Below are 112,109 nucleotides of genomic sequence, written 5' to 3'. Positions count from 1 at the left end.
TATCATGCTGAATGATATGGGCACATACATTGCTTCCAACACTATTGCAAGGATTGTTGCAGCACATGGTTCAGGTTTCAGTTTTATTTTCTCTGCATCAACTTCCTCCCCGGAATCCTGCTATCAAAGACAGGGGAGGGCCTTTTGACATCAAGCACTGCTGTTCCACATAGCTGAGAACCCTGATGTCATAAAACCTGCCTGGATCCGCGTGGGAGTTATGGAACTCCCCATTAAGCGCTTGCAAAGTGGGAGCTCTTTGTGTGTGGCTCCGTTATCACTGCCATCACTGCAGACCGGTAGGATTTGGCCCCTGAGAACATGGGTTTGCTCATCAGCCTAGGGATGCCAGCCTCCAAGCTGGGCTTGGGGATCCCCCAGCTCATCTCCAGATTACAGAGATCAATTCCCCTGAAGAACATGGCTGCTTTGGAGGGTGGACTCTGTAGCATTGTATCCCACTGAAGTCCCTATTCTCCCCAGACTGCACCCCCAAATCCCTAGGATTTTCTCAATCTGGAACTAGTAACCCTCCCCCCTTCCCACTGGTGTCCAGGGAGGACTTGGCAACCTTGCTCATGGCATTTGACCAGAGATGGCCTTGATCTCTCTGATTATTTCGGCGTTTGAACAGGGCTGGATTAACAATTAGGCCAAGTAGGCACTGGCCTATGGGCCTGCATGACTTTAGGGGCCCTGGGCTGGCTTTCCCCCCCGTTTCCCCCTGCTTGCAGCCCTCAGAGCCTCCATGCACAGCAAGCAACTGAGCCACTCTTTGCCTGATTTGCCTGGTGAGGCTGCTGCTGGCATTGTCGCCAAGTTTACCTCTCTCTGCCTCTCCTCAACAGCTTTGTCAAAAGGTCTTTTGAGAAGGTTCCTGCAGGCTGCAGCACGGGCCATGGGTGGCGGAGTGGGTGCTTTGACTCTGAGATAATTTGCAAAGGGGTCCCCGGGATTTTGACTGCCTAGGGGCCTCCACAGGGTTTAATCCGGTTCTGAATTTGATCCATGTCCAAGTTTATAACAACTGAAAGATGGTTGCTTTATTAGCATTTCAGTAGAAGAAAACTGCAAATTTATACCCAACCCTTCTCTCGGAATCAGAGACTCAGAGCATCTTACAATCTGCTATATTTTCTCCCCCCACAACAGACACCCTGTGAGGTGGGTGGGGCTGAGAGGGCTCTCACAGCAGCTGCCCTTTCAAGGACAACTCCTGTGAGAGCTATGGCTGACCCAAGGCCATTCCAGCAGCTGTTAAGTGGAGGAGTGGGGAATCAGTAAGAATCACATCCTTGCCAAAGTCCTGGAACAAAGGCCAATACCCTTATCCCCATATCGCCAAGCAGGGTAACCCCACGATCCGGGCGGGGAATCTCCCGCCCGGGAGGTTCTCAACCTGCTGGCCCACATTGGCCCAGCGGGGAAAACCACATTGGCCCAGTGGGGGAAACCTCCCTCCTCATCGCTGGTGCGGTGATGTCACCCGAAAGTGATGTCATCAAAATGGCGGCGCCCCGTGTGGGGCCACTCTAAGCGTTTCCAGGAAAATTCTATGGTTTTCCCAGATGCTCTAGCCATTTGGGAAGGTAAAACTCTATGGTGCAATAGGTGCCATAGAGTTTTAACCTCCCAAATGGCTAGAGCGTCTGCGAAAACCATAGCGTTTTCCCGGAAATGCCTAGAGCAGCCCCGCACTGGCGCAGCCATTTTGATGATGTCACTTCTGGGTGACGTCATTTCGGCACGCGGCACACACACAACTGTCCCCCGCTGGGGGATGAAGAGGACTTGGCAACCCTATCGCGAAGGGAAGGTGAGACTAAAAGGCTGAGGGGATCATGTGAATTGGGGATTGGCCACATCAATCAGTAGCTACTTTACACCAACCACTACAGAAGCCAATAATTTCCAGGACTGAGATCTGCCACTGTAGCTGTGCAAAGGCAGAATCGGTATAGAATGATTTGTACCAGACCCAGCTGGTCTCTGTACCAGACCCATTACAGTGGGACTGTAATCCAATATCTCCTGGACAGGGCGTGCAACTTGATTCCCGGACATCTCCCAAGATTCCAGAATAAAAACTCCCAAGCCAAATCCTGCTTATTGGCGTCCTGAGCCAAATCCTGTTTACAGGCGTTCTGTGCCAGGAGGACAAATTTTCACTCTGTGCCACTGAACGATTAATGGGCCGCGAAGGGGCTGCCTCCTCTCTGCGGTGACAAACGGCGCCTTTGCAGCATAACCTGCTTGACAGCAAAGGGAGTCTGGAGACTCAGACCACTACTTAGTAGCCATTTCCTCTGGATGCACAGAAAACAGGCCCTCTGAAACCAGAGCTCTAAGAAACGGATACTGACAAATGCAGATTGCTGGGGAAGTCACAATAGCCTGGCAACCCCACAGCAACAGAAGATGCATAAACATATTTCTATAGTAGAAATTAGGGTTGCCAGCCTCCAGCTGGGGCCTGGGGATCTCCCACATTTACAGCTGATCCTCAGCTGGCAGAGATTAGCTCCCCTGGAGAAAATGGCTGCTTTGAAGGGTGGACTCTGTGGCATTATACCTACTTGACTGGTCCATGTCGGAGTCACAGAAGAGCTGGTACATGCATAATTTCCTGCAGATTCATTACCAGAGTATCTCTGTTCCACAGCAAATAGCCAGTCATGTTTTCCTTCTCGATGGAGCAGAAGGCATCACCTTTCTGCCTCCATGGAGCACCCATTCAGAAATAGCTGAAGGACGCTTGGTATGGAAGGACGCTTGGTATGGAAACTTTCAACAGTTTTCTGACTGAATGCAGCATTCCATTGCATAAGATTGACAGCCTGCATGTAGGGGCTGGATTACAACTGATCTCCAGTCTACAGAGATCACTTCCCCTGGATAAAATGGCGCCTTCTAAAGGCAGACTCTGACATCACATCCCTGTTGAGTTCCTTCCCCAAACTCCTCCTCTCTCTGGAAATTCTCCAACCCAGAGTTGGCAGCCTTAGGCAGCTCAAGGCTTTTTTTGTAGCAGGAACTCCTTTGCATATTAGACCACACACCCCTAATGTAGCCAATCCTCTAAGAGCTTACAATAGGCCCTGAACTAAGAGCCTTGTAAGCTCTTGGAGGATTGGCTACGTAAGAGGGATATGGCCTAATATGCAAAGGAGTTCCTGCTACAAAAAAAGCCCTGGCAGCCATTTTGTGCTGGGGCCCACTACCTGTTTTCAAAATTCCCAAACAGCCTAGAGATTCATCGGAGTTGGTGAGTTTTGCTCTTAAAACAGGCGTCAGAATCTTTTGCAGCATGTGGAAGATTCTTTGCAGAAGTCAGTGCTGACAATGTGAAAGGGGTTGCTTTGAGAAATGTGGCCTCTAACAGTTGGATGGGTATCCTTCTCCCCGTATGTTTATACTTCTCATGTTCTTTAGGCCTCAAAGACAGACTTGTCCCAGAAGAGCAGGCACATCTGGAGAAGGAGTGAGACCTGCTGGAAGGTTGGCAGCCCAAGAAAGCCATGGGCCTGACCTGGCAAGAAACTGTACATCTTCAGGTGCTGCTGTGCCTGGTCATTTCAGCGTCTTGCTCTCAGGGCAGTTCAAGGGCTGAGGGCTTCTCCCACACCAGGCTTGTTTCAAAAAGAATCTCTGACCCTGTTCACTCTCTGCAGGAGATAGCAAATCAAAGGGAAAAAGAAGACCCAGGCCGCGAAGTTCACCGTGAGTATTTGAAAGAGTAATCGTGTCATCAGTCATCCAACAACAAAAGTTGCGGTAATACTTTGATGGAGACCATCTCAAACAGCACAAAGCAACGTGCTGCTTGAGTTCTCCAGATGCCTTCTTTTTGAGTTCTCCAGATGTCTTCTTCCATCAGGCGGGATGTTTAAAAAACAAAACAAAGGGATGGGGGCAGGGGAAAGAAAGAGATGCTCTCCTGTGTACAACACCAGGCTGGTTTTAATATATAAAATAGTGCTGGGCAGAGCTAAGTATTAGGTGGCATCTTAGGTCTACTAGAAGAAGAGTGAATAACAGCTCCCCAATCGATCGATTGACTATCTCTCTCAGCTATGGGTCCACAACCATGGTGCCCATTAGCACTTCCCTTCATGGGTGCTGAACTTTTCAGAAAGTAGGTGGGGCCACTACATGACAGGTTTGTTATTGGCAGCCTTCACTTACAAGAATGGACTTTTTGAGGGCTTCAACAATAGCTGCACCCACTAGGTGATCAGGAAGACTGGTTAGTACCCAGGATTTCCTTAATCATTATGTGGTTCCATTTCCCTTTTCCCTTCTCTCCTGTGGCAGGAATTCTGGGGCGGTGCTTACCAAAGGCAGGCAACTGCTTGGGGACTTTTAGGAGAAGAGATCACTGGAATAGCATCCCTTGACATCATGACATCATGTCCTGGCCCTGCTGTATAACCAGTAGTGATGTCACTGCACTGCCAGCTGCTCTAGCATCCACTCAAAACTCTATAGTAAAACATAATGATGTCAAGAAATGCCCCATATTTTCCCCTGGAGTGAGGGCAGGCAAGGGGTGGGTGTGGTAGTATACCTGCTTCGATCTGGTCGATCTGAAGAGCCAGTTTGGTGTAGTGGTTAAGTGTGTGGACTCTTATCTGGGAGAACTGGGTTTGATTCCCCACTCCTCCACTTGCAGCTGCTGGAATGGCCTTGGGTCAGCCATAGCTCTGGCAGAGGTTGTCCTTGAAAGGGCAGCTGCTGTGAGACCCCTCTCCAGTCCCACCCACCTCACAGGGTGTCTGTTGTGGGGGAGGAAGGTAAAGGAGATTGTGAGCCACTCTGAGACTCTTTAGAGTGGAGGGCGGGATATAAATCCAATATCATCTTCTTCATCATCTTCTTCAACCCTATGCTCACCGCCTCCTCTCAAAATTCCAAAGGTGCCCATAGTCTCTGTAAGAATGGAGAACACAGCTCAAATACCAAACCTAAGGGACCCATGGGTTCTGCATTAAACTTCTCCCTCATACTGTTTCCCCAACTTCAAGGAGTCCCAGGTAGCTCCATTTTGCTCCACTGAGGAAAACATACAGACATAGATTGCCAGCTCCAGGTCAGGGAGACACCTGAAGCTTTTTGGGGAATGTGTGTCTGAAGGGAGCACAATGCTCCCTCTAAGCTGTGGAGTCTTGTGAGCAAAAATTCTACTTCGTGAGCTACTGGCATTAAAGTTGTGAGCTATGGCATAAATTAGTTTGCTCTGGGGCTATTTTTCCTGAGCTAAGAAGATAGTGGATTTATACCCCGCCCTCCGTTCTGAATCTCAGAGCGGTCACAATCTCCTTTACCTTCTCTGTCACCTGGAGATCAGTTGTAATAGTGGGATATCTCCAGCCACCACCTGGAGACTGGCAACCCCATAATCTGTTTGCTATAACCAGGCAAGGAGCATGTCCATCAGGCTGCTTCAGGTTAGAAAAAGGCACAGGTGGGGAAGGCTTAAACCTCTCCTCTCCTCACATTATAAACCCAGCTGGAAACAGAGTCCTACCAGTGCCTCATCTGGTTTGGTCCAAATGGATCTTCCCTAGAAACTGGTTAAGTCAGGAACATATCCAGCCGCTGCTCCATAGTGTTCCTTCTGCTTCCTATTATTTTCATTAATGGAGTCTCATTTTAATTGCTGAGGTGTCCTTCCTGTCACTACCGCAGGTGTCCGCCGGTCCTGGCTGGCAGACTACATGGATGATCTTTGGACTCACATCCGCCTCTCCTTCCCCAGGGGGGCGATCTATGCCTTTCCCATCGCCATAGGGGTCATCCTGCTTCTTTGCTGTGCCACGTAAGTGAATGCAGGAACCGCCTGGGCAGTACAGTGGGTATGGCTGGCAATTAACGGCAGTAGCTTGGTGAGGGTTTCAGTCGGGGTCCCAGTAGTTGGCCTCATTTTTATGATGTTAATGATGACATAGCCCTTTTCTTAATGATGTTCCGCCCCAAGTCCCTGAGCGATGAGAATTCCTAGGGGTAGCCCTTTAGAGAGAACATTGGTGACTCTGCTTAATTTACAAATCTCCAGGCAAAGCGGAGATTTGTAAACGGAGGAGCAGATCTGCTCGCTGAAAGAGAGAGCGAGAGATCCTTCGCCCACAAAGGCACTTCAAGCAGCAACTTCAAGCAGCTCCTCTCTCTGGCTTTCCAGCTTCAGAACTGCATTTTCATTTCACACAGACCCCCATCTGTTTCGTCTTTCTGGCTAAACAGGAAGGGCATACGGTTACCAGGTCTGTCTTGAGAAATTCCTGGAGATTTAGGAGCAATGCTTCAGGAAGGCAGAATTTAGGGATGTGATGTCATTCTGTGATTGCCTTTCCTTGTAGACAGATTCAGTTGGGTAGCTGTGTTGGTATGAAGCAACAGAACAAAGTGTGAGTCCACTCAGGGCCATTAGGCAAATTAGGCATTTGCCTAGGGCGCTGGGAGGGTGGGGGTTACCAAATTTGGGCTTTAAATAGCCTAGGAAGCTGAGTTGCTCCACCGCCCATTCCTGGGCATTGAAATGGCGTGGGGAAGGGAGGGGGGAGGTGGCTGGGGAGCCAAGGAAGGACCCCCACAAGCTGCGGGCTGCAGCTCTCAAGTGGGGCAGGGTGAGACTCCGCAGAGGAGGGACGCTGCTGCAGAGGGGGGCCACAGGCGGTAAGTCTGCCTGGGGCACCATGCTCATACCCTTAGTCCACTGGCACCTTTAAGACAAACAAAGTTTAATTCTAGGTATAAGCTTCATGGACATTCGCACTTCTTCAGAGACATACATAAATATCTGAAGAAGAGTGCCTGCACACAAAAGCTTATACCCAGAATTAAGCCTTGTTGGTCTTAAAGGTGCCAGTGGATTCATACTGTGTTCTACCATTTGTGTTATGGTTTATTATAGCTTCAGAAAGCAGAATTTGTGGTATACCATAGAGTCCACTCTCTAAAGCTACCCTTTCCTCCAGGGAATCTGGTTTCTGTAGTCTGGAGACTGGCTAGAATTCTGAGAGAACTCCAGGTCCCACCTTGAAGATGGAAACCATCTAACATCTCCAGATGGGCACTTCAGCAAAACCTGTTTCCTGATACTCAGGGCCTGTTGAAGAGATATTGACACATAATTCTTCCCTTTCCCATGTACAATAGATTGACCCACACCATGGGGTGGGCTTGGGGATGTCTCCATCTGGCAGGGCTACGAAGGATGTGTGTTACTTCTTTCTGCTCATACAATTTGGGCTGCTTGAGTTCGATCCTGGTGGAAGCTGGGTTCAGGTAGCCAGCTCCAGGTTGACTCAGCCTTCCATCCTTCCGAGGTCGGTAAAATGAGTACCCAGCTTGCTGGGGGGAAAGTGTAAAGGACTGGGGAAGGCAATGGCAAACCACCCTGTAAAAAGTCTGCCGTGAAGACGTCGTGATGCAACATCACCCCAGAGTCGGAAACGACTGGTGCTTGCACAGGGGACTACCTTTACATTTTTTTTTACACCCCAGTAATGCAGACACCCAAAGTGCAGCTAGTGTGGGGGTGGGCATTGGGGAGAATGAATAGAAGCCTTTTGAGATAACTGGTAAAAAGTCTGGCATTCTCCACATGGGCATAGTGATGGAAACTGCTGCATCTGTTGAATTTTTGCTTGTTGGCCATAGACAAAAAGCCACCAAGGGCATTTTTTGAAAAGCAGATTTGAAAAGTAACTCACAGGTTGGCATGAATTTTGGTATGTGCGCAGCCACATGTCCATACTGTCACGCTGTTTATTAGCCAACTTCCTCCCAAGCACCAAATGCTGGGCACCAGCAGAACTTGCTCCCAAAACCATTGTTCTTGAAACCACAGTGTGAGCCACATCACTGCAGTCTAAGAGAAAGAAAGCCTTTCCTTTGTCCCACGGAAATGTCTAATCCCCATTTGTTTAAAATTCACTAACATTTCAAAAACAGTCCAGAAAACATCAACCGAAATTGTGACCTCCCCTACCACAAGGCGAAGCTAACTTCTCACTTCTCCCGCACTGATAACGTCACTGAGTGATATGGGGGGACACCCAATGTGGCGCCCCCAGAAGGCCAGTGCCCTAGGCAATTGCTTAGTTTGCCTACCTCCGAAAAAAACAAGTTGCTCCAGTGCCCTCTTTGACCCTGGAGATGTTTTGTCTTGCTGCCATCTTGGGGGCTTTGTGGGCCGTATTTCAAAACCAGCCGGTTCTTATCAGCTCGTGCGTTCTTCTTCTTTGTCTGCGGCTGGCTACCAAAAAGACCCCTCAAAGAGATAGGTGGCTGCTTGTGCAACAGGACATAGTCTAACTGGGGAAGGACAAGCTGGGGCACTTTAGGACATCTGGCTTGGTACGTGACAAACAAAGGAGAGACAAGGCCTGCATTGGGGGCAGTGTTCCCTCTAAGCCAGGGGTGTCAAACATGCAGTTTAAGGGCTGAATCAGGCCCCCCGAGGGCGCCAATCAGGGCCCCAAGCAACTGGCTGTCACCTGCTTCCTTCTTCCTCTCTCTTGCTTCCTTCTGCATAACAACTTGCTTTGCAAGGCTTGCTCAATTGCACAGGAGCTACAGAGCAAAACCTCTGTTTTCTCAATTGGCGGAGTCTCCTTCCTTGGGGAGGAAGGAGGGAGGAATAGCTTGCTTTGCCAGGCTCTCTCAATCACACAGTAGAGCTCCTGAGCCATGCCTCTCTTTCTTCTATTGGCTGAGGCTCCCCCCCATCCCCTGGGGAAGGAAGGAAAGAGCCAGAGCTTCCTTTGCCCATTTCCCTGGATCCCATGAGAGAAATACAAAGAAAGCATCTTTAAGACCAATGAGTGCTAACGTTTTAGGCATGTTTAAAGTTTTTTAAAAATATATATATTTGTGTTTGTCCGTGTTCTTTATAAAATTTATATCTCTGCTACCTAATCTTAAATAGGTGCACACATAGCTCGGTCCAACCCGACATGGGCCAGTCCAACAAAATTTCATATAAGATCCGGTCCTCATAACAAATGAGTTTGACACCCCTGCTCTAAGCTGAGTTAGCATGAGCTAGCTCATAGATTTTTAGCCTCCAGCTCACATGTTTTTGTCTTAGCTCAGGAAGGATGACCCCAAAGCACAACAATTTATGCAGTAGCTCACAACTTTAATGTCAGGAGCTCACAAAGTAGAATTTTTGCTCATAAGACTCTGTAGCTTAGAGGGAACATTGGACTTGGGGGCAGTCAAAGAAAGTAGGAGTAGAATGGCCGGTCTCCTACAAGCCTTCTTGGTCTGGCCTGAGTAAGAGCTTGGTGTAAGGGCCAATTTAAACATGGCTCGGTGCTGGGAAAGGACAAGATTGACTCTTCCATGATATGTTTTTTTTTCTACAATTTGTTTCCCAGGATCCTTGTGGACTGAGGAAACCTGAAGAGTCACAAATAACTATCACAGTCTTTCTGCTCTCTGAAAAGAACCGTCTGGAGGGAACCCTCAGCTCAGTTGAGTGTGCCAGGAAAAGCCCTGAATGGTCATATCACCTTTCTAGTGGTTTTTATTTTTTTTATTTTTTGGGGGGGGGGGATATGATATTGTCATTCCCCTTGAATAAATTGTGCTGTTTTTACACAGAGCAGTTCCATAGATAACATATGTCAGCTTGGTCCCAGAGGAACAGTAGAGAACAGATGTCAACAAAAAGTCGCCTCCCGTAACGTATATGGCTTTACAGTGCAAAGCTCCTTGCTATGATGCTTTAGCCCTTTCCCCTATAATAGCTGAGCCCTGATAACACCCCCAAATAGCTGGGATTAAGAGGCTGCATGGACTAGCTGCTGCATAACAACTGCTGGGACCTCTGCTGTTTCTTATTTATTTTGCTATAGGGTTGCCAGGTCTGTGTTGGAAAACATCTGAAAATTCGGGGGGGTGGATCTGGGAGAGGGTGGGGTTTGGGGAGGGGCCTCAGCATGGTACAATGCCACGGAGTCTACCTTTCAAAGCAGCCATTTTCTCCAGGGGAGCTGATCTCTGCCAGCTGGAGATCAGTTATGAAAGTGGGAGATCTCCAGGCCCCGCCTGGAGGCTGGCATCCCTATTTTTCTATTTTCTCCCTTCTCTTCTCTCCAGTGGAGATCCAAAGTGGCTGACAGCATTGATCTCCCTTCCTTCATTTTACCTTCACAGCTTAGCTTGAGAGGGAGCAACTAGCCCAAGATCTCCCGGTTATCTTCCACAGTAGAGTGGAAGCTCAAACCTGGTTCTCTGCAAACCTAGTCTGGCACTCAGGCACTACACCAGAATCCCAGACAAAGGTGTCAGAGTCTTGTGACATTGCTGGGGGATGCTGCAGTCACGTACTGAAAAACATGCACTTTGTACCTATTCTGAATGCCTCCATGCTACAAAATCACTTTTCCAAATAAAAGATGTGTTAGGGAATTTAGGAGTACAGGAACCTTTCCTAGGACTCCCATCCCACCTGGATAAAAAGGAGGGTAGTGTTTGAAACTGGCAGGAACCCCATAATTTGAGACAACCTCTCAGACTTCAGAAAGAAGATGTACTTACCTTTTCCTCCCAGGTCCTGGAGAGTCCAGCACAAACAAGGCCACTTCACCCCCAAAGGGAGTTCCTGCCAGTTACACCCCCCGCCCCCGATCAAGCCAGGAGGGATGGGGGTCCTAGGAAAGGTTCCTGTACTCCTACATTCCCTAACAATACACACAGAAATAGTGATAGAAAAAGGATTATACATTCAATTAAGGATGCATTGCTTTATTTATTTAATGTAGATTTAGATCCCACCTTTCCATTATAAAAATAACCTAAGTGGATTATGCACACACAAGGAGAAAGAAAGAGAGAGAGAGAGAGAGAGAGAGAGAAAGAGAGAGAGAGAGAGAGAGAGAGAGAGAGAGAAAGAGAGAGAGAGAAAGAGAGAGAGAAAGAAAGAAAGAAAGAAAGAAAGAAAGAAAGAAAGAAAGAAAGAAAGAAAGAAAGAAAGAAAGAAAGAAAGAAAGAAAGAAAGAGAAAGAAAGAAAGAAAGAAAGAGAAAGAAAGAAACTTCAGGCCAACAGCAGCAAAAACAAAATAGCAATAAAAATATGAGAGGTGTGTGTGTGTGGGAGGGGGATATTTGTGAAGTTCCTGCATTGTGCGGGGGTTGGACTAGATGACCCTAGAGGTCCCTTTCAACTCTATAATTCTATGATTTTTTAAAAATAATAATAATCAAAACTGCAGAAAGGCTCATATGGATATAGCTGGTCTTTTGATATTGCAGAGAAAAATGGTAAAATATTATTTTCAGAATGGGTGTAAGGAGCATGTCATTTGTACTTGAATATTTGTACCTGAGTCCAAAATATAAATTAATTCATTACAAAAATGTAACACTGCAGTGAATTGTTCAAATCTACATGAGATGATCCTGCATTGCTCTATGGATGGATGGGAAGCAATTGAAAGTCATATTCTCAGTGTGTGGACACACAGTTTGTTGCCAGGTAGGATTATCGATTCCCTGCATCAAAATCCTGCCTCAGGAACGGATATGGTGAATCACATCAGCTCTCATCCTGGTCCTAGAAGTATCTGGAAGCAGGACCCTGTTCATGTTGTAATGCTTGATGACTGTACAAATGGGTCTGTTGCAGATCCTACACCACAGATAGCATTTTCACATTGAACCAACCTGAGATTTCTCAGTGGAATCAGTCTGAGAGAACCTTAGGAACAATCCTAAATGAGACTACTCAGAAGTATGCCCTGTGTTAGTCAATGGGCCCAGTTCCCAGGAAAGTATACTTAGGATTGCAGCCCTTCTTCTGCTCTTATATCCTGCTCTGTCCTGCCCAGGGCCTTTGCTGCTGAAACTTCTGCCTTTTCAGGTCTCCTGTCCAGGGCACAAACATTATTTCTCTGCAGACAAGAGATACTTGTAGCTAGAATTACCAGCCTCCAGGTAGGACCTGGAATTCTAACTTATTTCCAGGTTACAGAGATCAGTTCCGCAAGAGGAAATGGCAACTTCAGAGGGAGGACTCTATGATGTCATGTCCACACTGAGCTCCCTCCTTTCCCCAAAGTCCACTCTCCCATACACTACCTCCACAACTCCAGGAATTTCCCAACTTGGAGCTGGCAACCCTACAGTCTCAGAGTGGTCACCAGACCCAGCACTTGCTGAATTGCAACTTTTGCAATTCCCATGATATGAAGTCATGGGAAACCAGAACCATGTGACAGGAAGAGGTGGAAGCCGGAGCGATGACCTCACTGCTTTCAAGCCGAGGACTCACAACAGATGGAGAGGATGCAGACAGGAAGCAGAAGCTGCTCTCAGTGCACATGGAAAGAGAGCCAGGAGGTCCAGCACCTTTGCTTTCTGCCCAAGTTCCTCAGTAGCAGATCCTTTGAAAAAGCAGCCAATAATGTTGGCTCTGTAAGGGTTGGCAACCCTGCTTCAGGACCCACCTAAGGGTCCCGGCTCGTGGGCTGAAAAACACTGCCACAAAACAATCTCCTGAATCACTGAAGCAAAAGAAATCCACACAATTTCAGCAACGGCATTGACAGCAGTGTTCCCTCTAAGCTGAGTTACTGTGAGTTAAGTCACAGTTTTTTAGTCTCTGGCTCATACATTTTTGTCTTAGCTCACAAAAAATGGCCTCAGAGCAAACTAATTTAGGCACTAGCTCACATCTTTAATGCTAGTAGCTCACAAAATAGAATTTCTACTCACAAGTCTCCACAGTTTAGAGGGAACACTGATTGACAGATCTGGGTTTGCAGCCCATCCCTTGCTTGGGCTCCTTTCTTCAAATGACTCCACCCTTCCTCCCTTATTGCCCCATATTCCTGGAACTGCCTTCCTAAATGTCCCTGTGCTGCTTCTTTTCCTTCCCTCCAAATTCGGTTTGGTTCAGTTCAGTGTAGGGGTCCGACTGTTGGAACAGAGCTGAGGGGACCAAGGTTCGGAACTGCCGGCAGGTTGCATTTGCACCAGTCACTCTCAGTCTCAAGAAGGTTGTTGTTGGGAGACTCTCAGCACCTCACAATTAAGGATACATCTGCCCATCGGTCTTCAATTTTGGCATATTTATTTCCTTCACTATGTTCTCCCCTGGAATTAAACCCAAACAAATGGTAACCATATACACTGAGCTTCTTATTCCTGTTGGGTTCTTGAATCTGTTCAACATCTTGATTATGCTGTATGTTAATGTGCTGCTCACCCTCTACCTACACCTATGGACTGGTAACTTCTATTTCAATGTACATAAGAAAGTGTGTGTGCACATTAAAGCTTATACCCGAAGCACAAAAAAGCTTAAGACCTCATTGGTTTTAAAGGTGCTGCTGGGCTCAAACTTTGTTATAAAGAAGGGAAGAACTTCGTTCTTTTTTTTATTATTTCAAGTATAGTCAATCTGAACAGTTACAACAATAATGATGCATCATATCAATGTAATAAGCACCATTCAACAAAACTGTTACCATAAACCTAAATCATTTACTTGCTTAGGAATGTCTCCAACATCGATTAGATATTCTAAGATAGGTAACCACACTGAAGTGAAATTGGTTTGAGCGTTGCAGTTTTCTAAATATTTGATGTTATCAGTAACTTTAGTTAACATGTACATATCCCACAATTTCCCATGCCACTGTGCTAGTGTTAGTGGTCTAAGAGCAAGTGTTCTCCAGAGCAGGTGTTATGTATTGCTCCTGGAATGTTCCTGGGTGTGCAACCAGAGACTTTGCTGAGCTTGAAGCTCCAGAACAATAGCCACCTGGACTCTGGGAAGTGGCCAATCAGGAGTCAATGAGCCAGTACTTGTACCTATAGTTAAGAGCTGTTGAGTTGGGGGTGGGATCATTTGCATGCATTTAAGGCCCTGGGGTTCAGTCTGAGTTTAGCCTTTGCAGTGCTGTAATCACTAATAGAGAGCTGTGATCACTCTTCTACCAGCCTCCTCAAGCATTGAACCCAGTATTTTACAGCAAGGAACTGTCTCACTGCTCAAGCAACTTGGGCTGCATTAACACATCCTCACTGCAAACGTCATCCCAAAGTCGGAAACGACCGGTGCTTGCACAGGGAACCTTTCCTTTTCCCACTGCATTATAGCAATCATCTGCAACGGAAGATAACAACACAGGTGCCCTGTTGGATCGGACCTCGAGGGTCCATGTCGTCCAGCATCCTGTTTCACATCATCGGCGGCAACCAGCTGCCCTGGGGGGAGAGCGAACAGGGCACTGAGGCCAAGGCCTTCGGCTGACGGCGCCTCCTCTAGCGCAGATATTCCGAAGTTCACTCCTCTGGATGTGGAGGTTTGTTCTATTCCCCAGACAGGAAAAATCTTGTGTTGTTTCGCTACAGCAAAAAAAACTGCGCAACACCCGGCAACCCGCAGCCTTTCACATTCACAGCTCAAGAAAAACAATTCTCGCCAGCCTAAAAAAATAGCAACCGGATTTTGCAAGGCCCAGCCGCTTCAACGCCGCTAAGGGTCGCCCCCATGTGTCTGGCATGGCAAGCGCCTGGGCTCCGCGAGCGGAGAGGAGGAGACTGGGGCGAAGCGGGGGAACAGGCAGGCGTTGCTTGGAGAGGTAGGACGGCTGCGCGGCTAGTTGGCGGTGCCCAGCAGCTGCCCTGCTTTTGGCAAGCGCGCCGAGTCTTCTCGGCACGGGAAAGGGCTGCTGCGGGCCGGGGAGGGACGATCGTCCCCGCTAAGCCCCTCCCGGCGGGCGGATCCAGGCGGACAGCCCTCCCTCTCTCCCGTTTTCTTCGGCGCCGGAGGACTTCGCAGCCCTTTTCGCTCAGGGCGCGCGGCAAAAGGGGCTGGGGCGCCCGCGGTGCTTCCACGGCGATCGCGCTCTGCTGCAGCCAGCGGGGCCAGCTGCCGTCACACCGCGCCATACCGCGCCGGGCACCTAACCTCAAACCTGCCCGTGCCGGTCTCCCGCCATGACGCTCAAATCCGGCCGGAACGACAGCGTGAGCAGCATGCGGACGGCGCTCTCCGATCTCTACCTCGAGCACCTGCTACAGAATAAGCCGAAGGCCGAGGTGAGACACGCCAACCGGGGGACCCGAGCGCTTGCCGTGTCGGGAGGAAGAGGGTCCCGGCGAAACGCAGCCGCGGCAGCCCAGCGCGCTATACCGGGAAAAGTGGGGAGGCGTGAGTGCAGCGGCCGGAGACTCCTCCCTCCCGCTCATATTGGGGAGGGGGGGGTTGCTACCTCTAAGATGCACGAATGAAAGGGGAGGGGGGACACACTGTTCCAGCCACTATTGGCCTGCATATGGTATTTTTCTTGCAAATAATTTACAGGCGTTATGCTGTTTTTATTATGTTTATTTATTTATTTATTTTTTAAAAAAAATTATGGCCCAAAGCAGCTTCCAGTATCATTCTTCTCTCCTCTGCTTAATCCTGACAACAGCAACCTTGTGAGGTAGGTTAGTTTGGGAGGGGGTGACTGATCCAAGGTCACCCGGCTAACTGCTTGGACAGAGGGAGGATTTGAATCTTGGGCTCCCAGATCTTAGGCTTCTGTGTCTGGGGAGATAACGGCGACCAGTATTTGATCCACCCACTTTTGAATTTCACGGGTGATGCTAAAAAACGCATCTGAGCTTGCTATTTGGGCACTGCTTGAGGTGCCTAGAAAGTAAAATGTACACCCGGACAGGAGCCAGCATGGGCTTGGTGTAGGAAATGCAGAACTCCGGTATTCAGCTGCACTTCTGAAAACATGGCTGAGGAGCAGAAATCTGGAGAAAAGAGACGTCTTTTCTACCAAGCAGATTTAATGCTGTTTGCAGCTTGTCCAGTGTTTGTGAAGTGTGTTACCCTTCCAGTAGGCATTTAAGGGGGGGGGGGCATTTAAGGTTTGCAAGCAGTACTGCAACTAGGGGCCCTTGGGGCGGTCCCCCCTCCAAAATCTGCCAGACATGCTATCTTCTGGTCCCCTGACTCCCCCTCTCCTGTTGTTTATGCTTCACAAGCCTGTTTTCAAGAAATGGGGTCCTTTACACCACCACAGTTCTGACTAAACTGTCATGTAAGGACTCAGTGGCCTGGGGCAGTTTGTATCTTGTGTTCCAACCGCAGTCTAGGGTTGAGGACTGGAAGCTCCTACAGAGGGTCTCTCTTCTTCTCTTAGCAGAACAGTTGGAAACTCCTGTGTTGAAGCTCCTATGCTGCCTGGGAATCTTTGGATCTTGGCTGCTGATGCTTTCACTAGACCAGAGGCAGATTCCCTAGAGCAGTGGTTCCCAACCTTTTTGGCACCAGGGATCAGTTTTGTGGAAGACAAATTTTCCACGGACTGGGGTGGGGGTGGGAGGGCATGGTTTCGGGATGATACAGTTGTGCACTTTATTTCGGTGTGGTGGTGAAGTGTGTTGTCTCTTATCTGGGAGAACCAGGTTCGATTCCCCACTCCTGTGAGAGCTCTTTCAGCGCCACCCACCTCACAGGGCGTCTGTTGTGGGGGAGGAAGATAAAGGAGATAGTGAGCCACTCTGAGATTCAGAGTGGAGGGCAGGATATAAATCCAGTGTCGTCTTCTTCCTCTTCTTTCCCCTCTTCCTACTACTACATTGTAATATATAATGAAATAGTTATACAACTCACGGCCCAGTTGCTAACAGGCCACAGACTGATACTGCTCCACGGCCCTAAAGTGCAGGAACAAAACCCTGCAGAACACCACCTTCTAGTGCTTATTCAGGACAGAATTGTACAGCCGGCTGTAGAGGCAGGCAGGTAAACAAGTGTGAAGGGGCACAGCAGGTCAAGGCAGGACAGGAGGGGGTGCTCTGCTCCTCACACCTCCTGTGATCAACATGGGCTTGGAGCAAACTGTCTGTCAGGCTTTGGAGTATTCCTTGTTGAATGTTTGTCCTTTGTAGCATTCTTCGATAAAAATCAGATGTAGTTGCCATTGCGCAAAAGCCCTGCCAGGCAAAGGAGTGTACTGGTAATGCATGGTATACCGGGTCTCACTTGTGTAATGTAGTTGGTGTTTTAATAATTAGCATTCGGTCTGCATGAATAAGCCCTCACCACACCCCACCCCTTCGCCTCTAAGAGAGACTAAACACGGTAAGAACTGGTCCTGATTCCTCTTTCTCCTTTGTTGTCCTGGCTGTCTTGTTCCGTATTGATCCTTTGAACAGGAGCATGAAAGGTACAGGAGCACGGGAGGGGGGGGGTCTTGAGGAAGGCCCAAATTGCTGCCGCTTTTTGGGGCGAAAGAATTAAATGTTTCGCTATAGAGGAAGCTGGTGGCTGTGTTTTTGCTGCAAAGTTGCATCTGGTCAGAACTGGAAGTGGCTGTCACGCTTGTGCTGATTCAGCTGCAGAACTCTCCTGCTCGGAAAGCTGCATAAAATCTTGGTACAGTGAAGCCCCTTCTGATCCTGCTGCACCTGAATCTGGTAATGGGTTTTTAAACCTCACCCCAGCAGCATAAAGTAGTACATACTGTAGGCATCTCATAGTCTCAACTTCAGCCACAAAATCAGTTTGGGGCCTGGGCAAGCCACAGCTCTTTCAGCCGCTGTCCCCCATCTCTCAGTTTGCAATGTGAGCTTAATGACGGCAGAACTACCCAGTCTGTGTGCTCCCATGATTCTCAGAATTACAGGTAACATGTAGTTCCTCCTTAATATCGCTCTGCCTTAGAGATTACTGGCTGAGCAATTACACAACAAAGCTGCAGAAACTGATTAAAGTGTAGAGAAAGTGTTAGTCAAGAACTATCATAAACAGTAAAGAAGATTTATATCCCGACCTCCGCTCAGTCTCAGAGCAGCTCACCATCTTCTTTATTTTCCTCTCCCACAACAGACACCCTAATGAATATGCCTTCTGATGCTCTAAGATCCATTTTGGTCTGTTTTTCTTTAGGAATGTAAGTTTAGGCTTTTGATTCAAACACTCTTAGATGACTCAAGAAGGGTTTGTGTTCATCCTGTAGTTTAATTGGCATACTTCATGTACCCTTAGTGGGTAGGCAGCAGTACTGATTGCTTCTCCCCAGTATTTGCCAGCCAGTTCTGCCTCAAGGAGCATACATCTGGACATTTCAGTGAGAGAGTGGTTCTTTGTTTCTCAGGGGTGTCGAACTCATTTGTTATGAGGCTGGATCTGACATAAATGAGACCTTGTTGGGCTGGGGCCATGTTAGGCTGGGTCATATGTGTATCTATTTCAAATTAGGTAGCAGAGATATAAACTTTATAGAGGACATAGACAAACACAATTAAGAGATTTTTTAAAATTCCTAAAATAAAACATGTTTAAAACATTAGCACTCATTGGTCTTAAAGGTGCTTTCTTTGTATTTCTCCCATGGGATCCAGGGAACTGGGTCCTTCCTTCCCTAGGGGGCCAGGTAGGGGAGGAGCCTCAGCCAATAGAAGGAAGGGAGGCTTGGCTCAGCAGTTCTGCTGTGGAATGGAGAGAGCCTGACAAAGCAAGCCATCCCTTCCTCCTCAAGGGAGGAGCCTCAGCCAATAGAGATAATAGAGGTTTTGCTCTGTAGCTCCTGTGTGATTGAACAAGCCTTGCAATGCAAGCTGCGATGCAGAAGGAAGCAAGAGAGGAAGAAAGAAGCAGATGACAGCCAGTTGCTTGGAGGCCTGATAGAAGCCCTCCGGGGGCCTGATTCGGCCCCTCGGCCGCATGTTTGACACCCCTGTATACCATTGTCTTCTGGCATATACACAGTTGTATGTTGGTGTTCTATTCTTCTGTCAAGTAATTTGTCATCTCATGTATTCCCCTCCAATATCAGTCTGGATTACTAGTGGCTTTCTTAAGAATCTGTTACTGAGTACTGCCATTGCTAGAGAGGAGATGGGTGACAGATTCTCACCATTAAAGGTACATCAGTCTCTAATTCTGACATATTTATTACCTGTGTTATCCCGCTCCCCTTTGAGCTCAAACACATGATAACCATAAACCAAGCTTTTTATTCTTTTTATCAGTTAAAAATATATTCACAATTTTGCATGGTAATTTACTACCAACCCTCTTTTATATGTATGGCTGCTTTTCCTAATTCCATTTCATTGTCCGATGGAGTGTGCTTGCATATGAAAGCTCACGCCTTGAATAAAATTTTGTTGGTCTTAAGGGTGCTACTGGGCTCTAACTGACTACTGCCACAAAAGCCTCAGAAATTTCTAGTCCTGGACCTTTCCCTTTAATTAGGTAGATCCACAGTGTATTTCAAGTAATCTTCAGTAAATTAGCACATTTTTTCCCACTAGGGATGAGTTCTCATGGGCCAACAAATATCACTATGCATTAGTTTCAGAGGGCACTGCATTTGGCTTGTGCTGTCTGTGCTTGTTAAAGCATGGTCTGATCCCCATTGCTTTGATGGAGCATACACACTTTTCTGCATCAGCACATTTAGTTATTAGCAGGGCTTTTTTTTGAGCAGGAACATAGTTCTGGCTGGCTTGGCATCAGGGGTGTGGCCTAATATGCAAAAAAGTTCCTGATGGGCGTTTTCTACAAAAAAGCCCTGTGGGAAGCAATGGTGATATCAGGGGATGTGGTCTAATATGCGAATGAATTCCTACTGGGCTTTTTCCTATAAGAAAAGCCCTGGTTATTAGCATGCCTTTTCATGCTTTCAAACTGGCATACTGCATAATCTTTTCTGTGACCCCATCTCCTGTGCCACAATCTGAAACAATTCTTGAGATTATGCTGCTTTACAAAGTTTACTTTCTCTCTGTGACACCGAAGCAAAGTCTGTACAAATCCTTACTCACATCACCTGTTGCAATTGAGTCAGTCTTGTTGCTGAAAAATACATACTATATCTCCAAAAGTGGCTTTCTTTCTTTGCCATCACTCTTCCAGAGATAAGATTATGCTCTAGCCTTGGGGCATACAAACAGTTTCTAACAAGGACTTCTCAGATTGCACCATTTGGAAGTCTGCAATACAACGTCCAATAGCCAGTGCCTTCAGCCCAGAGGATTTTCCCATCTGCTGTGTGCAAGTTCTCTTTCCTTTGTCCATCTGAAGGTTTCAAAGACGCTTCTGTCATTGCACGTGTGCTAAGAAGCACTGGAGTCAATATAGCAAGTGGAGCTTTTTGCATTACCTTGGGTAATATCAAAATGTACTTTGTTGGATGTTCATTAATTTCAAGGGAGCCTTTCTGCTTCCCTCTTGCTTTCAGGAAATAGTTTTTCTCTGAAAAGGCAGTTTTACTGCCTGAAAGGCAGTTTTACTTGATATGTCCTGGTTTGCTACAAGAATAGCAAATTAAATGTCCTTTGTTTTTTATATTCAGAGCCATTTGACCAGACTCCGATCACTTATCTTCCTCTGAGCCTCTTTGTCAAGCTGATTGATACCTTCTTTCAGGGACAAATTATCTTTAGCTTCTATTGCATGGATAGCATTTTCATATGAGTCTGGAAGTGGCTTAAAATTAAAAGAATCATATCCTGCTCTGGAACTTTCCTGCAGTTCTCAACTGTTGAGCTAAATTCAGCATCTCATCCAAGTGATTTCACAAGCTATCTTTCTTAAACTAAACACAGATTCCTGAAGTTGCATATGAGAGACTACAAGAAGAATTTGACCTGTAGTCTTTGTATTTTCTCCCATACCTTTTTGACAGTTTGCATATCTGTGAGCCTTAACAGCAGATGTTCTGTTAGACCTGACATAATAGCTGATCTTGCTCTAAAGTTAGCAGTGAGTTCCAAGCTGTTTGTCCTTCAGCTCCTTTGGCTGGCCATCCTGTCTGGGTACCTTCCCACAGATCTCTCTCTCTCGATCAAATGGATCTTAGTTCTTTCTCTCCAAATCTTATTGTTCTCTGTGAGCTTATCTATCCAATGACCATGCTGTGCACCGCTGGAGGTCACCATCTTTGATCCTTTGTCTCTCCATCTCATGCCTTGCTGGCACTTTAAAGAGTCTCTGGCAATTTTCCACCTTTAATCAGATTATCCTGGGCCCATAACCTATTGGTTGAGTAACTACACAACATAGCCTCACAAACTGATTAGAGCGTACAAAGCTTTATTCAGAAAATCATACTTGGTAGAAAAGAGTACAGATAAGAGTTAGATTCCTAGCTATATCGCTAGCTAAGAGAGAGCTGTGAGTGCTGAACTTCCAAGGAGGAGGATATTGCTCTAAGAGTAGCAATCTGGAGCAAGACAGGGTATAACACTTATCAGGATAGAAGGTGCTGACCTCATTGATCTGACTGGCCTTTCTCTCGCTGCCCTGTGCAGCATTCTTCTATTCTTTTTGTACGCCAGACCTTGCTTACTCCAACATAGACTTGTAAAGATAACAGATAATATACGTGAAGTGCTTCGATCTCTTGAAGTGTGCTTTTATATTTGCTAAATATTGTTAATAAAATTTATTTGCAAGAACAGAGACACGAATGTCTACTCTTCCCTTTCTGCAGGCTGCTAAAAGTTTAAGAAAAATGCCTCCACCCTTCCTTGAAAACATAGCAGTGTTTTGATCAGGAGTAGCCACCTGCTGCCTGTTAACCTATTTTGCTTGGCGGGCCAGGGTGGTTCTGCACTCAAGGATCAAGGCAAGTCCCTGAGGCACTGGTAGTTTTGCTTCCAATATGTCTTGTCTAATAAAACTATAGGCCAACCAGCACAGCAGCCTCTTCAGAGATACAAATTGTGGGCACTTGGGCCAAAAAAGATTGCTTGTCCCTGGCACTGACCCTAACAGGTTCTGAAGGGGCAGAATATCTTCCTGGGCACTGTCACTGACAGTTCCTCCCCATGTGTTCACTTGAGGCAGTGTAGCTCTGTGGGTAAAGCATGTGGGTTTTGTGCTTAATATTAGAGTTTTGATCTTTGGCATCTGCTTTTGGTGTGAAGAAGAAGAAATTGGATTCAAAAGCTGCCCTTCACCTGGAGTCTCAGAGTGGCTTACAATCTCCTTTCCCTTCCCCTCCCCACAACAGGCACCCTGTGAAGTAGGTGGGGCTGAGAGAGTTCTTTCAAGAAACTGCACTTGAGAGAACAACTCTGACACTGACTCAAGGTCACATCAGGAGGTACATGTGGAGGAGTGGGAAATCAAACCTGGTTCTCCCAGATTAGAGTCCGCGATCCTAACCACTACCCCAAACTGGCTCTTAATAGCTGTTGGCAAAGACCTTTTCCTGCATGAGATCCTTGGGACAGCTAGTGACCTAGGCAAACTAATGATCTGACTTGGTATAAATATGAAGGGGAACAACCACAGCTAGCCTCAAAGGTCACAGAAGGATGCATGGAGGAGGGTGGTCCATTCCAATAAATTGGCATGGTGCCTGTTTATGGCTTCTAGCTTGTATGCTTTTAAGCCCTGGGAATCTGGCTCCATTTTGAAAAATCTGTTTGAAACCCACAGTTGAAAAGGGGCAACAGAGCGGCGGGTGCATCCCTTATCTTAAGAATTGAAAGTGGGTTAATTGGCGGCTTTTCTTTGAACTCCAGCTTCTTCGATCTCTCTCCTTGTGTGACTTGGTATCCTGGAGGCTCTGTTGTCTTTGTGACACTCCTCCAGAAGTGCTTCTGGCTTGTCCATCACCTTGCCTGAACTGTGGAAGGCAGCGCTGAACTCAGTCCTGCAAGTGAGATCAGTTTGCTGCTAGAGTCGTCCAGCTGTTCCTGGATTCTTAGACGTGACGCTCCTATTAATGTGCCACCGCTTATGTTGCAGTTTTCTGTTCAGTTTGCTCTTTGTGGAGGCTGTGTTTGAACGAGCATTTGTGCTCCGGTAGCTGCTAAAACACTGATTGTATGGCAGCAGCAATCAGAGGAGGGCCATTTGTCTAGACTAGAGCCTTCAGCTTCCCAGTGAGGTGACTTTTAATTCTAAAAGTGGTTCAGCAATTCTGGGTTTCTGATGCCGCCTTTACTCAAGCCGGGTCTGGAATCTGTGCCATTTTTTCCAACCTCGAATGGTCCTTTCTAGGGGGACTGTTTAGCCTGCTGGTTTCAGGTTGGGAAAACGGCATAGGGGAGAGATTATTCTTTGCATTCACCACAGTTGCCATCTGAACTACCACTTGCTCGGACATTGAGAAGAACCTGCAACCTCACGTCTGTCTGTTACACAGGGTGGAGATCCTGGACCCAACCTGGGTAAATTTGTAATTTTGCAAAAACATGTAAAAATTTGCCTTTTTGCATGGCTGTGTTCTGCAGACAATTGGCTCTCTAGACAGCGAATTACAGGTACCTTTATGACTGGGATTGGGCATACAGCTTACTGTTGAACTGGTCATCTATGGTGAGTACTGAATGGTCTGCAGGTGATCATGCAGGGAAGGCTTTGTTAATTGAATATGAGAGCTTCCTTCCTTCCTTCCTTCCTTCCTTCCTTCCTTCCTTCCTTCCTTCCTTCCTTCACCTGAAGACTGCAGATGGCTAGCTATATACATGGGCAGACAAGCAAGCTAGTAAATTTGGAGTCGGCAGCACAAAGTCTTGGGTTCTGAAGCACTTTTAAAGTATATAATGTGGTCTTTAGTCCACTGGGACAGACGTACCAAAAGATGCAGTGGTTTGCACAAGTCTTTGACTGAGTTGTACTTCACCTTGACCCTCAGCTTTGCTATCCTGTCCCATCATCTTCTGCTTGAGTGATTTTTTTTTGACCATGTGACCTGGCCTTTTCTTTTGGATCTGAGTTTGTTTCCATACTGTTATACAGGGTCAGTGTTGATCGAAGTGCGTAAAAACTGTGTATTCTCTTCAAACTGCTGCTCCATTCTGTGTACTGCTCCTAGCACATAGAAAACTAATATGCCAAGGAAAAGGCTAGAGTAGACCAACTCCCTCCTTCCTGACGCTTACTTTTCTAGGTGCAGGGATCTTTCCTTTTTGTGCAAGAGCATTCTATTGTGGGTCCTCTGCTTCCAGTCTGAAGTGACACAGCCCAGACAGCTTTTCCACCCATTGGTCAGAACTAAGCCATAGTTCATTGGGTTAAAGCAGCTGCCAGACAGGATGGTTTTGCTCCCCTTCTTGTTGTGGGCCACTTGCCGGAAGAGTCAGTTAAGCATACTGAGGATCTAACATGACCTTTGGGCCAGAATAGTGGCTTTTAAAAGGAACTAATGACATGGAAATGAATGGTCTTGTTAATGTTTGAGCCTGTTAATGCTCTGCTTTGCATTTATTGCACTGTGGGGGAGGGGAGAGGACCAGACTTGCTTTCACAGTTGTCTGCCGGTTCACTTAATCCAGGGGTATCGAACTCATTTGTTATGAGGGCCAGATCTCACATAAATGAGAGCTTCTTGGGCTGGGCCGTAATAAAATGTAATGCCAGGTAGCAGAGATATAAACTTCATAAAGGACACAGGCAAACCAAATTAAATAAAAAAACCCCTTTAAAACATTCTTAAAACATTAGCACTTCTGCAATTTTTTTTAATTTAACAAACTTTGATAATTGACCCCCTCTTGCTCTGAATTATTGCATCAAAATCTGGAGACAATGTCTGTGCTGTAGCAATCTTGAGTATGCTGTTCAGGTGTTGTTCAGGTGTGTATCTGTAAGTTGCAAACCTACTTTGGATTTACTGACATTCATTATGGAAATCTCATGGTCAGTGCTTTCAGCCTAAGATGCAGAGGAAAACATAAAATGTCTGGGAATTGCAAGCTTTTGTACATAAGTTGCTTCATGTTCTGGTCAGCCAGTGGAGAAAATAGAGGCTTTGCTCTGTAGCTTGACTGAACAAACCTGGCAAAGCAAGCTGTGATGCAGAAGGAAGCAAGAGAGGGAGAAGGAAGCAGGCAACAGTGAGTTGCTTGTGGGCCTGATAGGAGCCCTCTGGGGGCCTGATGTGGCCCCTGGGCTGCATATTTGACACCCCTGCCTTAATCTTTTGCTGCTTAGGGGGAAAGTATCAGACTGCTTCCAGACTGGTTGCAGTTGATGATACTTGGGAAAGTGGCTTCCTTCAAGCCATCATTCAGTCTCACTGCTTTAAAGGGCCAACTATGTTTTACGCTTAAATATGCCAATGTAGAACCTGACAGGTGTGTGGGAAACAGCTTAGGAAGGGAAGTGTCTTTGAACAGAAAAATGGCTGGTGGAGAAAAACGTAAGCAGCACTTATTCTCCTTACTCTTCTGTCTGAAGTTGCAGCCTCTAGAGCAGTGAGACTGAGTGATGGCTTGAGGGAAGCCACTTTCCCAAGTATCATCAACTGCAAGGGCCACATTTAGATGGCCATCTGACAGCAATACTGATTCTGTGAACTTATGCAGATCATGGGAGGGAGGGCAGGAAGGGTTGCATCAGTGCTTTGTTCTCATGGCCCTTTCTTACACACCCAGGGAAATGCTGGTCTCCACTTTGGGGTCAGGCAGCAGTTTTTTCTCCAGGCCACTTTGGCCAAGGATCCTGGAGGTTTCCCCTCATCTTCTGGGCATGGAACAGGTGTGTGTGTTTTGTGGGGGGGGGGGGGAGGTAGTTGTGAATTTCCTGTATTCTGCAGAGGGGTGGACTAGATGACCCTGGATATCCCTTACAGTTCTGTGATTCTATTTGACTTCCATCCTTGGTGTGAGGCCTCTACCTCAAGGAGGCTTGCGGCTTACCCATTCTTATGGCATCTGCCAGTCACAAGCCCCCTCCAGGAAAGGCCTCGCCCCCTTTCCTGAAACATGGTGCAGGTGTAGGGTTGCCATGTCCCCTTGCCAGTCCAGCAGGGGGATTTGGGGGGTGTTCCAGGGGTAGGCAGGGACATCGCTTGGGGGATGCTCTGGTTTTTGGGCAAACCGTATGGTTAAATTGGGCTTAAACCATAGGGTTTACCCCCTGAACTAGAGCATCCCCGGCATGATGATGTCACTTCTAAGAAACTAAGCCCTTCATTTTCCATTGGGATTTATTCCAGATTAAGTGAGAGGTTAGATGGGATGTGACGCAAGAATATTGAAGTAATACAGCAGATAATAAGTAGTGTTGATAGTGGACAATGATTGGAATTTACAGGAATGATGGAATATTCTATTAATGTATTGTATTTTTCTGATACAAGTGATACATTGAAATTATGTATTGATTGGTATGTGCAATTTTAATCCAGGTGATACTAATGAATGTGATTTTTAAAATTACAACGAATGGTATGTGATTAGTGCTTAGAAAGGGTTCCTTTGGTGCTTTATGTATTAAATCGGGCTTGAACTGCCGTAGGGTTTGCCCAAAAACCAGAATATCTAATAAGAACATAAGAGAAGCCATGTTGAATTAGGCCAATGGCCCATCCAGTCCAACACTCTGTGTCACACAGTGGCCAAAAAGCCCAAGTGCCATCAGGAGGTCCACCAGTGGGGCCAGGATACTATGATGTCACTTCTTAGCCCAATATGTAAAAGTGAAACCTAATAATAAGACACAACTTGGCATGAGATGCAGACTGCATCAGCTATTTCTGAACATATCTTCTGTCACCATGATGTCACTTCTGGGTGATGTCATTGCATCAGGTATGCTGCATGGCGAAGTCCTTGTTTAGGGGATGGGAAACCCCCCAGTTGGTCCACATTGAGGAGAATCCCCTGAAACTGGGGGATCCCCTACTAGGACCTGGCAACCCTGTGAGATGCTGCATTGGGAAGCAGTGCTCAGAAGAGCCACAAGAGGCATGTCAAGGAGCCACATGAAGTTTGCAAGCCATTGAGTGAATACTGCAGCTCTAGAGGTTGCTTTTAATTTTTTTGAAAACAAAACTGCCCCCATGAGACACGAGTAATGGAACATATGCTGTAGAACAGCCTTCCAGTCAAGATGTGCACCAAAGTATCAGATTTTGGTTGTAGAGCAAGAAATTAATAATTCCCAAATGTTTTTCTTACAGATTTAGGAATTAGGGATTTAATCCCATGGGACATTGGGAAGGGTTAGCAGGTATACACCAGCAGCTGATACTTCCCAGGATATGTTCTTCCCAGGATATGTTCAGAAACAGCTGCCTCTCATGCCAAGTTACGTCTTATTATTAATTTTCGCTTGTATGTATTGGGCTTAGAAACCATTGCAGAAGTACTGATTTCTGTGATGCGATAAGGAGTATTCCCCCCTCCCCTTGCTTGCTAAGTGCAATAGCAGCATGGAGAGAGATGTTTCCTGACAGCAGGCTGGAGCACTTAGACATGAGTGATTCTGCTTTCATCAAGCCACCTTCCCCATCCCTGCATTTTAACGTGCAGACTGGATTGCACATGTACTCAAACCTGCTGTCTGAAGTACCAAGATGAGTACGATATCAGCATCCACATCTGACTCCTGAAGGGGCTCCAAATTAGGTTTGGAAGCATTGGCAGGCAGGCAGGAAATTGAGAAGGCACCCCCTAATCAGAAAAACAGCAAAGGGTCATTTCGACTAGAAAATCACTCCAGGTGAGAGTTACCCAAACGTAGTGTGCTTGTACTGCTGGGCAATATCCTGGCAACAGAGTGCATCATGCAGACATTAGCCCTTGCCAATAGAAGTAGGGAAGTTTTCACACAGGAGGTGAGGTGGAGGCACGGGGTTGGACCAGGCCTATAGCTTGGGGGGTGGGGGGCTGTGTGGGCCCTGCCCCCAGCTTCTGGGCTGTTTGTCCGCTAAGCCTGGTTCCTCCCATGATGTTTTCAGCTGCAAACTGGGGATGCCCCGTTGCTTCTCACAGTATCACTTAGGATGGTAGTGTGTGTGTGATATTATCCTCTTAATTTTCACAGATTTCCACTGGTAATTATTCCCGTTCTACTTTTTGTGTATCTAGAACTCAAATAGGCAAAGAGAGTGCTGGATGGTCAGAGCAAAGAAACAGAACTTTTCATGGACACCCTACAGCTCAGTGGTCTTAGTATAGCGCATGGGGTTTTTTTGTATGTCAAAGGTCCTGAATTCAGTTTATGATTGTACCAGTTGAGGGCCCAGGTAGCAGAGCAGGGAAAGAACTAAGGTTGCCAAATTCCTTGATATTTAGAGGATGGAGCTGGGGGAGGGCAGGGACCTAAGTGGAGTCTAATGCCATAGAGTCCATCCTCCAAAGCAGTCATTTTCTCCAGGGAAACTGATTTTTGTCATCTGGAAATCAATCGTAATTCTGGGAGATCTCCAGGTCCCACTTGGAGGATAGCAACCCTAGAGTACCACAGTAAGGAGAGAAAAAAACCTAAAAAACCCCTGTGGAATATTAACGAAATAATACTAGAAAAGAAACCACTCAACATCGTTCACTCTCTTAAAGCAAAACAGCTATAAAGCAAAAAACTCAAAACAAAATTCCTGTATATTTCACAAAATTACAATTATAAATTGCTTACAAATTCAGATATGAAATCTTATAAAAATACACCATCCGTACAAAATATACCGTCCATTCAAAGATTCACGTGTGCATGTCAATTTCCAACTTTAGAATCTTCACATATGATCCACCTGGGGTTTATGACAAAAAACTAACTGGAAGCCAAATATTGTTTCTTTGTTTCCTTGCTATCAATATCATCAAATTTATCACATGTTCCAGGATCTCCGCTTACAATCTTTTTTGAATAGAAAACTTACTACCTTTGAAAATATTTTACAAAGCAGCAAAACTAGACTCAAAGGCTCAATATCACTGCTTTACAAATTACTAAATTCTAAAAGATTGAACGTCCCAATATCTTTTCAACCTAAATGGCAACGAGACTGCAATTCAGTTTTAGAAGATAAGCAATGGAGCTCTATTTGGACTTCTTTTTTTCCCCCCAACAAAGAATAACATATATTTTATAACCTACAAGGTAATGTCACAATATTAACACGGTCCACGAATGGTGAGATACAATTTCAGTTCAATGTAATATTCTACAGTATTTGGACTTCTATTTTTACTACCAAAGCAATTAATGTAAAACTGCAATTCTATAAGGTAGTTAGCAGATGGAAATTACACTTAATGGTTCTCAAATGACCCAAATGCTGGAAGGCTTGTGACATAATAGGTTCCTTTTTCCACTGCTGGTGGAGTTGTCCCAAGGTAGAATTTTTTTGGAAAATGATTGTTAATTATATATCTAAAATAACAGGCTGCTCAATCCCTCTTTGCCCTAAATTAATTCTACTCAACATCTGGGAGAATCTTTCCATACCCAGTTTATTTAAGGATCTAATTTCACTATTATTGGTAGCTGCCAAAACTTCTCTGGCTCACCTTTGGAACACATCATCTATCCCATCATTTAGACAATGGCTCCAGAAAGTTTGGGAAATTCTAGCCATGGACAAGATCCCTGATTGTATCTCAATAAATGGAAATTCCTCATTTCACTAATGTTTTGTGGAAAAATGGCTTCCCTTTTTTGAGTTCATTGGAAAACATAAGTTTACTAAAAACTGGCTTCCTAACAAATACTGTTGCTTAACATTATATTGAGATATTATTTCTATAACAAATCTTTCCCACCTAATCACTGTTTCATGTTATAGTTTGGTCTTTTATTGTTATTTGTATTTTACTACCTGATTACCTATTACATATTTATATCATTTGTACTTACTCTGTTGTACCATGTTTATTTGTAATAAATAAAAAAGTTTGTTTAAAAAATTGTGGCAGGGTTTAAGCTTTTGTGAATCATTGCTCACTTCTTCTGATCTGAAGAAGGTGCTGCTGGACTATTGCTCTTTTTCTTCTGCTAGACAGACTAACACGGTTTACCCATCTTAAGCATTATTATAACTAGTGTCGCTGCAAGGGGAGATGCTGCATGATCTCTCTCTCTCATACCATGGCCGGATCTGGGGGGGGCAGAGGGGGGTACTTGCCCCTGGCGCTGACAGGGGGGGGCGCCAAATTGGGTATGGAGTCCATTCTGTTCTATGGGCTCATAAGATAGAATGGGCCCAAAAGGGGGCATCATTTTTTAATTTTGCCCCCCCCCCTCAAAAAACATGTAGCTCTGGTCCTGTCTCATACATTTTTATCCTGCCCTTTCTGCAAGGATCCCAGGGCAGAGTACATGGTGGTGCTCCGTTCCCTATATTATGCTCACAACCGCTCTGTGAGATAGATTAGCTGGAGAGAGACTGACTATACAAGGTTGGCAAGCAAGCTTCATGATAAACTGAGGATCTGAACCCAGCTGTACCAGATCCTGGTGTGCCACTCTAACCACTGGGTTGACATCACAACTGATAAGCAGCAAACAAATTAAGCTTAAACTGCTGCTTTATTCTTCTTTCATCTAACCAGCAGTATTAGACAGGAAAAACAGCCATAGGAGCAAACACAAAAGGCCTTGCAGTTCTACAACAAGTGCCAATTATTTTGTGCTCATCCCCAAATGCAGAATACATTAAGCCTTGGATCAGAGAGATGTGGTGGCCACAGGGACTGCATAGAGAGCATCTGTCTAAAAACATTCCTAGCTCTACCAATTTTTTGGCTCCTTGCTGGAAAGACCAATTTCTGTCCTCATTTCTGGTGCAACACCACCAAATGATAACGTATAACCATCTGATCTTTGTCCCTGCCTCTGTAGTACTTGCAGCCATACGAGAGGCCACCTGACCTGTCTCAACCCAGAGTGCCTGCCTTGAGTCTCTCTCACCCCTAGATCCAGATAGTGCCATTTTCTGTTCAGCTGCCCTCTCTAATTTATTTTGCTTTGTCTTGCTTCTCTTAGTTTATCTCTGACGGTTGGAGCCTCCTGCAGATGTTTCCTCTTTTCCAAACAAGAATTTGGGGCTGGGGGGTTGGGCATCCATGACTGCAGCTTTGAGCAGCGCAGCAGAAGGCATGTTAAGCTCACAGGCCCCAGCATCAAATTTCTAAGCATCTGGACCCTAAAATGATGCTGATCCTTGTCTGATTTCTGAAAGGGCAAAGGCCAAGTTTTGGTAAGGGTCATTAGCAGGCAATATGCTGCAACAAGAGCTAATTTTACAGCAGGCAGGTTATGGGAATAGGTTTACATAAAGCTGAAGATGAATATATTCTATAGTTTGCTTTTTAATACCTTGTAATTTTAAACAAGAGCACAGCCAGTGGTATTTGGTGCAGGAATATAAATCCTGTTGCATGTCCTCCTGCCTTCTGGTCAGGATGAGCAAATGTCCCGTTTCTTTTAAAACTTTTGCTGACTGTCTGAGTTCTCCAGTTTTCTCTGTTGCTTTTAGTACATTTATTTGTGTGAACTTGTCACACAGTTTTTGTGTGCAATTATCTGTATTCAGACATACAATGTGAGTTATTTATATATACAATACGCGCATAATGTATTATGCAGCTTTCCTCATGCACAGTTAACATTGATAAATGCTTATGTTTTATGGGGAGAATTTGGTGCGACGAAACAGAAAATGGTGTGAAAACAAAGGATCACGTGGTTGGATCCTCAGGACCTGTTCTACTAGTGGAGGACTTCCTTCCAGTAGAAAGAATCAGATGCAATAAGGTATTCCAAAGGTGAAGGCTCCTTTTCATGGAAGAAAGTGTCTCTGTTAGCAGAATGGGTCCACAGCTGTGCTTTTGAAATGCACAAAGAAGAATCCGAATGGGGATTCTCAAATCAAAATGGCAGGGCTGAGAACTTTGATACATCTGAACTGTATATCTGTACTGCTGTTGCTTTCCTTGCCTTGCCCTGCCTGCAGGGGTGTGTACCTAATCTCAGTTGTACCTAATCTCAGTTGGTCTTTCAGTGACTGTGAAAGTGATCAGCTGTTGCTTTGGGGGTTGCCAGCTGCCCCAGAAGAAAAAAAAAGCTGGTCCTTTTCATAGAAAATGTGTAGAAATGGGCTATTGAAGCTTTTCATGGCACAGAGATAAATCATCTCTAAATAATTTCATCACAGAAAAGGCGGGACATTTTTCTCCAGGTCATTTGGCAACCGTAGGTGTTTGCTTGGAAGTTATCTGCCTTTCTGAAGCCTACCTTGAGATCAGCTCACCACAGTGATTGGGACGTTCAATACACTGGACAGCATCGTTGGGGTTTATTCTTCAAAAGCCAGACTCTCCTTTTTAGCTGTGGGAAAAAGCTCTCTTTGCATCCCACAACCGAAAGCCTAAGGTTCATGCTGGGTACGGGGCAGGTGGAGGAGGAGGGGGAGTGTCCTGGCTAGACCAACCTTTGTGCTGGTTCCTGGAATGTGCTGTATTCTGGGGAAATCTTTGCTGAGCCCAGAGATTTGGCGCTGAGCTGCCTCGTGGACTCCTTCAAGAGGAAGAAGCAGAGATTAGAGAGGAGGCTGGGCTGACTCAGCTCTCCTCACAGGCACTTTGAACCCAGGCCAGGATTGCCGCCGGAGGAGAAGCCAAGAGGAAGCAGTCCAAGAGTGCTGATCCCGTTCGGTTGCTACACAGTGCAGCAGGCTCAGCCCCAAGGCAGACTGGGAAAAAAACCAAAACCAAATACAGTGGTTTTTCTTTAAATAAAACCAGCAGATTAAAAAAAATTATATTAGATTTTTTAAATAAAATTCGTTATAAGGAATAAACTTCTCTGAAAGACAGGTATAATTCTGTAGTATGAGATGGTATAATCATAATGTTTTTTAAAAAAGTTTTAAGTTTCAATAGATCATGGATATGAACCCATCCTGTCTGAGGGATTCCTGAGGCTTTTGTTGATTATTTAGTTGATTTTTTAAAAAATTTCCCAATGGGACTTGTTGCTCAGTCTAGAAGACAAGATCAGAGTTTCTTAATTCTGCAGTTCTCAGATTTTTTAAATAAATAATATAGAGATGAGAGAATTAAGCAACAGATCTCAGTGCTGTTGTCCCTTCACAGATGTGTGGGTTAAGGTTATGGCAATTAAGAAGAATGTACTATGTAGAAAGCCATGATTAAATCAAGTGTTCCTGATGAGTGGTTTAAATTGTGATTTCAATCATTTCCATCCCTAGGGGCTTCTTCTGATCTTACTCATGGTTGGGCTTCCTATCTTCTCCCCTCTAACAATTATAAACACAGCAAGAACCTGGGTGAGACCGCAGGCCTTTTCAGTGGCCAATGAAATCAACCGTGTTACTCAAAGCAAAAAATGCTCACGGTCCCAACGGCTATAAATCAGATATTTAAGTAAATATCAAAAAGCAGTATGAAGTGATATAACAATACTTGTGGGGAAAAACATTCCCATACATTTTTTACAAGTAGTTCTTTGCTGACTACAAGAGCCCCGTCGCACAGAGTGTTAAAGCTGCAGTACTGCAGTCCTAAGCGCTGCTCACAACTAGGGATGTGCAAAAAAAAAAAAATTTGGTATTACACGGATTTGGAAGTATATGGGGGGGGGGGGAAATTCGGAATCCCCATATACTCCTGAATACCGCATTCGGAATAGCCGCATATACAGTAGATGCGCGGCTATTTCCGAATATACGGCCCTATTATACCCTATGGGCCATTGAAATCAATGGCAAATAGGGTATATTTGAAGCCGCCTGGAGGGGAGGGGGTTTGAGGGAAAGCCCCCAAATTTGCAGGGGACTCTCCCCTCCAACCCCCCCAAGTCCCAAAAAGATTGGGCCAGGGGATCCCATTCTAGGGGCACCCAAAGAGGGTGCCCCTATTCCATCATTATACCCTATGGGCCATTGACATCAATGGCAACATAGGGCATAATTAGAGGCTACTGGGGGGCAGGGGGTTTGAGGGAGAGCCCCAAAAACTGCAGGGAACCCGCAGGGGACTCTCCCCTACCAAACCCCCAAGTCCCAAAAAGATTGGGCCAGGGGGTCCCTGTCTTTGGGCTCCCCAAAAGGCCCATTGCCAACAATGATGGGGAAAGCCCAATTAGCCACTTCCTCACTGTAATTGTCGTGGGAAAAGTGGCTCTGGGGAGCAGGGGGTTTTGAGGAGAGCCCCCCAAACTGCTGTGCAGCTTCACGGCACTGTCCCACACAAAACCCACAAGGCCAAAAAAAAATTGGACCAGGGGGTCCAATTCCTGGGGCACCCAAAGCCAAACCTAACTTCACACCAGAGAATCTCTATAGGACCCAAATGCACTACATCTCTCTATCAACTCTATGAACCCTGCAGGCCTGCAACCAATATAAACTCAGTTGCCAACATCACTGCCATAGAAAACACAATCGGCTCAAGGTCTGCTCTGCAGACCTGGCTGCAGCAAACCCAGATGCCAGCTCTCCAGCCCTGCCCCAAACAACACGGGGAGAGCTGGCCAACCACAACAAGCCTGCTGGTTCTGGGTCTCTCACCCAGGTGCCAGCTTCCCTGCCACAGAACACACAATCTACAGATGCCAGCTCTCCAGCCCTGCCCCAAACAACACGGGGAGAGCTGGCCAAGCACAACAAGCCTGCTGGTTCTGGGTCTCTCACCCAGGTGCCAGCTTCCTTGCCACAGAACACACAATCTACAGATGCCAGCTCTCCAGCCCTGCCCCAAACAACACGGGGAGAGCTGGCCAACCACAACAAGCCTGCTGGTTGTGGGTCTCTCACCCAGGTGCCAGCTTCCCTGCCACAGAACACACAATCTACTCTATAAAAACAAGAAAGTGACCCAGCCCACACAGACCACACACAGACCACACACACCCTCGCCAACCCCCACACCAACCAGAGGTAATTTAAAAAAACCAAAACAAAACCAGCAGAATCACAAAAGGCCAAGTGAAAAAAGTGGCCTTTTCACCAACAAGAAAGCTCAGGCCAAATAAGTCAACAACACTCCCACCCCCAGTCCCCCACCCCCAAACCAGGAAAAGGGACAACAGGAAAAAAGGCCAAGCAACTCAAGTGTTTAAAAAGTGGCCTTTCACCAATAAGAAAACTCAGGCCAAATCAGTCAACAACAACACCCCCACCCCTAAAACCAGAACCAGGAAAAGGGGGCCAAAAGTGGCCTTTTAAACAATGAAAATTAGGCCAAACAGCACCCCCCCCCCCAAATAATCTGAAGAGAAAAGTAACAGCAGCAGCACAACACAGCAGCAACAAATCAAACACTGAATACTTTTAAAACAGTAAAAAAATCAACTTTTAACAATACAGGAACTTTGCCAACCCCCCCCCCCCCAAAAAAAAACCCTTCACCCTAACCCCAAGAAATCCAAGCCACCCAAATCAGGAGAAGTAAAAGGACACTGCACTTTTAAAAGTCCTCTCACTAAATTAAGATATGAGCAAATTAGCAACCCCCCCACTCCAGGCCCCCACCCCCAGCAGAACCTAACCCCAACCCCAAATAGGCTACCCACCCAGTACTCACCCACCCAAATCTGGGCAAGTAAAGGGACTCTAGTCCTTTTACCAACAAAAACTAAAACAAGAACCCCAAAACTGTCTTACCTTGTCTTCTCTACTCCAGGGAAGTCTGGTAAGGCTGAGTGAGAGAGCAGCAGGCAGCAGCTGAAGCCAAGGGCCAGCCAGCAGCAGCACAATCTCTCACACCAACCCACATACACCAACACAGCAGCAATGGAGGAATCCAGCCAGGAAGACTCCTTAAAAAGGTTCTCTGGCCCTACAGAGAGCAATTTCAAAAAATAGCACTGCTCTCTGATTGGCCAGACAACAGTGCTTACTTGGATACCCAAGTAAGCAAAAGATCAAAATAACAACAATGTAGCTGATGGCTGGGCCATCAGCTACACAACCGCCCTGCAAAGCATGCATTTGCAATGCATTTTGCAAATGCATGCTTTGGATTGGCTGCTGGGGCTCCTCTTCCCCCTCCCCCCCCTCCCTGATCCCAGGGAGGCTATGGGAGAGGCGGGAAGAGGCTACTAAAGGCGGGAAAGGAGGCAAGCAGCTCCCCTGAGGCTGCAAAAGCTACTTTCCCGCCTTTTCCATTGACAGCCGTATACTTCCAAATAGCTATTCGGCAGTATATGGCGAGCCGTATTCAGCTGCCGCATAATTGGCCTCAATGGGAATCGGCTACAGCTGATTCTGTATACAGCCGAATCAGTGGTGATTCGGCTGTATATACGGTTCGGCCGAACCGCATGCACATCCCTACTCACAACCTGAGTTTGATCCCCGGTGGAAACTGGGTTTTCAGGCAGCTGGCTCGAGGTCAACTCAGCCTTCCATCCTTCCAAAGTTGGTAAAAAACTTGCTGGGGAGAAAGTGTAGATGACTGGGGAAGGCAATGGCAAACCACCCCGTAAAAAGTCTGCTGTGAAAATGTGAAAGCAACGTCACCCCAGAGTCGGAAACGACTGGTGCTTGCACAGGAGACCTTTCCTTTTCCTTTTTCCTCTTTGCTGACTGGACTAAAAAGTGAACAGTCCAATGCAGAAAGTCCAGAAACTTTCCCCCACAAGTATTGTTATATCACCAGAGAGCCAGTTTGGTGTAGTGGTTAAGTGTGTGGACTCTTATCTGGGAGAACCGGGTTTGATTCCCCACTCCTCCACTTGCACTGCTAGCATGGCCTTGGGTCAGCCTTAGCTCTGGCAGAGGTTGTCCTTGAAAGGGCAGCTGCTCTGAGAGCCCTCTCCAGCCCCACCCACCTTACAGGGTGTCTGTTGTGGGGGAGGAAGGTAAAGGAGATTGTGAGCCGCTCTGAGACTCTTTGGAGTGGAGGGCGGGATATAAATCCAATATCTTCTTCTTCTTGTTTCAATTATAATAATTGCAACAAAGTTTACTCCAGCAAAAGAAAAGGACCCCGAGTTCCCTGAAATTGCCAAGTTGGTTTCTGGACTTTCTGCATTGAACTGTTTGCTTTTCAGTCGAGTCAGCAAAGAACTACATGTAAAAAGTGTACGGGAATGTTTTTTGCCACAAGTATTGTTATATCTCTTTATACTGCTTTTTGATATTTACTTTAATATATTATCTGATCTATAGCTGTTGGGACTGTGAACATTTTTTGCTTTGCTTTTCAGTGGCCAGACAGATGCATCTAGGAAGCTTAGGAGCTACACATGAAAGTAATAATTCTACTCCTTTGTCCCCTCCCCTTGACTGATAGAGATACTCTCCCTCTGAATCTGGAAGTTCTGCCTAGCCTATGAACACAGTAACAGTTGTCCAGGAAATCATCCCATCTGTCAAGACCAGAATTTGGTTCACTTATAGGGTTGCCAGGTCCAATTCAAGAAATATCTGCGGACTTTGGGGATGGAGCCAGGAGACTTTGGGGGTGGAGCCAGGAGCAAGGTTGTGACAAGCATAATTGAACTCCGAAGGGAGTTCTGGCCATCAAATGTAAGGTACCACACACCCTTTAAATGCTTTCCCTCTATTGGAAATAATGAAAGGTAGGGTAGGGGCACCTTGTTTTGGGGCTCATAGAACTAAACCCCCTGGTCCAATCTTTTTGAAACTTGGAGGGTGTTTTGAGGAGAGGCACTGGAGGAGAGACTATGCTGAAAATTTGGTGCCTCTACCTCAAAAAACAGCTCCCCAGAGCCTGAGATACCTGTGGATCAATTCTCCATTATACCCTATGGGAATTGGTCTCCATAGGGAAGAATGGAGTGCCCAGCAGACATTTCCCTCCCCGTCCTTCGCTTTCTGATGACCCTGAGGTGTGGGGAGGGCCTCCAAACTGGGGGATCCCCTGCCCCCACCTGGGGAGTGGCAGTCCTATTGAGGTAAGAGTTCTACTTCATGCATATGGTAGAGGCAATTGAAAGCTAAAAGTGAGCTATAGCAGGTTCTGATGGTTAGTGTCAGGATAGGATCTGACTGATCCAGGTGCAAATTCACACTCTACCACAGAAATTCACTGGTTGACCTTAGGCCTTGTCACACAGCAGTGGACCAGGGATGGCATCTACTGGCTGCCACCACTCTGGTGTGGGTCTGTCTGGGAGGGCCCAGAGCACCCACCCAAACCCTTGTCTTCCTTCTTATCAAAGCCTTTTCTTTCTGTAACTGAAGAGGCTTGCAGACCCAGGTAGTTTAAAAACAATTAGTTTATTATAAATGCTCAAGAACAAACAAGTGGGTAGTAAGCTGCAGAGTCTTGTGAGCAAAAATTCTACTTTGTGAGCTACTGGCATGAAAGTTGTGAGCTACTGCATAAATTGTTGTGCTCTGGGGACATCCTTCCTGAGCTAAGACAAAAATGAGAGAGCTGGAGGCTAAAAATCTGTGAGCTAGCTCACGCTAACTCAGCTTAGAGGAAACACTGTGCGCAGTGTATATAGAAAATAGTAAAGCTTGGTATAAAGAAATAGAAACCCTGACGTGTCTTAACTAGACATTTCCTTCTAATTTAAAACTGACTCACCCTCCTTGGATGAGGGATCCCTCTCAAGCTGCAGTATGCCTCCAGCTCAGCCTTTCCAGAGAGAACATTTCCCCATCTCCAGTCAGGCCTTTTATTCTTTCTTCCCAGATTCCACTCCTCTGGGCAAGTTTTCCCTCCAAAATGTCTGCCCACCCATTCAGAGGGACAGAAGGGATCCTGGGAAATGTAGGCCCACTAGCAAATCCTAGGCAGGCTTCTCCCTGCCCTCTAGGCCACACTAGGCCTAAGATACAGGCCCATAATTCTTTTTCAACTTGTCCTACCTCTCAAGATTATTATTATAAGAATAAAATGGTATGAGGGAGAAAGAAGTTAGAGGATGCTTTGGATCCCTGTTGGGGAGGAAAAAAATGGTGGGTAAGTCTTAAAAAAAGAAATACCGTTTGGAAATAACAGTGGAAGAAGTAAATGTTTCATTTATAAAGATTATTGATTAATACTACCTGTTGGTAAATCCAGAGATTGTAAACAGCTTATGTCTCAGGACAATGTTGTCTTTGTTTTCTGTTTTCTTACATCGACTAACCAGTCCTCAACAAATGATTTTCTCAGCTGTCCTGGAGTGCTTATGTTTATCAAGCACAGCTTCTGACCACTCCTGTAAAGGGACATTTCAAAGGCATCTAGGCCTGTGGTTCTTACCACAACTGCAGGAAATCCATGCAGTTCTAGTTCTGGTCTGCTCTGTGACTTTGGCTCTAACTTTGGCTTCTTTGTTCTCTGGGGGTTGCTATGAATTGTCTTTCTTCTATGCTTTTCACTGCTGTGTCAGGGAGAGGATTTGGGTGCAGAATTTCTGTCCTGCATTATGTTGAGCATGTAAAAAGCCCCTTCCTGGACTAGCAGCAGAGGCTATGGGGACTGGACATCAGGCTAAATGATGCAGTAAAACCAGCAGGCTAATATCTAACTAGTGACATCTGGGTTTATTTGTATTGCCTTGGGGAAGATCTGAGTGCAGCTCACTGTTCTTTTGCTGCTCCAGGGTGAATGGTGGAAATAGAAATAAGCATAGGAGGTCGGATGTACTCAGAGTTTCAGATTGGAGTAGCCCAGGGGGGTAGTGTGATATGAGCAAAACTGGATGAGCGAAAATCTGGCTTGAAGGAGTAAATAATAGGGAGCATTTTCTAGCTTGAGGAAGTCTGAGTGTGTGTGTACACGTGTGCATTCACATTTTGAATTCTGGTACACACCAGTGTTTCCTCTAAGCTGAGTTAATGTGAGCTAGCTCACAGTTTTTTAGTCTCCGGCTCACACATTTTTGTCTCAACTCAGGAAGGTTGGCCCCAGAGTAAACTAATTTATGCAGCAGCCAAATCGCTCGCTCACAACTTTAATGCCAGTAGCTCACAAAGTGGAATTTTTGCTCACAAAACTCCACAGTTTAGAGGAAATATTGGTACACACACAGATTTCTGGTTTTGGTGTCAACTGTGGTATCGTGGACAGCTGTTGGAAATGAACTTGATTCCATGGCAGAACCAATTCAGCTTGGAACTGAGACATATTTTTGGACATAGTTGAAATATGACATTTCAGATGTCAAAATAGCCACCCCCTTCCCCACCCCCACCCGTTTCAAGTATTTCTAGTTTTTTTGTTTTTCAGAATTTGAGATTGGGTCTTTATTAAATCTGCTGATTCCAGGTTGTAAGAAGAGTTCAGCTAGATATTTATTTAGGTATTTGTATGGGAGTATGACTCGACCAGATGTCAGCAGACCCTAATGGAGCTTCTTTTAGAGGACTTATAAATATAATAAAGAACTAGATGTAGCCATTGATAGAACTTTAAATATCAGCCATGGTCATTTAAATAGAATTGCCATGGTCAGAGGCAGTTCATAAGAACGTAAGAGAAGCTATGTTGGATTAGGCCAATGGCCCATCCAGTCCAACACTCTGTGTCACACAGTGGCCAAATTTTTATATTTATATATATATATGTGTGTGTGTGTGTACACACACACACACACACACATATATATATATATATATATATACACACACACACATACTGTGGCTAATAGCCTCTGCTCCATATTTTTATCTAACCCCCTCTTGAAGTTGGCTATGCTTGTAGCCGTCACCACCTCCTGTGGTAGTGAATTCCACATGTTAATCACCCTTTGGGTGAAGAAGTACCTCCTTTTATCCGTTCTAACCCGACTGCTCAGCAATTTCATTGAATGCCCACGAGTTCTTGTATTGTGAGAAAGGGAGAAAAGTACTTCTTTCTCTACCGTCTCAATCCCATGCATAACCTTGTAAACCTCTATCATGTCACCCCGCAGTCGACGTTTCTCCAAGCTAAAGAGCCCCAAGCGTTTTAACCTTTCTTCATAAGGAAAGTGTTCCAAACATTTAATCATTCTAGTTGCCCTTTTCTGCAATTTTCCCAATGCTATAATATCCTTTTTGAGGTGCGGTGACCAGAATTGCGCACAGTAGTTCACCTCTAGATGCTGCTGGCAAACGGGTTCACCATCCCACCTTGTTTGCAGGTTTCCAGAAACATTGTACTGTGTCCTCTGCTTCCATCTTTGCTATTCTTGTCTGTCCCACCCACCCATCATATTTCTGTCTTATCCCACATTTCCTCAAGGGAGCTCCAAACAGGGCTTTCCCCTTCTCTGTTTTATCTTCATAATAGCTTTGTGATGTAAGTTAGGCTGAAAGGGAGAGGCTAGCTCAAGGTCACTCGGTGGGCTCTGTGGCTAAATGGGGATTTGAAGTCTCCCCAGTAGTTAGTTTGATGCTCTGACCACTTGCCAACAGGATCCTGAAATATAGTTGGAAGGCAGGCCTCAGATTCAGCAGGAGCTCACAGGAGCACAGCTCCTGAATCTTTCTGAGGGTTGCCCCTCTTCCTCCCCACCTACCTTGTCCATTGAATAGTAGGTGCAGCTGCATAACAATCCCTGGATTAGGAGAGTGGGCAGCCAGCCAGCCACCAGGAGCTTTGCCATGCCCTCAGCAGTCCTCATTAACCCCTGGAGAAGCCCACGCCACCCTTTCTCTGCTTCTTATGTGATTTTGGATGGCAGGTGACTTGCTGGTCTTTTGACTGGGTGAGGGGGCAGCCCAAGAGAGCCCCAGGTGAGCAAAGCCTACTTGGGCTAGCTGGATCTCTAGCCAGCTCAATCAGGCCTCGCTCACCCAGGGCTCTCCTTTCTTGCATCGGGTTGCTTTTGGCTGGTAGGGGGCGGCATATGTTAATGAGCTCCACCACCTATTTTTATACAAAACGACCCCTGTTGGAAGGTAACACAATATAGCGACATTGCTAAAGATAAGCAGGTCTGGTCAGTGCCTGGCTAGACAATCTCCAGGTCTACCACTACAACTCCCATGGTGGAAGAAAGGCAGGCTATAAACTGGATGAAGCCATTGTAGCACCAGCAGACGGGGGAGGGGGATATGCTATTTCCAGTCTCTGCAGCAGCCTGGTTAGGGTTGCCAAGTCCAATTCAAGAAATATCTGGGGACTTTGGGGGTGGAGCCAGGAGACTTTGGGGGTGGAGCCAGGAGACATTGGGGTGGAGCCAAGATCAAGGCTGTGACAAGCATAATTGAACTCCAAAGGGAGTTCTGGCCATCACATTTAAAGGGACGGCACACCTTTTCAATTCCTTCCATAGGAAATGATGAAGGATAGGGGCACCTTCTTTTGGGGCTCATAGAATTGGACCCCCTGGTCCAATCTTTTTGAAACTTGGGGTGTATTTTGGGGAGAGGCACTAGATGCTATACTGAAAATTTGATGCCTCTATCCCAAAAAACAGCCTCCCCCCAGAGCCCCAGATACCCACGGATCAATTCTCCATGATTTTCTATGGGAATAACTCTCCCTAGGGAATAATAGAGTTCTCAGAAGAAATTTCCCTCCCCTTCCCCTGCTTTCTGACGGCCCTGAAGCGGGGAGAAGGCCTCCAAACTGGGGGATCCCCCGCCTCCACCTGGGGATTGGCAACCCTACTCTACAATCAAGTGTTGATGGTGGCTCAGGTTCCTGCACTCTAAAAGATCCTACAATGTTGTGTTTTGCCAGTGCAAAGAAAAAAGAAAAAAAAGCATGAAATCTGAGTTTTAAATAATGGTGCTTTGTTGTTAACCAAAATAAAGATTTGTCATATGGATATTCTAGAAGTAGCTCTTCATCATACCACTGCAAAAGTCAAATAGTCTTTTACTCTTAGCATTTGTTTAAACTCGCTTGCCGTTTCTCTCTTACTGCAATATGAAGCATCATTCCCTCAGCAGTATCAGATTTGAGCTCCAAAGCTTCATTTCCACCTCTTTTCAAGAAAAATCTACTTGTGCCCAAATTCCATGCTGGGAATTATTAGGAAGGGAACTGAAAACAAATCAGCCAGTATCATAATGCCCCTGTATAAATAAATGGTGCAGTCTCATTTGGAATACTGTGTGCAATTCTGGTCACCGCACCTCAAAAAGGATATTATAGCATTGGAAAAAGTGCAGAAAAGGGCAACTAGAATGATTAAAGGTTTTGAACACTTTCCCTATGAAGAAAGGTTAAAACACTTGGGGCTCTTTATCTTGGAGAAATGTCGACTGTGGGGTGACATGATAGAGGTTTACAAGATTATGCATGGGATGGAGAAGGTAGAGAAAGAAGTCCTTTTCTCCCTTTCTCACAATACAAGAACTCGTGGGCATTCAATGAAATTGCTGAGCAGTCGGGTTAGAACGGATAAAAGGAGGTACTTCTTCACCCAAAGGGTGATTAACATGTGGAATTCACTGCCACAGGAGGTGGTGGCGGCTACAAGCATAGCCAGCTTCAAGAGGGGGTTAGATAAAAATATGGAGCAGAGGTCCATCAGAGGCTATTAGCCACAGTGTGTGTGTGTGTGTGTGTATATATATATATATATATATATAATTTTTTTTGGCCACTGAGTGACAGAGTGTTGGACTGGATGGGCCATTGGCCTGATCCAACATGGCTTCTCTTATGTTCTTATAATGCAAAGCCTCCTCCCAAAACAGCATGTTAAAAAAGACAGGCATTCTTAACACACTGTGTTTTATGGATTTTAATTTTTGTACTAGATTTTGATATTTGTAAGTAGCCAATATTTGCTGAAAATAATGGCACTAATATTATAAAAAATATACTCACTGGTGTTTACCCTTGGTTAAGTAGCTCACTGCCCAGAGACACGGCTGATCATACCACCTTATTCTTCACATTATATGGTGTTGTTATTACTTATATCTATGCAAATGTTACCATGCCCACACAACAAACACGTGAATATTATGTTCAGATCAACAAGGAGAATTAGCTTTGCATGTTTGTACAAAGCAAAGAAAACCAAGATCTTTTACCTCAAGTGGCAACAGTGAGGAGCAAGTTTTCAGTTGGAAAAGGATGGCAGAGATCTGATTTTAAAAGGGATACAAAATTTATTCAGAGAGTTGGTACGGTAGTGTGTGTGTGTGTGTGTGTGTGTGTGTGTGTGTGCAGGGGGAAATAACCTTAAGCAAATACTAGAAGTACTAAATCAAAAACACAGACACATTCGTTATCTTATTAAATATAGCAACAAATAGCAGAACTGCTCCAAAGTGGAACAAGGGATACTCTTTGGGCTAAAGGTGTACATGTGGTTTGGAAAATAAGAGAGGGACAGATCAAGAGGGAAAGCAAAGACTACCTGCCGTATTCTGCAAAGAAATCCAATGGAAGAAGGAGGGATCCAATGTATGTGTTGAGATTGAGAGCAGACTCTTCGGCTCGCTTTCGGCCGCGTCTGGAGGGGGCAGGGCTTCAACGCTTGTATTGAAGCCTCCGCTCCCCGTCTCGGCAGTCCTCTCAGCGTGTTTGGGCTGCAGGGAGCGTGCTTGCACGCTGTTTCTGAACGGGGAGGTGATTAGGCCAGGAGGCTGGTGCGTCGGTGGATCACAGCAGCGGGAAGCAAGGAGCGTTGTGGGACGTCCAGTTCTGTGGCTCACTTTTCCCTTTGCCTCCACCATCCCCTTATCTCATTTGACTTCAGAGGCAGAGCTGGCGACGCCGCTGCGCTGCAGCCTCTTCTCCACTTCAGTGTAGATGGGCTCAAAAGCAACCGGACTTGCAGATCGCCCCCCTTCCCCTTCCTCCCGCTTCCATTTGGGGGGGGGGGCGGGGGAAGGAGCTGGAAATCCAGAAGACTCCCGCCAGGGCGGGAGGATTGGGATGCCTAAGCCTGGTACATGGCTGGCACTCCTATTGATGCTTTGGTGAAACTCTGGAATTCTAGGAGGACTCCTGGTGGTTGTTCTAAGGAGAGGGAAAAACAAACAGCTTGTCCATTTAGAGTACCAGCTAAGAGTAGCCTTGGAGACACTTGATAAGGCCTTTCTAGTAGCAGACAAGCAAGCTTTTTCCTTTTCTCTCTCTGTCGTTCTGCTCCTTAGCAGGCTGAATCATGGCTCCTTTGCCTGATTGCAGGAGATAAGAGAGGAGTGAGACCTAACTTGTACAAAAGTGGTTCAATGGGGGGGGGGAGGGGTGTTCTTTAGAATGCAGGTTTGGGCAAGGATTTTGGAGGTGGGTGGTGGTGCTTCTCTCTTGATGTGGTTGTAGGTCAGATCCAAGAATTGCTTGCAGGGGAGGAGGTATTGCAGCACAGAACGTCAGCTCTGAGAGCTGGTTCACATCTCGGGTTGTTTTTCTTGGGATAAGCTTCATTGGCCAGGGTTGTGGGCATTGTGCAATGCCATGCAACCATGCGATGTGGGCTTGAAGCCCAGAATGGTACATCCTGGGAACGTCATCTTTCATGCTCTTTTTTTAAAAGCAGGTTTTTAGCCCCCGTGGTAGGTTTGATGGAATGCGGGTGAAATTTCAGAAATCTGGTTTTATGCTTGCACCAGGATTGAAATGGGTGGCTTAGAAGCATTTCCATTGGTTGGGTGATAGTGTGGGCCTGGAGTGGGTATATCTCTTTGGAGCAGCGGCATGAATGAGACACAACTAACCCTTTATAATTATACCTTGTTCCTTAGTACCCTTTCCTCCCCCAGCCCATTATGGAAGAGAGGAAATGTGAGGGAGAAGACCTCAAGTTAGAGTCTGATAGCACATAATGCCACTACCTTGCTGAAGCTAAGCAGGTCTAAGTCTGCCCAGGGCTTGAATGGGAGGCCGTGTGAGACTTTGATGGATGCTGCCTTGAGTTTCACAGAAGACAGGGGAGCTATAAATAAATTTGCCCTTGTCCAGCAACCCAGATGCCCTGTTTTCTGTATGCTTCCTGCCAAGATCAGATGAGCTGCAAACAGAAGGAAATAGATTTGGCTCTTCCCTCTGACCAGCAAAACAGATTGTACAAAATAAAATAAGTAATTTCATGCCATTTGTTGAATGGAGGTTGCAGAATCCAGTTTTCCTTGAGGGAGGGTTTAAGCTAATGGTGCAGAATTTTGGGAAGACACATACTGCCTGATTTGACTCGGCCAGTGGAGGCCTTCATGTTTTCAGGAACACCCATAGCCTGAAAATTGCTGCATTCCAGGTGCGGCAGCTGTTAACCAAATTGTGATGGGTTCATGGGTTGGAATGGGGAAAGAAGACTGAGTTAAAGGCCTATTGGGGAAGAGAAATGGAGACCGTGATTGAGCGAGACCTCTTGGGCACTGCTCCTAAACCTGGGTTTTGCTTTTGCCTTTACAGGCAAACCCGTCCCCGTTGAATGCTGTTACTGAAGATATTTACACCAATGGCTCAGCCATGTTGGGCAGCCCGGCCCATGCAAACGGCCGGGAAGTGCGGAAAATAAGATTCATCCAGTTTGAGAAGGTTGCAGAAGAGCCCATGGTGAGCTGGGGCACGGAGGGAATAACTTCATGCTTCTAGCTTCAGGTGCTGAGAGCTGTTTCATTGCAGTAGCTTGGCTCAAGCCGGGAATGATCTTTAGCTTTGTAGAGGAGCTGGAATTACTCTCTTTGCCATGAAAGGAGCATCACATGGCAAATAAGGGTCTAGAGAAAGGACTGTTGCTCGGCTGGTGCTCTGCCCGGCACAAAGGAACTAGAGCACCATTGAGCCATGACTCTTCTGTCCCAGTAGAGGGCTGTTGAGATCAACCACACGCAGGCAGGCCTGGAAAGAGCTCTGCAAAAAAGCCCATATATGTCATGCTGCGGTGGTTATCTAGGCTGTCTCAGACTTTGCTGTCTGTTTCAGGGCATCACGCTGAAGCTGAATGAGAAGCAGAGCTGCATGGTGGCCAGAATCCTCCACGGAGGCATGATTCACAGGCAAGGTAAAGAGGCCTGGAAAATACCTTCCAAAGTCTTTGGAGCCAGCATCGGGGGGTTTTGATGCCAGCCCTGCCTCGCAGCACAATTTCTCTCCCCGAAGTTCTGGCTTGCTGGCATCACGTTTTAGGCACAGATCTCTTTCTTTCATTATGGAGACTTTAATTCCCACAGCATCCTCTCCTAAGGAGACTTCAGTCCCCTTCCCTGTTAGATGTAAGAGAAGATGCACATGGCTCCTGTGCCTTGTCTTCAGGAGTGAGGATATTCGGTGCTAGGAGCAGCAGCAGGGCAGCTAAGAAATGCTGTGTAATGCTGCTGCAGTTCATCATGGAACAGGATTCTCAGTGTCACAAATCAAGGAATGGGCATTTTAATCCTACCTATGTTCATTATAGTTTAAGCCATCCTTCCTATTCAAAAGAATTAGATTGATCTGCAGGGCTTTTCTTGTAGCAGGAGCGTCTTTGCCGAGCCTGCTTCGGTAGGAAGGGCGGGATATAAATCGAATAAACTACGCTAAACTAACCTAAACTTTGCATATTAGGCCACACGCACTAAGAGTCCTCTAAGCTCTTGGAGGATTGGCTACATAAGAGGGGTGTGGCCTAATATGCAAAGGAATTCCTGGTACAGAACAAGACCTGGATCTGTCTCAGGCAGAGAGCAGCAGTTGGCTTTGTACCAATCAGCTGGTGATGACTTTTGGCAGCAGCAGAATGATCCACAAGGCTAAGATAAGGGCCTTCAGGTAGTGTGGCTACAAAGTGATTTGAATTCAATTGAGTCTCAGGAGCATGCATGCTGTTCTTGAGAGAGATGTAGTTTGTAGTTTGCTTCTTCAGCGGAGTCATCTGTATTGAGCTTTTTAAGCCTCATTGTTCCGAGTGTTAAGTAGTGACAGTTAAGTTCTCTTTCTCAACTAGCAGCATGTTTTTCTGACCATGCTGTGAAGGGTGGTGGGAAAGTTCACAAACTGGAATAATTTCTGGTTCCTTCCATAGAGGAGGCTCATCTTGAGTGGCGGGAGGAAGGGGCTTGAGGGTTATGCCTCAGTATTCATGAGTGACTGACGCACACAGAGTTGCACTGTTTGGGTTACCAGCATTATCTGTTGTTTGGCAGACCCTTCCTCCTTGGATTTGCATTTCATGAGCTCATCTTTCCTACCCTGGCAGGCTCCCTTCATGTGGGGGATGAAATCCTAGAGATCAATGGGAAAAGTGTCACCAACCACTCTGTAGATCAACTGCAGAAGATGCTGGTAGGTACCTGGGGCAACTGGATGAGGCAGGGCGGTAACCCGTGGGGGGGAGGGGTCACAGGGGTTGTGCCCCCTGTAGAATCTGCTGCACCCCACCCAATCTTACCCAATCTTTTCTTTCACTGAAAGGGAAAGATAAGGGAAGATTGGGTGGGGGTGCTGCAGATTCTATAGGGGGCACCACCCCTCCCCCCCCCCTTGCTGGCTATGGCCCTGGGATGAGGGATCAAAGCTTCCTTCTTTTCACAACATTGAGCTAATATCTGCAACTAAACCTGTGGCAGGCTGTGGCTCTGTAACAGAGCATCTTCATTGCATGTGTAAGGTCCCAGGTTCAATCCTCGGCATCTCCAGCTAAAAGAAGTGCTGGGAAAAGAACTTTCTTTGCCTGAGACTCTGGGAGAGCTGCTGCCAATTGGAATAGACAGTACTGGGTGAGATGGACCAATGGTCAGTAGAAGGCAGTATCATATATTGACATGTTGTTTGAAGTGGAGATGGGAGAAAGGGGAAAGAATGGTGGCAACTGTGGGGAGACCCTATGGTTTCAGAAATGACCCTAGGGTCGCAGCTGCTGAGAAAAGTTTGGAGTCCTCAGGCTGTTTCTGTGGTTAGTCAAGGGGCCAGCTGCTCCAGAGGTTGATTTTTCTCCTTTTCATTTATTTGCTAGAAAGAAACCAAGGGAACGGTTTCGCTAAAGGTCATTCCCAACCAGCAGAGCCGCGTTCCTGCCCTCCAGGTAGGTGGAGCTTCCACCTTCGGTACCCTTGTGGTGGAGGTTGAATAGGGTTGTGCAAATATAAATCAAAAGTCTGCACCAAGAAAAAAAATGTATTCTGCAAACTTTGCACCTTCTGCCAATAGCTGTGTGATTGTAATAGTATCATGCAGTCAAGATGCAACTGACTCATCGTGGCCTCAGGGGCCAGGGGTTTTTCAAGACCAGAGATGAACAGGGATGCTTTTCTCTACACCTCCTGTCTTCTTGGCGATCTCGCATCCAAGTGCTAACCCATGCCAACCTTGGCTGGGCTATCGGGCTGCCAATAACTATATAGTTGCAGATTTTTTCCTAATTTTGCTTCTGCTTATATGGAAGGGTGAAGATATGCTTGATACAGGAAATCCCATTCAGCCTGCCCCTCCCCCCATTTTAGAACTCCTCTTTAATATTTGTATTTAGCCCCGTGGCGCAGAGTGGTAAAGCTGCAGTCGGAGCCCTCTGCTCACGACCTGAGTTCAGTTCTGGCGGAAGCTGGATTCAGGTAGCTGGCCCAAGGTTGACTAAGCCTTCCATCCTTCCGAGGTCGGTAAAATGAGTATCCAGCTTGCGGGGGGGGGGAGGGGAAGTGTAGATGACTGGGGAAGGCAATGGCAAACCACCCCGTGAAAAGGTCTGCCGTGAAAACGTTGTAAAAGCAGCATCACCCCAGAGTCGGAAATGACTGGTGCTTGCACAGGGGACCTTTCCTTTCCTTAGTATTTGGAGATCTGAAACTGAGAAAATTGTTTGTATGGGAGAAACAGACTCCTGCTTCGGGCACAGCAGAAATGAAGGAAGGAGTGAGTCAGACAAACTGATATGATGCAGAGGTCAGTGATTGGATCTTGTGGAGCTTAAAAGGCACTCAACTACCCCCCCCCCCCGCCCCCCATGTCATTGTTCTGATCTAAATTATCATCCTCCCTTCCATTGCTCTTATCTCCCTGAGGAGGAAAAATGCAGATAGGCAAAATATATTTTTTGTTTCCTCCGTGGTGCTAATAGCTTCAGGGTGTCTGTGGGAATATTCAGATAGGGGGACTGCTTTGGTGGGGGAGAGGAAGGGCAGGACCCTCCCCTCTACATTGTTCTTTTGGTCTCATGCACAGCAGCTTTTAAGCAAAACTACATGAGGGGATCTGGTGACAGACCACCTGCAGAATGTATGTTTGTCCCTCTGTGATTTATAAAAGGGCACATTTGCTGACCCCAGGTTCTCAGTAACAAGTGTGATAAATGAGACATCATTTCTTGTTGGTTCAAACCAAGACCTGAACTACACACACATAAGAAGAAGAAGGAGTTATTGGATTTATATCCCGCCCTATACTCTGTATCTCAGAGTGGTCACAATCTCCTTTACCTCCCCCCCCTCACAACAGACACCCTGTGAGGTAGGTGGGGCTGAGAGAGCTCTCACAGAAGCTGCTCTTTCAAGGACAGCTCTCCGAGAGCTATGGCTGACCCAAGGCCATTCCAGCAGCTGCAAGTGGAGGAGTGGGGAATCAAACCCGGTCCTCCCAGATAAGAGTCTGTGCACTTAACCACTACACCAAACTGGAAAAAGTCGTAGAGTTGCCTGAACCACTGCAGATGGTTTGAATGCTCTGTGAAAAACTCCCCACAAGTTAAAAAAAAAAACACCAACAAAGCAAAACTAGCACATGTTGTATAAAAGGTCCTGCTCTGTTTTGGTTTTTTTTGCTGTTTCTTATTTTCTAGGTTCATGGAGGTTCATTTTTAAAACACCAGCAGGGAGCATTAGAATATACCCTCTTACCTCTCCTGTGTGGTTGTTTGATTCATTCTTCTTCCTCAGAATTTTGGCACCTCGTTCTGCTTTATGTGTGGATGGACAAGGCCCGAGAACCACCTGGGGTTCCCAACCCAGATACTACTGAATGCTCACATTGTGTGAAAGTGACTGTTTTTCTTTGGCATTTGGTCTTTGGAGATACACTGCCTCTGAACCTGGAGGTTCCATTCAGCTGTTGCTGGTTGTTGTTGGGCAGGCCTTCTAGGGAGTTGTTGGAGTCTTTTGTTTAAAGCCATACCTGTGAGTAATGGCCACGTCACCTTGAGGTGATCAAGCTAGCTAACATCTCTTGGCTTCTCTGACCTGGATAGCTTGATCCTGTCAGATCTCAGAAGCTAAGCAGGGTCAGCCTTGGCTAGTATTTGGAAGGGTAACCTCCAAGGAATACCAGGGTTGTGATGCAGTGGCAGGTAATAGCAAACCACCTCTGAAAGTTCTCTTGCCTTAAAAACAAGTCTGGCTCACCACCTAGTGGTGCATAATGCTAAAAGAACTTCTGCCAGACAATTTTAGGATCTCCTGACTCCACTACATACTGCCATACAGTAATTATTATTTTCTGAAGACGCCTTCCTTTATTGTATGCAATAGTCACATTTGCATCCTGGTTTGTGTGAATGACTTTGCTGGGATGGCGTTGCCCAGCAATCCTGTTGCATGATGGGATCTTCTCTCATGCCATTTCTTGTCACTAGTGGAAGCACTGCGTGACCAGGGAAGCAGTGAGATCTGGAAGATGAACATAGCTGAGTACGCCCGGTCTCAGCGCTGAAGTTGTGCTGCATTTGTTACGAAGATGCCTGAAGTTGTTGGGCTGCAGCTTCTTCCTGATCCATTTGTGTATCTCAGTATCACCGGGGCAGAAAGGCATAATTTGGTAGCAGAAAGGCCCTCTCCTCTCAGAGGTTGAGAGAAGCCTGGTCACTTCCATTTATTGAGGCTTCCAGTATATTTAAAAATGAAAAAAAAAAAAGTCAAAATGCGTAGTGTGACCCATTAATGGAACAAAAGTTTATTTTAAAGTTGTATGATGAGCATCTTTTTTTAGTCCCGTCAGTGTTATTTCTGTGACTGTATGTATGACCTCATTAGAAGATAATGTCCAAAGTCTAAATTTGAGGCCCTTGCCTCTAAGAACGTGAGGCCTAGGCCAAATAGTCCTCCTGGTCACCCCTGTGGTAGGCCCTGGGCAGCAGGTGCCTGTTCCAAAGAGATGAGGAGTCCCTCAGAGCATGGAGAAAACCCACTGGCCTCCATTCCCCCTTTGCTGAAGTGGTCTGTGACATGTGGTCTGCTCATGCTGAGGATTGAGTTGGTAATGATAAAGTTGCCAAGTCCAATTCAAGAAATATCTGGGGACTTTGAGGGTGGAGCCAGGAGACATTAGGGGCGGAGCCAGGAGCAAAGGTGTGACAAGCGTAAATGAACTCCAAGGGAGTTCTGGCCATCACATTTAAAGGGATGGCACACCTTTTCAATTCCTTCCTTCCATAGGAAATAATGGATAGGGGCACCTTCTTTTGGGGCTCATAGAATTGGGCCCCGTGGTCCAGTCTTTTTGAAACTTGGGGGGTATTTTGGGGAGAGGCACTAGATGTTATACTGAAAATTTGGTGCCTCTACCCCAAAAAACAGGCCCCCCCAGAGCCCCAGATACCCACAGATCAATTCTCCATGATTTTCTATGGGAATAAATCTCCATAGGGAATAATAGAGTTCCCAGCAGACATTTCCCTCCCCTCCCCCCGCTTTCTGACGACCCTGAAGCGGGGGGGAGGGTCTCCAAACCGGGGGATCCCCTGCCCCCACCTGGGGATTGGCAACCCTAGGTAATGAGGAGGCGGTCTTGATATGGTAGAATGGACCACGCCACTGCAGACTGTAGGGGAGAGATTACATTGTTGAACAATGATTGTTTGCAGTTTCTCAACCTTAATAACTCCCTGTGAATAGACAACTGGCCTAAATGGGAAGGCCTAGACTAGAATGTTCCTTACTAGTGCATGTAATTTTAGTGGGCAAGACATTTTTAATGTAGAGGATTATTTTAAAAGTTGCTTTCTCAACCTGCAGTCTGAAATAGTATAGCTCATTCTATCGCTTCAGAGTTTCTCGGCCTCATTCTACTGCCTATGTAGAGCAGGCTTCGTTTTGAGGTGATCAGGCAGCTGTCTTATTTTACCGCTCATTTTTTACTAATGGTCACATACTGGTTTGGGGTAGAGGGGCTGTCTGTGGATGACTAATAAAGCGGGAGAAGCCCTCAGAAAAGCAGGTGTGAAGGAGGGCAAAATTTGCACAAAATTGCATCTGCTAACTGATATTCGTAGGTGCAAATTTATACATAATTATTGTAATTTGTGTAGAAATACAAGTCACCATCTTGCCAGCTGTCAGCTTCTTGAACGACAGCCTGTCACTCAAATGTTTCCAAAAAACTCCCTCAGCTTTAAAAAACAGCAACCCACCCCTAAAAAAATTCAGACAACTTTACTGAGGAAATGGGAACTGTCTTTCTCAAAAAAAACCCCAGGGCCGCTATAAAACATTCTGCTCTAACACAACCCGCATTTCTAAGCCAAGAGCGATCTGGATTCCGTAACCTGTGAAAGTTAGGCCAATCTGCATGGTTTTGCTCATTTGCTCAGTGGCAATCCCTATTACATGTTTGACAATATGACCACATTTTCACAGGTAGAACAGTGTGGGTGTTTTCTGGCACTCAAAAGGTTGCCTATCTCTGCCCTGCCATTATACCCACTGAAGGGTAGGCTAGTGTGTGACATTGCAACAGTCATTTCCCACATTCGTCCAAAGCCTACACTTCTCTCACGCTTTTTCTGGCAAGGCTTACAAAATGGTACTGCTTTTCCCAGCATGGAGGTTTTGGGATGAGGAAAAACAAACCCTTCCCTTTCTTAATAGCTGTGTGGTAGAAGATTAAACGCACAAGAGCTGTGCCAGGTGGACTTGTTGGGCAACCCTAGATCTGTAGGAGATGGAGAACATGGGATGAGGATGGAATAGAAAGAGATAAGTAGAGGAAGGGCCAATGGTGGCATGGGGAGGAACTGAGGCAAGGGCTTTTCCTGCATGTTTCCCAGACAGTGCAGAGAGGAACATTACAGTAGATGCTTGTTCTGTGCCACAAAGGTGATCCCAGGGCATGCGATGAAGGCACTTAACGTACCAGTCTTGCTGAAAGCAAGCAAACTTGGGTCTGATTATTGCTTCTGGGAACCCTAGGAATGCCACCTTGAGTCCCACAATGGAAACAAGGAGGGATATAAGCTAAATAAATGCAAGGCCATGATCCTCATGTGCAGTAAGAGGAGACAAAGATGAAGGCAGTGTTTAGGGATGCCAGCCTCCAGGTGGGACCTGGGAATCCCCCCAGAATTACAGCTCGTCTCCGAGCTACAGAGAGCAGTTCACCTGGAGAAAATGGTTGCTTTGGAGGGTGGACTGTATGCCATTTTACCCTACTGAGGTCCCTGTCCTCCACAGGCTCCATCCTCAAATCTCCTAGAGTTTCCCAACTTGGATCTGGCAACCCTAGCTGTGTTATTTTGCACAAAAGTGCTGTGGGGGATGGGGGTGGAGAATACAGTTTTTGAATGCTCTCCAAAGTAAAGACCAAGTTTCAGTGAGAAAGGTGGATAACAAATGAAGTAAATAAATAAATGACAATCTGTATATTGGAGGAAAGAACAAAATTAGCACATTAGCAAGAAAGATGTGCTTCAAATAACTCCCTAACTTAATGGGCTACCATTTTCAAGAAGCTTTTGGGACAGAGGAGTATTCAAAAACGTGACTCCACATGCACACATTGATGCGTTATGCCCCATTCTTCTGTGTGTTTACAGCAGGCATCTGGAAGGGAGTCCTAAGCTGAGAGGGAATGGGAAGCCAGTCATGGAACTGGAAATAATCACCTATTGCATGGAAGATGCCTGTGGTGCAGTTAAGGGTGTGTACAGGTGGTAATTTTTTTGAAAACAAGAGTCAGGTGTAGATATAATGCTTTAGGGTTCCTCACTGCGGCTTGTGGGCTTGCTCTCCCCACCATCCAGAACACCTTTTCGTTGGTTTTGTGTGAGATGTGAACCATGGATAAACACAGAAACAGAAATGGTTTGAAGTTTGGCATAGATGGTTTATGCTGGTGCATATGTAACGTGAAGCCAAGAAGGGCAAGTTTTGTAATTGGGCAGGGCAACAGAATATTTGTCCTGCCCTTCTAAGGTACTGAAGGTGGCAATGGCATACACATCCTTTTCCCTTTTACATTCATAAATGCTCCTGTGAGATAGGTGAAGCTAAGAGAGTGTGTCTCCCAAAATCACTCCGTGTGCTTCATGGATGAGTTGGGCTGTGATTCCAGGTCTTCCTAGTCTAAAATGCTAGCAGCTTCACCACATGGCTTGTACAGGGGTAGCAAAGTCATTAAAACTGTCACATTTGATCTGATTTTACTCCAGTTTTCAGTGTTGTCCTAGTAGTCGCCAAATTTATTTTTCACACCTATTTGGATGTAAGGAGAATGGCCTTGAGAATCCTCTAATAAGGTTACCAATTGCATTAGTATCCCCTTATTACAACTGAGATCTGCATTCATTTTGCTAGCTGGATATGTGGTTCCATCCTGTTTATAGGTTCTTGTGTGCAGGGTTCACAGAGGTTTAGCGCATCAGGAAATCCCAAAGTGATCTGGTGAAACAAAGTGGCTTGATTTCAGATTAGGGGTGTGTGCGCACACGCACAACAATTTTGTTTCAGAAGGGGTACAATTATAGTTGTCCTGAAATTTCAGGAGGATTAGTATTGTTTCTGAAATGCATCTCAGGCAAAATTTGCAGGTTCAGGAATACCAAGTACCTATAAAACTATTAAGCCGATTAACTTCAGAGAAAACTTTTTAAAATTATTTCACAGATGGCACGTTACCCCCGTCCAACTAAATAAGATCAATCCGACCACTCCCCCCAAATGCTGGAAATGCGGGATAATGATAGGTTCATTTTTCCACCTTTGGTGGACATGCACATTGGCAAAGAAATTTTGGGTCAAAATTTATGAAATGTTGAAAGCGATGCTAAATATAAATTGGCAATTTAAACCCGAAGTTATGTTACTTTCCTTAGTGAGAAAGGAAGTCCCCCAAGAGGAGGAGCATCTGACAATATATGTATTAACAGCAGCAAGAATCGTATACGCTAGGCACTGGAGACAAAAAGAGTGCCCAGAACTAGAGGAGGTTGTAGACAAAGTACTACAAGCTGCGGAGATGGATATTCTGTCAAATATGTTGAAAGGGACACCCAAAGCTGAAGCAACAAAAAAGTGGGAAAAGTTTTATAAATGGCTAAAAAAGGAATGAGGTACATAGGTTCGTAGATATAAGGCATTGTTATAGTAAATAGGGATAAAAAGTGGATATGAAGATGTGTGATGTTAAACTGGTTTGATACTGCATACAGTCTCATTTGGAAGAACAGAGATGGATTATAGCTCTGATTTCAGTTTGTTTTTATTAATTTTCTTACTTTATATAAGTCTATTTGTTTGCGAACTGTTGTGGATATACTGTTTTGTTAATTTTTGGAGTTGAAATAAAACTTTTGAAAACTTAAACAAAAAAAAGGAATACCAAGTACCGTATTTATGGAACTGGCCTCTGTGTGGAGGCTGGGTCTACTTCTGCTGTTTTCAATGGGCCAGTAGACCTTCTGCCCATTATTCATTCAAAACAGCCTGAGTAACTACCCAGAATCTCAAAATACATTTTGGGAAATGCAACATTTTTGGGAGATGAAAATTAATTCCAAAATTTTGGGAAACTCAACTGGGAATTTTGGGCGTGTTTCAGATTGAAAATATCCAAATGCACACCGCACCTTCAAATCCTTGAATTTCAAATCCCTGAAGTTCACTGCATGCCCTTGAGTAGCTTCACAGGGTTGTTGTGAGGTTAAGCTGCTCTAATATCACTTACTGGACTCCTTGGAAGAAGGCAGTAATACAGGTGTGCTAAGTAATGTGCTAAGTAATGCTGAAATGTGTTCTTGTTGATAGGCAAAAAGTGAAGTGCGATAAAGGTAGGAAGGGGGGCGTAGGTCTCTTTTGACGTTTCTCCCTCTTGTATCGGGTTTAATCTCTTGCCCAATTGAGGGTGACACCTGCTTTTCTCCTGCAAATCAAAGCTTCTTCTCCAGCTAACCTTTGACCCTTCTCTTCCAGATGTTCATAAGAGCCCAATTTGACTATGACCCCAAAAAGGACACCCTGATCCCTTGCAAGGAAGCTGGCCTGAAGTTCCAAACAGGAGACGTCATTGAAATCATCAACAAAGATGACAGCAATTGGTGGCAGGGCCGGGTGATGGGTTCCTCCAATGGATCAGCTGGACTTATTCCCTCTTTGGAGCTGCAAGAATGGTATATCCTATTGGATAATGATTCCCTTGTTTGATTGCATATGATGTCCCCTTCCAGGCTTCCAGCTGGCTCTCGTCTGGCTGCACTCAAGACAGGGAGATCTGTTGCATTGCAAATTGGCAATTTATGTAGAAGCTGGCAGGTGATCTCTGTTTCCAAGAGCATTGTCCAAATTCCAGAAATTCCATGTAGGCTGCCACCAGCCCAGTTTCCAATTCAGCAGGAAACCTTCTGAAGCCTGGGTTCACTGGAATGTTTTTACAACCCCTTTCCAAAATCCAAGATAATATTTTAAGTCTTTGGGTTGCCTCAATCAAACACACCCCTTGCAAAGCACGCAGTACAACAGTCTTCACTCTCGTTGCATTATCAAGCTTGTGTCTGGGCCATACCATTTAATACTGTAGGAAGGAATTCACATGATGGAATATTCCTCCATTCAAAAACAGGTCCCATACACACAGAAATGGGTATGTTGTGGAGAGTCTTCCCAACATGCTAGTTTTCAAAGTACAGGGCTTTCTTTTTTAAATGGAGAGGTGTTCAGTCAGTCAAGGCCCATCAGTCAAGTGTAGCACAGCGCAGATAGCAGATTTATCATCTCTGTCAGAATTGGGCCGCTCAAACTATACCCAGATCATAGCATCTTAGAGACAATAAGGCAGAGCTGTCATTGTGGATTACAATTTTTTCTGTGTGTATGTTCCATCAGGGTTTCTAGCTGAAGTTTAGGATTGCCAACCTCCAGGTGGTGACTGGAGATCTCCCAGAATTACAGCTGGTCTCCAGACAACAGAGATCAGTTCCCCTAGAGAAAATGGTTCCTGTGGAAGGTGGTTCTATGGCGTTATACCCCATTGAAGTCTGCATATTTATTTTGGAAATGGGATCGAGAGCCAGTTTGGTGTAGTGGTTCAGTGACTCTTATCTTGGAGAACTGGGCTTGATTTCCCACTCCTCCACTTGCAGCTGCTGGAGTGGCCTTGGGTCAGCCATAGCTCTTGCAGAGCTGTCCTTGAAAGGGCAGCTGCTGTAAGAGCTCTCTCAGTCCCACTTACCTCACAGCAGGGTGTCTGTTGTGGGGGGAGCGGGAGGTAAAAGGAGACTGTGTCCACTCTGAGATTCAAAGTATAGGGCAGGATATAAATCCAATAACATCATCATCTTCTACTTGTGTCCCATTTTCAGATGAACGGAAGGCAGTTTTATGTTAGAAGTGAAAGTGACTAGATCTGAAGTTTCATTTATTATTTATTTTACTTCATTTATATCCAGTCTTTCTCCTCAGTGGGGACCCAGAGCAGCTTACATTGCTCTTCTCCACTTTATCTTCACAACATCCCTGCAAGGTAGTTTAAGGCGGAAAGCACGTGACTTGCTAAGATCACCCAACAAGCTCCCGTGGGCAGAGGGGGGATTCCAAACTGGGTCGCCCAGGTTCTAGCTTGACACTCTAACAATTACACCGTACTGGCTGTGAGAAACACTGGCCATCCAGTCAATTTTATTGCTTCCTTAATTTGTAAGAGACTGGGGGAAGTAGGCACAGTTGAGGAAATGAAGAAAACAAAATTTTCCCCCTGCAGGGAAGGTTCTAATCAATTTACCAGTGCTGGCTTTGCCCTGCTGCAGTGGTGGCTACACATGAAAAAGGAAGCTCTCACTGCTTCAGATAAATAATCTGTGTGCGGTCCAACTCTAGTGAGATAGAATTTTAGTGCTGGGCTGTTGCAGTAGCACAGGGGCCGGAGGTTGGATATTTCTGTACGGTGTCCCCCGTTCATAGTGAGGCAGGAAAAAAGGCTGCATGGAAAACTTAACAGTGTCTAATCTGGATTTGAATGCAGTCAGCCTATGCGTTTGCTTTCTTTCCATTTCCCAAACTAATGTGGTATGAGATTTGTGATTATGGTCCAAATTTGACAGAATTTCCTTTGCTTTGGCAGCTTAGTGGCGGACCAGTTGCAGAGCCAGTTTGGTGTAGTGGTGAAGTGCATCGACTCTTATCTGAGAGAACCGGGTTTGATTCCCCACTCCTCCACTTGCACCTGCTGGAATGGCCTTGGGTTAGCCATAGCTCTCATAGGAGTTGTCCTTGAAAGGGTAGCTGCTGTGAGAGCTCTCTCAGCCCCACCCACCTCACAGGGTGTCTGTTGTGGGAGAGGAAGGTAAAGGAGATTGTGAGCCGCTCTGAGATTTGGAGTGGAGGGCGGGATATAAATCCAACATCATCATCCTCTTCTTCATCAGGAAATTCAAGGTCCATAAGAAATTAAGTGGTGCTATGCTGGGTCAGACCAGTGGTCCACTTAGTTCAGCACCCTGTTTCTCACAATGGCCAACCAGTTGTCCCGGAGAGCCATCTAACAGGGCGTTGAGACCATGACCTTCTACAGATGTTGCCTTCTAGAACTAGGATTCAGAGGTTTGCTGCCTTTGAAGATGGCACTGCCCTTTAGTGACGATGGGTCTATCTAATCTTCTTTCTAGAGCCATCTGTGCTTTTGGTCAGCATTACATTCACTAGGAATGAATGCCAAAATTGGAGTGGAGAAATGCTTCCCTTTTTTCCTGCCCTGAATCTGTTTCCCATCAATTTCATTCAGTACCTCCTGAGTTCTAGTATTGTGTGAACAAGAGAAAAAGTCTATCACATTACCCAGCAAAAAGTTCTCTGCCTAAGACTGCAGAATGCTGCTCCCAGTCAGAGCAGACAGCACTGATTGAGATGGACTGGTGCACTGACTTGATATAGAAATTGTTTTATTCTCATGTGGACATGCTGTTAAGTTAGCGCTGGGAATGGGATCAAGTGGTCATCTTAGGCTTCATCTGGCACTTTATCTGACCCATTGGGAATGTGATAAACCGGTCATCTTAGGCTTTATCTGGCACTTTCTTCACTTACAGTCTGGTTAATTTTCCCCCTCAGGCGTGTCGCAAGTATGACTCAAGGCAACCCCGGTCAAGCCCATAACTGTAGCCCTTTTGGCAAGAAGAAGAAATGCAAGGACAAGTATCTGGCCAAGCACAGCTCAAGTGAGTACCTCTTCCTTCTTCCTCCTTCACTATCACCCCACATCCCATCTTCCCATCAAGGACTGCTTTCTGAATGAACAGAAGGATGATTCTGCAACTTCACTGCACCTTGTGTGTGTACGCGTGTGTGATTTGCAGCAGTGATGCTATCATTGTTTTGGGGATGGGTCTAGGGCAAGGCTGCTGTTGCAGTCCTCAGCATGGGTTTCTGACAAGTTCCGTATCTGTATCCTCTACTTCTCTTTCCTGTGGATTTGCAACTGGGAGGACCAAATGGGTAGATTTGGCCCTGGATGCCTGTGTGGGGGAAGGATGGGTCCCTTTAAGGTGCGACCAGGTGCGAGAGAGGGGAATTTAAGTGGCAAGCCCGAGGAGGATGGGGCCGGCGAGTGAGACTGAGCATGGGTGAAGGGCTGAACACTGTGTCAATTTCACCCAGAATAAAGGAGTTCTATCAGCAAGCCCAACTCCGAACTGCGTCTTTACCCACAGCCACCAGCTGCTGATCACTGTTTTTTATTATAGTCTGAGTATGGAGACAGCAGCTACATGTAATGCAGTCTCAAAGATGTTTCACCATGCAGAGATCTGTTCACATGGAGCAGCTCACCACATGGTTTTGGTGATCTTTTGTCACAATCTTTTCCTAACGGCATGTGACAGGACAGTGTTGGTGAAGCAAGTTGGTCCATGAAGTGCTTTGCTGCATGAAGTGGCTCCAAGGTGTTGCATTGCTGCATGTGCAAATTGGGCACCTGTGTTTGTGTTGATTTCTTATGGCCTCTTCCTGGGCCAGATGATCTCTCAAATGCTTTGTTGCGTTTGCCTTGGGAAAGCAGCCTTTCTGTTTACTTGGCAGTTCGTTGGAGGGAATTGGATAGCTGTATGACACCTTATCTGACCTACAACAAGATATTATATATCTCTGGCTGGGAGAGTAGAGCAAGGGAGAGGAGGAAGCATTTCTGCTTTGGTCCCCCCAGGACTTACTGGCTCCACGCTCAGTCTTAGATACTTGAAGGTGTCGACAAACCAGAGAATCCATCCGAAGCGCAAGCCCTTTTGGGATGGACTGTCACTCTTCCTGTGAGGTAGGCTAAAGGGAAGGGAGGGAGAGCTATAATAGATCCCACCTTATAGGGCTTGTTCCCTTATACAGTTGGCCTCCCCCTACTGCCCTACTGCTTTGCTGCTCTCCTGATGCTGTATTGTGGTACTACTTGTGCTATACCATCTTGCTGCATTATTTTGCTGTACTCGATGAATGTTGTAATTAGTTTTCTTATGATTTTATTGTGATTTTATTTTATTTGATGTACCCCGCAGTGAGCCCCCAATGGGGGAATGGGCAAAATATAAACAATTATTATTAATAATAATAATAATGCAGAAAGTGTAATGGAGGGTCAAGCTGCCTATAACACAAATCATAAAATGTACATCATTTAATATAAAACATACACAAAAATGAATTTCAAAACATATTGTCTGAATATCAGACTGCATAAAATTTGGCGACCATATACAGTTTCACATCTACATTTTATGGATTTCCAATCACTACAATGACCATGTGTGTTTCGGTCCCTAAGGGCCTTCCTCAGTGGTCAAGATATTAAAAATGTACAAGACTCACATCCAGGAATGAAATGCTAGAAAGCCAGGGGTTGCTTCTTATATGATGGTTACTTAAAATTATATAAAGTGAATCCTATCTGGATAGTCCTGAAGACTTCACCCACACCTTATGGTTCTCTGGTACACAGTATCTAATATAACTGGATGTGAGGTAACACCATCAAAAGTTGTAGTGACTGGAAATCCATCAAATGTAGATGTGAAATTGTATATGGTTGGCAAATTTTATGCAGTTTGATATTCAGACAATGTTTTAAAATTCATTTTTGTGTATGTTTTATATTAAATCTTATACCTTTTATGATTTTTGTTATAGGCAGCTTGACCTTCCATTACATTGTGTAGATTTGGACTGAGTTTTTCCCCTTCCCCCTTTCTTCTTTTCCTTATACAGAAACTCACACATATTATAACTTATGCTGTCCCAACATAGCAAATGTTGGTGGTATTTTTAGGAAATTCAAAATGAAGACCAAGGAATGCTACTGAAAACTCTGTGTTAGAAGAGACTTGCCATCCATTACAACCTGGGGTGGCTGGAGGAGTTTTAATGAGCCTTGTTGGGTCAGATCAAAGTCCCACAGTAGCAAAACATCTGTCTCTAGGAAACTCACAAGCATGCCATTGGGGGTCAAAGCCTTTCCCTGGTATTCAGAGATACATTGCCTCCGAGAATGGAGATTCCATCCATCCATGAATATATGTAACACGTATGTGTGTGTGTACACACACACACACATGAATATATGTAACATGTATGTGTGTGTGTACACACACACATGCAGGAATTCTTTTGCATATTAGGTCACACATTCCTTATGTAGCTAATCTTCCAAGAGCTTACAGGCCTCTTTGTACAGGGCCTACTGTAAGCTCCAGGAGGATTGGCTACATCAGAGGGTGTGGCCTAATATCCAAAGGAAGTTCCTGCTACAAAAAAAGCCCTGTATATATGTAACGCTTTAGGGGAGCGCAGGGGTCGTTTTGTATAAAAATACGTGGTGGAGCTCATTAGCATATTAACATGTGCCGCCCCCTCCCAGCCAAAAGCAACCCGATGCAAGAAAGGAGAGCCCCGGGTGAACAAGGCCTGATTGAGCTGGCTAGAGATCCAACTAGCCCAAGCAGGCTTCGCTCACCTGGGGCTCTCTTGGGTTGGCCCCCCCACCCAGTCAAAAGACCAGCAAGCCACCTGCCATCCAAAATCACATAAGAAGTGGAGAAAGGGTGGCGTGGGCTTCTCCAGGGATTAATGAGGACTGCTGAAGACATGGCAAAGCTCCTGGTGGCTGACTGGCTGCCCACTCTCCTAATCCAGGGATTGTTACGCAGCTGCACCTACTATTCAGTGGACGAGGTAGGTGGGGAGGAAGAGGGGGAACCCCCAGAAAGGTTCAGGAGCTGCGCTCCTGTGAGCTCCTGCTGAATCTGAGACCTGGGGGAGCGTAAGAAGAGCCCTCCAGGATCTGATCAAAATACCATCTTAGAGAGCAATCCTAAGGAGGTCTACTCAGAGGCCTTTTCTAGTCTATTGAGTAGGGCTTGCTCTTGGGAAAATGCTCTTAGAGTTGCACTCTAAACCCAGCATCTTGTTTTCCCTAGCCAGAGGCTTCTGGGAAACCCATAAGCAGGATAAGGTGACAAAGGCCTGCATATAAATTACTGACATTTTCCAATTTTGTAGCAAAGTAACTCAAGTTTTGTACATAGGGGAAAATGAATTTGGGGGATTTGTTAGAAATTAACAGTACAATCCTAGAGACTTACCCCCCCCCCAGTTGATGGCCTTCTATAGACTTGTAAGGGCGTGACTGTGCTTAGAATTGCACTGTAACTCACGTATGCAAAATACGCAAAAGAGCTAATCAAATATAAACGTATCTTGTTCCAATTACTTATGGAGAGTGACATATGAGTCCTTTCAACTGGGAATCCTGCTCCACTTCTCTGTTTGCTTTTTTTGTATTTCACCAGGCATTGTCAGGCTTATAGCTTTGGCCTTAAGGACTAGGGCCTTGATACACTAGAGTTCTTCCATGCTCACTTTCTCCTGTCAGGACTGGGATTTGGGGGGAGCTTTTGGGGTTGCCATGAGAAGGGAGAATCAAGGAAGTTGCAAGCAGAATCTTTGTGCCCATGAAAAAATCCAGTGGATTCAGGCCTGGGAGGAGGGTGTGTGTATGTTTAAATGAAAACTGATAGAATATGATATTTTACAGCCAAGAGCAACTTCTATAGCCATGTGATGCAATTATGGCATGCTCATAATGTCAGTATTGACCAAGGAAGAGCTGGCAGCAAAATGACAAAGAATCCATTCTCTACCAATCTAATCAGAGCATTTTCAGACCTAGCTCTGGTTAAAGTGGTAAATATGTGTTTGGTTGTACCATTTCAGCCTAGGGGCGGGGGGAGCTCATATAATTGGACACTTAATTATGCAAAGCAATTCCTACTACACAGAAAAGTGGAGAAGGTCTCAAGCATCACTTTATCCCTCACATCTTGTTTTCCCTGCTCAGAGAAGCAAAGGCCTTTAGTCATGTAAGCACATGTGTGGTCCAGAAACAGGTTTACCAACTCAGGGAGAACTTTGCTTTGGTCTCCAAGAGTCTCCTAAGCTTCATGGAGACCACCTGGTAGGCCTCTGAAGTTGTTGATGTCTTTTGATGCTTGGTTCAGTTTTGAATCTTTCTTCTTCTTAGTTTTTGACCAGCTGGATGTTGTGTCGTACGAAGAGGTTGTAAGACTTCCAGCCTTCAAGCGGAAGACACTGGTGCTAATAGGTAACTAACTCATCCTTTCTTGGCTCTAACCTACCTGGGTGCACACCACACAGGTCCCACGTATATAGCACTTCCCAGCTGCAGCTCGCAACACCCAGGAGCATTTAGACAGTGAGAGTCACACCAGGGCACTTTCAATGAAAACTAGCAGTAGCAATGATGCCATGGAATGCTCTAGGATTTACAGAAACTCCATGTTAAAGCCAGAGTTTTAAAAATATTAACACATCCCATAATGTTACTTGGTTTTTTTTCCTGTGACGTCAGTACTAGGCACAAGCCTCCATGCCTCCCCCCCCCCACATTTCTTCCTGGGTTGCCAGTAAATGTCTCACTACAGAAGGAGACTTGGTAATGCAACCTGCATCCCATGTTTGAAATGAATCATTCAGGTGGAGCATTTTGGTTAGAATTTTCCCTGGTTGGTTGCAAGCTTGTTCACCCTCCAGCCTGCTGCCAGGACTGGGTATCAGCATCAAAAGGTCCAGTGTGTCTACTTCCTGAAGAGACTTCAATATCGCAGAAGCCTGTTCATTGGGATGCAGAGTGTGGAGGGAAGGCTCAGGCATGGGCTTCTTTTCAAGAAGAGGTTGGAGTGGTGGGGGGAGGATGGCTATGAATGCCCTATTCATAAAAACAAAAACATGATTTTACATATACTAGCTAGATAATTGGTGTGTTTCTGGTGCAAAAGAAAAAAGTGATATGGTGTGGAATCAGGAGCTGGGAAGAATGATTTTTTTTGCCATGGCCAGAATGATCCAGGATGCAGCTGCAAGGTAGGAAGACAGTTCAGTGGTAGAGCATCTGCTTGGCAGGCAGGAGGTCGCTGGTTCAAGCACTGGCATCTCCAGGTGAAGAGATCAAGTACCAGATAAGACGAAAAACCTCTGGGACCCTGGAGATTCACTGCCAGCCAGAGCATATGAGACTGACCTAGACAGGCTGGCAGCTTCATGAAATGAGGACAAGAGATCATGTATGTCCTTTTTCCATAATAAATGGACGCTCTTCAGGTACAGGAATGGGCAGGGCTTTTTTTGTATCTGGAACTCCTTTGTATATTAGGCCACATCCCCTGATGTAGCCAATCCTCCCAAGAGTTTACAGGGCTTTTAGTACAGGGCCTACTGTAAGCTCCAGGAGGATTGGCTACATCAGAGGGGTGTGGCCTAATATGCAAAGGAGTTCCTGCTACAGAAAAAGCCCTGGGAATGGGTGCAGACTAGGCTGATTTCCTTCCGCTTACCTCTTTCCCCTTTGGACCAGGGGCCAGTGGGGTTGGTCGAAGCCACATTAAGAACACCCTGCTCAGCAAGAATCCTGAGAAGTTTGGATACCCTCTTCCATGTAAGTGTGCCCCAAAACCTTGTTTTCCACTGTAGCAACAGAACCCCTTGTAGAAGTACACCTTAGGCCTGGTATGTACTGGCATGAGGTTTGCTGCCCAGCTTCCCCTTCAAGGCTGAAGAAAAGACTAGCAGGCATCCAATGAGCTGTGCAGCAGAACGGGACTGTGGTCCAACACTCTTAACTACTAGACTAAATTTTCTGCTATTTTGCATACTTCCTCTCTGCTTTATGCACTGATACAATTGTCAATAAAGCAGATATTACTTAGGGAAATCTCCAGTGCTCCTGTGTTCAAAAAAAGGCTGTAATTCTAAACAAACTAAGGAGTTAAATCTCATTGCATTTAGACAGGGGCTTTCCTAGGATTGAGTTGTCTGCCCGGTAGCTCTGTCCTTAGAACCTTTTCACTATTTAGGGGACGACAGAGGAGCATGTGACCATCGCTGGGCCAAGAGGCAGCTTTATTTGCAGAGACCAGACCCTGAAGTTGTATGCTGTCTTCCTTCAAGGCTCTCAGTAATTCAGTCTGGCTCTATAGACAGGGCTGCCCCCAACTGCAGCCCAGTCCCACATCACCTCTGCCCTTTCCTTTTGTAGACACCACTCGGCCCCAAAGAAAGAATGAGGTGGATGGGAAAGACTACCACTTTGTTACCACAGAGGAGATGACGAGAGACATCTCAGCCAATGAGTTCCTGGAGTTTGGGAGTTATCAGGGCAACATGTTCGGCACAAAATTTGAATCTGTGCACAAGATCCACGAACAAGACAAAATTGCCATTCTGGACATTGAGCCACAGGTAGGTGGGGTTTTTTTTACCAGAAATCAATGTGGTTTGTAAGGATCAGGAGGCGACATGACCTGGATAGCCTGATCTCGTCAGATTTCAGAAGCTAAACGGGACCAGGAGGGGGAGGAGCCTCAACTAATGGAGAAAATTGAGGTTTGGCTTTGTAGCACCTGTGCAATCGACCAAGCCTTGCAAAGCACGTTGAGATGCAGAAGAAAGCAGACAAGAGTCAGTTGCTTGGGAGCCTGATAGGAGCCCTCTGCATGTTTGACACCCCTGCCCTAATGGACCTCTTCTCCTGAAAGAAGACCCTTTTCCTTTGAAGAGCCGCTTTATCATTTTAATCAAAGGCTCCAGAGCAAACCAACTGCCCTTCCCCCATTATTCTGGGGGGGGGGCATAATGAGAATTGATTCTTTCCCTACAAGTTAAATGAACCTAGCAAAGGAACGTCGTAGGCAGGCCTGTCACAAGCACCAGACCCCACCACTTAACTACTCCTTGTTCTCCCTTGTCTTCCAAGACCCTCAAGATCATCCGTACTGCCGAGTTCTCACCATTCATCGTGTTCATTGCTCCTACGGACAAGGCTGACCAGGTACTGATACTCTGTGCCAACCCTCATCAGAACATTAGCTTGACAGCTTAAGGAACCCCTAAACAGTGCAAAGGAGTCAGGTTTATGCTACGTCCTAAGCTTATAGGACCTTACTCTTGCCCTGCACGAATGGCATGTGCACTCAGTCTCCACCAACCCTCTGGGGCCGATTTTTCCCCTAGTAACCTGTAGCTGTGGGAGAGAAGTTTCTTCCAGAACGTCATCTGCCTTACCTGGCCTTTGAGTTGAGAAAATGTCCAAAAGGAAATCCAAAACAGTCTGCAACCTCCCACTGTAAGCCAGTCTCCCAGCCCTCCCTACTGCCCTTGCAAGATAATAATTACACCTGATTCCACTTTTCTTTTATGCAACTGAGCATGCTGCGCATTGAATTCCTGGCAGAATTTCCATGTAGGCATTGAGTGAAATGCCTCCTTTAGTTACCCTATCATACGCTTGCAGAAAATGCCATACTGAAGAGAAGTCTTTGCTTGGCTTGAAGGAGGAACTGAACAGATTTGAGATTCTCAACTTCCCTGTGAACACAGGCTGGCATACAGTGGAGCCCAGCTTCCTGTTGCAGCTCCAAATGTGATGAAACATTATTCCTCATTGGTAGGGTGGGGGGAGGCCAGAAAGGTCACACTCCACATGAGGTACTCTCACTGCCTACAAACACCCAGCTCCATTCAGAGCCCTGCAATATTTATTGCACCATGAAAGTGAGTTCATCCCACCCCCACTTATCTTCAGAACATTATTTTTCCAAGTCTCAACAAATTTGCACACCAGGCACAAGCCCGCCTTGGCGGGGGATAAATCGAATTAAACATAAATGAACGTATCAGAACCTGACAGGGAGATGGAGAATTGTCCACTTCCTTCCTGTGCAGGCACAAGACTGAAAAATAGACAAAAATAGACCTACTGATTGTTCAATTAACATAAGGCACAGAATTGGGGTAGGAGAGAGGTGGACTGGTTGGATTCCTGAACTAGGGGGACTTCAGTTTGATTCAGCAGGAATAAATCCCAAAGCAGCAGCAGTTTAATGAGCCTTCAGTTTGTCTTACGTCTGACCACAGGAAATCATGCAGACTTAATTCAATGAAGGAAAGTACAAAACTGATTTAAGTCCATCAAGGGCTACCGGCTTAGCTGTAGAATATGCTGGAGCCAGATTCAAATTACACTAGCTTTTACAATTTGTAAAGAGCAACCATATTCTGTTTCTGTCTTAATAGCTCTCAGTGCAGATCAGTCTGTTTTGCTGCTTATTTTTCCCCAACACCAATGGGGTATGCATGCAATTCAACTTCTTGAGATCGTATATATCCAATCTCTTGGGTGTTCAAAGGGCACTATGGGGATTTGGGGTCATGGCAGAGTAGACGGTTTAGCTACCCCCTGACCCTTCTGCAGGTTGCATGCGCAGCTAGGAGCAGTACTTCACCTTGTAACTGAGATCCCAGCCATCTGACTTCTGTTGCTCCCTCCCCCTCTCTCCTGTACAGTCAGAAGCTTTGCAGCAACTGCAGAAGGATTCGGAAGCCATCCGGAGCAGATACGGCCATTACTTTGACCTGTCGCTGGTGAACAACGATGTGGACGAGAGCCTCCAGAAACTCCAAGCGGCCTTTGAGCACGCGTGCAGCTCATCCCAATGGGTTCCCGTTTCCTGGGTATACTGAGCCGCTCTGGAACTAGCAGCTGCTCCCAGGAAGCCCTTCACAGCACAGCATGTCAAAGACAAGGGCCGCCACCCCCCTCCTCCCTACTTTGTCTGAAGCCACTTCCCCTTTGCCTCTTCCTCAGAGTACCTCTTGCTCTGTAACTGCCGAGGCCAGAGCCCTGTCCTTCTTTTAAAGCCTCTTCCAGCCACAAGCACCTTCAGAAAGGTGGCCTGCATGGCACTACGTAAGCCCACACACCTGCAGCTCACAGGTAATGGTGGTGGAGGTAAGGAAAGGCAAGGAAAAGGAACATCTCACCAGGCAAGACCACCATGGTGTCACAAGTAACACTAAAAGCACAACTTGGTCTGAAAGCCAGAAGCTGCAAATGTTAAATGGGAGGAAAAGAAAGGCCTATTAAAACCAAACATATCAATTTAGCGCCCCCCCCCCCAATCCACTGACAAACTGAGGAAGTCTTTGCATCACTGGTCAGGCGTCTTTGCTGCGTGACAGCTATACAGCACCCCCCCCCCGGTTGCATTTTGGAGGCATCTTACATTAACTGGACTGTGTAATGGGGGACAGGGAGAGACAAGAACTGAGCAGTCACCCTCTTGTAGAAGGTTTGGAGATTGGCTGTTATGCAAAAGACTATGGTGGTGAAGAATCCAAGCTGGGGCCACAGGTTACCAGGTTTTAAGCCAGGGCCAGATAAATCCAGGTTGCACTATGAGCCTTTCAGCTCTTGCATGCTCTGCTCAGTGAATGGAGGACCACAGCATGCGCTGATAAAGTAGGAAGAAACACTGGGGCCTTTTAAAAGCTAAGATTTGTTAAAAGAAAAGCCCAGCAAGCAGTCTGCCCAACTGAAGCTTATCCTTCAATAAATGTTAGCCTTTAATGTAGCTTTGTTCCAGTGGACTAAACCAGCCCCCCTACTAAGTACAAAGAAACACCACCCCATCTTTGCCTTTACCGAAATTATGAATGTACAGCTTGTTCCACATCCTCCCCCCCTCAACCACAGGTCTGGAGGGAATGCATTGTCCAATGGTCTATATTTCACTTAAGGTGGCTGCTCGTTTTTCATCTTGGGAAACCATTCTGAAGTGTACTCTCGCCACATTCTTCTCAAGGATGCCAAAAAGAAAAAAAAAAGCCAGAGATGTGCAATAGGGACCTTTGGTCAAGTCCATTACAGGGAAAACAACAAGCAGCAATAAAGCATCTCAAAAATATGTGCTATTTTGTGTTGCTCTCTTAAGATCACTGGATGGGCGGGAACTCTCCTTAATGTTTGGAAATGAACTGGGGCAGAAGCTCTTATTAATACCTATAAGCAGGTGGTGTTGTGTAGAAAAATAGGTGTTCATCTAGGGATTGTTAAGCAGCTGCACCTACTATTCATTGGGCAAGGTGGGAAGGAGGGGGAACCCTCAGAAAGGTTTTCAGGAGCTGTGCTCCTGTGAGCTCCTGCTGAATTCAAGGTCTGCCTATAAGGCAGGAAGTGTCCCTGCCCCCAGCAGCTCCTCAGGCAGCATCACATTTATTGGGTCCCTCCCCCCAACTTCTATAAATACACTCGGGTGGAAACCTTACAGGGTATTCCGTAGTTAGAAATCCCACTTTGGGAAACAGCCTTGGCTACAGACTGTGAGCAGCAAGATAGGCAAAACAGCAGCAGAAATAGAAGTTTGTATTTTTAATATAAAAAAACAGTGCCTCCTTTTAAAACCAAACTTTGGTACTCTGTCTAGCAATGGAGGGAGGAAAGCAGAGGAGCCCAATTACCCTAGCCCCAGACAGGGACAGCAGTGCTCAGAAGACAGGCAAAGGGGAAGCAGTTTGCATCCCACCCCCCACCCCTTTTAGCCAGCAAGAGACCTCAAGTATTTTCCTGCTTCTGTTCTAGAATCGGAACTGGCTGATGAGCAAACTTTTTCCATCATAGCTTCAGATTCCCTTTCCAGCTGGCCCCAATAAGAACAGGAGGATACCAGACAAATAAAAATGATAAAAGATACCTGGGTCCAAAGAAAAGGGGAGTTTGCAAACAATAGATAAGGGAAACAAGACCACAGCTATAGCATGACCAAAGCTTATGTTCTTTCTAACAAAAGGAGTCATTTGCTTTAAAAACAATCAAAGGGGAGGGAGGTACCCTGAGGGAAATGTTTGGACTCTGTTCATTAGAGAGTCAAGGCAAGCAAAAGGAGATCAACGGGAAAGCATCAAAAATAATGGGAGCTCTGATCATTTGTACATCCAACAGCCCCTCCTTCCTCTTTGCCCCCACTAACAGGCGAAGCCACCGAGGCCATTCAGCAGGTATTAGAGAAGAAAATGCAGGGAGGGGAGGAGAGAGCAGGGACACTCTACAGGTGCTGTTGAGTTTCCTTTTGTTCCACCTCCCCACGTACAGGAGCCTCCCAAGCTCATAGCCATTCCTCCTCAGGAAACAACGCAGTCCACCGGGTAGCTTTGCTGCCCAGTTCCTCCAACTATCCTTACAACAGGACGGAGGCGATTTGCCAAGTACATGATACGTTTGGGCAGCCAAGTCTCTGCAAGCTGATCCAGTCTGCAGCTTCCTTTTCGGACTCCTCCTTCCCAGCATGATCCAGACTGCCTGCTGTAGCTGGTTACTCTGAACTCTCCTCCATTTCTTCTTGTTTCTTTTTCTTTTTCTTCTTCTTCTTCTTTGCACTTGTGTCGCTGACCTGGAGAAGGGCAATTACAGGGCATGTTCAAGACTACTGGCCAACAGCTCTGCCAGCTCCTTGCAACTACAAATAATGAGGAACGCTTAAAAGCATGCTTTCCATTCTGTCTAGAAAGAAGTCCCTCCCCGCAGACACAGGATTGGTCTTCACTTGATGCCAATCAGAAAAGGATGGCTTGCACGTGTGAGCAGGTCACCATAGGCAGAATAGTCATGTCACTTCAATGCCTTCCCATTAGACCCAGTCAACACATTCAGAAACCATTTCTAAAGTACAGCAGAGAAAGGCAGTCTATGTTTCTGGAATCTACTTTGTATTCAAGAGTTTTGGGAGCTGCCATTCAGAAAATGATCACTCCATGGATGGAGCTAATCACAAATTGGTGGCTTGTACAAAAATTACCAGATCTTAGAGCTGGGCTGCAGTGCTTGGGTGGGAAGAGAGTTGCCTCTGTTCTTGGAAGAGGCAAACAGCAGCATTGATGCAGGCAGAAAGACACATTAACACACTTTCTTGTCCACAGAAAGACTAGCAACAATTACACTAAATAATGCAATTTCCAACTGCATTTTACCGTCTGAACTGGCAAAATCCAGTTGGAAATTGGATTCAGGGCCGGTGTGTCCATTAGGCAGCACAAGGTGGCTGGCTGGGCCACAGCCCAGGGAGGCGGGCACTGGGAAGCGCCCTCCTGCCCACCCTCGCCTCTGCAGCAAGAAAAACAGGTGAGCCTGACGATGCAGCTTAGAGTACGCCGCTGCTCATCTGGAAGCTAGGAGACAGAGTGTAGGTGGCCGGTGCATGCTCTGAGCAGGAGCCACACTGCTGGGGAGGAAAGGTGTGTGAAGTGGCAGTGCCTTGTCTGGAGCACCAGCACCCCAGTGCTGATTGCACTGAAAGTGCATTATTTAGTGGGTATGATCACAGTTTGGATCCTGCATGCGTGGGCCTCTTGCTCATGGAAAAGTAAGAGGAAAGAAGCTGCTGCAACAGCTTTAAAGTAAAGCAGCAAATCATGAAGGAGAGGCAGAGAGCTACGTCTGATAGCTTGGAGTCTCTGAGTGATTTCCTTGTTCAGTCCTGATGTAGTGAAAACAGGTGAACCATGTACACAGGCCTGAACGAAGAAGCCCTTAGTGGCCTTGAACTGGGGACTTCTCCTGCATGTAACTGCAGGCCATCAAGAGATTCCTTCAATTGATTGTGTAAGAAACAGTCATACCATTTCAGTCACTTCACTGCTACTCTCGGCAGATTCCACCATCTTCTTCTCTTTCTTTTTCTTCTTCTTCTTCTTGATCTCTCCCTGTGGCTCTGGAGATGCTGGGGGAGAAGAGGCTTCCTCTCTAGGTTCCCCGTCACTCTCCGTCTCCCTCTTTCTCTATGAAAAAAACAACAACAGATCAGACACTGGTGAGGACGGATGATGCTTTGTAGGCAGTTCTAGAGGAGCACTGCTTGTACTCCTTAGTTCGGATCATCTCGCCTGCCTCTATTACAGCTACAGAAACACAAAGGAACTTGCATCTTGTGCAAAGCATCTCCAGCATATGACATTTGCTCTGCTTCCAAGAATGTAAGACTATGACCTGACAGCAGAAGGGTTTCAAAGGTCATATTGTAGGGATCAGTTAACAGCAAAATGACATTTGAGACGTGTACTCCTTTAAGGTGGAGGTTTAATAATATCATTAGGTTGCTCAAGCAACATGTGTTTCTTTTTTCCTTAACAGCAGAGTTGTCTGTGACAGCTGGAGGGGCTAGCCTGAGACAATCTCTTGTGTACTCTTCCACCTTGGAGAGAAGAGGCTGCGCATAAGCACTTGCTAATAACATCTAGTAACACTGGCTCTAAACACACCCAATGACTTACCACTGACCAAAATATTGCCAATGACAAGACAGACACTCACAAAGAGTGGTGTTTTTCCCCCTGAGATACTAACAGGCTCTTGGAAGTTCTTTAGGGAAACAACTAATCCAAAGTCATTAATTAGCAGACAAACACCCCCCCACACACACTTATTAAGAAAATGAATATGCCTTCTCTCTGGAGTATTCCTCAAGGCAGCTCACAAAGCAAAATAAAATACCATACAATCAGAAAGGTAAGGCCAGAATTCTCAAAACAAGTCAGCATAAACATTCAGCAGCCTAAAATGATAGTGATGGGAGAGTCCTCAAGCTGGAAGAAGACCATAAAAACAGCTTTAAAGGATGGAATCCCACAGTTAAAGGCCTGGGTAAAAAAGCAATGCTTTGGCCAAGCAGTTGAAGGATAGTAAAGGAGGTAGCTGAGAGATCCTTGAGAGGGAGGGCATTCTAAAGTCAAGGTGCCACCACCAAGAAAGCCCTGTGTGTTTTCCATTTGCATCACCTCTGCAGTCAGGTCATGGAGAATAGGGCTTGAGAGAAGGATCTTAACTGGCATACTGGACTCTGAGAGATCTGATCGTAGAGGTGAGCAATATTTTTTAAACTGGTATTTTTCAATTCAGGTCTACTGGATCCAGAACATTTCCCAGATTTCCAAAAAAGCTTAGATTTTTCAGATAGCCCTCATTTTTTCAGGCCCAATAGACCTGAGAAGAAAAATACCAGTTTTTTTAAAAGCCACCCTGACCCTGGGGCTGGCTTGGCTTTTCCTGTAGCCCAGTTAAAACCGGGCTGCAAGAGAAGACAGTGCAAAGCTGAGCTGGTGAAGAACAATCTGCTTCCCACTGGCGCAGTTGATCCTGGCCAGACTTGCTTCTCCTGCAGTCCAGCCAGCCCTAGGAGATGCTGCGTTGTGCGGAGCACTCATCACAATGCTCTGTGGCACAGGAAATCCTGTCTGGGCTTGCTTCTCCTGTAGTCTGGTTTTAACTGGGCAGCAGAAGCCAGTGCAAAGCTTAGCCTTGTGGGAAGCAATCTGCTCTCTGCAGCACAGATCTGGAAACAACTGGAGAACAGATTACCATAGTCAGATCATACTTTTCAAGACACGATCCCACCTGGCATATCAACTTGCAAGACATATACAAGAGCCAGTTTGGTGTAGTGGTGAAGTGTGTGGACTCTTATATGGGAGAACTTGGTTTGATTCCCCGCTCCTCCACTTGCAGCTGCTGGAATGGCCTTGGGTTAGCCATAGCTATCACAGGAGATGTCCTTGAAAGGGCAGCTGCTCTGAGAGCCCTCTCAGTCCCACCCACCTCACAGGGTGCCTGTTGTGGAGGGAGAGGATATAGGAAATTGTAAACTGCTGAGTCTCTGATTCAGAGAGAAGAGTAGGGTATAAATCTGCAGTCGTCTTCTTCTTTCATCTCTACTCCACAAACTCAGCAATACCGACAGTTAGTGTCCAAACAGTCCCATGCAAAAAGGAACAAGATGCCAAAATGCTCAAACCAACAAACCTTTGGTGCCCTCTCTGGCTGTGCTTGGACGTCTTGTTTTACTTCCTCCTTTGCGGCATCCCTGGGAAGAAAAGAGAATCCAGCTAGTGTCTTTCAGCTGCTAATCCTGCATGCAGCTATTCATTTCCATTCAACTCTTCACTTCTATTTGGAGGGGGGGGAACCCTCCCCCCTGCAGTCCGATGTACGGAAAGCTGATAGCCACACCCAACTACAGTGGGGCGGGAAGCAGCTTTCCCCAGTTTCATTTAGCAGGCTGACTCCCTCTAGAGCCATTGAAAGGAGGCTAAAAAGGGATAACTGCCTGCTCAGCTCACTCAGAATAAGCAGCCCTCGCTCTCCCCTCTATGCGCAGCCGGTGCCCTCACTAACGCAACAGGCTTCAGAGGCCAAAAATTTCATGGGGAACTGAAGGCGACAGGAGACAGCAAGAAACAGCAGACATTACCTACTGTAGTCGACATAGTCCTTCTTCCAGGATTGTGGAGTTTTGTCGTTCGGCTTGCCGTGTGTGTCCAGCAGGCCTTGCTTGATCATCATCTTTTTCTGAGATGCCTGAAGAGAGAGCAAGCAGAGGGGCTCAACTCCACCAGCTCATGATGATGGACTGCTGTACCCAGAGGATGCCTGCCATAAAACTGGCAGACTGTTCTGCCAGATCTTACTACCAGTGTTCCCTCTAAGCCAAGTTAGTGTGAGCTCGCTCACAGATTTTTAGCCTCCGGCTCGCACATTTTTGTCTTTGCTCAGGAAGGGTGGCCCCAGAGCACACTCATTTATGCTGTAACCAGGGCTTTTTTTGAGCAGGAATGCAGTTCTGGCTGGCTTGGTATCAGGGGGTGTGGCCTCATATGCAAATGATTCCCTGCTGGGCTTTTTCTACAAAAAGGTCCCGTGTGGAACAATGATGACATCAGGGTGTGTGGCCTAATACGCAAATGAGTTCATGTTGGGCTTTTTCTACAAAAAAAGCCCTGGCTGTAACTAATAACTGGAATGCCAGTAGCTCACAAAGAAGAATTTTTGCTCACAAGACTCCGTAGCTTAGAGGGAACATTGCTTATTGCCCAGGTGGATTATGAATGAAGTCCTCAATTTGATTGCTTTGTGACAGGCAGCATATTTTGTCATGTTTCTCTCCCCACAAGTTTCAGCTGCTCTAGCATTGCCTGGAAGAGCAGCCCTGAATGTTGCCTCTATCTCTTCAGTCACCAATAGAGAATCGAAATCCTCTTAGAAAAGGACCACCCACCTTATCTCGCCCAGAAATTTATCTCAGCCTGCCCCAGGAAACTGAATCTGGCTGCCAAATCCTACCTGCTCTGTCTGTACTAGAGCCATCAGTCTTGGGTGGTAGATGTGTGTCATCTCTGCAGAGTGCTCAAAGAATCTACAGTGACATCATGTGGCTCGACACACAGAGAAGGTCCACAAGCAAAAGCTACAGTCAGAACACCAACTAGTTTATAGCTAATGAGGTAGCCAAGACTTTGGTCTTGATTTTAAAGAAAAAGAAAAGCCAAAAGTGCAAATAAGGACTGGAGCCAGACATATGGCATTTGGCACAACAATGATCAGCCAGCAGGCCAAGCAACACTTTTAAGGAAGCAAAAACACTGGAGAAGCTGGATGACTGATTATGCTCCTGAAATCTGGATCGTTCGACATCACCCGCCTCAGCAAATGAGCCAAAGTCCTCTTCTCTAGAATCTGCTGTCCCAAGGGCAAGCAAGTTGACCCATTCCATCCCCAAGACCTACCTTTGGGCCAAGCCCCCACTTCCGAGGATAGGTGTCCCTTTCCATGATCACACGTTTGATCTTCGCCACAAGACCGTGGTCACAAGTGGAGATCACCGCGGTAGTCATGAGGGCAACGGCTGCCGGAAGAAGACAAACTCAACGTCTGAAAGCAGCACGAGCAAAACTCGGGCCATGTCCATGCAAGCAGTGATTTCAATGCCTGACAAAATTTGGTTAATCCTCCAGTAAACTGATGTAAGAGCAGGCCCATGGACTCTTTTACCTCTGTGTTACAACAGGTCATGCAAATACCAGCTGGAGACTTCAATTTCTCAGAGTTTAGAAGCCACAAAAGAAAAAAAAATCCTGCATTTCTTGGAAACGTCGAGTTACTTACTGGCTTTAAGAAGATGAAACAGCTATAAAAGTTAATATATAAAATTGCACATTTTTGGCATAGTTATGAAATCTCAATTACAAATGGCTGAAGTTATTAATACACTCTATACTAGGGCAGTGAGCTGCAAACTCTTGCATCCTGTGCTATCTTTGTAGGCATGTATTAGTTTCTATAATGGGAGCCCTGTGGTGCAGAGTGGTAAAGCTGCAATACTGCAGTTGGAGCCCTCTGCTCACGACCTGAGTTCGATCCCAGCAAAAGCTGGTTCAGATAGCCAGCTCCAGGTTGACTCAGCTTTCCATCCTTGCGAGGTCGATAAAAGGAATACCCGGCTTGCTGGGGGGAAAGTGTAGATGACTGGGGAAGGCAATGGCAAACCACCCCATAAAAAGTCTGCCGTGAAAACGTAGTGAAAGCAATGTCACCCCAGAGTCGGAAACAACTGGTGCTTGCACAGGGGACTACCTTTACCTTTTTTTAATTAGTTTCTATAGTAAAACAAGACAATATGGAGTGTCAGGAGTAATAATTACAATATCCAAAACCAAAACCAATAACCAGACACCAGGTATGTATTAGTTTCTGCCATCTGGAAGACAGGAAACAAAGTTGAAAATATAAGAGTGCTGTTTGGGCAGGAAGTTTCCATAGGGGAGAAAAGCAAGGTGTAGAAATGGACTAGGTGTAGAAAGCATATCCCTGAACACATTTCCATGGATCATGCAAATAAAGAGGACTCCCTGCACACACACCAAAAAAAAAAAGCAGAACGGGAGCAAATGTCACCCAGCCACCTTATTTGCTTGTCATCAGAGAAAGGCCCTTCAGAGCAGCATGTGATCAGACAGTTTCATTCTTCTTGGCTGAGTCAGACCCCCCCTGGAAGGAGGGCTCTGGCCCTGCTAGTTCTGCCCAGGCCCTGCCAGCAGCGAGCTTAATGCCCCTCCCAGCCCCCAGCAGAACACTGCAAGGCTAGGAGGAGCCAGGAGGCCACAGAGCATCAAGACCCTAGAACAGGCATCTGGATGTGGCAGGAAGGGCAGAGCAGCAACACTCAGAGAATGGATAAACTTCATCATCACTTCACACACTCCCCTGGGCAGGTGGGCCAGGATGAAGCACACTCACCGAGGCAGAGGAATCAGATTCCTCTCTACACCCTCAGTCCATTGCCCTTCCCCCATTAAAAGCTTTCATGCATGCCCCTGAGAAGGTAAATTTACTTGGTAAAAAAGTAGCTGGCTTTCTGCAGTGGCTCATCAGGGATAGGCTGCAGTCCTGTCAGGACGTGCTTCCACACCATTATTATTCATCAAACACGCTGGTCACTTTCCCCACTCTAAAGGGTCATGCAACGATAAGCCATGAGTAACAGCGATAGACGAACACGATGTGCTTGGTCTGCCACTAGAGGTCACTCAAGTGCAATCAGTGCTAGTCAGCCATACCGTCAGAACCCGATTGTTGAAACACCTCACATTTCTCATGGAAACTGCTGCCCTTTCCAGTTCTGCACACACTTTACACAGGTAGAAAGTGAAAAGGGAAGAGGACATTGATAGGAAAGCATTTTAAGTAGGGAAAGGACGTTCTTGAGTGTTAAGGCACTTTCTTCAAACAGCTAAAGAACACAGCACACTAGTGGTTCAAGGCAACCCCCTCATGCAAGCAATTACAACAAAGTCAGTATAGGACAGGCCTATCAGCTCACTGGTAAAGCATTTGCACAGCCCCAGGTTCAATCTCTGGAATCAATAGCTTGAAGATCTAATGTGGCAGGGCTGGGAAAGACCTTTCTGTCTAGAAGCTCCAGATGGAACACCAATCTGGGCTAGTGGAAGCAATGAATGATCTGTGTGGAGTTGTTTCAAAGGGCACTCTTCTGAGAAGTGCAATTCCAATCAGAGCTCCAGCTAAAACACTAAGACGAAAAGGAGACTTGAGGTTGGCATCCCACCTGTGCAGATGGCCTCTCCTTTTGTGGTGATGACAACGATCTCCTGGTTGACCTCAATGCCATCTTCATATCGCAACAGGCCAGGGAGCATGATCTTGGCGCCGTAGCAAATAGCGTTCACCTGAATTGGAAGGGCAGAGGAGATTCCACTGTTTTCAACTCCAGCAGACTTAATCAGATTTCAATGTAATATCCTCTATTTCCACTGTTTTCAATTAACACGCCCTTTGTTTTCTATGGATAGCCATGTTGGTCTGCAGCAGATCTAGACAGAAGCCAAGCAACACCTTAAGAGACCAACTAGATTTTCGGGGTATATGTTTCTGAGAGTTCAAGTTCCCTTCGTCAGAGATTCCCAGCTTATACTCTGAAAACCTTGTTTATGGTGCTATTGCTGGACTTGGATCTTGCTCATGCCAATATGTACGACAGAAGCCAAGAATTGCACACTCCAACCAAGATGCTTGCAGAAGAGAATCATAACCAATGCTTCACTCTTGTACCCTTGTCACAATTTATTTCTGCAAAGTAGCTAATTTGCAGCTTCCAACACGTCACTCTCAGCACTCTTTCCCCTCCATTCCATAAAAGAATGGCAAACAATCTAGCAAACAATACCAAACCCGTTATATGAAAGGCAGACACAATATCTGAAGTCTGAGCTTGTGACTTCTCAGCCTGAAAGCACCTCCAGTCAATTTCCTTAATGAAACAAGATAAGCCAAGCAAGACACTGAGATGCCACCAAATAGGAAGTTCTGGGCACTCACTGCACTGTCCTTCATAACCAGCCGCTTGTGGGATATCAGCAGCTTCTCCAAGGGGAAGATCACCCTCCTGAGGTACGTTTCGTCTTTGTTGTTGTCATACTGCCACTGAGCATCCAGCACATCATGCATGGTCACCAAATGGTCCTAGAAGCAAACAGGCATTAGAGCTTCTGAGAGACCCAATGGAAGTATGGAGGGGACGGGGTTTGTACATTTAGCACATCACTATAAAACAGGCTAGGAACTCGGGCAGGGGCAAATATGAACACACACATTAAGCCGGTGTGCACAGGATACACAGTTGCAATGAACTAAGATTCATGTTGCTATTACAAGCCAACTACTGCCATTCCAACTACTGCCATTCCAGTCTCCAATTCTGACCAATCGTATGATCTGTACTAGTGAACGGTAGCCGTTGGATGCTGCGGCCCCTGCCACTGTGTTTCTTGACGTCCGCTTGTGGGTTCTTCAAAGCATCTCATTAAAATGAAGATCCCATCCTGCCTTTCTTTCACCTCACCAGAACAGGAGGTGCTCCAGAAGAGCTTGGAGGCACTGCCTTTGTATTTGGAGACAGCCCCTGTTCAGAAACAGTTGCTTGCGTAGTAGGAAGGTGCTTGGGTTGGTGCCCCCTACCTACAAATGGGCGTAAACCAGGAAATGCTGTTCTGTTCAAGGCCGAACCACAAACCAAACCATGAGCGACAGGGAACAGTTGTACCCCGCCTGCTCAGCTGTTAAGGGCTGCCTTGTCCAGTCCACTTAAACTTTAACCTTTACCTCGAGGATTACAAGACACCCCACAAGTCAGTTGAGCCAGGGGGGCGAAGTCTCCCCATCAGTCAGGTGTTTGGGGCTGCACAAAACAGCCCAAAGCTGGGCCAGAAGGGAGACTGCAGAGAGAAGGGGCTTCAAAAGGGGCTGCATAAGAGAGCTGGTGGGAAGTCTTCTTCCATGGGCTCAGCTGTATTGGGCTACCTTGTGCAGTCCCTTTAAACAGGGCTGCACAGGAGAACCTGAAGCTGGTTGGGAGGCTTCTCCCCACAGGCTCAATTGTATTGAGCTCCCTCTTTAAATGTGCCTGTCTAAAGGGACTGCAGAAGATAGCCTGAAAAACAGCTGAGCAGTGGGGAACAGAAAGCAGGGGTTTAAAGGGACTCCAAATCCACTGAAATCTCTGCTTGCTGCTTCACCAACGTACCACCAAAAAAAGTTAGCGGACATTCATGACAACAGAGACGTAACGGATGTTTTGTTTGCAAACCACAAACAGGACAAAATTCTTGATAAATTTTGCTTTGTGGCTCAGTTCGTGCCCTTCCAGCCTCCTAACATTCTCCTAACATTCCAGCCTCCTAACAATTTTGAGATTGGACACAGCGCCTCTCCCATGGTAGCCATTTTGCGATTGGCCATACTCACCTCATGGCAGCCATTTCATTATGCCTACTACCTGCTCTAAAAAAAACTCAAAATGTGCCCACACGTTCAACAAGGTCGGGGGTCTCTCATCTATGGTATCTTCTCATAGCTCCCCCAAAACAGCAAGGGAAGTAAATCTTTACATGAAAAGGGTCACCAGTTCATGCATGGTGAGCATCAATGGCAGTCATCTCTTCTCCTGCCCACAAAACTGCTGAAGGCTTCAGAATTTCAATCCTCCATGCCAAAGAGGTAAGTGGCGCAAGCAGAGCAGAGGCATGGCGGTAAGTAAACCACTCTCTACTGCGAGCCACAGAGCTTCAGTGGGGGGTCTGCTGACACCTGGGTTTCTTTCACCTGTAACCAGGGCTTTTTTTGAGCAGGAACATAGTTCTGGTTGGAAAAGAGGGTGTGGCCTAAAATGCAAACGAATTCCTGCTGGGCTTTTCCTACACAAAAAGCCCTGTGCAATACAATGGTGGTGTCAGGGGATGTGGCCTAATATGCAAATGAGCTCCTGCTGGGCTTTTCCAGAGAGCCAGTTTGGTGTAGTGGTTAAGTGCGTGGACTCTTTTTTGGGAGAACCAGGTTTGATTCCCCACTCTTTCACTTACAGCTGCTGGAATGGCCTTGGGTTAGCCATAGCTATCGCAGGATTTGTCCTTGAAAAGGCAGCTGCTGTGAGAGCCCTCTCGGTCCCCCCCCCACCTCACAGGGTGTCTGTTGTGGGGGGGGGGAGAGGATATAGGAGATTGTAAACCGCTTTGAGTCTCTGATTCAGAGAGAAGGGCGGGGTATAAAGCTGCAATTCTTCTTCTTCCTACAAAAAAAGCCCTGCCTCTAATTATCAAACCAATATAGCTAAAGAGCCCATGCAATTGAGCTCAATGGGCTGTCAGGCAACTGTGTGGGTAAGAGGAGGAAGCTGGCAAGAATGGGCACTCCCCACCTTCCTCATTTCCCAACTACATGCTGTCCCAAAGTTTAATTACCAGACCAGGGGACATAGCCCTGGACTGAACTCAACACTTTGGATGGAGACAACCTTGGGCTTCAAAGACACTCCAGCCCCTTCTACAACTCACCTTTTCTCCCAGGACCCCAGAACGGACTCGCCGAAGCTCCTGCATCTGTCCTCCAACACCCAGCAATAAGCCCAGGTGGACACACAGTGTTCGAATGTAAGTGCCAGCTTCACAGCTCACCCAGAAGATACCTAACAACAGGGTATGAAGGAAAAACAAATGGCCAAGTTAAAAAGAGTTTTGTTGTTTTTCGCAAACACCTCATATTTCCCAGTATGATGCGCCTACAAGAGCCATCAGCATTGGGTGATAGATGTGAGTCATCTTTGCACAGTGTGCTAATGTTATCTATTTTACATCATTTGGCTCGGGGGGAAATGCTAAAACAAGTTAACAAAAAGCAGGAGCTTGTTTAAGCAGATCTGGAAGCCTAATTAAGTGTAAAGAACCCAGGGCGAGACTTTCAGGTTTCAAGCTTAAATCCAGGGAGAGTCTCCTGCTCAGTCTCAAATGGGAAGAGTCATTTACCAAGCTCTACAAGGTCACTCAAGATGTGATTTTGAAGTATGTTTTTGAAAAGCTTTGACTTAGATACATGCCTGCCTACCAGCAGTCAAAGGAACTAATTGTCCATCTCCCCCATCCTCACTTCAAACCAGCGAGTTGGTCATTCTCCTTACCCAATCTTCTTTCAGGATCATATTCTATCAATTTACTCTCATAGATGGTTCGGACTCTCAGCTGCCTCTTCACTGCAGCGATGAGGGGGGGCCGCTGGAAGAGGGCCCCTGTCAGTGTTTCTATTGCCTGAACATGGAAACAGACCAATCAGCAACTGCCATGCTATACAGTCCCCCAAAACACAACAAACTCATTTTTAACAGTGCCAGCTAACACCCAAGCTCACAAACTAATCTATTTTCCAGACAGGAAAGTGCTTCCCTTTGAGCTATCAAAAAGACAAGCTCACTCCCATGGCTGCCTGAAACCCTGTACACAGATCCAATTAAGCAAACCCAGTTTTACAAATACCAGCATAAGAACCATGTTATTATGCAGGCAGCCTTGTCTCTTCTACGCTGTTTAACCAGTTTTCTTGCTCTCAGAGGCCACTGCACCATCTGCTGTGACTCCTTGAGAGCCTCTGGGGTTACAAATGAGGCCTTTGGGCATTAGTAGGGACAAGTTTCATAGGTTCCGCCAGCAGTCAGAATGCATTGTTCATCCAGGATGAGGCAGAAGCCCAAGAAAACGGTCCTCAGCTCTGCTTTCTTCCTTCTCTCTACAAGCAGCAACACCCATAACCGACAGCAGAATGCTGGAAGGTGGCTGGAGGCTACAACAGCACAGGGAGTTTAGAAAAAGAATCTGGATGCTGTTGACAGGACAGAATGGTGGCCTCAGTGAATGGATAAACAGCACCATCACTCTGCATCAATGTTCCCTCTAAGTCTTGTGAGCTACTGGCATTAAAGTGGCGAGCTACTGCATAAATTAGTTTGCTGTAGGGCCATTTTTCCTGAGCTGAGACAAAAATGTGTGAGCCGGAGACTAAAAAATTGCGAGCTAGCTCACATCACACTAACTCAGCTTAGAGGGAACATTGTTTTGCATATGGTGCAGGCCCAGAAAGGTTTTCCCTGTCTTTGCAGTCTCCAACAATGTCCTCCAAGAACCCAGACTCAGGGCACTTCCACAGCAAAGGACAATCGCAAAGCAAAAGGTTGTAATTGTGATTCACACAATACCAATATGAAACTAGAGTTTAATCCAAATATCTTTTCTTTTCCTAATGAAAGCTTATTCACTACAGGCCACGAAGCCTAGATTCCGGATATACCTGGCACAAGCATGGATGGTGGAAGAGCTGTCCAGTAGGAGATGACACGGTGACCCCACACGGCTTCCAAGGCAAGCAAAACAGAGGTGGCTTGCTCACCCCTGCATAGCAACCCTGAATTGCCTTAGTGGTCTCCCATCCAAGTATTAGCCAGGGTCGATCCTACTTAGCTTCCAAGATCTGATGGGACTGGACCGGCCTAAGCCATCCAGGCCAGAGTTTCCATACCTGATGCTGCAGTTATGCAAGGCAGGTACAATAAAATCACCTACTCTGAAAGGCTTTGCTCATGCCCTTTAAACGAGGTTGAATCTGTAGAACATATGTTTTTCAGTTGCCCATACTATAGGGAGGCTCGTTTTAGAATTACTACTCCATTAGTTGATTAACACGAACAAAGCAAGGCTTCATTGGCTCTTATCAGATAAGAATTCAGAGAGTACACATTTAGTTGCTGAGTTTTGTGCATTAATTCTTAGACCGTGGGATTTATATTTTAAAAGTTCCTAAATTTAGATCGTTATTTTTGTATACTATGTCTGGTTTTACTTTTTATATTATGCTTACACTGCATTCTGGTCTTGAGACTGTAATAAACTAAACTAAACATACCTGACACTGAGTTTTACTTCTCAGAGTAATTTTTTTTAAAACTACACCCAAGTTCCCAGTTCTCACAAGGAATTCTGGATTCTCTGCTAGCCCTTCTTACTACCTCACCAGGAAGCAAAATTACAGGCATATTAAGGTGCTCGGCTGCATCAAGTTCCGGGCATTCTGATTTCTGAAGCTTGAAATGTTAGTACATGCAGCACCTAGGATAATTTTATTAACTTTACATGACAGTCCTCCCAAGACATGCAGGTACATCTCTAATCCTTTCACATAAACCAGGGGTAGCCAAGGGTAGCTCTCCAGATGGTTTTTTTTTGCCTATAACTCCCATCAGCCCCAGCCAGCATGGCCAATGGCTGGGGCTGATGGGAGTTGTAGGCAAAAAAAAAAATATCTGGAGAGCTACCGTTGGCCACCCGACATAAACTGATCGACACCTACACCAACGGCCACCTCAAATAAATTTAGGATGCCTTTTGGTCATCAGCCACAGTTTGAGTTCATGCCTACACTTATGCCAGTGAGCGGGCAAAGGAAGCTCAATTCTCTGCCTTGCAGAGACTTACCCTTGAAAGCTGAACCTCACTCTCAATTGCATTGTGCAGCCGGACGATTCCCACATACTCTTTGCCTGGAAGATGACAAAAGAGTAGTCAGGACAGGCCACTAGGATTTTACTGTTCCACCATTGTGCGGGTCGTCACCCTGTTTCAATGCCTCATGGTACACATCCTTCCTTTGAAAAGAAATAAAAGCAGTTGGCATACCTGCGCCTTGCTGGGATTTCACCAAGCGCGTTGCTCGCTCGATGCACACAATCAGACAGCCTGTCACTTTGGGGTCCAGGGTACCGCTATGTCCTGTCTTCTCTACTCGGAGGATGCGGCGGATCCAGGCCACCACCTCATGGGAAGAAGGGTTGGAGGGTTTATCCAGATTGATGAAGCCCGTCCTAGGACAAAAATCATCGTAAATGGTACCAAACTGGGATCTGTAAATATATATTACAGTCTTAAGTTTGTAATACCAGCAAATCAAGGATTTCAGGCAGATTTGTGGCACTTAGTTTTGCACAAAGGGTTCAATGCTTGACTTCTGGCAGATCAGCCAGCCTGTTATTTTAGAATAGAGCATCCACCCTTTCTGAACAACAAATAAATGTTTTCCTTCCAATGATTTACCAAACAGAAACAATCCTTTAAAAGAAAAACACTGACTGATAAACACGTTAAAGCTGCTAATGAGCTCTGTTCTGTTGTGCATCTGGAATGTTCTGCAATCAGCATGAAGTGATAACTATCTGTCCCCAGAGGCCAAAAACATAGGTTGCTGCAGAAGCTAAAACGAAGACATGGTGTGCTGTCAATAATCTAGCAGCACCTCAAAGACTAATGAAATCTGTAGTGGGATACGAGCTTTCATAAGTCACTACTCACTTCTGTGCTCAGGGCTTTTTTTTTGTATCAGGAACTCCTTTGCAAATTAGGCCACACATGTCTGATGCAGCCAATCCTCCCCGAGTTTAAAATAGGCCCTGTAAATAAGAGCCCTGTAAGCTCTTGGAGGATTAGCGACATAAGAGGGGTGTGGCCTAAGTCCTTTCCCCCAGAATCCCCAAGCCTGGTATCCTGATAGAAAATACGCTATGTCCTGCATTTATGGAGACTGGAGTAAACATGCATAGTAGTGTAGCAATCAGAGTTGGGAGGAACCAGAAAGAGTGCAGGAATCATACAGTCGGAAGGGTCATCTAGTCCAACCCCCTTAACAATGCAGGAAATTTACAAATATATCCTCCCACACACACCTAGTGACCCATGTTTCATGCCCAAAAGATGGCAAAAAAACCCCCTTCAGGATCCCTGGCCAAACTGGCCCGGAGAAAAATTGCTACATAACACCCAAAGAAACAATCAGCATTTCCCTGGACATGTAAGAAAGAGCCACGAGATCTAAGCACTGATGTAACCCTTCCTGCCCTCCTTCCCATGATCTGCCTAAGTTCACAGAATCTGCATTGCTCTCAGATGACCATCTAGCCTCTGTTTAAAAACCTCCAAAGAAGGAAAGCCCATCACCTCCTGAGGAAGCCTGTTCTACAGAGGAACCATTCTGTCGGCAAGTTCTTCCTAATATTTAGCCAGAAAACTTTTACTTTCAACCTGTTGGTTCTGTCCAACCTTCTGGGGCAGCAGAACACACCTCTGCACCATCCTCGATATGAGAGACCTTCATGCACATGAAGATTGCAATCATATCACCTCTCAGCCCTTTCTTCTCCAAGCTAAACATACTCAGCTCCTTCACCCTTTCCTCAGAGGACTTCATCTCCAAACTCCTCACTATCATCACTGTCTTTCTCTGGACACATTCCAGCTTATCTATATCCTTAAACTGTGGTGCCCCAAACTGAGCACAATACTCTAGAGGTGAGGTCTAACCAGAGCAGAGCAAAGTGATATCATCACTTTGCATGATCTGGACGCTATAGTTCTGTTGATATAGCCCCAAATTGCATTAGCTATTTTAGCTACCATATCACACTGCTGACTCATGTTCAGTGTATGGTCCTCTAAGATCCCTAGATCCTTTTTGCACATACTACTGCCAAGACAAGTCTCCCCCATCCTATAATGATGCATTTGATTTTTCCTACCAAAACAAATAATTTTACATTTATCCCCATTAAAATTCAATTTATTTGTTTTAGCCCAGTTTTCCAACCAGACAAAACATGGAGTGGAGAGTATACTGAACGTTCTTGGGACCTTACCTTACATACTCAGCAATATCTCTTTTTAAAGGATTACAACCAGAAGGAAGGGGTGTGTAGTGTGCCGTCCTCACATTCAGCTTGTCGAAGTTCTATAAAACCCAAAGCAGACAAAAAGCAGTTATACACTGCTATGTAGCCTTTTGTAGAAGACAGAACAAAACGCTGAAACCTCCCCTTTCTACTCCTCTCTACAATCAAACATATTTCAATTTCTGTCTGCCAGCAAGAAGGTTTAGTTTTTACTTAATGAAAATTTGATATTTCATGAATGATGAGGAAGTCTGCAATAAGCTACAAGACTTGGCTCTCCATCAAGAGTCACAATTTTTCTTCGCTAGCAGAATCAAGTTTTAAAAACTTGACTCTGAACTTGTAACTGAAGGATCTGCTTCCTTTTCCCATAAAACAGTCAGCATTAAGTTCCATAAATGAACAGTCTATTTTGTACACTCTTTACCTTGAGAAGCAAAGGCCATTGTGACGTGTCCAGCTGAGGCACTCGGGATTCAGGTTTGATAAGGAATTCTTCTGAGTGTTGTATATCCTGGGATAAAATGAGAATGTAGATTAATAGCTGGGATTTGTCTATGAAGAATGGCAGGTGCTTCTCTTACAAACAATATTTCTTCATGATTTGCCTCTGAAAGGGCTGAAGCACTACTCAGTGATTTAAAAATTCCTCAGTAGTGCATTACCATTACGTACAGAGGACCACAATTCCAAGCAAGCAGTGTTCCCTCTAAGGTGAGTTAGCATGAGCTAGCTCACAGATTTTTAGCCTCCAGCTCACACATTTTGGTCTTATCTCAATAAGGATGACCCCAGGGCACAGTAATTTATGCAGTAGCTCAGAACTTTAATGCCAGTAGCTCACAAAGTAGAATTTTTTCTCAAAAGACTCTACAACTTAGAGGGAACACTGCAAGCAAGATGTCCTTTTTGTACTGTGCAGTCATTTAGAAGAAAATCTTATTAAGCAAAATGGCTTTTAAGTGAAATGTGTTTTGGGGTTGTAGACTTAATTTGTCAGGAAACTCAGAAGCTACAGCATGCTCAAAATCCCCTGACAAACAGGAAACATTAAGGGCTTCAATTTTCAAGTTTCTTTACCATGCTCGAAAACACAAGGGAATATGGGGCATATTATCAAGGGAAACAGAGGAGCACAATAGTGGTTCAAACATTCTGCCAAACACAATTTTGCGCTTCCAATGATTAAAAGCAAGCCAGTTTAGAGCTGCCTGTCTGCACTGCTTTCCTGTTCCTATGGAACAAGGGCTCCTGAAGGAAGAATCAAGGCTATACAGACACCATAGCAAATCACAGTTAGCACATACCATGGTCTCTGATTGTGGCCCACAGGCTGACAAGGTTCTTGAGATACTGATTACTAATAACAATATACTACCAATGGTCATATCTGAACTTTGCAGAACTGAAGTAGCATTAGCTCAGAAAGAATACAATTAACTAGCTAAATTACATCTTTATTGGCCACCATATACAGGTAAAGAAACATTTATTTGTAAACTGAGTAGGTTTAAATAAGCACATAAACTCACAGCAACATCTTCATCTGGCAAAGACTTCCTTTCTTTTTTCTTCTTGTGTTTCTTAGAAAGAGAGCCTAGATAAAGATAGATTTGCAGTCAGAAATCTTTGCAGTAAATTTATTGTTAGAAATTGTGTAGAAATAAGAGCTGGAATATATTCTGCTCCATCTAACTTGGAAAAGGTAGCCAGCAAGAATCAGAAGTTTTACGGCAATAGTGAAAACAGCCAGGACCTACCACACCAAATATAGACGTGACTGACTGTAACATCCCTAACAGATGCCAAAGTAGCCCACTTTAAAGAATTCATTCTATCTGCAGTTTTCACAAGCAACCCTCACCCATTTAGTCACTCCTGGCTCTACTCTTCTCTCCAAGTGCAAGCACCCATCATCTGTTCTTCTAATCCAGATAGCCAAACTGACCACATTTCAAAGCAGTGAAAGGGGGCGGGGGAATCCAAGGTGAAAGCTTTTGCTACAAGGCACTTGCAGTGAAGCAAAAGCAGGCCAGGACCTGCAGAAAGCAAAAGCAGCAAGCAGCCCACGTGCAGCTGAGACCATGTGGAGAGAAGCTCTGGTAAGCAAGCACCAATACAAAAGTTACCACAGCTGGTTACACCAGATATTCATGCAGAACTTTCACAGGCAGATACCACATCGTAAGTATAGACCCTTATAGCAGACAGCAATGGTTACTTGAATAAATAAAAACATGACTGTAACATCCCTAACAGATGCCCAAGCGGCCTACTTTGAAGAACTCATTCTAGCTGCACAGTTTTCACAAGCAAGGAGCGATCCTCATCCATTCAGTCACTCCTGCCTTTACTCTTCTCTCCCAAGTGCAAGCACCCATCTCCTATTCAAGATAGCCAAACTGATCACATATCAAAGCAGTGAAGGGGGGTGGGGCGGAATCCAAGGTGAAAGCTTTTGCTACAGGGCGCTTGCAGTGAAGCAATAGCAGACCAAGCCCTGCAGAAAGCAAAAGCAGCAAGCAGCCCACGTGCGGCTGAGACCACGTGGAGAGAAGCTCTGCTAAGCAAGCACCAGGACAAAAGTTACCACAGCTGGTTACACCAGGTATTCATGCAGAACTTTCACATGCAGATCCCACATCATAAGCATACAACCTTATAGTAGACAGCAATGGTTATTTGAATAAATAAAACACATTTTTTTCCTTTTCATTCTCTGCACGTTAAATGACAAACCTTTAAACGTAACCACATATAAAAAGCTTTCCACAGCCAAGGAGCGATTTTGACTGTAAAATAAAGTCTATCCCTAAGCAGAAAACATTCTCTGGGATCTCCATCTCGTCCTCCCAGGCTCCTCTGAGTACTCAATCCTTGGTTCCTTCTCTGGAATACTCAAAGGTCTTCCAGAAAGGGAATCTGTCCCCTAAACGCTCCTTTTTCAAACTCAGATAAACGGGTTGCCTCCAGTGCCGGATTAAACCCTATGGAGGCCCCTAGGCAGTCAAAATCTCAGAGGCCCCCTTGCAAATTATCTCAGAGTCGGAGTGCCTGCCCCACCACCTGTAGCCCCCACTGCAGCCTACAGGCACTTTCCCAAAAGCCCGTGACAAAACCATGAGGGAGAGGCATAGAGAGACAAACTTGGCAATGAAGCCAGCAGCAGCCGCACCAGGCAAGCTGGGCAAAGAGCAGCTCAGTTGCTGGCTGCAAGTGCAGGCTGGGAGGGCTGCAAGCGGGGGGAAAATAGGGGGTGGGGAGCTAGTCCAGGGCCCCTAAAGGTGTGGGGGCCCATAGGCCAGTGCCTACTTGTTAATCCTGCCCTGGTTGCCTTCGAAAGGGCAATCCTCCCCCCAACCCGCTGGGAAATAACTCCTAAAGCCGTCGCAGCCTAAAAACGAAATCCCTGCAGATCTGAGTCCCAGCCTCACGCAAGGTCTGACCCCCTTCCCCCGGGCTGCTTTTCCTATTTATGCACTAATCGATAAAGGCCTCCGTCCCTCTCTTTGGAAACGAGACGCGCGGGAAAGAAAGAGGCCGCCGAAAGGGAAAAGAGGGCGGCACTCCGTCTCCGAGCAGCGAGTGGCTGCAGCCAGCTCCCCTCAGAGCGAGCGAGAAAGAGAGAGAGGGCCAGCTCGCACACGCGCGGGAAGAGGGAAACCCACCTGGCCCGTCCGCCATCTTGCCTCCGCCACGCGCTGCCTCACACGCGCCCTCCCGCCAGCTCGCTCGTACCGGAAAGGCGCTCTCCGCCTCTTTCCCGTCCCGACAAGCACCGCGCGGGAGTTAAAGGAATGGGAGGGGAAAGAGCCACCGAGACCGGAAAAGAGAGGGATAGAGTGTCATAGAAGGAGCCGGCACTTCCGGTTTTTTTCGACGGCGGCGGTTCTGCGGTGCGGCTCTGTCGCTTGGCGTATACGGCGGCAGTTGTCTTTTCTTTGCCGCGCTCATTTGAAAAGGGAAACCGATCGAGTGCAATAGGGACCTTTGTCCAGCTTGAGCTGGTTTAAGTTTAAAAAACAAAACACCAGAAAACGTATAATCCAGCATTTCTTCAAAAGCAGTGGTGTTCCGTAACAGATGTAAAATGTTATACTTATATACAGGGCTTTTTATGCAAAAAAAGCCCAGCAGAAACTCATTTGCATATTAGGCCACACCCCTGACATCACCATTGTTTCACACAGGGCTTTTTGTAGAAAAAGCACAACTCATTTTGTAGAAAAAGCACACCCTCTGATGCCAAGCCAGCCAGAACTGCGTTCCTGCTCAAAAAGAGCCCTGCTTATATACACGAATTTCTGTAAAATCGCACTGTGCAAATATTTAGCTTTAAAGAATATAATCCTCATGCCTTTGGGTCCCCCCAATATATCTTCCTGCATATGATGGGTAGGGGACAGCGAAAGCTTATTCTAAGACTGTTAGTTTTGTTGCAACAGTACTCACCAGGATCAGGGAAAATAAGTGGCGGTACAGTAGAAAGCAGCAAACAAAACAACTGCACCCAAGACAATTTGCACTTTCATTAAAGTAGAAATGTTTAGAAATATGTTATGAGTGCACAAACATCAATGAATCATTGTAACAGTTACAAAATTTTAAAAGCACAGAGTCCCATAAAGAACAAGTCAATATCACCACCCGAAGAACAAGTCAATTTCTTCCAGAGTCACGTGATGAGACTGACTTGTTCTTATGGGACTCTGCTTTTAAAGTTGTGTAACACTTACTTTTAACTTTAAAGTTAAAACCAAGACTCTGGCTAGCTTGACTTGTAGAAGTGATTGTAGAAATGTCTTCTCTAAGCAGCCCAACAGAACAGTGGGAGCTTCAAGAGCCACACAAAATGTGTGAAAGAGCCACAAGTGGCTCCCGAGCAAGTTTGGCCACCACTGGTCAAAATTGTCTTGGGCTCAGTTTGCTGCTATCACCAGGATCAAGCAGCCTGAACCACAGAGATCAGAAGATGGGCACAATAGTGGGGCTGGGGTGTGTGTATTTACAACAGGCACAGGGCTACTAAGGTTCCCAACTCCCACCCCAATCCTATTCCTGGACAAAACTTCAATCCGTTTCCCAGTCTGTTTTCTAGTGCCCAGAGTTTAAAAGGAGTCCAGCAGGGTTCCACTTTGCTGCTACAGTCTGACTCAGTTACCTGTTTGTGAGAATCTTTGGCTTTCCTCTAACACAGGGGTGGCCAACGGTAGCTCTCCAGATGTTTTCTGCCTACAACTCCCATCAGCCCCAACCATTGGCCATGCTGGCTGCAGCTGATGGGAGTTGTAGGCAAACATCTGGAGAGCTACCGTTGGCCACCCCTGCACTAACTGAGGGACAGCTGAGGGAACTAACGCCCCTACCCAGGCTTCCCCACATGCTACGCCCAATTCAGTCTGCATTCAGGCTGGCTGTAGTCTGTTTTCTCTCTTTGGACAACGTCCGCCTTTCCTAGTTTTCCTACTGAAGTATTCTGCATGTCAGTCAAACACTTTCCAGACTTTCACTCCCAGGCTACCTCCTGGGAGATCTCAGTAGTTATGCAGGGTTGGCCTTGGCTAGTATTTGGAAAGGTGACTTCCAAAGAATCCTAGGGTCATGATGCAGAGGCAGGCAATGACAAACCATTTCTGAAACACTCGCCTTAAAAACAAGTATAGCTCACCACCTAGTGGTGCGTAACACTAAATGAGCTAAAACTTGTGGCTTCCAGACAATCATAGGATCTACTGACTATACCACACACACCACCATATGATAATTAATTACTCCCTTGGTAACATATTTCCAAGGTAATATATGTGAGAGATCAAGCTATAAGGAAGAGTCTAAAGTTGAAGCTAGAATATTAAAAGCTTCTGTTCAAAGTCAGTGTACAAATCTTAAAAGAACAGTGTTGTTTTTTACCAACTAAACGGCACAGTGATCCAAGAGTTAATACTGAGGGCTAAATTATGTGTAGTGAGATGGTTCCATGAGCTTAAAGAACTCCCTCATTCACATTAAAAACAAGATAGTGTGTGTGTGTGTGTGAGGGGGTATATTCACATGAGTGGGGTGCACTGAATCTTCTCCACCTTTTCAGCCCCAAGTTTTAGGCAGCTGGAACAATTCCAGATTTGAACACACACAACTTCCATGTTTAGTTTGGTCTTTTTACACAGTTAAGCAATAGGAGATAATTCTGCAAATCACTTAAGAAACCAGCAAGGGAAGGGCAAAGAAAATATATACTTTACTGTGCTGAAAATGCAATAATTGAATTGTAAAAATACCCGTGGCAAATCAAATGCAGGACTGTGATCAGGCAGGCAAAAAGGGACTATGAGGAGCATATTGCAAAAAACATAAAGACCAACAATAAAAATTTCTTCAAATATATTAGAAGTAGGAAACCAGCCAGGGAGGCAGTGGGGCCCTTGGATGACCATGGGGTAAAAGGATTACTGAAGGATAGGGAAATGGCTGAGAAGCTAAATGAATTTTTTGCCTCCATCTTCACTGTGGAAGACGAGAACTTTTTGTCCGCCCCAGAACCACTAATTTTGGAAGGGGTGTTGAAAGACCTGAGTCAGATTGAGGTGACAAAAGAGGAGGTCCTACAACTGATAGACAAATTAAAAACTAATAAGTCACCGGGTCAAGATGGCATACATCCGAGAGTTCTGAAAGAACTCAAAGTTGAACTTGTGGATCTTCTAACAAAAATCTGTAATCTTTCATTGAAATCTGCCTCCGTTCCTGAGGACTGGAAGGTAGCAAATGTCACCATCTTTAAAAAGGGTTCCAGAGGAGATCCGGGAAATTACAGGCCAGTCAGTCTGACTTCAATACCGGGAAAGTTGGTAGAAACCATTACCAAGGACAGAATGAGTAGGGACATTGATGAACAAGGGTTATTGAGGAAGACTCAGCATGGGTTCTGCAAGGGAAGATCTTGCCTCACTAACCTGTTACATTTCTTTGAGGGGGTGAACAAACATGTGGACAAAGGGGACCCGATAGATGTTGTTTACCTTGACTTCCAGAAAGCCTTTGATAAAGTTCCTCATCAAAGGCTCCTTAGAAAGCTTGAGAGTCATGGAGTAAAAGGACAGGTCCTCTTGTGGATCAAAAACTGGCTGAGTAATAGGAAGCAGAGAGTGAGTATAAATGGGCAGTCTTTGCAGTGGAGGACGGTAAGCAGTGGGGTGCTGCAGGGCTCGGTACTGGGTCCCATGCTCTTTAACTTGTTCATAAATGATTTAGAGTTGGGAGTGAGCAGTGAAGTGGCCAAGTTTGCGGATGACACTAAATTGTTCAGGGTGGTGAGAACCAGAGAGGATTGTGAGGAACTCCAAAGGGATCTGTTGAGGCTGGGTGAGTGGGCGTCAACATGGCAGATGCGGTTCAATGTGGCCAAGTGCAAAGTAATGCACATTGGGGCCAAGAATCCCAGCCACAAATACAAGTTGATGGGGTGTGAACTGGCAGAGACTGACCAAGAGAGAGATCTTGGGGTCGTGGTAGATAACTCACTGAAAATGTCAAGACAGTGTGCGTTTGCAATAAAAAAGACCAACGCCATGCTGGGAATTATTAGGAAGGGAATTGAAAACAAATCAGCCAGTATCATAATGCCCCTATATAAACCGATGGTGCGGTCTCATTTGGAGTAGTGTGTGCAGTTCTGGTCGCCGCACCTCAAAAAGGATATTATAGCATTGGAGAAAGTCCAGAAAAGGGCAATTGATTAAAGGGCTGGAGCACTTTCCCTATGAAGAAAGGTTGAAACGCTTGGGACTCTTTAACTTGGAGAAACGTCGACTGCGGGGTGACATGATAGAGGTTTACAAGATAATGCATGGGATGGAGAAAGTAGAGAAAGAAGTACTTTTCTCCCTTTCTCACAATACAAGAACTCGTGGGCATTCGATGAAATTGCTGAGCAGACAGGTTAAAACGGATAAAAGGAAGTACTTCTTCACCCAAAGGGTGATTAACATGTGGAATTCACTGCCACAGGAGGTGGTGGCGGCCACAAGTATAGCCACCTTCAAGAGGGGTTTAGATAAAAATATGGAGCACAGGTCCTTCAGTGGCTATTAGCCACAGTGTGTGTGTATATATAAAAGGCGAAAGATTTATGCGATCTGAAGAGAAACCAGTTTGTGTGTATATATAAAAATTTTTTTGCCACTGTGTGACACAGAGTGTTGGACTGGATGGGCCGTTGGCCTGATCCAACATGGCTTCTCTTATGTTCTGTATGCTACTACCTGCAGTCAGTAGTTTTATTCTACTATGAATCTAAAAAAATTAACAAAAAACCTTGTTCAGTATTTCTGAGGTTAGTATCCTTAAGCTGCAAGTGTAGTAACTGAATACTAAAGCTACAATCTTAAGCTTACTTAGCATGATTACACAGAAGTCACACTTCAGTGGAAGTTACACCTTAAGGCTGCAATGTATTAGACATGACACCAGTTAAGTTTCATTGAGTAAACATGTTTAGGATTTCATTTGTCAAGGCATCAATTCTTCTGTTCAGTTAATGCTGCCATAATACATACAGCAAACTGTGGGGCAAAGTAGGAATGGGGTTTTTCAAGCAAGAAACCCTGACACAGAACCTGGTGCAGATGAAAACAGCTATAAAATTTTCAGTTTTAAATTATGGGAAAAACCTTCAGTACCCTCTCCCAATACATCTCCCCAAAGAGCATTACACTCTATGAATCAACTTCTACTGGTGATTGCCAGCCTGAAGGAAATCCATCTAGCCTTGACCCCAGTCTGGTGGAACAGTTTCCTGAGTGAGATCTGGGTCCTAAGGAACTTAATGCAGTTCCGCAGGGCCTGTAAAGTTGAGATGTCCCACCAGGCCTGTGATTGAGGTGGTGGGAACCCAAATTGTGATCGCCTCCCCCTGCTCTGCTGTTCCATCTGCGTTGTTTCCATATGGCACTGATCTCATCTGCCTGCCCCGGCTCCGCTTTAATTACATCAACCTGTGCACATTTAGGGAGCCTAGGAGTAGATGTATTATTGGTGCCAGCAACAGTGTAGTTTTTAAATTAAAATACCAAACTTCAAATTGTTTATTATGTTTTAATTGGTTGGTATTATGTTGTGTTGTAAACCACCCTGAGCCTGCTTGCAAGGGAGGGAGGCAGGGCTAGAAGCCAAATAAAATAAACACTTTGTCCACAAAACATTATTTACATATTTATGGATATTTTCTTTGAACAAATGAAGTGCACAGGAAACACGCAGCTGTGACTGCGTACATAGAGGATCAGCTACCCCAAACCTGACTCTCTCTCTGTCCTGAAGCTGATATTGTGATAACCTGGAAAGCTCATGTTTCCAAAGAGAAAATATATATAAGATATAAAGATTACAGCAAGGTACAAGAATCACATGTTACTAAAGGACATGGGAAATATCTTCTAGAGAGTCAAAAAGGAAATGCTAGCTGAAGGCCAACACTAAGGGTTCTGATGTGGTTCTTTCAAGTCATTAAGTATGTCCAAGACATAGTAGAGAAAGTGGGTGTAATAGATTCAGGATGGTAGGACAGAGTAGGAGCAAAAAAAGTCTGCAGCATTCAGGAACAGAGGGAAGGCAAAACAATCATGGCAAGCTGGCAAGGCCAAGGGAACCATCACTCCTTAGGATCAGCTCTGACTAGCAAACTTCCTTGAAGGCTGTCCATGTCTAAACGCAAGACCTTGTCCAACAGTCTCAGGGGAAGCTCCAACACCCCTGCAGCATCAGCTATCCCGTGCTCGGCAAGGGAAGCATCACCGATCAGAACCCCTGGCCAGATGGGGTGATCATCTCTTGCAGCACCAAATGGAAGAGGTGGTTCTGCTCAGCGGTAAGCAGCGGCCACAGCTCCTTCTGCAGCACCTTGAGCGCCTCCAGGTCTTTCTCCTGGCAGGCCATGACAGCCGACTGCAGCAACAGAAAGAGTTCGGGCGGCAGGTACCCGGGCGAGGCGTCCAGGGCTTCCCAAGAGTACTTCTCGAGGGTCTGGGCGTGCTCGGGCAGAAGTTTGGAGGGCGGCGGCTGGAGCAGGAGGAGAAGGAGGACGCGGGTCACCTCGCACTGGAGAAGCTCGTCGAGGAAAGCACCTGGGGGCAGGCTAGCAGGAGAAGAGGAGGCGGCAGGGGCCGGTGCTTGAGGTCCAGACCCGCCTTGGACGAGCAGCTGGGCCTGGGTGAGCACAGCCAAGGCGCCGTCGTGGTCCCTGCAGAGTAGCAGGCAGGAGGCGACGTCGCGCAGGCAGCGCACGGCTTCGAGGGGCAGGTGGGCAGCAGCCAGGAGGTCGGCGGCGCGCAGGAGAGCCGGCACGGCCTGGCCGGGCTCGGAGGCGGCGCGCAGCTCGTTTCCCAATTCCAGCCACAGCCCGGCGGCCAGAGCCGGCTGGCCCAGTTCGAGGCGGAGGCGGGCACCGAAGGCCACGCAGCTCTGGGCGGCGGGCAGGTGCTCGGCCAGGCCCAGACCGGGGCCTTGGCGGAGGCGCAGCTCCCGCTCGTGCCGCAGCCACAGGCGGGCCGCCTCGCCCAGCGCCGCCGCCTCCCCGGCCGCGTGGCCCAGGCTCTGCGCGCACCGCGCCACCGCCAGCTGGCACCAGGCGGCATAAGGCAGGCTCTCCTGGGCGCGCAGCTCCCGCGCCAGCGCCGCGAACTGCTCGGCCGCCTCCGACACGTTGGGCTTGCGCAGGAAGCGCCGCCGCAGCTTGGCCGACACCAGCCGGTAGCGGGTGAGGAAGTCCACGCCGGAGCCCGCCCCGGAGCCACCCTCGCCGGGGCCGAAGCCCGGCGAAGGGGCGCCTCCGGAGCCCGGGACCGACAGCATCTCCAGCGCCTTCCTTCCCTAAACGGAGCGGAAGTGCTGCTAGGCCCCGCCGGAAGTGAGGGAGCGCGTTGCCTGGCAGCGGCCCTGAAAAGGAGGGGCGGGAAACGTCGGGGCGGAGCTTCTGTGCTTCACACTAGACCAGGGGTGGCCAAACTGAGGCTCGGGAGCCACTTGTGGCTCTTTCACACATATTGTGTGGCTCTTGAAGCCCCCGCCACCTCATCAACTGGTTGGAGAAGGCATTTCTCTTTTTAAATCACTGCCAGCCAGCAGCTTGAATGCATTTAAAGTTGCTTTCTTTTCACCTCCATCTCCCTCCTCCCCTCCCCATCTATTTTCCTTCCTCTCACTCTTCCTTTTCTCAAACATCTGACATTCATGTTTTGCGGCTCTCAAACATCTGACGTTTATGCTATGTGACACTTCCATTAAGCAAGTTTGGCCACCCCTGCACTAGACCTTTAATCCTGCTTGAGGCCTGTCTGTCCCCAAGTTGATAATCTACACTAGAATCAGAGGACCATAGAGTTGGCTTCTCTGATTGTAGTGTAGAATGGCAGTTTGGGGACAGGGCTACACTCGGATTAAAGGTCTAGTGCAGGAGTGGCCAGACTTGCTTAACCTGAGAGCCACATAGAATAAGCACCAGATGTTCGAGAGCTGCAAGACATGAATGTCAGATGTTTGAGATCTGGAAGGAAGATGGGGCTGGGGAGAGGTGGAGAGAAAACAACTTTAAATGATTTAATCAGAAAATCTCCTCCAAGGCAGCCAATGGGGTAGTGGGGGCTGCAAGAACCACACAGAATGTGTGAAAGAGCCATATGTGGCTTCCAAGCCGCAGTTTGGCCATCCCTGACCTAGTGCGAAATTGGTCGAAGCTTCCTATCCTCCCACCCCAGGGTTTTCCCTCCACTCCCCTGTCAAACACACATACATGCACACACACTCCCCTCCCCTCGACAGCAAGCGCTGGCCACGGCAAGCCCATAAAGGGAGCCCAAGCCACATTGTTGGGGGCTGAGACGAAGCTTTGAAAGTTAGGTGGGCTAGCAGTGGCTCCCTTCCTGTAATTCTACAGTTTACAATTCAGCAATATACCTGCAAAAGGCACAGCCACTCAGTACAGGCAACCCCGTTTTAAGAGCAGGACTCTTAATAAGTCCTTCCCTTCAGTCACACAATGCAGATCCTTGGGCTGTGGGTGGCAGCAGCTGCCTGAGCAATGTCTTTAAAACTCTGTACAGCCCATCAAAGCTCCAGTGGCCAACCAGAAGCAAAAGCCCCACCTGGCCCTGCCCACTTTCAAAAAACACTCGGCAGTGGGGTTGCCAGGTCTGTGCTGGAAAATACATGGAGGTTTTGGGGGTGGAGCAAGGAGAGGGTGGGGTTTGGGAAGGGGAGGGGCCTCAGCAAAGTATAATGCCATCCACCCTCCAAAGCAGCCATTTTCTCCAGGGGTGCTGATCCCTGCCAGCTGGAGATCAGTTGTAAAAGCGGGAGGTCTCCAGGCCTCACCTGGAGACTGGCAACCCTACTTGGCAGGCACCAGGAAAGGCGTCAATGGGCGTGATGTTGGGGACCCTGGCTATAGAGTTTTCTTCCTCACCATGCAGGATGTTCTTTACAACGTTGAAGCTACTGACACAAAACTTCTCAGTTACTTGTCTAGTCAGGTTGGTTCCAGCATGACCTGGGGCTCTGCTCACTCATCCTGTCAAAAGTCCTCATGGGGATTTTGTCAGAGGTCTACCTCTGTTGTTTCCTGAGTGCCTGCCTGAGAAGTGCTTTTTGGGCACTGAGTAAGCTCTGGTTCCTGTCTCAGGCATCTGTTCTGCTAACCTGACTAACCTAATTCTGAAAGACCACAAGAAAGCGATGCAAAGATGATAGATAAAGGAAATGGAGCAATCAAACCTTCAGTCAGAGCCACCTCTAAAGGTTAGATAACCTCCCTCACCCCAAGGCAAATGTCTTATGCAAAGTCAGTGGCTGAACACAGGCAAGCCTCTCCAGAAGAAGAAGAGATTTGATATATACCCACCCATTACTACCTGAAGGAGTCTCAGAGTGGCTTACAATCTCCTTTCCCTTCCCTTCCCCACAACAGACACTCTGTGAGGTAAGTGGAGCAGAGAGAGCTCTGACAGAAACTGCTCTTGAGAGGACCAGCTCTGCAAGAACTTGGGACTAACTAAAGGTCACATCAGCAGGTGCAAGTGGAGGAGTGGGGAATCTAACCCTGTTCTCCCATGCACTTAACCATTACACCAAACTGGCTCTTTGAAAGCAGGCAGCATTACAAAGTTGGCACAAGGAGACAGATGGCTGCCCTAAGAGACCAGAAAGCAGCTTGCATATCCTGTTTCCACGGGCCAAGCTAAGTGACAGCAGCCCGATCCATCCCATTTTAGAAGCAGTTGTAGTTCTTTGAAAATTGCCATGAGGTCCTGCTCTGGATTAGCCTTGCAGTGTGGCATCCCCAGAAACTCTTGTTCTTCCCCTTTGCCTTTTCAGGTGCTGAAATAGTTCCCCCTGAGCATAGGGTAGGGGTGGGGGACTGAGTAGAAGCTGCTGAAGCCAGGAAGTTTAAAGGAGCGAACACAAGAAAGCAGACAGTGCTATACAGTAGGAAGTGGCTGGGCTCCTCAACTGTGGGCATACAGCATTATAGAATGGATAGAGGGAGATGTTTAACACCCCCAAAATTACACACCACTAATGGAAATCACTTGAGTGAATGCAAAAAGCGCTTGCCTTGGGAATAAACAGAAGTGCACAGTGCTCATGAATGCACAGACAGGCATTATTGATGTGCATGCACAGACAGACACGCTGATTGTAGTGCACAAAAATAGTAACACCCAAAGTCAAATCAACAGACTTCAACACAACACAAAAAGAAAGGGAAGGGAAGAAAAACTTGCACATTTGCAAAGCACCAAAAATAACCTGAGAACACACAGTCTCCAAGAGAGTAAGCCGGGGCAAAAGGGAACTGCGTGTTTACTGATACTGAGAGGAATATGCACATATGAATAGAGAGACTGCTTTTCTCTCTGACTGTCACAGATTGCAGGACACATTTATTTATGAGACAAGTTATTTCCACCAAGCAGTCATATCTCATTCAAATGACTGGGGCCAGCTAAATTGTAAAGCACCAGAAGAGACAACCTGCAAAAAGCCCATTCTCAAATATGGATTATGAGGGACTGCTAGCAATTGTTTAGAACCAAGGAAGCCATTTCCCGCCATTCCCTGAACCTGCAATGAAATGCTCTAGTCTAGTGGAATGAATACATTAGCAAATTTTTTTGGTGTTGTTTAATTTTAATGTTTGGTAAAATTCTATTTTGTCCTTTGATCTTTCCTGATCTTGAATTGTCTAAGCCAGATTGACAGGTGCCTAGGAAGTGAGCGGCAGGCAGGCAGGCAGGCAGGCATCCATCCATCCATCCATCCATCCATCCATCCATCCATCCATCCATCCATATTTCTATTCAGTTTTTCACCCTATCCGACATACCTTTTCCAGCTTGGATTGTATTTGGAAACAAATGCACACTCCTTCTTTAAATCTCTGGCAACACGATGATGTAGCCTTCGTACTGACTTCATAGTGCAGTTGTCCCCAATTAGGGTTGTCAGCTATGAGTTAGGACATTCTTGGAGATTTGAGAGTGGAGTCTGGGGAGGGTGCAGAGCTCAGTGTGCAATGTTCCCTCTAAGCTGAGTTGGTGTGAGCTAGCTCACAGATTTTTAGCCTCCAGCTCACAATTTTTTTTTGTCTTAGCTCAAGAAGGATGACCCCAGAGCACACTAATTTATGCAATAGCTCACAACTTTAATACCAAGTCAGCGTTTTTTCATCTGATGTGGGCAAGGCAGTTGGTTCCCTTCCTAGAGCGTCGGGACCTAGCAACAGTGATCCATGCAACGGTCACCTCAAGAATGGATTACTGTAATGTCCTCTACATGGGGCTGCCTCTGTGCCAAACCCAGAAGCTGCAGCTGGTGCAGAACGCGGCGGCTAGGCTGTTATTAGGGCTCCCGAAATGGGAGCACATACAGCCGGGGCTGCGCGGACTGCACTGGCTGCCAGTTGAATACCGGGTTCGTTACAAAGTGCTGGTTATCACTTTTAAAGCCCTATATGGTTGAGGACCTGCCTACCTGAAGGACCATCTCTCCCCATATGAACCCCAGAGAGCACTGAGGTCAGCTGGGAAGAACCAGCTGACTCTCCCCGGGCCGAAGGAGGCAAAATTAAAGAACACACGTACACATAGGAAGATCGAACTCAGGTCGTGAGCAGAGCTTAGGAGTGCAGTATTGCAGCTTTAACACTCTGCACCACGGGACTCTTAACATAGGAAGAGCCAGGGCTTTTTTTCAGCGGGAACGCAATACCAGCTGGCTTGGCACCAGGGGGTGTGGCCTAATATGCAAATGAGTCCCTGCTAGGCCTTTTCTATAAAAAAGCCCTGTGTGAAACAATGGTGATGTCAGGGGGTGTAGCCTAATATGCAAATGTGTTCCTGCTGGGCTTTTTGTACAAAAAAAGCCATGGGAAGAATTAAATCCTTTCCAACGTTGGTGGGAAATGGGAAGTTCCAGAATTCCTGAGATCTGTATATCTGGGCCTAGCAACATGACTATTTCTAGCCCTAGTGGGAGAACTCCACATATCATGTTCAAAGCCATACCTTGTGGGCTTGCCTATCTCCAGGCAGGTCCTGGAGTTCTCCCAGAATTACAACTTGAGAGTAGTAGTAGTAATATAATAATAATAATAACCATAACCATAAGGCAGTGCATGTAGAATAGCCAGGAGATCCTAAAATTGTCTGGCAGTCAGAAGTCCTAGCTCCTTTAGAATCATGCACCAGTAGGTGGCAGGCTAGACTTGTTTTAAGGAAAGAGATATTTCAGAGCTGGTTTGCCATTGCCTGCCTTTGCGTCTCACCCTGGTATTCCTTGGAAGTTGCTCTTGCAAATGCTAGCCAAGGCCGACCCTGTGTAGCTTCCAAGAATTGACAAGACTGGGCTAGCCTGAGCTATCCAGGTCAGGATATTGTTGTTGTTGTTGTTACTACTATAACTAGAGAAACCACTTCTGCTTTGGGTTCCTACTTCTCTGTGGGGAAATACTTGGAGATTTTTGGGGAGGAACCTGGAGAGGGAGGGCCATTATGGCATTATACCTCAGCAGGGTCCACCCTCCAAAGTAGCCATTTTCTCCAAGTGAACTGATCACGGTCATCTTGAAATCAATTGAAATAGTGGGAGACCTCCAGGGGCCACCCAGAGGTTGGTAACTCTGGAAGAAATGGCAGCTTTGCAGGGCTGATTCTATAGCATCACATCCTTTCTGAGCTTCTTCCTCTCCCAAAACATTGCTTTCCCCAGGACCACTCCCAGATCTCCAGGAATTTTCCAGAGTAAGCTGTCCACCCTATCTCGGAGGGGCCATGTAATTGAAGAAATCACACTTAAAGTTGCCATCTTTTGATCTGGTCCTTGTAGCTGTCCCATTCACAGAGACAGTGATAGCTGCAGCCATTAAAAACTCTGCTTGCTGTGTTCTGTAGCTTAGACTAGAGTGCCAGGATGGTGTAGAGCAGGAGTGGCCAGACTTGCTTAACATAAGAGCCACATAGAATAAACATCAGATGTTTGAAAGCAGGCAGGCGGGCAGGCAGGCAGGAAGGTAGATAGATAGATAGATGGTGGGGAGGGTGGGAGAGGTGGAAATAAAGCAACTTTAAACACATTCTCTAAGCCAGGGGTGACCCACAGTAGCTCTCCAGATGTTTTTTGCCTACAACTCCCATCAGCCCCAGCCATTGGCCATGCTGGCTGGGGAGTTGTAGGGAAAAGCATCTGGAGAGCTAAGCCTCCGGCTGGCTCAGCTTGGAGAAGTGATTTAAAGAGACAAATGCTTTCTCCCAGCCGGCCAACAGGGCGGTGGGAGATTTGAGAGCAACACAATATGTGTGAAAGAGCTGCAGTTTGGCCACCCCTGGTGTAGAGGTTTGAGTACTAGACTCTGGGTCCTGACGTGCTCAGGAGTAAGTCAAGCATACACACATATTGGTATTTATGTGTGTGTATATGTGTGTGTGCATGGAAGTAATGGTTGACTTCTGGTAATCCCATGGACATTCAGAGAGATGTCATGCTATTGCCTGCCTCTGCCTCCCAGCTCCTGGTATTCCTTGGAGGTCTCCCATCCAGGCCTCATTTTTGGCCGGAGCTCACAGGAGCAGAGCTCCAGAACCTCTAAATGTTATTGTGCTCTTTCTTAAACCTCCCCCCGCAAACCCTCCCTCCCCCCATGGTTCTGGGTTCCTTTGTTCAAAACCCCTGTGAGAATTCTGCTGAGTAGAATGTATGCGTGGCATATGCAAATGAATTGTACTAATGAGCTCTGGCACCTCTTTTTCTACAAAATAACCCCTGCTCCCATCCAAGTACTTGCCGAGGTTGGTCCTGCTGAGCTTCCAAGGTCTGATGAGATCGGGCTAGCCTGGGTTATCCAGGTCAGGATTGACAGATACATGGTTCAAATAAATAAATGAGATTCAAATCCCCCCTTCCCCGCAAAGCTCACAGTGGGACCTTGCCGAAGTCACACAATCTCAGCTTACCTACTTCACAAGGTCATTGTGAGGATAAAACAAGGGTTGGGGACCAGGCGTGCTGCCCTGGGCTCCCCAGAGAACGAACAGGCTAACCATTAAATGAAAATAATTTTTGCAAAAGGTTCAGAGGAATCTGTTTGCATTTGGCAACCCTGTTTCAAAATCTGTTGTCCGAACCTCCATAGAGGGGAAACCACAAACAAGCACTGGTTCCACTTCCGGTCTCTTTTTTCGTCAGGCTATAAACAGTGGGCTGATTTCTGTGCAAGATCTGATACACCGCACACATTTCATAGACTTTTAGGGGAAGCAGATCAAGAGGCTTCAGGAAATGCCATCCCCAGCTTGTGGGACTTTGAAAAGGTGTCAGAAATCCTCGGCAGTGAGCCTTGTCAGACTGCATCCGACGAAGCCGGTCTCTCGCCTGTGGAACCGTCTGCCACAACAAAGCTGTTGATCTTTAAGGCGCTGCTACGTTCTATCTTGGTTTTGCTGCAACTGGATAGGTGGACTTTGTAGCCCCACAGCAAGCAGACATCGGAGAGACCGCTGAGGTGGAAGGACTTGAAGCTGGACCCGCCGTGACTGAGAAATGTTTGCCAGCTCCTCTCAGTCCAGCTGCCATATCACCTTCTCACAGGAACCTCACAGCAGTCAGTAAGTCCCAGTTTCATTTTTTAGAGGTTTTTTAGTGTTGCCAGAGAAAGTTTAACATCAGAACATCAGTTTTGTGTCAAGAAGGTCCCTGCCTCAGTCCTTGAATATCTTCAGTTAAAACAACCAGATAGGAGGTGATATCATGAAAGACAAATACCTCAGACTCTGGAGAGCCACTAGCAGTCAGAGTAGATTACATGAACGCACAAAGCCGCCTTACGCTGGCCTATCAAAGTCAGTACTGTCTTCTCAGTCTGGCAGTGGCTCTCTTGGACCTCAGGCTGAAGTCCTTTGCATTATGTAGTACAACCCGATCCTTACCGGAGATTGCGTGGATTGAACCTGGAATTTGCTGCGTGCCAATTAGATGCTCTATCACTGAGCCACAGCCTCTCCCCAAAAAGACTGATTTTGACAGACCAAGGGCCTAAAGTCTCTGGCAACTCATTCTAGAGTTCAGAAGCACACATAAAACTGCCTCATCCTCAGTTAGGGTTGCCAAGTCCAATTCAAGAAATATCTGGGGACTTTGGTGGGGGGTGTGTGGAGCCTGGAGCAAGGTTGTGTCAAGCATAATTGAACTCCAAGGGAGTTCTGGCCATCACATTTAAGGGGACCACACACCTTTTTAAATGCCTTCCTTCCATAGGAAATAACGAAGGATAGGGGCACCTTCTTTTGGGGCTGATAAAATTGAACCCCCTGGTCTAATCTTTTTGAAATGTGAGGGTATTTTGGGGAGAGACATCAGACGCTATACTGAAAATTCGGTGCCTCTACCTCAAAAAAACAGCCCCCCCCCCGAGCCCCAGATACACGCGGATCAATTCTCCATTATTTCTTATGGGAAGGTCTCCATAGGGAATAATAGAGTTCGCAGGAGACATTTGCCTCCCCACTCCACTTTCTGATGACCCTGAGGCAGGGGGAGGGCCTCCAAACTGGTGGATCCCCTGCCCCCACCTGGGGATTGGCAACCCTATCCTCAGTGAAGGCATTTTGCTCCTTGCCTTTTGGAAAGCTGTTTAATTTGAAAGGGCTTTCCTCTCAGACCTTGAAATGGGCCTGTGGAGAGTGACCTCTACTGCTGAGGGCTAAGCAGTATAGCAAGGGCCCTGTGGTGCAGAGTGGTAAAGCTGCAGTACTGCAGTTGGAGCCCTCTGCTCACGACCTGAGTTCGATCCCAGCGAAAGCTGGTTCAGGTAGCTGGCTCCAGGTTGACTCAGCCTTCCATCCTTCCGAGGCTGGTAAAATGAGTACCCAGCTTGCTGGGGGGAAAGTGTAGATGACTGGGGAAGGGAATGTCAAAACTCTGCCGTGAAAACGTTGTGAAAGCAATGTCACCCCAAAGTTGAAAACAACTGGTGCTTGCACAGGGGACTAACCTTTACCTTTTTAAAGGAGTATAGCATTCTTTGCCCTCTGATATCTTAGCGTTACTCAGCTGTGACAACTGGGTCCTATTGTTTTCCTTTGTTTATGGCTCTAAGCCTCTCTGAGCTTTGAAAGGATGGGGGTGAAAAAACGTGTTCTACAGAGATGAGGAGAGCACTGTGTATATTTTGCTTGTAAGCAACAAATACTTAGAATTAGCCTTGGGAGAGGTCTGTGCAGGGAAATCTGCAAACTTTTAAAGGAAAACAAACATTTATTTTAAAAGTGACTTTTTCTTAGGAGTTTGCAGGCCTCATTTTGGGCAGGAGCTCACAGGAGCTGAGCTCTGGAACCTCTAAATTGTATTGTGCTCTTTCTTTTTTACCCTCCCCCCCAAAAAAAAATACTTGCTTCTGGGCTCCATTGTTCAACCCCCCTGTGAGAATTTTGCTGAACTCTAAGATTTGACAAACTTTCTAATATTTTTCCCCCCACACACAAAAAGGGAAGATAACAAAAACATCTAAAGCAAACAGATGAAAATCTCATGCCACTGCGGCCACATACATAGGAGAAAGTAATTTAAAAAGTACAATGGGAGTAAGGCTTTATTATGACAATTATAATTCAAGAAGCATATTAAGGGAGATGCTGAGCTGATATAATTTAGTCCACCTTCTGGTGATGTCAGCATATGCAAATGAGTTGTACTAATGAGCTCCGGCACCTCTTTTTCTACAAAATGACCCCTGGGAATTTGCAAAACTACTTGCACAGGTTGCTACAGTGAATTCATATTAAAACTGATGAAGAGAACAATCTTGGCTTGTACCAGGATCAATGTTCCCGCTAAGCTGCAGAGTCTTGTGAGCAAAAACTCTGCTTTGTGAGCTACTGGCATTAAAGTTTGAGCTACTGTATAAATTAGCATGCTCTGGGGCCATCCTTCCTGAGCTAAGACAAAAATGCGTGAGCTGGAGGCTAAAAATCTGTGAGTTAGCTCACACTAACTCAGCTTAGAGGAAACACTGACCAGGATATATTACATGCAGGGCTTCTTTTGATCAAGAATGCATAGGAACGCAGTTCCGGCTGGCTTGGTGTCAGGGGGTGTGCCCTAAGATGCAAATGAGTGCCTGCTGGGCTTTTTCTACAAAAAAAGCCCTGTGTGAAACAATGCTGGTGTCAGGGGTGTGGCCTAATACGCGATGAGTTCCTGCTGGGCTTTTCTACACCCCCCCCCCCCGATTACATGTTTCTTTTAGGGTACCTTATGAAATTGCTTTTCCTTTTTGTCTCACAGGGTAGGATCCATAGACAGATGTCTGTCTGGATGCTTGTTGTGGCCCCACCCTCCAAGATACAGTTGTAATTGACCCCAAATCTGCAAATCTCTGTTCTGGTTAGACATTTTACGTCTGTAGGAAAATCAACAAAAGTGTTAGTTGATTAATCTGAGATGAATAAATTCCATTTTTTCCTGGGGTATCTTGGTCTGTGGTGCATTGCTGTAATAGAAAAATGGGAGAGGGGTATTAAAGATAGCTTTACTTTCCAGGAAACGAATTGTACTTTTTATTACCTTTAATTTTTTTTTAGACTTCCTATCCCCAAGCGAGAACATTGCAAGGTTTTATTTTCCCGTGTTTTTTGCTTTAGTTATTTTAAAATATAAGCTTCCTTGCAAAAAAAATGCAGTCTATAAATAGGCGTCACAAAAGTCACCTGCACTGATGTTATAGTAATATGCAACTTTAATAACTGAACTGGAGAGCCAGTTTGGTGTAGTGGTTAAGTGCATGGACTCTTATATGGGAGAACCAGGTTTGATTCCCCACTCCTCCACTTGCACCCGCTGGAATGGCCTTGGGTTAGCCATAGCTCTGGCAGAGGTTGTCCTTGAAAGGGCAGCTGCTGTGAGAGCCCTCTCAGCCCCACCCACCTCACAGGGTGTCTGTTGTGGGGGAGAAGATATAGGAGACTGTAAGCTGCTCTGAGTCTCAGAGAGAAGGGCGGGGTATAAATCTGCAATTCTTCTTCTTAAAAGGGAGATCATTCATTGGCTAACAATTTTTTTACATAGCTGATAAATCCCATCAGTTGCTTGTTGCATCCATCTTTGAATGCAGCAATCTCAGTCTGCTATCCACGTTCTCTGTGTGCAAATAACATTGTAGAGCCCAGCTATCATAGGACACTCACAGCAGCTTGAATGATTATGGGTAGGGTTGCCAGGTCCAATTCAAGAAATATCTGGGGACTTTGGGGGTGGAGCCAGGAGACATTGGGGATGAAGCCAGGAGCAAGGGTGTGACAAGCATAACTGAACTCCAAAGGGAGTTCTGACCATCACATTTAAAGGGACCACGCACCTTTTAAATGCCTTCCCTCCACTGGAAATAATGAAGGATACGGGCTCATAGAATTGCACCCCCTGGTCCAATCGTCTTGAAACTTGGAGGATGCTTTGAGGAGAAGCATTGGATGCTATGCTGAAAATTTGGTGCCTCTATCTCAAAACACAGCCCCCTCTCCTAGAGCCCCAGATACCCATGGATCAATTCTCTGTTATACCCTATGGGAATCGGTTTCCATAGGGAATAATGGAGTGGCCAGGAGACATTTTCCTCCCACCCCACTTTCTGATGACCCTTAAGTGGGGGGGGGGCTCCAAAGCAGGCGATCCCCTGCCCCACCTGGGGATTGACAACCCTACTGGATAGACAGTTCTGAAATATTGTTTTCTGGCCTAGCTCTTGCAAGACTAGGGCTCTAAATAATTCACTTGCCTCTTGGTTCCCCCCCAGAGTTATGAGCACTCCTTTCCCTACTGGTGAATCCCCGGCGAACCGCTCGAACAACTCAGGTTGCAACATTCAAGATGGCCTCTTAGCCGTGACTCTCCCAGTGACGTATTCCATAATCTCCATTATGGGCTTCTTCTTCAACATGCTGGCCCTTTGGGTGTTCCATTTCGGTACACAGAAGACAAACTCCATCACGGTGTACATGAGGAACCTCGCCCTGTCGGACCTCCTCCTCGCTCTCTGCCTGCCCTTCAGGGCAGCGTATCACAACCAGAGCGGCCCCGCCATGCTCTGCCAGGTGGTAGGCATCATCTTCTACCTTACCATGTACGTCAGCATTGGGTTGCTCAGCCTGATCAGCCTAGATCGCTACTTGAAGATCCTCCGGCCCCTCCAGCAGTTCCGGATCCACACGGTGACTCACAGCACCGCTGCTTCTGGACTGGTGTGGTTGGCCTGCGGCGCCATGATGCTGCCTTTCTTTTTCAACGTTGGCAAGAAGGGGCCCTGTGCCCACCGATGCTTCCACTTCAAGCACAGAAGCATGCTGGGGGCAGCGCTCAATCTGGTTGCAGTGGCGACTTTCTTTGTCTTGCTGGGCTTTCTCCTCTACTCCTACGGCAAGATCTCGCTCAAGCTCCGCCAGGTCGCCTTAAGGAAAACACAGCAGCAGAGCAAGAAGACAAGTGCCCAAGCCATATCCAAGACCTTTGTGGTCCTTGCTGTTTTCATCACATGCTTCACCCCTTACCATGTGGTCCGTGTGCCCTACATCTTTGCCCAGATCAAGATCATCTCTGATCTGCGGAGCGTACAAGCCCTCCACCTCGCCAATGAACTCGTCCTCTGCATCTCGGCTCTCAATTGCTGCTTGGACCCGATGATTTTCTTTTTCCTCTCCAGCAGTTTCAAGAGAGCTTTGCTGGCGGCCCTGGGTGGGAAACTGAAAGTGGCGTTCCGGAAGAGCGATGGAGTCTTAAACACTAGAAAATCCAACACAGACTCGCGGGTCCAGAGATCTGAGTTACAGGTTGAGGAGGGACCTCTGGAGAGGCAATGAAGACGCTAACGTGTTCACAACGCAAACTGATGTATTTTTACTCAAAACTCCTCCAGCGATGTCTGAACAGAAAGGAATGTTACATCATTTAGTTCTCCTGCGCACAAGTATTGCAATGGCTGCAGTAAAGCATCACAGAGGTGTTATGAGGGTCAGGCCATGTGTGAAATAAAATGTAAAGCCAGGTATGGGAGATATGGACTCTATAAAGGACACAGGCAAACCCAGTTAACTATATTATACTTTGCTCAAAATTCAAACAAGCTCAAAACATTAACACGCTTACAGTATTTTCTTAAAGTATCTCCCTGATGCTCACCCTCCACTTCTATCGCCCATTATTCATTAGCACTGGGACGGTATACAGGGGCATAACGCACAACCTCTGTCATCTTCCAGTAAAGGTAATGACCAGTGGCTTATGGGCCAGATAAGAGCCCTGGGTGGGTCTGCTCTGGCCCGCAGGCCGTATGTTTGACACCCTGGTAGGGCTTTAATATAATTTTTAAGGCATTTGTGCTGTGCATATGGAACAATGGAAAGTATAACAGACTTTCCACTGGATTTTATAGAATTTCTTTTGACACTGTATCTGAAGAAACACTCTGTGCGATCTCTTGTGCATCTATTAGAAATGGGGATGCAAGCATTTTCTCTTAGTGCAAGCAGATGGCAATCAGTAATTTTTCTCGGGGGCTTTCTGCTTGTGCAAGGAGGGTCACCCATGCAGAAATCTTTCATGAGAACCAGCCCATTGTATTCAACAGCACTTACTCCCAGAAAAGCGTGCACAGGATTGCAGCCTTACTAGGTGAGCATGAGGAAAATTATAATTACCATTTAAATTTTAAGACTGGACAGGTTCATTTGTGGAAACTTGGGGCATTAGAGAGAAAGGTTAGTGAAGACATGGGGGTATTTGAAATACATTTGGAAATGCTGGCACATTCTTCTTTTGGGGCATACGACTGGGCTGGATTAACAGCTAGGCCAAGCAGGCACTGGCCTATGGGCCCCATGCCTTAGGGGCCCCAGCCTGGTTCCCCTCCTGTTCCCCCCCTTGCTTACAGCCCTCCCAGCCTGCACACGCAGCCAGCAACTGAGCCGCTCTTTCCCGACTTGCTTGGTGTGGCTGCTGCTGGCGTTGTTGCCAAGTTTGCCTCTTTCTGCCTCTCCCCTGCAGCTTGTCAAAGGGCCTTTGGAGAAGTTGCCTGCAGGCTGCAACAGGGGCTATGGGGGGTGGGGCAGAGATCATTTGCGAGGGGGGGCCTCTTAAATTTTGACTGTTTAGGGGTCTCCACAGGGTGTAATCCGGCAC

At 46.3% G+C, this 112,109-nt stretch overlaps 4 protein-coding genes and 4 non-coding genes across 8 annotated transcripts; 2 read left to right on the top strand and 6 right to left on the bottom strand.

The window, feature by feature from the left end:
- Positions 1–14,764: 14,764 nt before the first annotated feature.
- On the top strand, positions 14,765–69,935 carry MPP1 (MAGUK p55 scaffold protein 1). The gene is made up of 12 exons (XM_060249737.1): positions 14,765–15,058; positions 45,947–46,090; positions 46,460–46,538; positions 47,712–47,797; positions 48,468–48,536; positions 56,620–56,816; positions 59,749–59,855; positions 64,199–64,279; positions 65,549–65,629; positions 66,230–66,432; positions 66,947–67,021; positions 68,536–69,935. The coding sequence occupies exons 1-12, from the start codon at positions 14,957–14,959 to the stop codon at positions 68,710–68,712; spliced, it is 1,401 nt and encodes a 466-aa protein (XP_060105720.1). The 5' UTR covers positions 14,765–14,956; the 3' UTR covers positions 68,713–69,935.
- Positions 69,936–70,384: 449 nt separating this feature from the next.
- DKC1 (dyskerin pseudouridine synthase 1) lies at positions 70,385–91,207 on the bottom strand. The gene is made up of 15 exons (XM_060249736.1): positions 91,067–91,207; positions 88,931–88,995; positions 87,826–87,912; positions 87,366–87,457; positions 85,360–85,544; positions 85,159–85,223; positions 82,818–82,944; positions 82,198–82,328; positions 79,688–79,831; positions 78,918–79,038; positions 76,579–76,697; positions 75,267–75,373; positions 74,819–74,879; positions 72,643–72,801; positions 70,385–71,417 (listed from the first exon to the last, which is right to left on the bottom strand). The coding sequence occupies exons 1-15, from the start codon at positions 91,080–91,082 to the stop codon at positions 71,340–71,342; spliced, it is 1,557 nt and encodes a 518-aa protein (XP_060105719.1). The 5' UTR covers positions 91,083–91,207; the 3' UTR covers positions 70,385–71,339.
- On the bottom strand, positions 76,154–76,228 carry LOC132579786 (small nucleolar RNA SNORD83). Its single transcript, XR_009556004.1, has one exon. It is a non-coding gene; the product is annotated as a small nucleolar RNA SNORD83 (small nucleolar RNA).
- Positions 77,797–78,047, bottom strand: LOC132579795 (small nucleolar RNA SNORD17). The gene has a single exon (XR_009556012.1). It is a non-coding gene; the product is annotated as a small nucleolar RNA SNORD17 (small nucleolar RNA).
- LOC132579792 (small nucleolar RNA SNORA36 family) lies at positions 82,016–82,148 on the bottom strand. Its single transcript, XR_009556009.1, has one exon. It is a non-coding gene; the product is annotated as a small nucleolar RNA SNORA36 family (small nucleolar RNA).
- On the bottom strand, positions 82,429–82,504 carry LOC132579785 (small nucleolar RNA SNORD83). Its single transcript, XR_009556003.1, has one exon. It is a non-coding gene; the product is annotated as a small nucleolar RNA SNORD83 (small nucleolar RNA).
- A 5,388-nt stretch (positions 91,208–96,595) lies between the features above and the next one.
- On the bottom strand, positions 96,596–98,279 carry LOC132579434 (40-kDa huntingtin-associated protein-like). The gene has a single exon (XM_060249782.1). The coding sequence runs from the start codon at positions 98,244–98,246 to the stop codon at positions 97,194–97,196; it is 1,053 nt and encodes a 350-aa protein (XP_060105765.1). The 5' UTR covers positions 98,247–98,279; the 3' UTR covers positions 96,596–97,193.
- An 11,456-nt stretch (positions 98,280–109,735) lies between these two features.
- Positions 109,736–110,851, top strand: LOC132578962 (probable G-protein coupled receptor 34). Its single transcript, XM_060249119.1, has one exon. The coding sequence runs from the start codon at positions 109,736–109,738 to the stop codon at positions 110,789–110,791; it is 1,056 nt and encodes a 351-aa protein (XP_060105102.1). The 3' UTR covers positions 110,792–110,851.
- The last annotated feature ends 1,258 nt before the right edge of the window (positions 110,852–112,109 follow it).

Source organism: Heteronotia binoei, chromosome 11 (genome assembly GCF_032191835.1).
Source record: "Heteronotia binoei isolate CCM8104 ecotype False Entrance Well chromosome 11, APGP_CSIRO_Hbin_v1, whole genome shotgun sequence".
Taxonomy (NCBI): Eukaryota; Metazoa; Chordata; class Lepidosauria; order Squamata; family Gekkonidae; genus Heteronotia; species Heteronotia binoei.
The sequence above is the reverse complement of the archived record's forward strand: the minus strand, read 5'-3'. Positions and strand labels throughout refer to the sequence as shown.

Bases quoted from the DNA above. Each gene is read 5' to 3' on its own strand.
- MPP1 (XM_060249737.1), top strand. From the start codon at position 14,957: ATGACGCTCAAATCCGGCCGGAACGACAGCGTGAGCAGCATGCGGACG. The intron at 47,798-48,467 runs GTAGGTACCTGG...TTTATTTGCTAG, and splicing joins ATCAACTGCAGAAGATGCTG to AAAGAAACCAAGGGAACGGT. The intron at 65,630-66,229 runs GTAAGTGTGCCC...TTCCTTTTGTAG, and splicing joins GTTTGGATACCCTCTTCCAT to ACACCACTCGGCCCCAAAGA.
- DKC1 (XM_060249736.1), bottom strand. The intron at 82,329-82,817 runs GTAAGGAGAATG...CCCTGTTGTTAG, and splicing joins TGATCCTGAAAGAAGATTGG to GTATCTTCTGGGTGAGCTGT. The intron at 74,880-75,266 runs GTAATGTCTGCT...TTTTCTTCCCAG, and splicing joins GACTATGTCGACTACAGTAG to GGATGCCGCAAAGGAGGAAG.
- LOC132579434 (XM_060249782.1), bottom strand. From the start codon at position 98,246: ATGCTGTCGGTCCCGGGCTCCGGAGGCGCCCCTTCGCCGGGCTTCGGC.
- LOC132578962 (XM_060249119.1), top strand. From the start codon at position 109,736: ATGAGCACTCCTTTCCCTACTGGTGAATCCCCGGCGAACCGCTCGAAC.